The sequence below is a fragment of the Tetrao urogallus genome (assembly GCF_951394365.1).
Source record: "Tetrao urogallus genome assembly, chromosome: Z".
NCBI classification, from domain to species: Eukaryota; Metazoa; Chordata; class Aves; order Galliformes; family Phasianidae; genus Tetrao; species Tetrao urogallus.
The window spans coordinates 3,162,833-3,307,011 of NC_136816.1; the positions used below are offsets into that span (position 1 = coordinate 3,162,833).

A 144,179-nucleotide genomic window follows, 5' to 3' on the forward strand; every position below is an offset into this window, starting at 1 on the left:
CAGCCCCTCTCTGGATGCTCTGTAGCAATTTTATGTCCCTGCTGTATTGCGGCAACCAAAACTATCCACAGGTGCTCAAGGTAAGGCTGCACAGCGCTGAGCAGGACAGTCCTGTGACGGGCCTGATGTACCCTAGGGCAGACTGCTGTCAGCCAGAGCCGCAGCTCTCTTTCCATGGGGATACTCTGCAGCTTCCTGCCCCATACACAGAGCTGGGGTTTCCCCATTGCAGGTGCAGAATCGGGCCCTTCGTCTTGTTAAATTCCACGTGGTTGATTATTGCACAGCCCTCTGGTTTGTCAAGGCTCCTCTGCCCTGGAGGGAGTCAACAGGAAAGAACTAGACCTAAAATGGAGCCCCGCATAACCCCACAAGCAGTTGGCCACTCGCCTGACGAAGCCCCACTTGATGTAACCCTTGAACCTGGCCCCCCCACCGGCTGTCCACATCGTTTTTTTGACCAGATACTTTGTCTGAGCATGCTGTGAGAAGCAGTATCAAAATCTTAACTCCAGAAAGTTTACATCAGCTGGCTTCCCCTGGTCAACTGGATGGGTAACACTGACATCAAAGGAGATCAAATTCATTAAATGCTTTCTTGAGAACTGGGACAATGTTTGCCAGCTTACATCCACCAGGGCCTTAAAAGATTTCCAAGAGCACTGAAAAATACTTGAGAACTTGTTTCCTCTTCGATTACCATGGAATACATCCCATTCAGCCCCATAGGCTGACGTGCATCCAGCCGGAGCAGCATGCTCTGCACAAGGTGAGGGCTGGCCATCAGCCTGTTATTACCACAGTCGTGATTCTCCAACTCGCAGCTTCAGGAGCATCATGAACCATAGCTGGTCTTGAACACAGAGACGAGCAAGGCTTTGAACACTTGGCTTTGTGTCTGCAGCCTTCAAGTAACACTGTCAATCTCTCGTCCATTTCCTGTTAGCGTGTTTAGAAAAAAAAAACGTTTTGTTGTCCCTCACAATACGGACAGCCTTCAACTCCGGCTGCACAAACTGTCCCTACGGTGCCCAATAGCTTCTCTGTAGTCCCACACCGCCCTGCCTCTCGCAGAGGCCGAACCTTGTGACGTTTTATATTCCGCGGGTACTTAAAAGCCAGCAACCCGCATCACAACCAGTTTCTCACGGTAACTTGCCAACTACTTCCCCGCCTGCGGCTCCCCTCCCGGCCGCGCGGGGCGGAGGCACAAACGCCGCCCTTCCTGCCGCTCCCGCGCCCCACGAGCGGGGCTGTCTCCACCGCGCCCGCACCGCCGGGGTTCTGCCGTTGCCGCCGCTTCTCGCCGCCGCCGCCTCCCGCTCCAGCGCACACAGTAAGTGCCGCCGCCACGCGGGAGGCACGGGACGGCGGCGGCCCGGGTGGGAGCGGGACGGGGGGGCAGGCTGGCCGTCCCTCCTTGGCGCTGGGGCGGCGGGCCGGAGAGCGCGGTTTGTCCCGGGGCGACGCTGCGGAGCGGGATGCGGATGGTTCCGAGCCCAGCGAGGCCGTGCGGAGGGGTTCGGGGCGGAGCGCGCCCCGTCGTGTCCCGGCGGCGGTGCTGCTGGACGCTCGTAAAACGCCGCTTCGGGGATGGGTGAGATAGCGTTACCGAAAACGTGGCCGGTAAAAGTTTGTGCCCTCTTCCATACGCTGAGAAGGTGGACGGCGGTTCTGCGAGCTCCTCACCTTCCAGAGAGGAGCTTTGTTGGTTCTGCTCCTCCGTCTGCCTGCCGAGCCGCCCGGAGCTCCTGGCAGCACAGTTGCAGGGTGGGCACAGCAAAACGGCGTCACGGCGCGACGGGAGGGCAGCCAGCTCTTTGAAACGGTAGATAGCGGAGGACAAGGGAAAATGGCTTTAAGTTGAAGGAGGGGAGATTGAGGTTGGATGTCAGGGGGAAGTTCTTTACAGGGAGAGTGGTGAGGTGCTGGAGCAGCTGCCCAGAGAGGCTGTGATGCCCCGTCCATCCCTGGAGGTGTTCAAGGCCAGGTTGGATGGGGCCCTGGGCAGCCTGGGCTGCTATGAAATGTGGAGGTTGGTGGCCCTGCATGTGGCAGGGGGCTGGAGCTTTGTGATCCTTGAGGTCCCTTCCAACTCTGGCCCTCCTTTCCTTGTCACAGTGCTGGCACTGCTGCCATGCATTAGTAGTGCAGGATGGTCATTGCATGTGCTTGCAGACCTCGTTTTTATCTTTAATAAGCATGTACGGAGTGTTAAACGAACACAATAGATAAGCTTTCTATTGTCTTGTTTAAAGAATGAGAATGAAGAGAAAAATCCTCCGTGAGGGAATCAGCTGCTCAGATACCCCAAGAAGCTGTTCTTCACTGCTTCCCAGCATCTGTTTCCAAGCTGTGGGAAGCACTGTCTGTCTGTCAGATAAAATGCATAAACGTGTGTTGGGACCAGGTAGGAAACCAAGTCCAGAGTGAAAGCATTCCTTGGCAGAAGGAAGACTGAGGCCTTTCTTTGGGAGGCAAAGCTGGGGGAACTGGGAAGATGAGTAGAAGTGGGAAGAAGGAAATTGAATGTTGAATATTCTTGTTCATTTGTATAACATTTGTATCACCAGAATAGAAGTTAGACTGCGGATCTTTAGAGGAGCAGTAACTGCATAGGCATGAAATGGAAGTCGCTTCATGTTTGCCGTGGTGACAGGAAGCTGCTTGCTTCCGTTGAATAGCAACCAGCATCATCTGACTGCAGCTATAGGCATCAGCACACCATGTGGCTTCGCCGGCCTGCTCTGAGTTATCTTTGAATTCTTGGTGCTGGGTGAGGAAGTGATTGCTGCTTAGAGCAACCAAGAACAGAATCGAGTGGTGGAGGAGCCTGGTCATCTTCTTGTTAGGCCAGCATGAGATGTCTGTTATCTCACAGTCCATAAGCACGTAATGTGGCCCTGCCTGATGTTTTTATACGATTGACAGCAGCACCAAATAACAAATGATAATGCCTAAATGGTACCTGAATAATAACAGCTACAGCTTTATGATGAATTTTCTTCTAAATAGCTTGTATTTACTCTTAAGTTTACCTCTTAATAGCTATTTTTCTTTCACTAGAATTTCCCTTGGGTTATTTTAAAGTAGTTCTTACATTGAGACAGATCCAGAAAAAGGTATTTAAGGGGATTTTGTCAAAGTCACACAGTGATATTTGTGGTGTTTGGGAATTGGGTAAATTCAACTGCATTGCCTGCTTCATCTAGATGGCTGGGCGTGTTGTTTTCAGTAGTTCAGTACTTTCTATCTGCTTCTGCCTGGCTAAGTTGATTTTATTATAGCAGTGTGCATCACAGAGATGAAGATACAAGGCACTTGGACAGTTGTTCCTTCCCTCCCTTTTTTCTTGCTGTTTTTTGTATTTCCCCTGTCTAGTTGGGCTATTCAAACCAATTTATTTTCATCTACCCCAAGTGGCAAATTTCTCATCCTTTCCTTAGGTTTTGGGTATCGGGTTGATCAGATCACAGGGAAAATGCACGGCATAGATCCGAACAGGCTGTGGTGATACAATTTCAGCCATGCAGCGTAGATTAATAAATTCTAATACTTCCATCTCTCTTTTGAAAGTTCCATTTAGAAAATGCTGTGCTCTAGGAGCTGGAGAGTAACATAGGGACTTTGTTAAGATTGCGTTCTCTTGGTTTTTCTTTCTGTTCTTGCAGCATTTTTCAACTGTGATGTAGCAGAAAGTCCAGTCCTCTATTTCAGGCTGGCTTTGCAATCAAAGCAAGTGGGCATGGCTTCAGATTAGTTATGGTTTGTTTGTTTGCCCTCGGCCCCAGCATCCTATGATCACAGGACCCAAGGAGCCTCCTCCATAGTTGCCTACAAGTCAGTGCTCACACCAGCACTTCTTTCGTAGCTTGGCTTAATCTAAGATCTCATTTTATTTCCAGCGGTCGGGCTGAGTATTTCTAAGGCCTCAGAGTATTTCACTTTGAAGCCTAGTTTCTACAACAGGATCAACAAAACTTGTGACTCTTTTGACTTGCTTGAGTGGTAATGACTTTGACTACATGAAATATGTGGTACACATTTTAAAACTCAGTGCTTTCTTCTTGCTCATGCAAGAACTCGGTGGGGATTGCAGTTCTGTCCCATGGAGGTGAGGTTGGTTTGCTGGCGGTTCCTGGGATTCCTGCTGAGTGCTGGCTGAGAGTTTTGCAGCCGTCCATTTGACAGCTGTGTGAGCAGGGTCTGTCTCTGTCCCTTCGCAGCAACATATTTGGTTTGTTTAGAGGCCAACTCTGATGCCCCAGAACCTACAAGGAACTGCTGGAAATGGTGTTCGTGAATCTTGATTCTTAACACCTGCATCAGTAGCAGAGTTCTTATAGTGTGGCAATTTGTGATCACCTAATTATTTGAAATAACCTGTGTCAAGGAAATACTTGTTTTGTTTTGTTTTGTTTTTCTCCTTCAGTGAAAGGCTTTGGTGTAACTTCATTTTTGCTTCTGCTTTGATAGCTGAGCACTACTGAAGTGTCTGAATGCTGTGCTCAAATGGGCTGATCTTCAGAGATCAGGAAATAGGAGAACAAAGCAAAAGAAGAGTGGCTGCTGTTCCACAGTTCATGATTTTCATGCTTTCCTTCTTTTAGTGTCTTTATTTAATATTTATACTTCAGCTACTTGCTAATGAAATATTTTAATAGAAACAGTGAGGTTTCTCCTATGTATTGCATGGTCTGCAGAAGCTGCTGAGGCCCAGATTTATTCAGATTGTCTGCAGTAAATCATTGAGCTGAAGGAAAACAGCGAGTAGGTCTGCTCAGTGCTTTTCCTCTGTGCATGAAATACGTGGAAAATGATGGAATACATTACTGAGGCTGTTGGGAGGTGGAGAGGCAGCCCTGAGAGAGCACACCTGCACAGCAGGATTGTGGAAATCTTTGTCTCTTGAACTTGGAAGCTGAATACAAGTGCCACTGCAGTTCTGGAAATTAAATCCCAAAATAAAGAACAAAACGTATTTGAGGTGACCAGAACTGTTCTGTGTCACATCTCTGTTGGGCGGAGGTGTTACTGAGCACTCCAGATATCAGTGCGTGGCTGCTCTCATGCAGTCCTATGAGAAACAGATTCTACCTTTGTGGTTCTCCTGCCATAACTCAGTCATTGCTATCACTGTTGGGTGAGGGGGGGACTTGTTTCTTAGGAGCATTGGCACAGAAAACGTCAGCCTTTGTATTTGGCTGCCAAAGTGGACGGTGTGTCTGGATTCATAAGCGTTGGTGGGGCTTCACTTTCAAAGTCTGTCTTATACTGCAGCCTCTTTGCTCCTATAAATGGCCCATTATGTAGCAGAAGGCCTTTTCCCTGTCAGATGTAAGCAGCAGCACGGTCCTAAAATGAGATTCAGCTTTCCTGATTGTATGCACAGTGAATAACAGCTGCTTGACTTGCTGAAAGTAGCATAAGCTTGGTCTTAGTTATGGTATTACTAGCATTTCTGACTGCTCTGCCTTTTTGGAAGGATGTGGTAATGATGTTCGTGTCATCTGAGGCTTAATTATTAGAAGACATTAAGTATTAAGATAGGATTAGAAGCCTTTTGCAAACTGTACAGAGAGGAGACGGAAAATATAAATGGAGGATGAAGTGTGAGAGACAAAGCAGAGCTTCTGTCAGGAGTCTGCTCAGCTATCAAACGGCCACAAGTACAGTTAGAACAGGCAGTCAGTACCTTTGGCTCTGTAGTTATGGCTGTCAATACAGCGAGATACGCAGTAACGTGGCTCAACAGCTTTTTTTCTGCCTGTGCTAGCCGTGAAATACTGCATTGTTTGTGTGACTAAAGCTGTCATCTGTCAGCTGGTGATACAAACTGACTCCCATGCATCTGAGATGAAGGACAGATCTGCATGGGCAGGATGACAAGTTAAAGATTTCACTCTTGTTTTTCTTCCCCTGCCTCATGCTTTTCAGAAGTTAGTAGGAGCAATTACGCAAGGCGTGTGCAGTTCTTCTGAAGTGTTCTCTCCTGCTGAGCTCTCAGGTGGGTTCAGGATGAGCGTAACAAATTAGCACTGCAGTTCTCAACGTAACTGAAAATAGCATCAGAAAACATCTGCTTAGGCACAGCCTGCAGGGATCATTGTGTCTAAATCCTGACTACACACAGGACCACAGAGAAACCAAACCGTACGTCTGAGAGTGCTGGCCAAATGCTTATGCAGTGTGGTGAGTTTCAGGGTTGTGTAAACATGCTGAAGGGAAATTGATGTATTTCCCTTTGTTTGACTTCTGTGTTTTTCTATCGCTGAGTAGCATTTGATATTAACAGTGGTATGGATAAATGACAGAATCCTCTAGTGTCCCGTGTGATGAAATCATATAATGGAGTGGATTTGTCTAATAATGGTGTATACGATCCTTCTGTGTTTCCGTGAGCTTCTTTCTTATTTCCTACCGTAGGCAAATTTACTTCATTGCTTCTAGGTACACTGACTTAACTTGTTATCCGTTAAAATGTTCTCTGCAGTATACTTTAATGTATTAGATTGTCTTTGTGTTTAAAAAAAAACTTCGAATCCTTTTTTTCTTTAAACTTTGATGATTTATTAATAGAGGCACATAACATTGGATAGCACCTGAGATGCAGGTAATCACGGAATCACAGGATGGCTTGGATTGGAAAAGTACCTAAAACCTATTCATTTCCAGCCCCCCCCAGCAGTTCAGGCTGCCCAGGGCCCATCCAGACTGTCCTGCTGCACCTCCAGGAATGGAGCACCCACAGCTCTGGACGGCTGTGCCAGGACCCCCTGAGTAAAGAATTTCCTCCTAACATCTAACCTGAATCTGTTCTCTTTTAGTTTGAAACCATTCACCCAGTCTTCAAACTGCTGAGAAATTTCTGTAAAACAAGCTGTGAATTTGCATTGTGCTGATCTGCAGAGCACTGTGCTGATCAGGGGAAAAGAAGGCATGCTGATTGCCACCAAATGCTTTCATGCGGTTTTACTGACAGTATTTGATGTATGAGCCATCATCAGTGTGGAGCTGGATAGCTGTGAGCTGCTCGAAACACCAGGAAGGTGACTGGGAAGAGATGAGGAGTGCTGGAGGTGAGCCCAGTGACAAGTGCCGAAGTGCTGTGTGTGCTTCTGTTGTTGATTCCTGTGAGGCATTCTTTAACTTCACTGGGCTGGTTAGGAGAGATCATGGGCAAGCTGGAATTTTTGTGAAAACATCTTTAGAAAATGTTCTAGGTGATGTTGGAATATGAAGGACGCAGGATCTGATTCTGACCATTAACTGCAATTTGAACAGAGCTGCCCATCTGATCTGGCATCTCTAGAACTTGATTTAAGTTTACTGAGACTTCTAATGGGCTTTGTGCAATTTATTTTTTTTCTCCTTCTTTTTAAGAAGTTCTACAGTATTTGAACATCGTTGATTGTAATTGCTTGTTGAAAATTTAAAAGCTGCACACACATAAATGTTCAGTGGGACTTCTGCTTAGGATTCTGCTTGATGAGAACTATGCAGTTCTGTGCATCAAGCCAGGTTTTGGGTTTGGGTCTTTGTAGTGTAAGGTTTGAAAGTCTTTTTTGAGTGTTTGAGTCCAGCTCAGAGGAGATGTGACCCAACGTATCTATAACATCAGTCAGAACACAAGACCTAAAAGCAGAGTGTGGACTGCTGTGGTGCACACAGGAAACTGTGTCACAAAAACAACCCTTTTTTTGCTCAAGCCCACGAGGTGGTATCTCGGTGTCTGACTTTGTGTATCACTACAGTAGACTTTGAAATTTAAGTATAAAGTGATAATAAAACAGTACTACCACTGAGCTATCATAAAGCAGAGCTGTTTTATCATGGAATCACAGAAGCTGTCCAGAGCCTTCCCTCCAGGCAGGCTGAAGCAGCCCAGCTCCCTCAGCCTTCCTTCATAGGAAGGACACTGCAGTATACCACAGGACTGTACCTCCTGCACTCAGGTGGGTCATGAAGTACAGATCTTCAGAGGTCGTACTGTACAGCTGAGGGGCATAAGAACTTTTTCAGTGGCTGCTGCTGCACAGATGGCATGAAGAATGGTGAGACCACTGCTTGGTTTCCTCTGCTCACATAAATTCGGCTGTAGTTTCCTCAAGGGCAGCACTATTTTGCCTGGCTAATTTGGAGGCAATCTGTTGAAGTGTTTAACGTCTCTGCAGGATACTAATGGAAATAGCATGCTTACAGCTTCATTATACCTTACTGTATTGTAACTAGGAATTTCAGACTGTGGAGTGAATGCCTCTTGCTGAAATCTGTCTGTCCAGTGGTCGGGAACCTGCACAGTCAGTGCTGAGGAAATGTATGTGCACTGCACACTCATTTCTGATGCACTGATAACACTCATTTCACTATGAATCCATCTCATTAAAAGACAGCAATAGGAGAATGATGTATTTCTCCAAAAATATACATACAGAGCCCCGCTAGAGCCTGCTAGAATTTTAAGTTAAAAAGCAAATTGTGACATTATCACTTCTGTTCTCTATGTACGGCTGCAGAGCACCTTTGGCTTGGTTCTGTCCCCAGTCCCCATCACCTGAGTTTGGCATGGCAGTCCTTTGGAAGCAGGTGAAGATGGGGTCACAGAAATAGGTCTGTTTGAGGAGCATATTGCTCTGCAGCATGAATATGAGGATATTCAGGTACCTGGCTGGTAAATCTGTGGCTACGTGTGTCACAACAGCATTGTTGTAGATGAAGAACTTCTCAGACCTGCCTGTGCAAAAGTCATTTCCCAAGTATGGCCAGTCTGAGAGCCAGAGCCTTCTGCCTGGTGACAGGTGGAAGCAGCTCTTGTTAGGAGAAACTGCAGATATTGTGGCCGCACCCTGGAAAGAAAGAAAAAGATCTCGTTCTGTTTCGGCCCTGTATGTGTACGTTACATGTTCACTCTGAACTCCCGAGTTTTTCAGTTCCTCTTGTTTCTGCACAGGATTTGTACAAAGCTTTTCTTTTCCATACTCTTCTTATCCACAAAACCCCTGAAGAATGCAAGAGGAAAGCAGCCCGGGAGGACCCAGGAATCATCACAGAAGGAAAATGTCTCAGCTTTGAGCGCAGGGAATCTATTGACAGCAGGGGTGTGTGGGGTGTGTGACTGCTGGAGGCTGTAGAGCTGGTTGTGTGTTGCAGGGGGAGAGCCTTTATGGATGTTGAAGTGGAGACTGTCTTGACTAGATCTAAACCAAGCTGGTGAGAGAAAACACTCTCTGAAATGTTAAGCTTGTTTTAAGCAATGTGAATGAAAGAGTTCAGAAGTTTCTACTTGGAAAGCTTCCTTCTGCACTGCCAGGTAGAAGTACCTGATTTCTGATGTGCTTTGCAGTCATTAGATGAGGAGCTTTCAGAAGCAGTGTTTAATTGAGAGTGCAATTTGAGACTGCTTACTCATGTAACACACAATCACCTTGGAGAGTGATTTAAAACATAATACGTACAAAGCAATAATGTTATAGACAGATGAATTTATTGGATAAGCAAATTTATTACTTGTTTATTGATTTGATTCCTCGGGTGAAAACTGGTTTAAAATTTTCATTTTACCATAAGATTCACATCTGCTGATGTTAGCAGAGTGCCCATTCCTTGTGAGTTTCTCTGCATTTTCGTTCTTTAGACTTCTTTTGTTTTTTTTCCAGCAGTGTAACTTTGTCCCTAAGCTTTCTTGGAAAAATGCCTACTTTAGAGACAATTGAAGCAATCTGTGATTGTGATTCTTTTTTTCTTGACTGCGCTCCCACTTTTATCCTTGTTGAAGGAATACCCTTCAGTTTAATCGGCGTTCTTAAGTATCCTTATTTATCATGTAGAAAACCAGAGTTAATGTCAGTTTGGCGTATTTCCAATGTATGTGAACACAGATTGTTAACTGTAAGTCCCTTATTTTCAGGAACAGTGCCGAGTATTGCTGTGTAGATGGTATGCTGTTTCCAAAGCACGGGTGTCCAGCCCTTGGTCCACAGGCTGTGTGCAGCCACACATCATCACAAACTTTCAACATCGCTGTGTGATTTTAGTTTTAGTGATGTTTTCTTTAGGAGCCAGCTGTGTTTGCAGCAATGGAATGCAGTGCAGGGGAGGGTGCAGTGCAGTGCTAACTCATGCCTGCTGCACACACTCAGTCAAACTGAATCCTATATTACATGTGATCTACTTGTGCCTCCTGGCAAGTAAAACACAGCGATTGCTAACTACAAAATGTATTCTACGTGCAGCCCCAGACAATTCCTCTTCACCTGATGCAGCCCAGGTGAGCTAAATGGCTGGACGCCCTTGTTCTGCAGATTGAAACAGCTGGAGCTTTCTGTTTAACTTGTGTTCATAGCTTCTTTACCATGCTGGAGGACATGCAAAGCAGTTACATTTTCCAAGTTCCCATGCTCTGCTCCCTTAGATTGCATGAATGTGAATGTGTTTGCAATTCCTTTCTCTCGCCTTAGTCTTTACAGCTCACATTTTACAAAGGCAATAGCTGGTTCTCACAAAAAGGAGAAGGCTCTTCACTGAAAATCACAAGCCACTGTGCTTTGAAACTTGCTTTTTGGGCTTGGGCTGAGCAGGAAGGTGCTGCTGCAGCAGGGGCACCCCATCTGGTGTGTATACCTCTGCCCTTATCAGCCGCGGAGCTCAGAGCCTTCAGCGCTGTCAGACTTGCTTGGGCAATGTGTGTAGGTTGAGAACTTGTTTTTCAGAGCTCAAACTATGGAAACCGGTAACCCTGCTGCCAAGTTACTTATGTAGCCTAGAATGAGGTTCTGTCAGTAATTCAGAATAGCATCTAAATACCTCCTGTTAATTTCAACATCTGATGCAGGATAACTATGCTAGCCAGCTGATAAAAAAATCTTACATAGAGTTCTTGAGATAAACATCAGTTTTGGTTTCAGATGCATCAAGCTTTGCTAACTTAAGTTGGCAGTAAAGATGATTAGTTACAACACATTCCAGGAAGTGCCAGTATTTGCTCTTGCAAAATATTTGATGTATGTGTTGTAGGGGCTGTAGAAGCAGCACATCCCCAGGATACTGCAGTACTGTTGTGTTCCTTACTGGAGAGCATGGAGCCAGGAATCTGGGCTGTTAAGAAACTGCTTCAGCCCACGCATATTAATACTGGTAGGAGCTTTCCCTGGCAAGAAGTGAAACCGGCTCTCCTGCTGCAGTCATCTTCTTCCATTGTTTTTCAAATTGAAACCATAAAAAAGGTGACTTCTCAAGCTTTTTTCCCCAAGGAAGAACTTCAACTTAAGTAATTCGAACTTTGTTAAAATAATTTAAACATTGCAAAAGTAGAAATGTCTGTGTGATTTCACTAAATAACGGCTTTTTTAATTGGAAGAGAAGTTTAAGGAAATTTAATGTAAAGAGTGGCTTTCATAGTCACAAGTGAATATGGGTAAGAATCAAACTAACGCTGGGCAGTTTTGTAGGTTCAACTGGCTGTGCAATTTTTTTTAAGTGTATGTTTATATTCTGAACTGTGAATTCTGTCCACTATGTTCACATATAGTTGATTTTAATGTTTTATCACCAGGCAGCTTGGAGTGCATGCCAAATAATTATTGCTAATGCTTGTGCTGTTAACTTCAGTTAAGCTAACATGTGCTAGAAATTTTGCTTTTAATAATTGTAATAACTTTCGTAAGGTTTCTAAGAAAGGAATGTTTTGCTTATCCTAGTCCTGCATGCTTAAGCTTGCATACACAGATATATACTTGTGTCCATTCCTGCTAATGTCACTAGATTGGTGGTAACTGCTTACTAAGAAGAGGGGAGGTGGTTTCACAGAATCACAGAATGGCCAGGGTTGGAAGGGACCTCAAGGATCACAAAGCTCCAACCCCCTGCCACACGCAGGTCCACCAACCTCCACATTTCATAGCAGCCCAGGCTGCTCAGGGCCCCATCCAACCTGGCCTTGAACACCTCCAGGGATGGATGGGGCATCCCTGGGACTAACTATCTCACCACTCTCCCCGTAAAGAACTTCCTCTGACATCCAAGTCTTCTTCAACTTAAAAGCATTTCCCCCTGTCCTGCTGCTATCCACTCTTTCAAAGAGTTGAGTTGGAAGACGGTGGTGTGTGTTTTTTCATGTACAGAGATGCCTATGTAATCAAGCTGTGAAGAATTAGGTGTGATGGAAGAAGATATGGCAGTGTATTGGTAGCTGTGGTTGTGGGCAGAATAATGGGAGGAAATACTGTGATGCGAAGTGATAAAGTTTCAATCTCATGGAACCTCTTTTCAACCTGTTTCCAAGAAGACAAATGACTAAAACAGTGTTTTGACCTATGTGGTCTGTAATTCATTACAAGGATTATGATCTTTGCTTACCGTTGGGATACAAAATTATAAAACAAGGCTTTGTAAACCTGCACTGTTCATGCCTTTTGTTGGTTTTAGTAGAAGAACTCAAGTTGTGGTTCACTCTTTACCCACACACCAGGTACCTGTGTCACAGTTTGAATGCACATGAGAGCCTGTTCATCCCACAGGTGTTTTATTATCTTTGAGTGATAGCACATTACAGGTTGATTTGTCATGATCTGGCAACACAGACTTTTCCTTTTGTTTCCAGTTAGTGATATCCTCTCTTTGCTGAGGGATTTAGCTGGTGAGCACTAATTTCACACACATCTTTGGCAACCAGGAATGCCATTCAGTCCTGCTCCCATGCTCCTATCGCTTCCTTCTTTGTGTCAGCAGAAACATTCTTGTTCGTCAAACTGAGGAGCTTGATCAGGAGGTGGTTAGTCTTTCCTGTTAGTTCCCTTTGCTGTTTTCCAGTTTTTCTAACTCAACGTGTAGTTCATGCAGCTGCATATCTGCATCATCTACACCCATGCATAATATGTATTTATTTATTTTAGGAATTGATGCATAGTGCTTGGATTCTGAAATCTTAGGAGAGCTGTTTGATTCTGTTTAAGCCAGTTTTTAAAGCCGTGTTGTTGTAATGGCTTTTATTTGAATGCAATTCAGCTTTATTCCTCAAATGCAAACTGAAGTACTGGAAAAAAGGCTGCCTTTGAGGAATGCTCATGGTCATAAAGTGCACTGTTTGCTGTGGTATTGGACGTCTGTCAGTGCAACTTTCCATATCAGAGTGACAGAGCTGCCTTGGAATTCAGGGGAACTCAACCTGGGAATGGCTACATAACATAGAGGTGCATTAAATAGAGGATGGTGGGCACTGAGGTTTTTTCATTAATCTTAGCCTATCTCTAGCTATTTCCAATGCTTGTATCTTTAATTAACTCTTAGAAATTTTCATCTGCAAAGGCAGGACTGTATACCAGTATGTGTACAAGGAGGGCCAAAGTAGCATCTGCAGTCCATACGTGCAAATTGTGTTTTGCATGAGCTCTTTGTACAAACATCTCAGTAAGTAGAAGTGTGGATGACATCCCTATGAGTCAGAGTGCATGCAGAGGTTTTAAAATACACTTCTTTAGCAGTTAATTGTTTCTGGATAGCTTTGCAATGCTAATGACAAGTCAGTGCATGTGAAGGAAGCCCTGGGATATTTTAAATATTTGAAATGTCAACTAAAGGAATGTGAGCAGTTCCTATTTAGCCTTGATTGGCAGTTTTTTTTTTTTGTTTTTTTTAAATCAAATTCAAAAGTTAAAAGGATATTTTTACTTAAACGAGTTAGACTGAACTGTGAGTCAGTTGCTGCACTTCTTATTACGTTCTTTCTATAAGAGCCATAGTACAGAGGGTCACCTGAAACAGAATTAGTTGTGACAAAGATGCTAGAACAAGTTAAGACAATACACAGAAGCCACGATGCTTTGACTCACTTTCCTAATAACAATTGTATTTAATTATCATCAGAGGTGGAGGCTGGAAGCTTGGCAGGCGTGGATGCCTGCTTGTATTGTCCAGGATTTTCTGCGACTTGGAGGGATGGCTGAGGTTGATGTTGTTGGATTTGTAACGTCTGTCTTGAGCAAGCTTAGATGTGAGCTGAGGATAGTTTAAAATAGAGCAGGATTGCAACTGCACACACAGCTGTAGCAAGCAGTGTGTGTCTAAATCTTGCAATCCATGATTAAGAATTCAGTTTTCTAATCACCGATACTGTTGAGTGAAAGAGAAACTAGAAGGTGACTAATTTAATTGGTGAAATGCAGAACAAGTAGTGAGGTTAATGTACGCTCTTTTTCACTGTGCTCCAAGGATTCACAGTCGGTTTCCTTATGTACCACTATTCACATAAAATCAAAGAATTGTTGTGGTTGTTTCAGTATTCTGGTTTTCGTGAAGGTTTTCCCATGGATTTGTTTTCCTCAGTTCTTGAGAACAGTTACCTGGCAGCACGTGATATTGTGCTGAAGGATTTCTCCCTTCATTCCACAAACTTAAATTTTCGTAACAACCTGATCTCCCCCACCCCAAACTCAGTCAAAAATAAAAACGAAGATGTATGCCCCAGGGAGACAGCAGATGCTGAAAACAAACAAGCCTGATGGGTTGAGATAACAAAAGTTTAGTAAGTGAAGGAGAGCAAAAAAAAAGATTGCTGCTCATCCAGACTAATGCTTTGGAAAAACTTCCCTGCCACCCCGTTTTCACTGTGGAACACAGAGTCAGATGATCTGTAATGTCCCTTTGGGCAGCTGTCCCTTGCCTATGGGACAAGAAATACCCTGCAGCTCTGCAGGCCCTACTCAGCCACAGCTAAAAGGTGCCTTTGGTATCACAAATCCAGAACGCAGCACCACTGGAGCTCTCCCCGAAGGTTCACTCCATCCCAGCCAGGCACAGTGCACCTCTCCTGACTCACCTGTAAGGCGTCAGAAAGGTTAAATCTGAACTAACTTTGTTTCACAACTTTGTTCTGAAAATCCAGATATTCTGCTCATGCTAAAAGCAGCACTATATTAAGCAAATGTTCTAACTCCCAAATAGAGGACTAAATTTTTATGCCCAAAGTGGTATTTCTGAGAGCTTATGTCATTCCTCATGAACTCAAACATCCCATCTGAAGCCTCATTAAATTAGAATAAGCTGCTGTGACTGAAATGTCTGAATTCTCTCACCGACTGTACTTAATGCTCAGCTCTTGGTGGTTCTTGAGTTTTGGAGATGTGAAGCAAGGTTGGCTGTTTTTTCTTACTCTCTTCCTCTGGTTCGAACTGCTCTGTTAAATATTCAGCACTTTCCATATCTCTAAATTTACTGATTAGTCTATGGTTAGACTTTCCAACATAGCTTTCTGCTAGGAACATGAACTGTTCACCTTCTATTGCATGCTGCACTGTGCTATTCAGAGTACAGCAGCAACTGAAACCTATTATTGTAAAAAACAGGATAGGAAATTGTATAGGAAAAAGGACCAAAAAAAAAAAGAGAAATCTGTAACTTACTCAAATGAGAGCTTATTTTTCAATGTGGCATTATGAATTGAGGATGAAATATACATAATTTGATGTGATGTGCTCAGTGGTATAATAGCTATGATATAAAAGTGCAAGAATAATTTGTATCTTCCTTCTTGTAGTGTAGAGTCCTCAATCTTTTCCTAGGTCAAAATTCAAAGAAATTAGAAAAATGCAAGTGAAAAATCAGATTTCTGAGTTAGATCTGAAACTTTAGGACTGGCATCCCATTGACGACATAAATCCTCCAGAAAATAGCTGTTTAGCCTGTGTATTGTTGAGGGGGGTTTACATAGGTTGGATTAGTTGTAAGCAAACAAGCTGTCCTTGAAAAGCCTAGATTAGCATGTCCTACAAGATGCATTCTGTAGGGCTGCTTCCTCAAGCTTTTCATGGGTTTATTTATCTAGTGAACGGGTTTTATTGTTCAGTGAACAGGTTCATATTGTGAACAGGTTGTATTAGGCCAGCACAACTCTGCCTAGACATGTGTGTTTTGGAGTCCTTTGTTGCAGAACTAACTGGAGCATGGAGCCAGATCTGTAGGAAAGACAATGGTTTACTTGGCTGCCAACCAGAAAGGACACACAGAAATTGGTCCTTGTTGAATGCAGAGTTCCAGGACACTCAGGTCTTTGATCAGAGCTGGTACACCATTCTTCACAATCACAAATGATTACCTAAAGTGAGGAAATCTTATATATGAAGTATATATGAATCTTATATATGAAAAATAACTATTAGCAAACCTGGGTTTTAAGAATAATTTATATTTATAGTGACAGAATCCCCTCATGCATGTGCTTTCTAGCAACTCCAAATTTTATCACTTTGCCAAACAGTCCAGTCTGAAATAGCACACTAACTGGGACGTTTCCAGTTAGCTGTTGCAGTGTGCCTGTTTTCTAATGTAGAGCTAGAGTCATCAGTCCGCTGCTGAATGGGCAAGAGAACTGCTGACCAACAGAAGGATGAGGTGATCAGTGCCTTCTTTGCTTCTGCCTTTTCCATAAGGATGGGCCTTCAAAAAGTCCCAGGCTCCTGGGGCCAGAGAGGAGGTCTGGAGCAAGGAAGACATGGCCGTGGTGTCAGAGGACCAGGATCTTTCCTACATACTCTGAAATACATGGTGGCAAAACTGAGGAAACTTGTAGACGCTCTGGGTCTTTGTACCCTATTGCTATGGAGAGATGGTGATAGGATATGGGAGAATGGTTTTTAACTGAAAGGGGAAATTTAGATCAGACTTAGGGGAAATTTTTCATGGGAGGGTGGTTCAAAAGTGGAGCACGTTGTTCAGAGAAGTGGATGATGCCACATCCAGGCTGTGTGGGGCCTTAGCAACATGATCTAGAGGGTCCTTTCTTAAATACCTCTAGGGATGGGAATGCTTCTACTTCAATGAGCAGTCCATTCCAGTGTTGGACTATTCTCTCTGTGAATAAACTCCTTCTAATATCCAATCTAATATCCCTCTTTGGTGCTTGTCACCTGAGAAAAGGGACTAACCCTCCCTTTACTGCAACCTCCTTTCAGCTAGACGTAGGAATGATGAGGTCTCTCCTCAGCCACTCCATGTAACTGTTGTTTTCTCATATCTTTACCAACTCTACAGCTTTTCTCTACACATACTTGATCAACTCAGTATCCTTTATATAGTGAGGGGCCCAAAACCAAGCCAGTTTTGTGTGCAGATGAACAATCACTTCCTTAGTCTTGTTGGCCTGTTTCTGATAGGAGGAGAAGACGCTCTTGGCTTCCTTGGCTCCCTGGACACACTCCTGGCTCATGTTTGCTAGCACCTCCAGGTCATCTTCTGCTGGGCAGCTTTCCAGCCACTCTTCCCCAGTCCCAATCCTGTACCACTGCATAAGGTTGCTGTGACCCAGGTCTCAGCGTTAAGCTGTGCTGCATATTATGCAATTGGACCTGGCCCATCAATTCAGTCTGTACAGCCAAGATCCCTTGGCAAAGCCTTTCTATGTCAAGCAATTCAACAATCCTGCCTCAGTCGTCCACAATGTGGTATTGTCTATTCAATAGCTTTAGTGCTATTAAAGGTTGGAACTAGATGACCGCTGTGGCCCTTTTCAACCCAGGCCATCCTATTATTTTATGACTGCATTGTTGTTACAGAAGATCGTTGCGTTTTGGATTCTCTGTACAGTAGGTGCAGATGTCATGGAAGGAAGGTCCTGGGGAACTCCTACATGTCTGCACTCTGCCGCCTCTGGAAGAAACAGTTCATCCTTCTCTTCAGCTGCAAATTCTGCTTGTTTAACATCACAACTACTCACACCCATCCATATATTCAGAGAAGGAAGCAGTGCTGTTGCTGATGAGATGTTCTTCTTTGCTGAAGGCAAAGATACCTCACCACAGCATCTTTGAATGTGTGCCAGCAAATTGGCGCAGTGCTTCTGTGATTCTGTGGTTGCATGAGAATTTTAAATTCTGAAAATGGAGGCCATGCATTGTGTTTGAGAGCTGTCCACCTAGATTCCAGTGACATAGAACTCAGTCTCTCCAGCACAGAAGCCCTCCTGGCTAATTCAGGCATGGCATTTCTGTACCGTTTTGCACCAGAACTTTAGCACAAAGGTCTCTAGCATTTTTCCACTGAGTCAACAGCCATTTTGCTTCACTGTTGACAGTAAAAACTGCATCACATGAACAAAGACAGGAGATCTTTATCCTGTGCAGCAAAGTCATTGACCTTTGGGGAGTTAGAAGATAACCGAGTTTTGTTACAGGATCTGGGCTAGTAGCGAGAGATCCAGAGGAAAGGTTTAAGACATCTCATTTTGGAATAAGAAATTCTTAACGGTTGCCTTTATTTTTAGTTTAAGAAGTGATGCCTTTTTTTTTTTTTCCAAGCCTATTCAATCTGGGAATCACAACTGGACGTCTTCTCAGTCCCTCAGTAAGGAGTGTGCCCTTCTTGCAAGCATTTCTATCTCTTCAGAAATGCCCAGGGAGGAATTCTTGGAGTGCTGTGACATCTTCCATTCCTGAATACTTTCCTTTTTGATTCCTGGACTGTTTCTTCCTCATAAACACTTGGGTTTCTCAGCCCCGCAGGATGCATTGTAAGTTTTAAATTCAGTATGACTTTATGCAAAGGATACTCCATGTCTTCCTGTCAGGCCTCACTTTTTATCCTCAGTGTCTCCTGGAGGCGGATGGAGATATTCTGTTGCCCAGGGGCCTTTCCTGTCTGTAGCCACAGTGCCCACAGTTCTGAGAGAAAGGAGGGTGGGTATGAATAAGCATGCTCTTGAGGGAGCTTTGTAGGTTTCTTAGTCACTGCAGGTTATTTTAGATGCGTTGTCTGTGCTCACAATTAGTTGTCTCCTGTCTTTCCTCCTCAATTTGGTAATCTGGTTTTGAGATTCAAAGATTACAAAGAAATGAAGAATGTGACAGCGTGCTCCTGGAGGGAGGAGAAAGGAGCAAATCCCCTCTGCCAGCAGCTGAAGTCGCGCTCAGGCATAATGTAAGCAGACAGAATGTCTCAGAGCTAAGTCCCTGCTGATGTGCACATCTAGGAATATTGCACAGCTGGATTTGGAGAGCATGATGGTTGGTAAATGCTGCGAGCATGTTTTAGGAATATTTCTGAGCTGTGTACCATATAGTCGGGTGCATAATATTGCTGCCTTGGTTTATAGTAAGCAGTGATTTACACAAATCAGAATGATAGCACAGGCTTGCAGACGCAGTATATATCCTATGAGTGTTAACATGCAAAACAAAGCTTTGCCCTAAAATACCTTCCTTAGTTTTCATATTCAGTTAGTTCCTACTGACTGCAATGCGTGTGAAAATAGAAATGCATGTTTAATTTTTGACAGAATATCAAATACTACAAATGCAATTAACAGGAGCCTTACAGGTGCCTTCACAGATGCTGCTGACTGTTGAATTTTTGGTTATTTTTTATATTTTTATTAACCCTCTCTTCATGGAGGCTTATCAGACACTTTGATCAACAGACAGGCTCCAGTTCAGTGCAGAAATAGATACTATTTATTTGTTGGGCAAGGGCAGTTCTCCTCAGATACAGAAGATACGGCCACATTTATCTTGTTTAGTCAAAATAACATTTATGTCTTGTTTGAGTTTTAGTATAACACACCAGTGAAGCATTAACTTCCTTGCACAGGCAATTTTAGAGCTTGTATTTATAGTTTCCAGAGATTACAGTGATATTACAGTGTTATTACCATCTGGGACCTGTTTTGGGTGAGTCTGGTTTCACTCCTTTTGAAGGGTTTGCCATGGAATGTTGGGAGAGGAGAGCACTGTGTTCTGTCTCACCAGGAGACCTCAGCATGCAGCTGTGTTCAGACATCAGGAGCACTGAAGAGAGCTGGATAACTTCTGTGGGATGCACAGCCACCAGCTGCTTGTAAGGGTTTGCCTGAGCATCAGCAGGAGAAGCTGATGTTTAGGAGATCCCAGTTGCTCTCTGGAGTGAACCGTTCTACTTCAGATGGAGATGCAGTGCCTCTTCCACTCCAGATGAGTGAACCTGGGGCTTTTGCCTCTGAAGGACCGGTATGCAACATGTGGATGTGCTAGCATGTTAATTCAGACTAGGTATCAATTGTGGTTTTTTATGCTGAGGGTAAGAGCAGCTTCAAGCTGTTAACAAATTCTTGTTTCAATCCATAGTTGGGGCTGAGTATCTCAAACTTAGTTCAGTTCTGATTTCATTTAGGAACATTTGGTGAAAAGCCTCAAATTGCACTGAGTTGGAGGTCAGATAATGAGCAAAAACCTCTGGTCATCAAATCCATCACTTTATGTAATTTCACAGTTTTGCATAAACATCATTAGCTATAAGCTGTGTTTTGTGTGCCCACTGAGCTGTGTATCTCTACAGCTCTGCAAAAAATTGCTAAGCTCTGTTTTTAACACAAGAAAGAGGTGGATTGTAGCACTTTTTGAAAGGTAAATATTTGTAGATACCATATGTCAGAGAAACTGGTCAGACAAATGGATAATTGGTCCCCACAGGTGTTGTTTTTTGTTGTTGTTTATGTTTATGTATAGGTGTGTCATCAAAGAAGGTTCCACAGAACTGTTGTGGTCTGGCCATACAGAATATTGACATGTGCCATCCTCATCGCTTCTGTGTTTGCATCCCTCTTAAAAGCCATAGGAACAAGAGAACACATCCCCTTTGCACCATAAGCAAAGCAGTATTGTTTGTCACACTAACACAGAATGTTCATTTTGATCAACAGTATTTTTTAAACATTTTCCTCAATGGTGCAGTGGTATCACATTAAAAAAGGCTTCTGGCATTAGACCTTGCCTATTTTAATGCAGTAGTTTCCTGTTTCTTCTCACTGTTTCCTTACATGTTCACTATTGAGCATTCATATTTCTTCCTTGAAATTAATGCCAAAAATCCCTTATGACAAGGAGGACTGCCTATATCTTCCTTATATCATCAGTAGGGCTACAACCCTGTAACTATGGATAATAGAGACTTGGCTTTTTTTGCATGCCTGTGATCTTGCAGTGAAATTTTCACTTCCTCAGAACCTTGATTTGTTTTGTTTGATAAACCAGTACACAAATAGTACCAGAATTCCAGAAATCTACGTGTGGACACTGCAGTAATTAATTTCTGTAGGAATTTTGAAAAGGAAGTAGACTGTGCAGTGGCTGTTGAAGAGGTGTGTTTTGGGCCAGTCACAAGTTTGAAGGTCATTTGCAGTACAAACTGGAGAGTAAAAACCACAGAGGACTGCAAAGCCACATTCTCAGAGAACATGTAAACTGGATGACTTTAGTATTATGCTGCCCAGACATGTTCAGGTAAGATTCTACCAGCTTCTTCCTGATACTAGGAGTATGTTTTGTTATGGAGGTGTTGGAATTATCTGTTTTGGAAGGGCATGGTATTATCTTCGAGTCCAATATATTTGTAGCCTGGTCTCAGGGTGCTACATTTCACCTCTGCTTTTCTGCTCCTCTGCTGGGCTTGCTACCGTTTCCTGCCTGCAATCAACTCCACTGAGATCAAGTAAGCTTCCTTGGGTTTAAATTCCAATCTGAAAGGAACAGCTGTATAGCAAAGTGAACATATGAGCTCCTTGGTGAAAAGATGTTGTTTAACTGCTTTCAGTTAATGTGTGTTCTTTTAGTGTCACAGTTAGAATCATAGAATCACCAAGGTTGGGAAAGACCTAAAAGATCATCCAGCCCACTTGTGGGAAGACAAATGTGTCATGTCTCATATTTGATAAGCGATGAAGATATATTTCTTCAGTTGCATTTGGATGAAAAATTGGTAATTCTACATTTGTTGAAATTACAGATTGGGATGTGGGGGGAAATGAGACGAACTTGGGCAGCACTGTTTAATGTGGCTGAAATGTTTTGAGTTTTGAGTGGTGCAAATTCATTTTTTTCATGGGAAATGTGAAAGCATTTGAACATTCATGTAGGATGTAAAGTTTTAAGGCAAAAATGAAGGAGAAAATATGTATTTAATTTTTATTTTTGTTTTTATTTTCTTAAGATTCCCGAAGTCATGATAGGCAGGTGTTTCTACTCAACATGGATTAAGCTAGAATATCTTAATTTAACCCATACTGCATCTGTATTACTAAAAGTTAGCTTTTCAAAAATGTCACTTTAATTTTTGATTGGCAAAAATCCACAGAAATAAAACAAATCTAAACAAACAAACGTGAAGAAGTGACTGAGAAAAAGAGATAATGGGGGTGTCCCCCCAGACAGTCTGTTTTGGAGCATACAGAGAAAGGACTACTATTACCAAAGGCAAGGTATATCTTATTTTCTCTGTCATTTCAGTTGTTCTTCATTTTCTAAGGACCCTTCACCCGAAATGACTGAGACTTTGTCTTTCCTTGGAAGGGATACGCAGGAAAAGGAGTGTTCAGAATGTTTTGCAGCCCTAGAGACATTTGTATGTGCAGTCTTCATCCATTACATCCCTTGCTTGCGATGGGTGACATGGTCTTCTGCACAGTAGCATGGTATTTCTTGGACTGTGTGTCTCTGTTGGACATTAGGAGGGAGCTTTCAAACGTAGCTGTATTGGAGTTGGGAATAACGCAGGCATGTTCAACCTGCAGCCCACAGATACACACATCACTCAGCAGCAGCCAAACCATCAGTGCGCTGTTAACACTGCATCAACAGAGAGCAGGGCACGGAGAGAGCAGTGCTGTGCAGTGCTGACTCAAGTGATGGCACATCACTGTGTGCATTTTGATACGCTAGCTAAACACAGGGCTCTGAGTAGCAAGGAGAGGGTAGCCGTGTTTTCTGTTTTCATGAGGGAACTTGAAAATAAAATCATAGAACCATGAAATACTTAGAGTTGGAAGGACCTTTAAAAGGTTGTCTAGACCAACTCCCCTGCAATGAAACACCCTCACTGTAAAATGCTTTTCCCTTAAAGACGGGAAATTTAGATTAGATGTAAGTTTGAAACCATTTCCTTTTGTCCTGTCACCACAGACTCTGCTGAAGAGTCTGCCCCCTTGTTTCTTACGTTCCCTTTTAGATATGACAGGCTGCTCTCAGGTCTCCCGCAGCCTTCTCATCTCCATGCTGCACAGCCCCAGCTCTCAGCCTGTCCTCGTAGGAGTGATGTTCCATCGCTTGGATCATTTTTGTGGCCCTCCTCCACAGAGGAGAGAGAGATCTGTATCTCTCCTGTACTGAGGACTCCACATCTGGACACAGTGCTCCAGGTGAGCTCTCACCAGCACAAAGCAGAGGGCAGGATCACCTCCCTGGCCCTGCTGGTCACACTGCTTTTGATGCAGCCCTGGGTGCAGTTGTTTTTCTAGGCTGTAAGGGCGTATTGTTGGATCATGTCCAGCTGCCATCCAGCAGTACCCTCAGGTAATTTTTGACTGGGCTGTGCTCAATCTTTCCATCCCCTCACCTCATTAAGAATTGCAACCACTGCCATTGACAAATGTTACATACTTATTAAGTAATGATGTTGTATATTTTGTGAGGGCTGCTCCAGAAGTAATGCTTCCCTTATTATCTTGACCCATGACATCAGAGGGAAATGTTTGTGCTGTGGCAGTAGAGGCTGAACCTTCCTACCGATACTCCATTCCATTTTGTTGGTATGGGACAGATGGCAGCAGAGGGGCAGTCTGACAGAATGATGCCTGGCATGGAAGTGCAGATGCGGCATCGAATTCCTCTATGCAGGAAAAAGTAGCACCCTTGACGCTCACAGACGCTTGCTGAATGTTTACAGAAACCAAAGAGTGAATGCTGGTGCAGTGAGATGCTGAGTGTTGTGTTTCAGCTGAGGTGACCATCCATGACAGTTGGTTAGCTCTGCTGATGCAGACTGCTGTAGATGCAGCATGCAGGCCCTGCTGAAAAAAGCAGAACTGTTGGTGGTGACTGTTGAAAGATAATGTTTTGTAGCTGAGAATTTGCTCCATACAATAGTGTTCTTGTGCTCTTTGTATCTGCTGTCATTTCCATGGAAACAGATAGGAAGTATTACTTTTGAAGCGACCTACATATGTGCAGCCCAAAACAGTCTCTATTCACTAAATGCAGCCCAGGCAAGCCAAAATGCTGGACGTCCATGCAATAACATACAGCTGTTGTCTCACGTGCCAACTAAATTCAGGTGTCAGCTGCTACATCAAAAGCACTCCGTTCTCAGAGTTTTCCATTCCAGAGTGCATGGGTAAAGTGCATTTAAACCCTTCTGTGCAAGTTACAACATCAGATGCTGATTTGAAGCCACACACGAAACTGGTCAATCTGCACACTGTATCTGGTCCTGCTCTGTTCTGAGTATTGAAAGAGAAGGCAGTCCTGACATCTGTGCTTTTCGAGGCACTGTTGCCACCTCGTGGTGTTGTCCAGAACTAGCAACACGAGCTCCATGACCTAAAGAAGCCAGCGGCAGAGCTCACAGGAGGACGTGGTTTGTTGGCTGATGGAGCTCTTGCCGATTTTTCTCTTTCTCCTGCTCTGCTTGTTTTCCAAAATAGCCAAAATTACCAATTGTTGTACACAGTAAGTTTCAAATTTGGGAACTTGCAGTAGGACAGCCCCAACAGAGAAGCCACTTGAGGGAGTTAGACATCTTAAGGTTGGGCCATAACTCAGCTTTCAGCAAACAAGACATTGAGCAAAATGTCCAAGAAGTCTGATTTGTATTACATAATACTTGAAATAGTTTGTGAAGGTCTTGGGATAATCTTGTGAAGTGGTGTTTAGTTTGGCCAGGCCCCAGAGTGCATACTTGGTTATTTTTACTGCCAAAACATTTGAAGAGTTATCTCTAAAGAAGATAAAATTCTTCAAGGGTTTGATGTGCTTTTACAAAACAAATTAAATTGGACTCCAGCAAGAGCTCCTGACCTTTTTCTTTAAAATGGAACTTAAGGCAATCAGTCATGATCCAGTACTGATTTTTTTAGTGTAATGCTAAGACATTAAACACAGCTTACAACAGAAATTTGCATGAATTGCTCTCTAGCTTAAGCTAGTTTAATACTGGGAAAAATTAGCAACATATATATTTTCAGTCATTATTACGTTAGAAAATTGCTCAGACTGTCTGTGAGAAGAATAATGACATTTAGTTGTAAATCATAGAATCACAGAATGGCCTGGGTTGCAGAGGAGCACAGTGCTCATCCAGTTCCAACCCCTGCTGTGTGCAGGGTCACCAACCAGCAGCCCAGGCTGCCCAGAGCCACATCCAGCCTGGCCTTGAATGCCTGCAGGGATGGGGCATCCACAGCCTCCTTGGGCAACCTGTGCCAGTGCCTCACCACCCTCTGGGGGAAAAACTTCCTCCTAATATCCAACCTAAACCCCCCCTGTCTCAGCTTAAGACCATTGCCCCTTGTCCTGTCACCATCCACCCTTGTAAACAGCCGTTCCCCCTCCTGTTTATAAGTTCCCTTCAAGTACTGGAAGGCCACAATGAGGTCTACCCAGAGCTTTCTCTTCTCCGAGCTAAACAATCCCAGTTCCCTCAAACTTTCTTCACTGGGTTCCATTTATGGATGGGTATTTATAAAGAAATAAATCAGAAGTTGGCTTAGGTTATATTCTTCTAGCCAGTAAATAAATATGAAAGGTTAATGATAACTGCTGCCTTCCTCATGCAGACACTGCTTGCCTGCACTGCAGTAATGAGGCAGGAAGAAAGATGAATGCTGCTGCTTCATTAGAGAGCTGCTTGAACACGGGGAGCCTGCAGTGCTGATCTGCGAACTGTGATTTAGTTTTGAAAATATCACTGTACCCGAGATAAGCAAGTGCTGAAAATGTTTCTTCTAAGGCTGCTGTAAACAGCGAGGTTTTTCAGATTTCCTTGGGTATTGGGAACTGGTTCTCCAGCACTTGTTCAACAGCCTTAGTTAATAATTTCCCCAAAGAAATCTTGTTCTTAAGTACTCTTCCAGATTCCTAATGTGGCTTCAGTCTGAGCTTTAGGCAAATAATAAACTGATTTAAAACCTATTTGGGACATGCATAAATCAATATGGTTCTTTGTACGAATCCCACATAATTAAGTACATCTGGCTTGAGAATGTAAACTGTAGCTAAACTGAATTTTCAAAGAACAAGCTCTGGTTAGGTTTAATATCCATTTAAATCCCTCTTTAAATCTCTTTTAATTAAATCTGAACTCAAGTGTTATTCTCATAGCCTGTTGTTTTTCAGTCTTGTTTGGTTTTAAATTTTATCTAGATCAGATTGTATTTGATACATGAGTGGTGGTGTCACTGTTTGCATGATTTGGCATTAAAAAAAAAGGCATAGTTTGATTGTTACGTATTTGCAGAACACTTTGATCGTTGGCTTGGAACTGGAACACAGCCCTTGCAAACCTAGACATGTGTTTTCCCATATGTGCGCTGCTTTTATGTGAACAAAAACCTTCCTTTTGTAAGATAATATCCAATTTTTGGTTCCAACAGTGTCATTACAATACCTTTTTGAAAAGAAGAGAGTGCCATATTAGCCATAAAACTTCAGTAGCGCTGTTGAAATCATACCGTGTTTAACACTAATTCAAACACTTTGTTCTCAAGCTCTTTTTCACTACTGGCCATGCAATATTAGATTTTCTGGTTTTAATTAAAACATTCCCTTTTAATTAAAATTGTTCCAGCACTGTGTTTTGATGCATTAGTATCTGGCAATGCCTCTTTTCTTCTGTCTTGCTGAAAGCAGATCAGATGTAAGTATGTCTTCTTACAGGTTGTGGTGATGCTGCTAGTCTCTGCCTAGTTTATTGATTCTGCAGTAATCTAAGGAATCAGTGACACTTCTGTGCACTGCAGAGCTCTCTTTGGCATTCGTGGGGCATTCTTGAGGCATTCTGCTGTCCTGTAAGGCTTTCACTGAAAATTCAGTGGTGCAACTATGTGTATGGCAAATATGGATGTTGTAAACTGTAGAGGAGTCTAATGGGACTCAAGTTTCATTACAGAGGTCTTATAATATTAGTCCAGAAGATTGAGCTTTATCACAGAATCATAGAATGGCTTGAATTGGATGGGACCACAAGGATGATCTAGCTCCAGCACCCCCTCACCCCCACCACAGGCAGGGCCACCAAGCTCTACATTTAATACCAGACCTGGCTGCACAGGGCCCCGTCCAACCTGGCCTTGAACACCTCTAGGGACTGGGCATCTACAACCTCTCTGGGCAGCCTGAGACCTTTGTATACCTTCTTACCTCTCCTCTATCCCTTTTCTTCTCTGGAGCAGAACAGCTGAGGTAAGGAGCTTCCATAAGACAAGTTTTGCTGCATCTACATATAAACTGGGATCTGTGTTACCTGCTGCTTCCCAGCACTGCCTTTCTTCCTGCCCCAGCTTGATGGGTGCATGTTCAGTCTCCTTGTCACTGCACGGTGCTGCTTATTCTGCCAGCATGCTGACCAGACTGAAGCAGGTCTGCAGACATACTGCTTACTCTGAAGTGAAGCTATGGGCTTCGCTTGCTTTAACTGGAAGATGACCAGCAGTTCATATGGCTTTAGGTTTGCTGTCCTTCAGGCCTCAAGAAACCAAAAACAGGGTGGACAATGGATGCTGAAGAAGAAGGCATAGAAATAAGCAAAGAGGAGAGCAGGGGAGTGGAGAGCAAGAACAGGGCAAAATGTCAGATACCAAGCATAATATGGACAATGGTGAGGAGCTGTTTGGCAGTGCTCAGGGCTGGACTGTCTATAATTTGTTAACCACATGGTAGAAACATACACCAGCGTACTGTCTGTGAGATAGGAGTATTCTGAGCACCTCAACGAGGAGTACCTGCGCTATCACATGAAGTGGTTCAAGTCTTGTGCCAAGGGGAACAAGGCTTAAGAGTAAGAAATAATGCAGTGAGCATCAGGCCAGAACCCAAAGTAGCCACCCTTTTTAGAGCTGGCTTGTGGATTCAACCTCCTAATGCTTTGGTGTAGTTAGTCTCTCCAGGTTTCAGTGGACTGAGTTTTCCTAAGATGAAAACAGTAGCTTGGCATGTGATATATGAATACAAAGACATTTTATTTAAAAACTCTGTGCTATAGAATCATAGAATAGCTTAGATTGGGAGGGACCTTAATGACTATCTAGTTCTACCCCCTGCCATGGACAGTGTTGCCAAGCAGCAGATCACACAGCCAGGGCCTTGAGCATCTTCAGGAATGGGGCATCCATGGCTTCTCTGGGCAGCTTCTGTCAGCACCTGAGCACCATCTAAATAAAATAGGGAACTGGGATGTTAGAGCTGTGCTGTGCGTTGAAAGCAATCATTACAACAGCAAGCAAAACCTCATCCCTGTCTGAATTATCTTGATACATCTGTGTGAGGTCTAGTTAAAGCAGCAACAAATAGGTTCTTGTACCTTGTCCTATCAGTTATGGTACTCTATAAGTAGTGCTGTTAAAATTGCACTCCTAATCAAAATGCTTTTCAGTGTAGAATAACATTAGAGCCCAAATTAACAAAATTGCATAAGAGCTGGAGATTGTTTTTGTTGCACTTTTGCCACACAGACAGCAAATATTTCATTCTATTTTGCAATAATAAAGTAACAAAACTGCAGATGTTCCTGCTCTGCCCCTCAGTTAGGAAATAAATTTAAAATGACTTCTTGGTTTGCTCATTTGAATGTCTGTGTGTAACTGTGTCAGTGCAGAACTGAAAGCAGAGGAAGTTAGGTACAGTATAAGAAAAATGAAATTTTAATTTTTCGCTGTACCTGCCCTCTCTCTGCACTTTTGTTCTCCATATGCCATGGATAGATGAGGAATGCTTCAGCTGCTAGAAACCTTCACAAAATAATTTTGCTGGTGGCCGGTTGGATTGGGCGTCCTGGCACAGAATCAGTTATGTGACCTCCACTGTAGAAGGAGGATGTAGAAAACAAAACAATCAGCAATGCAAATAAAGATATCAGTTTCTAACAAGTATCTGTTTCTAATTTTTCTTTCACTTCATAGCTCACTCTAAGTGTCCCAAACTGAATTTAGTAGAGGATTAGCAGCTTTTATCTGTTTGAAATCTGTCTTGTAATACAATTCTTGTGTAAATTAAATCTTCCTATTGATTGTTTTTGCTCTTTTGAACTGTTAGTTAAAAATTTGCCTGGAAATCTGAAATCCCAAATTGCTTTTAGCGCTACAAGAGTAGAATTCTCTATTAGCTGGAAGTAACACATGATTCTTCCAAACAAGTCCAAGGTCTTCATTACTGAACCTGGGGAAAACAAATGTATAAGACAAAGAAATGAGATTTCTTTATGAGATTATGAGATTGGTTGCTCATGAGATAAACAGTGCAGTTGTACGCAGAAGGCATTAAACAAGATTTTAACTAGAAGACTTACATGCTGTTGCGTTTATAATCCTGCTAAGAATTCTTGTTCTCTGAAAGTTTTTTCATGATAACTCTGCAAAAAAAATTCCACACCATTTTGTCTGTATGGAAAGACTCTTACAAATTATCTAAAAGTTAGCGAGTAGTGCCACGGGTACTGTTTTCTTCCTTCTTGTATTCCAGAAATTATTTGGCTATTGTATAGCTGTTTTGCTTTCTGTCAACATAAAGGAAGTCTGAAGAAAGACACAGAGAATAATATGAATTCTGTATTTCAGGGAGCGTTTAATTTTGCAGCCAGCTTTTTCTCTTGTTATTCTGTTTGTCTTGTACTAGGCTGTCCCTGATCTCTTCTTGTTCCTTCAAATGTGCTGCTGTTCTTGGAGATGTGAAAGGAGGGCAACCGTCAAAGATTTTGCATATGCATCTTTCTCTAGTTCACTATTCAATGAATCAAATTCAAATTCATCAAATTCACTATTTCATGAAACTATTACACGACACAAACACAATTCTGCATGTATTTGGAACATGAGCCATTGTTTGAATGATTACCTAGACCATGGACCTGTGAGCAGAGCAGGCTGGCCCATACTGAGGGGACCTGCTCAAACCCATTCAAGTTGGGTTTGAGGGAGATGGACATCCCGTGCCTCTTACTGCTTTACATGTGCCACTGTTGCTTCGGCTCTGATGGCAAAAAGACTCGAGAGGAACCGTGAAGGCAGAGAAGATGAAGAGAAGGGCAAATTCTTGCTGTGGAGCTTGCATGAAGCCTGCAGCCGGAAGTCTAACAATCTCTATCCTTGGCAGTCTTTGTCCATCATGCATGCCAGGGCGCAGGTGATGCCAGCCTGCAGTGCTGCTGATGTCCACGTGCTCCATCACGCCAGGCCATGCCACGTGCAGCGGTACGCAGGTGGTATCTGTGTGCATTGCTTTCCAAATGACAGCTCTATGGGGCAGCCACAGGTGAGAGCTCCACTCTTTGGCACCTGGGAGGATACCTGGTAGGTGGGTTGGTTTCTGCATCCCAGGAGATAAGCAGTGCTGAGGAAGGCAAAAGCTTCTTGCTGTGTGCTACAAGATCTCCTCAGAAGTGCCAAAAAGCACGTCTGCCACTCTGTGCTAACAAAGGAGGGGTAAAAATCAGAAATCTCCCTTATGAAAATCTGTATCTGGAGAATCTGCCTGTCTGGAAAATAATACTTGTAAAAGATACAGGAAGGGACCAGTGGAGCAAGGCAATGGCCTGCTTCTTCTCTTTGACTTTTCATCTTTAACTTCTAGAAAAAGTCTTTCTGTTAAAACCTACAAGTTAACAGACACTTGCTGAAAAGCTAGTTATGGTTAATTTCATAATGATGCCGTGGCACTGTGGCATCCAGGCTTTTCCATGCTAACTATTTGTTGTCCTTTTCCCATTGCACATATCTTTTATCTGAGGTACTGCATGACTGTACTGTTCCTATTCGTGTTGGGCAGCGTCTCTGGGTATTGCAGAAATGTTTACACTGTTGTACTTACTTCTGCTTGGGAAATACTATTTGAGTATTGGTGAAACACATTTAAAGTGATGGATGCATCACATAATTCCTCAGTATGTTTTGTAAATGCTGCCCTACTTCAGGGCAGTAGCCGTTTTTCCTGTCCCATGTGAAGGTCTGTGTTCTATGGCAGTAATCCTTTAAGCTTGGAGAGTAGCAGGGAGTGAGAACCATCACCAGAAACCCATGTATCAGAGACAGGTAAGCTTGTTGGAGCTACAGAAGGAAAATCCTTCCTCTTGTGCTACTGCATGACTTACTTGCTAACTTACAAAGTTTTTGTAATCCTTAGAAGTGTGGTACGTTGGAGTTCACACCTTGCAAGCAGCAGGTAAGAAAATGTTGTTTGTAGCAGCAGTGTGAAAGCTACCACTTCTTTCAGTGATACAGCTTTAGGACCACAGTGTAGTGCAGGACTTCTGTTCCTTGCAGCATTCTCATTTACCTCATCCTTGGCCATTACTGGAAAATAAGATCTTTGTCGTGCTGCATGGCATAGCACATGGGAATCCTCCTTGTGGTTCTGTGTGTGCAACTCTTTAAGGGTACTCCTCTTTCTGCTGTGAGAGGATACCCAGATGTCCTCTACCTCAGTATCAGTGCTGTTACATGGCTTCAAACAAGTGTGCAGTAGTAGCCAGCAAAAAGACATGCAGTTGCTCATAAAGAGAAATTATAGACAGTTTACAGGCTATTGGCTGTAGCAGGGAGTTGAAGTGGGACACAGACCTCATTTTTATGTTATAGAGACTTGCAAGCTCTTTAGCGTAGCGTTCTGGAAGAACAGCAGTTATCAGCAGAGAATGGGAATTACATTAATCAAACAGAGAGAGATTAAAAAAAAATAAATCCATGAGGGTGCAAGGTGTGGAATGTTGCCATACCACTTCCTTCTCGAGAACTGTGATGTGTTTTCTTTTGCAGTAGGAGATTTATTCTTGCTTCCATAGCAGCTGCTGCTTCTTGAAAGCTTCTTCCTGACGCTTTTAATTCAGTGGTGCTGCTTCCCCTTTTTTGTGAAGCTACACATTGCAGTCCCTTTCCACATTTCAGCATTGAGCTTCAGTATCTCGTTCAGTGCTGATTTTGGTCTACTGTTATTTTAAGATTAACTTTAAATACTTGTAAAATATGCTTATTGCATATTTTGCTTACTTTCCTGCTTAAGCTGGCCTGGCTTTGTGCTATCACAGCTGCCTTTTAGCAGAACTTTGTTAATTTTTCTAAGTAAGCCAATTGCTGATCAGTAACTGTTCCTCATGCAGTATTTCTACATTAGTACTGTAAGAAACGGGGACGATCTGCACATAATTTACAAATGTTGTAGCAGAGAGTGTATGCAGGACTGCACTTCAGTCTATCCGTCTGTCCTTCCCAAACTTTGTGGCTTCTGGACTGCTAGCTACTGAAATTTAGAATTAAAATCCATTTTCTATGTGTGCCACACAAAAAAAAAGATTCAGTTTTCCACAGGGAACTCTACCATCCTTTCAGAAGTTGTGCCTATCCAAATACCTGGTTTGTAAGGAGTTTTAAGCCCTTCATTTTAGGAAGTTACTTTTTTTTCCCCCAAAGTCAATCTGTCCTATGAAATTTAGTTATGTTACCAGATCCTATTTTTAGACTTCTTGTTTTGCACTGCTCACTCTGTATCACATGCAGAGTTTATGAGTAAACAGTGCTTCTCAAGCTTCCAGGCTATGCACTCGCCAGAGGACTAGGAGTCAGCCTAGGTTCTGTGGCAGCTGCAGGAGAGAAGAGTGTCATCCCTTACCTGGGCAAGGACTTTGTGCATGGCTCTGCTTAGCTTTTTAATAATCCATATTGTTTGGTACTTCTACAGGTGCTCTAATGAAGTTTATTGCAGTTCATTCACAGAGTGCAGACTCTAAAGGTGATAACGTCCTTACGGTCTATTGCCATCAGAAGTCACTGTTCAACACGATCAGAAAATCACCTCCCTAAATTCTCCTCAGTGAGAAATGGAGCTGAGTGAGGAGACGTGATCTTGACCCTGTATGAAAGAAACTAAAGTTAAACATCAGTGTTTTCTCATCGGTTCCAACAGCTCTGACGTTTCTGAGATTTCAGAAACATAAATATGCTGAAGTTGACCTTTAGGTACAAGTCTCATTAACTCTCCATGTCTGTCCGTCATCTAAAATAATGAAGGACATCTTTTGTGTAAATCTGTTCCTGGAAGGCTTGTGGTACCAGGTGATCTTCTGGTTACTCTATCTCTCTGCCAGCACTCCCTTAGATTTAATCTAAGGTCCCCACAGGCTGTTGCAGTCCATCTTGACTAGCATGATGCATCTTCCTGTTCCTCCTCTATTCCATTAGGGTTTTTTGAGTGGTTTCAGTCTACTGTCCAGTAATTACCCCAAAGCTGCGGTCAGGAAGCTTGTGGAGGAGTAATTTAATTTTTTCTTTTTTTGATTGAAAATGTGGCTTCTTTAGATAGTGTGGTGATTTTCTTTCTTTGGTATCATGTAGGGCTTTCGCATTTGCTTTCATTCTCTGTGCTTTGAAGGGTGCAACTGCTGCCCTTTGGCACCTCACTGGAGGCTATGAGACCTGTGGGAGTCAGCTAGCTGCTGGAGGAATGATCCTAGCAGACATGTGGATTTGTGCATCATGCCAGTAAGAAAAGTTCTGCATTGCCAAGTGCGTTTAAAATGAGATCTTAGCCATGAGAGAAGTACATGGCAAAAGGCAGTCCTTATCGTGAAAAAAATCACTCAAAATAGCACGAGAAGTGCTCACTGCTGAAGTTTTATTTACCCTAGTCTGCACAGCAAATATGCTGCAGGTGAAGAATTGAGACCAACTTTCCCAATGCAGTGCTGTTATTTGCAAGACCATCCTTCCTGCTTAGATCATATTTTATGAGCACAGATGAATGTTGCAATTCAATTTTTTTTTCCTTACTTATTTTGAATGCACCCCTATTCTGGGCGGCTCAGAGCCTTCTAGTTTCATCTTGAAGTACATCTTAACTAGGCTCTGCAGAGAAGCTCACCTCTGCTGTCATCTCAGCCATAGCCTTTCCACTCTGCTTTTGTCCCATTCACCAAACTAAAAATAAATTCAGTGAATAAGTGGGAAAATACAGTTCCTTCTGGCTGTGATTTCACCGCACAGTGCCATTTGGAAAATCAGCTTGCTCATTGTTCCCACTGCTTTTGTTCTGCGGGTGCATGTTCTGTCCTGCTGTGTGATGAGGTGGAATTGTTGCAGAGGACCCTTTCTCTTGCTGGGTTGTACGACAGCATTGTGTGGTATTACAAATGATGCACACAGGCATGTAGGTATTACAGGTATTACATGTATCACACAGGCATCAGGTGATTTCTCCAGGCGGCAGAGGTGTGTTGCACTGTTCAGGGTGGCTAACACGACACTCTGAGCACAGGTGGAAGGCAAAAAATGTCGAGCTTCTGCTGCTGCTCCTCACCCTGCGAGCATTCGCGTAGTCACTCCATGTTAGCTGGTGTCATTAAGGATAAAAGGAAGGAGAGAAGATTGAGGTTGGATGTCAGGGGGAAGTTCTTTATAGAGAGAGTGGTGAGGTGCTGGAACAGCTGCCCAGAGAGGCTGTGGATGCCCCGTCCATCCCTGGAGGTGTTCAAGGCCAGGTTGGATGGGGCCCTGGGCAGCCTGTGAAATGTGGAGGTTGGTGGCATGGCATGTGGAAAAGGAGTTGGAGCTTCATCATCCTTAAGGTCCCTTCCAACCCTGGCCATTCTGTGATTCTGTGAAGATACTAAAGGCCACATTCGAGATAGTAGCTGCTGTAGAAATGCAGTTAAGGCTTTGGAAGCAGTTGATTTAAGTTAGATGTGACTGTCGTGGTTAGCAGGGCCCTGTCTGTCAGCCAGTTGCTGCAATCACAGTCAAGGCTGTTCCTTGCCAAAGGATTTTTTGGCCCCCTGTGCTTGCTTTCTCATACCCTGCTGGCGAGCTGTAACAAGTAAAACTCCACCCTTTCTAGAAACCAGGGAGATTGAAATGCATAACCAGCAACTGCTGGCAAGGGAAGTGAGAGTTTCTGTTGAGGTGCTGCTGCTTTTCCAGACGGCGGCTGGTGTGCTTGCTCCGAAAGGGGCGGAATCTCCTGAGCAGCTGAGCCCTGATTTGCTGAATTCGCAGACTTTTCCCCTTAAAATCCCAACCCTCCTCTTTTTTTTCTCTCTTTCTTCCTTTCCCCCTTTTTTTTTTTCTCCATTTTTCAAGAAGTTGGCTTGCAGCTCCACAGGGCGCAACCTCAGCATCTGGTGCCCATTTCGCCATGAGCCTGGAGGCGGACGAGTCCCGGGAAGGTAGGGAAGCGGCCCTGCCAGCTTCTGGGTGCACAGGGGACAGGGAGAAGTGAGCAGCAGCCCTGCCTGCACAGAAAGGCAGCGTACAGAGAGCCCGGGATGTCTGCCTGCCCTGGCAATGGCCTGGTGTGTGCAGCGCTGCTGGGTGGCAGAAGCAGCGCTTCTGAGGCCAGAGAGTATTGAAAGAGGAAGGTTTCACTTTGGAAGTGCTGTATCTTTGGACAAAAGAAGAAGTGGTGCGTGGGGGAAGCGAAAGGTCGTCGTTTTGGGAATAGATGGTTCTCGCTTCCCTGCCAGGCTGTGAGCAGCGCAGGGCCGAGAGCTGCGTGTGGTGTTGGCTGGGAGGAGGGGGCTTCCTCCGAGCTCCTGTCCACAGAGGCTGCTGGTTCCGGAGGGGAGCAGGGCTGGGTGTGTGTTTCCGAGGGCACAGCTCAAGCCACAGTGTTTGGTGACTGTGAGCAGTCCTTGCAGAGGCTCAGGCTGATAGGGATCCAGTGTGGCTCAGCGGGCAGCAGGTAATCCAAGCGCTTTGCATTTGGTGGAAACAAGAACTTGAGAATTTCAGCTGGCCTTCCCCTCGCATTCTTACAACTTCCTCTGCTTCAAGATAAACATTATTAGGGACCTCTGCCTGCTTGCTTGCATGAAAGTGTGTTTTCTTGCTGTCGGTTTGGACTGGGTCAAACTAAGTGGTAATAATGTAGTAGAACCCAGTTAATAACAGAGGATTACAAAGATGTCCAGTTTTCTTATTTAATTCTCCAATTTTCTCATTGAATGAATGGGTGAGCTCAAAGGCAACATTTTGGAACAGCAAAAAAGTATTCGTCTGTAGAAGCTGCTTGAAAAGGGAATGTGTAAGAAAGAATGTGTCTGTGTGAACGTTCCCCTTTGGTATTACAGGAGATCAGCAAGTGTGCCACAGCAGGACCAATCCTCTGCTTTACTTCCAGGAACCTTCAAACGATTCTACCAAATCGGCTATACTTGAAATGTAAATTTTCCTCTTTAAAGAAAGCTTTTACCTTCCCAGATGACTCAGAATCTGAAAATGCGCTGAAAAGATTTGTGTCTTTCTGTGCCTATTATTTTGTTTGCTGTGGTACAGATTGAGATGACAGGATCTCCGTGCTGGGAAGAAAGGATTTAGAGCAAGTGGCTGAGATGGGAGAGGAGGAATAACTTCTTGGTTAGCTACTTTCAGCTGGGAAAATACTTGGGGTTTTCTGCACTGTGATTTTAATAGGCTGGAGTTGAATGTAAAAACATAAATAAATGTTATGGAAAGATGAGGTGAAGATACCGGGGAGAAGGGTTTTCAGTCAGTCAGTAAATGCATTCCTGGTAACTCATTCCCATCTCTAAAGGAATAATTGAGAAGCATGAGAAAAGAAGGTTTGGGGCATAGTGGATAATTCCAGTGGATAAAACTAGAACTAACAGGTGAATTTGTAGTGATAAAGTTCTCATACTGCTTTTGCCTCGTGAGGTTGAACATGATGTGAAAGATAACACTGATCACAACACTGAAAAATACAGTCTGTGTGGTGGTTTAGTGCGTGCAGCATGAAATAGACTTTCAGAATTCTTCAGTTGTCTCTACCTCATTAAGAGTAGAGCTTGTGCTTTTTTTTTAAACTGTGACAGTGGGTGGTTGATAGTTCATGTGGGTGCAAAACTGAAGGTCTTTTTAAAGAGAAGTCCTGATTTGCCCATGAATTGCAAGGCCTTGCCAGGGGATTAATAGGTAAAGTTCTGTAACTACAGCAAGGGATGCAGGCTGTGTTCAGGTGATTGTAAAGTATGTGTTTTGCCATATTCTGTAAATTTCAAGGCCAGAGCTAGCAGTGAAAGTGCTGTATTTTGTCTGCTACGCACTAGAGAGTAAAAGGAGAAGAAAAGTTCAGGGAGAATGTTATTTTAATGTTTGCGAGCAAAAGCAGGAGGAACCATCTGGACACTGGCAGATGCGTCAGAGATGTGCATCAGTCAGTTGACGATTTTTGTTGCATAGGTAAATTGCCTGCTGCAGATGACATTTAGGAGATTACTGGTGCCTTAAATATCGTGTGTGCAGTTCTGTAAATAAGAGCAACGCACATTAACAGTTTGGAATTTTGTATCATCATTTCTGTAGGTTATTACAACTTACAATCAATACCACATAAAGGTAAGAATATTTAGTCTTGAATTTAATGTTGGGAAGATAGGAATGGGAAAAAAAAAATGAAGTTTATGAAAAAAGAGAAGGAGTAATTGTCATCTGGACGCTGTAATGTGGTACCACAAACTTCCCAAGAGAACACTGCCAGAGGTGCAGATGGGTGCAGTTAAAAGCAGGAAGTTAGCACCTGAGAGAAGGAGAAATGGTGAGAAATTTGGAGTAGATATGTCAAGTACCCACTCAAGTCAAAATCATTTTAACGTAAGGTTTCTAATGTAGTTTGGAGGTGTGTACAATTAACGAAGCAAGGTACAGGAAGCCTGATAAAAGCAACTTGAGGACACAGGTAAATTTCTGTGGTTTGTAATATAGCTTCTGCAGCTACATCTTCATGTAGGCACTTGCCACTCCCAGTCAGAGCACTTAGAAAGAACGCTGGCTTTGTTTTCCTGACCCAGGCAGGGTAATCTTTGAGATAAGCTATCTGCAGACAGATTAGATGGAGACTTAGTGGTAGGCAGACGGTTGGATGATCTTAGAGGTCTTTTCCAACCTCGGTGATTCTACGATTCTGTGACTCCCATTGCCTCTTCTGCCGGTATTTTTCTACTGTGCATGACGTATGGGGTCTACACTGAGCAGCTGTCTCCTGCAGAGCACTTGGCATGTCTTCATATTCCACATACCATTCCCTGTGCAGTGCAGGCCAGTGGGTGAGCGAGGTGGTGATGTGAATAGAGGCTGGGGCACAAGCACTAGCTGTGGGTGGAAGGCTGCCTTAGGGAACCACTGAAACTCTGAACAGGTTAATCATTTAGCTGCAGTCGCTGGGCTGAATGCTAGGTTGCCTTGAGAAAGATAATTAGGATAATTATGCTTACGCAATCAAACCTTTTAATCCATAGTGAACTGCAGGCCTTAAGTGTTTTAATTGTGAATAAGGTGCCATTCCTTGAAGAGAGGGCATCAGCAGGGAGAAGCAAAGACAGGCTGCGGGGAGCTTTTGGAGGTCATCTGGCACGATCTCCCACTCAAAGCAGAGACAGCTTTGAAGCCAGATCCAAACTTGAAGTTAGCTGAAGCTGTGTAGGCTATTTGTGTGCAGTCAGGCTATTGGCATCTTCAGGAGTGTGGCTCCCACAGCTTCTTTAGCTCCAATATTGACTGCTCCCTCTGTGAAGAATTTATTCCTGACATCAAGTGAAGATTTCTTCTGCTGCAATGTATCTGTTGCCCCTTGCACTTCTGTGCATCTCCAAGAGGAACCTGGCTGCACGTTCCCCATAACCCCTCAGTAACAAGATGGATCTAGTAGTCAGCTGTCCTGTTAGCTTCTTCAGGCTGAGCAAGCCCGACACAGTTCCCTGATCATGCCTCCTTGGATAGGTTTCAGTGTGTCAGTTCCTCTAGCAGAGAAGCTAGGCAGGAGAAAACCGGACACAATATTCCACTGACAGGAGGATGGCATTCTGTTTTAAAATTCTTTTTTTTTTTTTCTTTTTTTTTCAATTTCCAGGAGTTCACCTGCATTCAGAAAAGCTGCAGTGCTTTGACAGTGACATTTCAAAGTTCAGGAGCTGTCTGAATAAACAGGCTCTAAGAAATATTTTTGTAATCCACGAGCCAGTGATACTGTAAGGAAGAACCCGGACAGCAATGTAGCCATTCCTACCTTCAGACTGAATTCATCCATGATTGCTTTCGTTAGTAACAATTACCATTTGGTAAAGCCTTCTATCAAACATGATGAGTTTGGTTTTAGTGTTCACTGGGTTATTTAAATATTGCTTTCTGAGAAGAGTATTGCTTTTTCTCCCTCGTTTAGAGTAGTTATAAACACATTTGGCTAATAATTAAAACAGATGAAATCTATATTCCAAGTATTTTCTCAACCTTCTGAAGTGATTTTTTTTCCAATTGTTTTATGATCTGTGGTAAGAGCCAGCCTTTCATAGAGAGGCATGAAAAAACTACTACTTTTTATGCTACTTTTTCAACAGAGCTTATATTTTCCCATGCATTACATTAAATAAAATAAGTAGAAGGTTAAAAATGACCTGACATGCTTTGTGATCCGTTTGAAATCAATGTTCATCTTTAAGGATGAAATTTTCACCTTTGTTCCTTGACTGGACGCTTACAATTCCAGTGTTTATGCAGTAGGCATACAGCCGGTTAGTAGCAACCGTTGCTGTGTGTGACTTTGTGAGAAATTTGAGTGCTTATACCGAAAGTCCTGGCGTTAATAAATCTCTCCAACCTTACAGTTAGTTTTATACGTACTGCTACTAACATTGTTTTTACTGCGGGAGGTACAAAAGTTGCTGCTTTTCAGTTTTTCTCTCGTTCTGCCCCTTTCTTTGTTGTGTGAGTTGTTTACTTTTAAAAGCATATGTGCAATTTGTATTCTGTAGACACACCTCTGTAATGACTTCTGAGCAGAAAAAATGTGTGTGATTAATGATGCACCTGTGTCTGCCAGCAGACTGGCACGGCATCAGCACAGACCTCCAACTTGCCCTCACTTGGGCACAATCTTGTTCTAGGTGATGAAGGGAGAAACTGGGAAACCTGTTTTGTATTCCACGTTGGTGACTTTGTTATCAATTTTTCTTTTCTTCATAACATTCCCTGTCTTGGTTGGGGTTTGAAGTTTGGTTTGGTTCAGTTTCTTTAGTTGGTTCTAGTGGTTGACCCTGCACGTAATAAGGGATTTGAAACTAGACAATCACTGTGGTCCCTGTTTTTCAACCCAGGCCATTCTATGATTCTATGATTCCCTGTCATAGTTGTGTTTGGGTGCTGGTTTCTAGTGCTTGACTGGCCAAAAGTGAAATGCAGAGAGCCCTGCAATGCCATGGCAGGTTTTGTTTGGAGAACTAGGAGTCTTCACAAACTGTGTTCTGCAGGTACAGTGCAGAGAGAATCAGACACACAATGTGGAAGGTTTCTTGGAAACCTTTTTCCTTACTTGTTGCTGAACTCAGGATCAGTGTTTTTTAACTATACAGTTTAGTAAAGAACAATCAGCCAGTCTTATCTGCATACCAATAGAATCTGTATTTTGTTTTGACGCTGCAATACATGAGGGCTGCTCTGAAAGTAATGCCTCCTTTTTACAATATTTGCCCATGATCTCACAAGTGGATGTTGGTGGGATGGCAGCAGGGGTTGAACCTTCCTGTTCCAGGCTGTTGCCGTGTGACAGATGGCAGCAAAGGGGAGTCTGACAGGATGGTGTCTGACATGGACATGCGGATAAAGCAAAGGGCTGTGCCTGTATTCCTTCATTAGGAAAAAAATGGTGCTCACCGACACTCATCAAAGCTTAATGGAGACCATGCCGTGGACATGAGCACACTGGGGCAGTGGATGGTGTGTTTCAGCGGTGCTGACAGTGACAGTGTGTCACCTCCACTGGTGCAGACTGTTATCAGCGTGACGTGTGGGCTCTTGCTCATCACTGGTGAAAATCATAGCTGATGCTGGTGACTGTGTTGAAAAATAGTGCTTTGTAGGTGAGACTTTCTTCTGTCAAACGGTGTCATTGTGCTCTTTGTATCTGTTGTCGCTTCCATGGAAATCAATAGGAAGCATCACTTCTGAAGCAACCTGCATAATTTATATCTCTCCCAGTGCAGAAGAGGTGCCAGTGGAATGCCATCCTGTCTGTAGGATGCAGACAGTGGAGCACAGGCCGACGCCGACAACAACAGAGGAATGGAACTAGAAATACAGGAAAAGCGCTATTATTTGCACAGTCAGTGAAAGACTCTCAGACCTTTCTCTCATTTGAACTGTCTTCTGCTGTGGCTTTCTTTACACACTATTCAAAATACTCGATGTTTGCATTTTGACTGTGAAGTTGCTGCTTGTTCTTAGCAATTATTTTCCCTGTTCCTCTCGGGCCAGGTTGTTGTCTTCTCTCTACCTTGTGGGCAGGTATCAGTGCATCGTGTTTTTTCCTACATGTGTCTTTAACTTCCTTTTTTTCTCTTCTCCTGGGTAAAACTCCTCTTCATGCATTTAGAGTACCCTTGGTCTGCCTGTCATTGTGATTTTCCTCTTGCATTCAGCTCTATATCCTGTGCCTACAGCTAAGGTTTTGTTTTGCTAATGAGACATTCTCATTGTTGGCATGGTTTGAAAAGCAGCTGGATATCTCTTGTTTATCTGCGCGCCATTTGCTTGTTTTGAAGGAATGACCTCGACTGTGCTTTATTTCACATGGAAAGATTTGTGCACTATTGCTATTAAGTGTAGATATGGAGGAACTCAATGTAGCCCTAAAAAGGCCGAAAGCTGAAATCTAATCCCTCAGCACCTGTCGGTACATTCCAGCAGGGATGGCACGTGGTGGCGAAGGAGTGAAAGGGCTCTGCTCTCTGTGACTGCTGAGTTCTTGTTCTCCGTTTCATATCCAGTAAGGTTTAAAATATGCCTCTGTAGCAGTCATCAGAGGTTAATACAATTTTTTTCTTACTAAAGCAAAACTATTCATAGAATCATAGAATGGTTTGGTTTGGAAGGGACCTTTAAGATCGCCCAGTTCCAACCCCCTGCTATAGACAGGAACACCTCCCTTGAGAGCAGGTTGCTCACAGCCCCATCCAGCCTGGCCTTGAGTGCTTCCAGGGAAAGGGGGCATCCACAGCATCTCTTGTTCTAGTGTCTGACCTATGAATTAAAGTACATACAGAGACTAGGAGGGAAAAAAAAAAGTTTCAAGAAGGCTTTTTGAATTTCTGCATCAGCTTCAGAATGTGTCGTGTGCAGCACAGGGTGGCTCTGGGAAGCACAGGCATAACCGGAATAACTTGCTGGCACAGACTGCTCTCGTGGGACTGCAGTACTGCACATACGTTTTTGTTGGTAATAGCATCTTTCCTGCAGCACTGCTTGACTTTAACCTGCAGGTTCTTTGTTATTTTGGTGGTTCTTCTCACCTCCTTATTGAAAACAAACAAACAAACAAACAAAAAAAGCACCAAGAAAATTTGTTTTCTGTTTTCTGAAGTGTGTGCTTCTGCAACTGGAAAGTGGGTCTTTCCTTTTCTTCTTGTTCTGGCATTGCAGTACTCTCAAGTTATGAATTAAATTAAATAGGAAGATCATGAAGACAGAGGAAAAGGTGCTACTTTTTCTGTCCCCAGTGTCTCAACAGTTCTGGAATTTTGGAGGACCATCACTGATGGTCACACGTACTTGGAAAATATAGGGCTGTGTATCCAGCTTGGCATCTGGGGGAAGCAGTGCTCCGCCGTGGGGCATGCTGCTGCTGTTCTGTGCATGGGCTTCTTGCTTCAGCTGCAGCCTGTGCAGAGGCAAGCATGCTTGTCCACACAGGAAGCCAGACAGGAAATCACTTGCCACATTTCTCAAAACTGTGTGGTGCAGTCTTTCAAATGGTGTTTGCAGTGCTCGGTTGGTGCTGTTGCTTTTCTGCTACGTCTCTTTTCTCCTGGAAGTGTCCTGTGTTCCTCACCCAAAGTCTCCTGTGCTTTCTGGAGCTGACAGAGTATTAGTGCAGGATGTGCCCCGCCAGCCATTAAAGTGAAAGCAGTCTCATGTGACTGCGTAACAGCTCTGCAGTCAAATTCTGCACACCAGCATGCTGAGTACATAAATCAGAAATGCAACCCATGTCAGAAAGTTCAGATCCTGAACTTGCCCATGGCATTTAGCAGGGTTCACTGGAAGTCTTTGTTGGGTGGTTTTGTTATTTTTTTAAATATCTATCCTTATGACAGCAAGCTTACGACATTCAGTGACTAAGCGTTCATTGTCAATATGCATGAGATTGAGTACACAGAACCCATCTGCTGGCACCATTGCATTTACACTTTCTTGTTATCTTATGGGAAAAAAATAATTTCTGTCTTGGCTTAAAGCAGTGAAGTCATCTGATTCTATGTTGTTGTTGTTGTTTCTTTTAATATGTTTTCTTTTAAGCACAAATAAGTTGAGAAATAGGGTGTTTGGTAATAGCTATTTGCCACAATACAGAGGGAGAAATACTGCCCTCCACATCAGGAGAAAATGAGCATCGTGCTGTGACAGCCTCCTTAGTGCTTTCACACCGGGCTCCTGAGAGCTCATTAAGATGGAATTCTTCATTTTCATTAAAAGTTCACATTTACAGCATGGCTTTAAAGGGAGGGGGGGAGGGAGAGAAAAGGGGGAAGAAGTGATATATTTGGAGGAAAACACGTTTGGAATGCTCCATATGCAGTATTTCTTTGTTCATCAAATAGCTGATGTCAAGCATAAATACTGTTGTTTGCAAAAAAATTGAGCTTTGTAATGACAAAGCTCTCAGCTTTGCAGAAGACGGTCTCTAGAAAGTTGTTTGCTCCTCTGATGTCCCTGTAATCCCTAAGGTCCTGTGTTTCCCCCTTGGATCTGCTCTCCTCAGTCTGCCCTCCGGTGCAGAGGGACACCTCCACCTCACAGGGCAGCCTCCCAGAGGAGTTTCAGGGAAGTCATGAGAAAAGCAGCCCGTGAGATGCTTAAATTTAGTGAGATGACCTGCCCAGCTGCCAGCCAGGAGGGAGGTGACCTTACTGCAGCAAGGCCCATGCCATAGGTGCACCCTCAGTGCACACACAGCGAGCTGTAGGACAGCACCAAGGCCATGGCCGTCACCTCGTGCTGGGCTGCTCTCCCCCCACCCACCCGGCTCCCGGTTAGTGGTAGCAGTGCCGTGCTGCTTGCTCAGCACTGCAACTTCCTTCCAGCTCTCTGTTAGAGGAAGTCAAACCACTGAGACATATTTTTGCATTCTGAGGTGCCAAAGTAAAATGAAGCGCTTCGGGCGGACGAGAAAGGTGGCTGAGAAGAGTGGCTGATATGGAGAGAGGGAGGAAAGTGTGTCTACTCCGTGATCATTTCTGACTGCAAAGGGCGTGATAAAGCATGTGCTACATTTAGCAGAGGAAATAAGAGTTGTTTTTCCTCGGATAGCGCCGTCCACATTGACAATTGCAGTTCCATTTGCAGAACAAGTAAGTAATTGCTGTTCTTAAGAGGAAGCTTGTGTGCAGGAGTCCTGTGAGCGTTCTGCTTAAACTCAGCTTGACTGAAGTGTTTGGCTGCAAAAGGTGTGCTCGTTCTTTCTGGCAAAGGTGGTGAGGAAAAATGTGCTTAGGGAACAAAAGCAGCCCGCAGGTCTTTTTTTGATTGACTGAGATGCTGAAGTGTGAAACTCATGCATTCTCCCATTAAATTAGAAAACGTGTAATCACACAGGGAAGAAGCAGCTGGCTAGGGCTGTATTGCTCACCCTTTAATAAAGGAGTTGCAGTTATCAAATACTTTCAGTTAAGGTTGGAGAAGAAGTAGGAGTTTGTGTCTGCTTGGCCTGGAGGACAGCCTCCTTTCCCTTCCTGGGTGGAGCCCACCCGATTGCCCAAGCGCAAACAGTCAAAAAGAAACTATTTTAGAATTCAAGGATTCTCTGTTTGGCGTCTGCAGAGTTTGTTTTCATTAGAAGAAGAGAAGAAAAACAAAAAAAGAAAGCGTTTTCAGACCCTGTGTTTACAAAGTAAACTTTAGGTATGTGAAATACATGTGAACGGCTGAAGCTGCGCCTGCTGGGGCTGCAGGAAGGCAGTGGTCTGTCCCTGAGCTGCTACAGGAGGTGCAAATAAGCGTAGATTTGATAGTTTTGAAGGTTGAAATGCGTTCTGAGATCTACTGAAATGTTCACAAAAGGATTTCTTAATGAGGTGGCATTACAAAGTGTGGTGGGAAACCATTAACCCATCCTTTGTGGCTGTTTCCCCAGTCAGCATAAGACTCGGATGAGCTTATGTGTACGTACTGCATGCACTTACTGCTCTGAAAACCAGCAGCCTCGGACTGCACTCAAAGAATCCCCATACTGACCAGGATTTTTGTTTACATGACGTGTGTTACATAAAACATATGTGGGATCTGAAATGCACTGATTACATGAAATGTGAAGGAGGGAGATGTACAGTAGTAGACACAGGGAATTAGCATTTCTAATGGAAAAGCACTGGGAATTGTCGTTACTCGTGGTTTCTTATTCCCATTAGTGTCCAGTCATAGCTGCTTCCCTGCAAAATACAGGCAGGAATTTGCCAAAAACAAGACTGAAAATCAGATAAAAGTTACAGATCATCTAATCGCATAGGGTAGGTTTATTGTCCTAATCAGATACTCCATCAATCCGTTTAGAGAAAATACTTTTGAGCAAGTTCTTTTTTTTTTTTTTCATCAGTTTTCTCAATCCTGTAACAATCTAAAAGAGCATAAACCTAAAACAACAGAATACTAGGTAAGTTTTCATTATTTCTGCTGTAATTACTGAGAATTAAGATGAATGGGCAGACATGGAAATACTCCTCAAATAGCACGTGTGTGATGAGGTATTGACTGCATATTTATCTGTTTTTTTCCTTCCAGTGGCCACGGATGTCTTCAATTCAAAAAGCTTGGCCATTCAGGCCCAGAAGAAGATCCTTGGGAAAATGGTATCCAAGTCAATAGCAACTACTTTGATAGATGATACCAGCAGCGATGTTTTAGATGAGCTCTACAGGGTGACGAAGGAGTACACGCAAAATAAGAAAGAAGCTGAGAAGATCATTAAAAATCTCATCAAAATAGTCCTCAAATTGGCAATTCTCTACAGGAACAATCAGTTTAATCAAGATGAAATTGCACTGATGGAGAAATTCAAGAAGAAAGTTCATCAGCTGGCGAAGACGGTGGTCAGTTTCCATCAGGTGGATTATACCTTTGACAGGAATTTCTTGTCCAAACTGTTGAATGACTGTAGAGAGCTGCTTCATCAGATCATTCAGCGTCACCTGACTGCGAAGTCGCACGGGCGTGTCAACAACGTGTTCGATCACTTCTCTGATTGTGAATTTCTGGCTGCCTTGTATAACCCCTTTGGACCTTATAAACTTCATTTGCAGAAACTCTGTGATGGTGTCAACAGAATGCTAGATGAGGGGAACATATAAGCCCTTGTGCTAAAGTTGACTGCCCGTGTGTTATCTGTAGATGGAACACTGTTGATTTATGAAGGAATAAGGGAGCATGAAAATGGGGATTTTTTCTTTTATATTGTGACAGATATTTCAAATTAATCTTTGTTAAACTGATTACTTCTTATGAGCTATCTATTGCTATTTGCAGTCCATCTGGAAGAAAGATGGCACATTAACTTCCTTTACTGTGCTTTGCCTGTGGGAACAGCTGGATAAAGAGAATAGAATAGAATAGAATAGAATAGAATAGAATAGAAAGGTCCAAATAGACAACAGGTCTTGCAAGACAGATACAGAAAACAAACTAGCTTGCTGTCAGACAATCCAGATATTTACATACATATTTATAAACCATCTGAGTCCAGTAATGCTGGTAACATGGTGTTGTGGTACACTATAATTTCTTCAACTTATTTGTAACATTTATATCTGATTCAGTTGTATTCTTTAATGCAGTCTGCACAGATCACAGCTTCCTAGTTTGCTCTTGCAAAATATTCAGTTTTGCATAACACCAGTGATGCTGTCACAGCGTCTGAACTGGTTGGTGTATCTGCAGCTCAGTAATGTCTGAAAGGCAATCAGGTGATTCCTGCAGATGTACCCAGATGCTTTGTTTCCTTTGATTGTTTCAGGAACAATAAGCTACAGTGAAGTACCCTGAGTGGGGGAAACTATGCGCTAGACAAAACCTGCAGTACAGGCATGTGAAACTGTAAGGTGAAACACAGTGATTTACTTTTGCAATTCCTTAAGATTGTTAGAATCCTGCTAGTGTGGCATAATTCTTTCAGCAAAGGTGTAGGTCAGCTTATTTTATGCATTGGGCTTATGTACATTCACAAATCTTAATGATCTGAAAAATAAATTCCAAGCCAGTTTGCTTTGTTTACTGTGTATGTAGAAACAAATCATTTTGGGGTTGGATGCTCTTGAACTACTGGAGGAGTGACATCTTGAATCAATTTCTACTCTCACCTCCCCTCCTACCTTTCATTCTTCCTCTTCCTCCCTCATCTTCTCCCTGCCTGGCCCTTGGGGTAAATAAATGTGACTTTCTGTACACTGTAATGTACTTAAAAGTATGAAGTTAATACATTTCAAACACCTGAAGACTTTTGTTAGGAAGCATATAAAGAATTTGCATTTTATTTAATTGCCAGTTTTTTGCTGTTTGCTGTGTCTTTTTGTTTTAATGAGTAAACCAAAGAATATTTGCACTCTGAACTTTTCATGGTGTTTTTTTTTTCCCTCCTGTTGCAATTTGAATTACAAAGAAAGTACTCGAAGTGTGCAGGCAACCAGAACATTGCAGTTTCTGACATATTGCTTCAGCATCACTTGTCAATTTTCAGAATGCAGAGTTAACTTTGAATCCTATCCACTCAGTCACTAGGCTTTGAATATCCCCAGAAAGGCACTAGAGATTTGCCAGAGAAATGTGCGTTCAAAACACAAACTCCTTCTGTACAAGTCATTAGAATACAAGAGGGAGAGCTGATTAATATACCGCACTGCTTGGCTAGAGTAACGTGGAAATGATGTAAGAATGGTGCCTCAAATTTTGAGAAGAGTTAGATTACTTGTGTGACATCTGAATGAGTGTCAGTTAAGGTCTGTCCCTCTTGTTTTACTGAAGTAGTAAACACATTGCATGTTAGCCTACCAGAAGTCCTACCCCAGTAGGGCTACAACATCGTAAGGAAATATGATACTGGATTTCCAAAGACTTGCTTTCATAAATAGCATGGCATAGCACTTAAGCTGATCTGTTTTGCAGTCCTTTTATTTTTCCTGCAGTATAAATAAATAATGACTTTAAGTATCAAAACTCAGAGATAACTTGATAGCAGTTTTCCTAGTCACACACTTGATGTCCTTGCATCAGCCCTCTAGCACTGATTTGGTACATTCCACATCTGGCTGGGCTTAAAAAATGAAGAGCTTCCAGTAGTGCTGTTTGATTATAGATAGAATAATGTCATTATTGTGTGCAGTAAAATTGATCCATCACTTCTCATAGTGATTTGCCAAGAATCATCGAACTGTTGTCACTTCAGCCACACAGATTAAAAAGAGACGGGATGGTTACTGTGCCCATTTTATGTGTGTCATCTTAACAGTGATTCATGAGAACTTCTGATTGTCCCTTTACCATGTTTGTAAAGCACGTGTGTGGATGCAGAAGATACGATTAGGCATGATAAGGGAATTACTGTCTGGAGATTTTTCTCCATTTGGAAAGTACAGAAGTTATCAGCAGGAGTCTGGAAGCTTTTGGGAAGTGTTTGTGTTTAGGAAAATGACAAATCGTGTCTCTTCTAAAATAAGATTCAGCCCCTCCCTTAAAGTCCAATAGAATAAAAAGGTGAAGAGATGGCCAATTGTTTTCTCGCATCTCCCCCTAGAAATGGATTGCACTGTCCGAAGAAAAGAGTGGTCTCATTTTAATGCCAGTTTGATGGAGCTGCTTTCCAGCACTGGTAGTTATCACTGTTCCAGTTGCAATGTGACTTGAAAGGTAAGCTGGACCCATGCGTGTAACCCCTCAAGAAACTGGAACATGTTTGTTTTCGTGGTCATATATTTGTAACTCCATCACAGTTAAAGATGACAGTGTTAGGAAAAAGAGGGAAGTCACACACTGCAGGCTTAGATGGTCACACACTGATGAACATTCATCATGCACTGACCTACTGCCATAGCTTTCCTTTGCTTTACATTGTTATTCTGACTACTAGAAAACAGGAGTACCTGCTTTTCAGCCATGTCTAATTATCTGTTCCCTCCTTGTTCATTTTGTCCCTATTATATTATGTATACATCTAAGGGGAACGTTAGATGGAAGTGATTACACACTTAATGCAAAAAGCAGGCCTAAATAGTGGTTTCCTTCTCAAAGTAATTTGAAAATCTGTAAGAGCAATCTAACTCTCAATTTAGCATTTGGTGCTGTTTTTTATATAATTCGTGCTTTCACCATTACCCACTATTTCTGGTGAGTTTGGAAAATACAGGGAATGAAATACGTCTTCTAACAGCCCGTAATTTTCTGCTTGCTCTCACTGCACCCCAGTTTCTCGAGAAGTGTCTCTTCTGGCATTTACTCCTGTTAAGGAGCAAACTGAAAAGAGGCAGCTCGTACCTTCGAGGTGTCCCACAGTTGTGCAGTACCAAGCAAAGAAGCAGACTGTAACAATTAAGAATAATAGAGCCGAGGAGTAAGTTATTTGCCCAGTTTTCCCAAGCAACCGCAATCTGTTTGCTGTTTGTTGTTCTCCCCTGTGGGAACATCATGCTGCTGTAGGTGGAGGACAGAGGTGGAGCTTCCTACAGCTGCTGTGAGATATAAATTACCGTTACCATCACACATAAGATGTTCCACCTTCTAGGTTAAGAATCCTAGTGCTGGATTTTAAGATTGTGTTTCCTGTTGGCTTCAGGACAAAGCATTTCCCGTTTTGATTCGAATTAAATATTTGGATTTAGAAAGTGCTTTTATTTTGCACGTAAGTATAAGCTGAAATAAAGGAAAAGAAAGCAGCCCTCTATAATGTATTTTTTCCAAGATTTTTTTTTTTTTATTTTAATGGGCATTTTGTGATCTGCCAAGACATTTTTGGGCAGTTGCAATTCTGAAGGTTTTGATACATGCAAATTGTTCTGAGAGAAGACTGCTGGCTTTTCACCCACTTGTCCTCCAGTTCCTGTTGGCAGCCCCACTCACTGTAAGCACAGTAATTTAGAGCTCATTTGCAGCAGCCTTTCTTTCTGCAGTATTTTGTATCAAGTTTTTCAGAGTTTATCTTTGATTCTTCTGGCCATGCCACAGCCAGTAGTGGATGAGAAATCTTGTTACGTTTGCGCTGTGTGAAGTTTTTAAATACAGAATTATGATATTAGAAATCAGCCCATATTACAACACCAGTGCCTCTGTCCCCCAGCAAGGGAATGGCAGCAGACTTATTCTACGCATTTTGAAATAGTGCTGAAAAACTGCTTGGCCTTTCGAATTTAGTCTCCCTTCATCTGATGAATCAGTTTCTGTATCTGGGCTTGGCTCAAGTCCTGAGGAGAATGTTTCCTGGCTGTTGGTATTGCAGTGCACCACTGTTAAATTAGGTGTTCTTATGATGTGAAGAGACACAGATTCCCCAGTACAGAGGTGCTTAGTTGATGCTCTCAGTTTACTTCACTGTCTGGATTTGAGATACTGTGGCTTTCTTTGTTTGAGGGTTGTTTTTATTTTATAGAGTCAGTGTCTATATTATGTCTTATCTGCTAGACCTTCAAAGAGACTGCAGAAGTAGAGCAGACTGAGGCAGTGATTTGAGCCAGGGGAAGTGCTTTGGTCCTGGGACATGGTGTGAAATTAGCTGCTCATTTCAAGAAAGCTGGTTCTGCATCTCAAGGATCTTGATAATTCAACAACGGCAAAATGATCTCATTCTTGGAACTAAAGGGAATCTGCCCAACTCAAAAGCTATCTGCATCAATCATAAACTGCTTGCTTCTATTTCAATGGTACAGACACTCCCAAAGGTACGTTGGCTGTGCCATCAAAAGAGGAACTATTAGAGAAAAGGGGAAAGGAAAGCTCAGCACTTTCATGGGAGAAAGGGCTGTGATCAGACACCAAGATTTCATTAACTTTGCCTTGCTTTCTTCACTGTGATAAGGTCTGCCTACAGTAAGCATCTGTCTTTGTCTGGCTGAGTAAGACAATATGTTTGATCTTGCAGTTCCAGTATCCCATGGCACTGCAATCTACATTTTACCCCAAAGCTGAAACAGGAAAGAAAGCCCTTTACAAAACGTTACTGATGAGAAGTAGTTTCTGCTTCTTTTAGAACTCTGGTTGGGGAATTAGGATATCCCACTTCACTCCTGATTGATTAACAAAGCAAGGGCTGAGGAGGAGTAATGTCTTCTGAAGGACAAGGCGTTTATGTAATTACTAACTTAACTCCACCTGCCCATCCTGCTTCTCAATTAATCAACTGTTCCATACTTCATTTAATTGTAACTAAAACTGCTCTTCAGGCTGGGGAGGAATCCTCATTACAAAATACATTTGATCTAAGCCGGGGCTGCTCAGATTTCATGTACATTTTTGGGGTGGTTGAGGTGGAAGCTGGTGGATTGGGTATTTCTGAGAAACACATGGAAGTCTGCCACAGCTGGAGATTAGACATTTATCTGTGCAGTGTGCACATACACACACACACGAAAAAAAACCAAAACCCTGCTGTAATAACATCAGAAACAAGAACCCTGGAATGTGCTTGGAGGCATCTTGAGGAAAGAGCTAATTTTTGGAGGTACAGCTTGAAAACAGTCTATCTTTCGTACTGATTTTCTGTTCAGTAGAGTATCTGCTTGGGTTTATCCTAACAACAGAACCTCTTGGAAGGTTTTGTCCCAGAGCTCAATTTGGCCATTAATTCAGGAAGCAATTGCGCTGAATCAGGTTTTCTCAGGAGGAATTTCAACTCTTCCATCTATTCAGTAAAAGATTTATCTCACAGAATTACAGAACTTGCTTGGAGGTTCTATCAAGGGAGCACAGTTACTGTATGCTGTTGACTGATGAATGTGCATCTCTATCAGGGAATTCATTCTCTTTGACCCAGTGCACAGCTCTCGGAGGGATTTATAAAGCAGTGAGGGAAGAAGGGACACCCACCCAACCAGCCAGATCAGACAAATACACCCTGGCCATCAGTGAGATTATGGATTTCACAATAGACCACCCCCACATCTCAGAATCTGTGGGATCTCTTTACCCATAACTTTGTAGTAAAGCCAACACGCAGCAGATTTTCAGAGAATGCTGCACATGGTTATTTGCTTGTCTCTTTAGCTCTTATTTTAGTCCATGTGTTTTTCATTGTCTCCCTTTTCTTTCCTTTAAGGAGACCGATGGATTTCTAAGGAAGAAACATTTAGAGTGAAATTTAGGGCTGTGCTATAGCAGCAACCTTTTGTTGGCATCTCCCCAGCATATATTTTCAGAGCTACGAATTTGCACATGCAACAAGTTTCTGCTTAATGAGTTCATTATAGCAACGTGTTACTACATACGAGCTCAGCAATCCACCAACCTCTGACTGACTCCGGGCTTTGGGCTTCTTTAAACCTTGAGTCTCTCATGGAATCAAGTGCTCTGCCTCCACTCCCAGAGTGGATTTCCCATTTAATTGAGCAGTATGGGCAACAAATCCAAAAATTAGTGTTTGTTACCAGAACAGGGGCATGACACCTCCTGTGAGGCAGGCTGACAAAAGCTGTAAAAACATCTCCATTTGCATTTGTAATTAGCTCTCAAGAACACACCCCTGCTAGCTGCACAATGTGCTGCTCCTGAACATCACGTCATGAAAGCTACTTTTTGAGTGTCAAAAATGTTGGATTCAATGAAAGAAAACCCCACTTACAAGCCAGCATAGACTTATGAACGCAGGAGGAGACAAGTTAGAGTGGGAATCATATACTTGATATTTCTAGAATCAACAGAATCACTATATGTGCTAGCTTTGAAAATTCCTAAGTGGGGAGATTATATCACATAAAATAGTACATCTAATCAAAGCAAATCGTTATATCTGATCACTTGTACTGAGAGAGTAACAGGGTGCCATCCTGGCATTTGCCTGTAAGATTAGCCTTAGTAACGAGCCCAAGGCTGAGACATCTCAGTGACCTCTGTGAGCTGACAGCCAGTGCTGGGCTGCAGTGAGAGAGAAAATGGGAATGATGCACAATGGTTTTGTAGAGCAGAATGCACCTATATTAAAAACACCTGGGACCTCTCCAGCTATGTGACTGTTATCACATGTGGGGTGTTACATCTCTGTCTGCCGCGCTTTTGTACTGCTTTTTGAAAGGTGCCATTTTTAGCATGGAATCAATATACATCTGATCGTCCCCTAAGCCATGAACAGAAACGTTTAGAAAGCAAATTAAGTTCTTAAAAATGAGCATTATGACCAAGGAGTATCTTTTAGCAATATCAAAAAGTTTAGAGTAAAAGCAGGTTTGTCAACAGTCTTATTCTGCTCACACTCAGTGGCAGTAGACAGTAGGAAACATTTTGAATGACACTAGAAGGCTTGCAGTGTCCACAAAACACACAAACTTGAGTTAAAAAAAAAAAAAAAAAGACAAAGTAAAAAACCAGAAACTTCCAGCTATTTAACTTCTTAGTTGAAAGAATGGTTGTACAATGGGCATTAAATTTGTTTTAATATGCAGTGTGAAAATTTACCTTTTATGAAACAATCCACCTGTTGCTGGGAAAGAGGCATAACAGAAAACAAAACAAATTAATCTCAGTGTTGCAGGGTTAATGCCTGGGATTTTTTATTTCTAGAGAATTTTCATGCAATTTTTAAAGCCTGCTATGCCAGTAAAAGGGTTAATGACAAATATTCATGATGAAGATCATGCTGGTTACTAAGAGACAAAACAGTGTCCTTTTTGACTCACTTATTTTGTTATCAGTTTCAACCACTTTAAACACTGTCTAGATGAGTTTGGAAACTGGATATCCTGCTATTACTCTCCCACTATGACTCACTCATTTTAAAACTCGGTTTTAAAATTACACTGAGTTTGCTATTCATTTGTGGCTTAACAGCTTTAGTCCATCCAATTTTCCACCTAACATCACCTCACTGTGGCTACAGGTGGTACTACTTTGCACTGAGATTTCCATTTTCTGACAGCTCAGATGACTTTTGGAACAAATTATTTTCCATTGTTAAGGGAACCCATCAAATTCCTTTGCAGTTTGAGGGGCTCCTTGTATACTGATTTTTTTTTTTTTTTTTTTAAGAGGTAATTAAAAAAAAAAAAACCTGAAAATTTTCACTTTAGTACACTTTCAACGAAAGTGGTGAGGGGTCTGGAGCACAAGTCTTACGAGGAGTGGCTGAGGGAGCTGGGATTGTTCAGTCTGGAGAAGAGGAGGCTCAGGGCAGACCTCACTGCACTCTGCAACTTCCCATCTGGAGCACTGTGTTCAGGTCTGGGACCCCCAGCACAGGAAAGATGTGAAGCTATTGGAGCAGGCCTAGAGAAGGGCCAGGAAGACGACTGGAGGGCTGGCACACCTCTGCTATAAGAAAGGCTGAGGGAGCAAGGGTTGTGCAGCCTGGAGAACAGACGGCTCCAGGAAATCTCTGTGGCCTTTCAGTACTTGAGGGAATCTTATAACCAGGAGGGAGATTGACCTTATACATGATCTGCTGGTGGTAGGACAAGGAGGTATGGCTTTAAACTCAAACAGGGGAGGTTTAGATTAGCTATTAGAAAGAGGTTCTTTACTCAGAGTGTGATGGAGCACTGGAAAGTGGTTTACCCAGAGAAACTGGGGATATACCATCCTTGAAGGGTGCTCAAGGCCAGTTTGGATGGGGCACTGGGCAGCCTGACTTGGTGGGCAGCAACCTTGTCTGTGGAAAGGAGGTTGGAACTGGATGGTTCATAAGGTCCTTTCCAAGACAGTCTATTCTGTGACTCTGTGATTCTAGTTACAGCACATGCATCAAAACAAGAAAGCTATAGAAGATCCTGAGGTGTTAACAAGGCATGTTAGTCACAAGAAGAAAAAATTATGCTGTAAGAAGTACCTCAAGGCCTGATCTTATTTAGAGGCATGTAATAACTAACTTCCAGGTAAATTCCTGAGTAGAGTCCTCTTCCTGCCCATCGTCTAATAAAAAGTGAACAGAAGTAAATGGAACCCAAATGCCTTCGTTAAGATCATGAAAGAAGCCAAAACCAGCCTCTAAGGACTAGTTTATAGCCTTGTTGTCAGAACTATGCCGCTTTGGACACCACATCCTCTAAGTTAAGGATTATGCAAATGTTGCTGATAGTGTAAGGATGACTAAGTTAGTTCCTATTGAGTGTCTTAATGCTTTCAGCCTTAACTAGAGGTTTCTAGAAGTGTATATACAGTTGACTAAGCTGGATATTTCTGCTGTTAGTTTTTATGCATTTCCCTAAGAAATGGTCTCATAAACTTGCTGGATAGTGCAGAAATGTGACCCTTGGCACCCTGATGAAAACCTGGGAAACAGTGCATAGTGTTCAAGAGATAGTACTATAACTACATGTGTGCAAGTCCCTCTTCTGTGCACTGTACTGCTCCTGTGGCAGCAAGAAGCAATCTTGCTCTTGGAGACTTTCCTCTCCTCTCCCCAGTGGAAGCCCGATCACACAATGCAGCAATAATAAAGACAGTATCAAGAATGAGCCAAAGCTCACAGGAGCTCAATCTGTTACTTCCTCTTGAACAGCAATTGCAAAATGACTCAGTCAGTAATATTTTCATGGTATTAGACAGCTGACTGCACTGATCCTCATGCTATAGGAAAATCTGTTCTTGTGTTGAACTGCATTAAAAGGAAACACTATTTCTGGAAGTAGAATTACTTCTGGTTGTATTTTATTATGATTAATACAGTGTCAGCACAACATGCATTTATTGCAAGAGACTCTCTATGCACAAAATTCAACAATATTTCTCACACTTAAAACTTTTAACAGCTGTTCTATTTACTTGTAGTTTCCTGTAGGTGCCTATATAGGCAGGAGGATGCCATCATGTGAGCAAACCTATTGGCTAAGCAAAACCAGTGTATATAGAAGCAGTGATGCTTGGATGTGATCTTTTCTGTGTTTGTTGGATGCAAATGTCATTACTAACATTTTATCTGTAAATGTATGGATCTCAGTTTCGCTGTAGCACTGCGCTTCCTCTAGTGTCTAAACTATAAATTGCAACTGTAGGATTTAATTCGGTCTAACTCCGCCCTTCAAACAGAACTTTATGTATTAACATCACAGGCAACAGATCTGCATTCCTACTATTTCTAAAATGGCGAATGTTACTGACTTCCCGAGGTCAGAAATTCTTATTTCTTGGAAGTCTTCCAGTAGCTGTCATGCAGGTAACTATCAATTCTCTCAGGGTACACAATGACATACCAATAGCAGAGGAGATAATGTGCAACAACAGTTAAAAATCTTAGTGCTAGCTCTGGAAATAATCTAAACAGTGTGAACGGTGCAAGAAGTGTTATCATTAAGTAAGATTTGTCTGCACAGAGGGAGTGTGTTGTTGCTTTCCCCAGTGAAATAAGCTTATCTGCAGCTCTGAATACTGGGCACTCCTAACACTGTCCTCCAGGGAGTTTACATCTTCTAGACATTAAGGCCAATGATGCTCTCAGTCATCTGGGAGGGTGAGCAAGTGAGAAGAAAGAATTCTGTGAGATCCCTGCCCATGTTTCATCAGCTCAGAGTTGGGTAGGTGATGATAGAAAATCCTGCGTGGATTTGCTGCTGGGCTCCAAAGCTGATACAGTTACACTCTGAATGAACGAGTCTTACGACATGTCTTACCTGCAGTGGTACAAGGGACAGATATACTTGCTCCTATTTAATGCAGGTGATTGGTTTCACAAAATACACAGTTACCAGCAGCTGCTAAAAGTGAATTTTAAGGAAAAAATATTCAGGTGACTACCCACAGGTTAAGTGATACACAGAGTTCCACAGCCATTTGTGTTATATATCCTTCTGTGGCTTGCAGCCTGTAAAAGGGAAGCTATTCATTTTTGCAGGGTTATTTAGAAGCAAATATGCTTGATGTTTCTATGGAACTCATTTATATCCTCAGCCAGTGCTCAGCGATTTCCTTAAACCGGCTTTCCAAAGCAATGAAACAGACCAGTAGAAAATGGATGTGAATTATTTTAAAAGGAAATGAATTAGCTGTCTGGAAATGAAAAATTGCATCCAAGTGTATTTACACTGAATTCCAATAAGGTATGGCAGACTGTCAATTTATGACTGAAACAAGGAGAAAAACCAAACCAACCAAAAAAAAAAACAAAAACAAAAACAACAACCTTCCCCATATATATTTTAACTTAGCAGTTAGGTATCAATGAATAAGTAATCTGATTAGGATTGATGAAAGTTGTGAGTGTGACTACATTATGATCACTATAATCTCCAAGGAAAACAATCCTTTTTTAAGATGAGGAGAATGCAGGAAGTTGGAAGTTGTTTGCCAAATTCAGCATATTTTCACAGCAGCGATTCTTGGAGAGTCTAGATTCTTGGAGACTTAGTTTTTATCTATCCTTAGCTGAAGTCTTTTCATGGGTTGCCCAACCAACTGCCCCCTAAAACAGGAAAGAGACAAAGAACGAGGATGCTTGGGTCAAGACAGAGACAGGGAGATCACTTTCCAGTCTCCATCCCTCATCTCGGGCAAAAATGACTAGGGGAAGATTGTCTCTCTCAATTTTTATTTTTATTTTTTAATTTAAAAAAAAAAAAAAAAAAAAAAAAAAAAAAAAGAATAGGATGTTGATAAACAGAATCACAAAATCACAGAATGGCCAAGGTTGGAAAGGACCTCAAGGATCATGAATCCCCAACCCTCTTGCCACATGCAGGGCCACTAAGAAACAAAGAAAGAAACAAAGAAAGCAAGTTAAAATATCTTATCCCTGCCTTAGCTTCAACTAGGACAGAATTGTTTTATTTATCAGGCTGCCCAGAGAGGCTGTGGACGCCCCGTCCATCCCTGGAGGTGTTCAGGGCCAGGTTGGAAGGGGCCCTGGGCAGCCTGTCCTAGTATTAAATGTGCAGGTTGGTGGCCCTGCGTGTGGCAGGGGGTTGGAGCTTCATGATCCTTGAGGTCCCTCCCAGCTCTAGTCATTCTGTGATTCTGTTTTCTTCAGTGTCCACTATGATGCTGTAGGAGAAAAGCAGTGTTGATAACACACCAATGTTTATAGCTGCTGCTAAGCAGTGTTGTACAGAGCCAAAGCCATTCGCAGTAAGGAGCCCATGGAGCTTGGAGGAAACAGAATTAGGACAGCTGGCTTACAGTGTCCAAAGGGATTTTCCACACCATAGGATATCAAGCAGAAGGAGTTTTGAAGGGGGAGGAGTTCATCTTGCTCTGCTCCACTGCTTGGGGACTACCTGGATATCAGTTGGGGGGTGGCAAGCAATTACTTCTGCATCACCTGTTATATATTTATATATATATATAGCCACAATATTTTTCTTTCCTCTGTCTTAATAAAGAGTTTTATCTCAACCGACGAATTCAACTTGTTTTTTTTTGTTGGGTTTTTGTGGTTTTTTTGTTTGTTTGTTTGCTTTTCATTTCTTTCCCGCGTTCCAGACGAGTCCCTCGGGCGAGCTCAGCCCCGCCATTCCCCAAGCCGCCCCGCAGCCACAGCGGGCGGAGCTGCACCTCCCACACGGCCGCCCCGCCCCGCCGTGGCGCTCGGGGGCGGGTAGATGCGCCTGCGCGGAGCCGGCCCAGTCGCTGCTCGCCGGGCCGTTCTGGGCACCGCGTTCTGCGTAAGGGGTCGCGAGCCGAGCGGACAGCGATGGCGGCGGGGCTGCGGTTTGACGGGCGGGTGGTGCTGGTGACCGGCGCCGGAGGAGGTGAGCGACGTTATGTCGTGCCGTGCTGTGGAGGAGCCCGAGGCCTGGCCGGTGCCCTGCAGGCGGTGAAGGCGCGGGTGCTCCCGCTGGATTCCGGTGCGGGGGAGGCGCGGCGCGGCCAAGGCTGCGCAGAGGTGACCGCCGTGACTCCTGCTGCCAAAAGAGAGCGGGATCCTTGCAGGGTTGCCCAGGAAGGCGTCCGGACGGGCCCTGAGTGTCTGTACAGAAAGCCACAGCACAGCTTCTCTGGGAGCTTGTTCCGGTGCTTTGTCACACTTAAGGGGGTTCTTCTTCATGTGCAGGTCTATCTGTGTGCCCACTGCTCCTCGTGGTTGCACACCACTGGAAAGAGCTTGGCTTCACAGAATCAGAATGGCCTGGGTTGCAAAGGAGCACAGTGCTCATCCAGTTCCAACCCCCTGCTGTGTGCAGGTCGCCAACCAGCAGCCCAGGCTGCCCAGAGCCACATCCAGCCTGGCCTTGAATGCCTGCAGGGATGGGGCATCCACAGCCTCCTTGGGCAACCTGTTCCAGTGCCTCACCACCGTCTGAGTGAAAAACTTCCTTCTAATACCTAACCTAAATCACTCCTGTCTCAGCTTAAATCCATTCCTCCTTGTCCTATTGAAAAGCTGTGCTTCTGCACCTTAGATATTTATGAGCATTGATAGGATACGCTCTGAGTGTGCTCTAGGCTATACAGCCCCCTCAGCCTTTCCTCACAAGAAACTCTCCAGACCCTTCATCATATTCTCTGGACTCTCTGGAACATCCCTGTCTTTTTTTCATCTAGGAAGCCCTGAGCTTGACTCAGTACTCCAGATGTGGTCTCACCAGGGCAGAGTAGTGGGGGAGGATCACCTCCCTTTAACATGCTGGCCATATTCTTTTAATGCACTTCAGGACACCTGTGGCCTTCTTGGCCACAAGGGCACGCTGCTGGCTTGTGGTCAGTTGACCACATTGTCTACCTAGGGCTTACCTATACTGCAGTTATTCCTCCTCAGGTGCAGGACCAACACTTCTCATTGAACCTTGTGAGTTTTGAGGAGTTAGTGACAAAATCTGTAGTTATACTTTGTTTTCCATTATCCTCTGAGAAGATTGTCTATGTACAGTGAAATTTTCCCATTTTTTGTTTGTTTGTTTTTAATGGGATTATTCTGGGGGCATGGGTGATCTGACATCTTTTGGACCATGAATGAGAAATCAGCTGAAGAGTAGTAAGTGATTGATTTGTGTTGCTCATAGGGGCTGACCCTGACAAAAACTGAGGGAGGCCATGTTTTTGTGTGGTGTCTTTCACTTTTACCAGATTGGTGTGCCTCTCTCTCTGTACAAAAGTCTCTGAAGTAGAGGTTAAGCTCTTAGCTGACAGAAAAACAAAACAAATAAACACCTTTCTCAGTAGCAAAACTTCTAGAAAGCAGCGTGTGGAGCAACAATTGCTTGTTGTAAGTATGGGTACAATGACCTTTGTACTTCAGCTGCTTGTAAATGGTTTGTAAACAGAAAAAAAAACTGTCCCTGGATGTTTATTTCACAAGAGTTGTTGATAAGTAGATGATTAAATCCAAGCAAAGGTAAATGGAAACCCTGTTAAATGTCAAGTTAGTTCTTGGTTTGTTTCTGTCTAGTTTAGAGCATTGTAGTTAGCATATTGCTCAGAGAGGTGGTGGATGCCCCATCCCTTGAGACACTGAAGGTCAGGCTGGAGCTGACATGGAAAATCTCTGAGCACTGTAGGGTAGCTGTAGGCGTCCCTGTTCATTGCAGGGGAGTTGGAGTAGGTGGCCTTTTAGAAATCAGAATATCCTATGAATCTATGATAGTCTGCTAACTGCCTTGTTTGTTGACATTGGTTGTTTTGAATGGCAATGAACGGTTGAGAGCTGAAAATTTATCTAAAACATCTGCACCAGTAGTTTGTTTCGAAGTGGGACCTGTATTCACACACACAGGCATCTAAGATACTTCAGTTTGCTTTCATTCTGGGCAAGTCCTTGTGCTTGCCTATTGTGCAGCACTGTCATTTGTTTCTGCAGTTAAAACCAATTAATTAATTTTATTTTGAGATTATTTTTTGTTTTTAAACGCTTTGCTCTTTCTTGCCAGTTGAGTGCACTGGCGCATATTACTCTTTGTTTTATGATCTTCTGATTATTGCTTTTTTTTTTTTTTTCATGAAAATGGAGTCTGCATTATGAATTTCAATAACTTTTGACTGAGAGGGGTATAAAGTCCGTGTAAGTGAATCATCTGTCACTACAAATAACTAATGTTTAGCCCACTTAGCATGAAATCAGAGTGAAAGTACAATAGGCTTGCTTTTGCATGTGAGGCAAAAATTATGTTCTATTGTTAGGCTAGGTGAGCTTTGTGTACCTAGCTAGCTGTGGTACTGAGAGATTGCTTTGTACCCAGATACCTAGAGGGGTTTTGTCAGTACATCTTCAGTCACAGTTTGGTTTGTAAAGTTCTTTGGATCTTAAAGGCTAACTATAATTCTGGAATTCTCTTACAATGTAATTAATTAACTCAAAACATCCCCTCCTGTGAGGTTGTGTCAAGTCATTAAACTTTGTGCCTTACCAGTGTATGTTTCTATCACAGCAGGCAGCGTTCCCTCATGGTTATGCTGAGTGCAGTAACAAAGAGTAATCATGGGCAATTTTTTTTTCCTCTTGTCTGTCAAGAGTTTATCTGCTAATTAACTTTTATGATTTGAAATTATGTGAAAGTTCAGTTCTAATGGGAGATAAAATTTTACTTAAAACCTGCAGAACTTTTGTCTTGATCTGGTGCATTTTTTCTCCATGCGTTGTAATTTTGTTTAGATTTTTTAGAATTATGTTTCAGGAGACAAACTGACACTTTTTTAACTTCTGCTTTCTTAAACCAGGTTTGGGCAGAGCTTATGCTCTTGCTTTTGCCGAAAGAGGAGCTTCAGTGGTTGGTAAGTTCTACCGTAACTTGATCAAGACACTAACCTTTACCTTTTGCCACAGCTGGCATTCAGCTGTCCATGCCCTTTGTGACAGTAGGCTTTCTTATAGAATAGTTTTTTGTCTTATCTCTTGCTGTTTAGATTCTAAGGGGTATTATTTTTAATGGAACAAGTTGCCTAAATTTGTCCAAGGGTTTATCTTTGCTGGAGTGCCAATCTGAATCAGATAATCATCCTGGCTTGAATTTCGTCCTATATATACTAGTCTTCATGCTACACTGTAGCCAAGGAGAATATTATCTCAGGTGAGCACGGTTCTGAAACTTTTAATACGACCACTTAGAAATGTGCCTATGTGTCTTCTGCTACCTTCTCCTAGGAGAGTAAATACATCAGAATGTAGTGCAGTACTGGTAGCCCCAGAAAGTAACATATATGCTGGAAGTGGCTATGTTGTTTCCTTCTGCAGAGCATTACAAAGGAGCCATTAATAAAATAACAGTAACAAATACCTCCCTGTAAAGGGTTTTGTGCTTACAGCGTTCCGCTTTCTTTAGCTCTGCCAAATGTCATGTCAGAAGCCACTTCTAAAGGTTGTTACGGTCTTGGGCAGTTGGCCTCTGCCATTTCACTGCCTGTGAGTGAATTTCTACAGATATTGTTGATGAGGTCAAGATTAAATACTTGAACAGCTTGTTGAATGTGGGCAAGAATTTGCTGGATGATTTTTGCAGCTTTCAAATGAACATTCCAATCTCAGTCTAGATACTTTCATAAAAATTGACTATACTTATTGTCATTATTAAATTTTTTAAAAAACTTTCGACCTTATTTATTGGAAACTTGAATACTTTGTCACAAGTTCTCCTTTAACATGAATTAGGTCCCAAATAGTCACAATGTTTAGTAATGTTGGTTGTGTACAGTTAGTAATGTTCTAGACTTTCCAGAAAGATCTGAAAGAGAGTGTATTATATTACCCAACAACAGCTAATACTGCTTTAGCTCATGGCCTTATTGCACAATAGCTAAATCAGTATGATATGAATTAATTGTAAAGGAAGGCTTTTGGTCCTTTCTGTAAATTGAACCTCACTTCAACTTGTAGAGGAGTGCTCTTTTATTATCATGCCTATATTTATTTTTCTTTTTCTCTTATGATTCTGACTCCGAAGAGTTGAGAAATTACTTCTGTAAGCTTCTGAATTTATCTAATTTAAAAAAAAGCAGGTATGAGACTGAGACCTATGCCTTTTCTCTTGAAAACATTTTTTTTTTTTTTAATTACAGAAAAGAAGGTATGCAAAAACAGTGGGCAGATGCTCCAGAGGAGTAGTGGGGTCTCAACTTGGGAGTTTTTTCTGTCCAGTTTCAATCTGTGTGTAATCTTCTGTTGTATGAATTGCTGCCAGGTTTGACTGACAAGTGTGACCAAGTGGAATACCTCCATTTTCCTTCACTGTTAAGGTTGCTTGCTGTCAATTTTTTGTCATACTTGGTATTTTTCATGGTCCCTATCAGAAAGACTTATAAGCATGAAGAGGGGAATGCTTTTTGTCTCACATGCTGAATTATGTCCAGATCCTGCTATTTCTTCCTTTCAGTGTATCTGCAGTTTGCATGCTTTTCTGTGTTGTTGTTTTAGTTTGATTACATGCATCTTTTTTTACCATGTCTGTTTCATTTGCATTGTGGGATGGTATTGAAGTGGAGGAATGGTGTTCCTTTGGAAACCAAAACGGAAGATGAAATTTAGCAGTGTGCAAGTTCTTCCAAATGAATATTTGAGTTATAGCTCCGACTTACAGATAGTTGTTGTTAAATGGTTTGTTTTGTCAAAAGGGTGTACTTGGGATGTCAGGTGTTCAGCATCAACTATTTCACTGTACAGATCTGCTTCTGCTAATAGTGTACCAGTAGAGGAACTCTCTGAAGTTCAGGATATAACCATACTCTGTCACAACTTCTGCGGTGTCTGGGTTTTGAAATGGATTTTTTAAATTGAAAATTACAAGATGCTAAGCTTGAGTCTAGATAAAGTTGTTCATGTGTTGTTTTATTTCCTGTGTTACACTTTCAGAGTTATTTTATCATTTCCAAAGCCCAGGATAGCTTTCTTCTTCCTTGTGTACTCATTATGGCTTCACTTGTGTTATTGCCTGCACTCAGCCACAGGTACTTCCCTGACTTGGCAAATTTCCCAAAGTGATTAATTAAGATGTTCTCAGAAATTTATTTTTGAAGTGAAGGAGAGTTGCAGTGCCTTTCAGAGACTAACAGAACATCTGTGTATAAACATTTAGCACAAAATTACCCACTCTTCTTACACAAGACGTGGTAGAATTCCCGCTTCTGATCCTCACTGATTTTTCTGTAATGTCAAATTAAAGACCTTTGAAGTTGTGGACTAAATGGTCTGCCTACCTTGCCTATTCTAATGCTACACTTAAAGGTGACTTCCTCAGTGCCTCACAGAGTCGTAGAATGACTTGGGCTGGGAGGAACCTCAAGGATCATGAAGCTCCAACTCATCGCCACAGGCATGGCCACCAAACTTCACGTTTCATAGCAGCCCAGGCTGCCCAGGGCCCCATCCAACCTGGCCCTGAACACCTCCAGGGATGGACGGGGCATCCACAGCCTCTCTGGACAGCTGTTCCAGCACCTCACCCCTCTGTCTATAAAGAACTTCCCCCTGACATCCAACCTCAATCTTCCCTCCCTCAGCTGAGGTCTGCTGGCTGCAAGTTCCAAATATCAGATAATGATCTATTTAGTTTGGAGATTTTGTGTCCTTCCTCTTTTTCATCAGTTTTGTAACGTTCTCGAGCATATCAGCACATTCTGTATTCAGTCTTCCTGCTTCAAGCTGTGCATTTTTCTTTCTTTGACCCTTTCTGTGACTCATTTCTTCTAGGATTCGGCATTCTTTTTCACACACTTGGATTTTCTCCAGTGTTTCCATCTCTCTCTGAAGTGTTGCACAAAGAATTTAATACAGGATTCTAGATGAGTCCTTTTTGGTTTGAGAAATGGAGAATGATTTTATTACATGCCCTGCAACGTACATACCTCTTCAAATGCAGAATATGAAAAGGAGGGAAAAGAGGAACAGTGAAGGTTTGCAGTTGTTGTTGACCATCAAGACCAGCAAAAAGCAAATTTCACTATAGCTGGCTGCTTGAGGGCTTTGCAAAAGTGGAGGGCACAGAGCTGAAGTTCACCACAACCAAAGACTGATGTTGCGTATTAATCTGTAGTCAGTTCTGTTTGTCTTACAATTTCTTCTCAGACCTGTTGCAAGAGTGATTTTTTTTGAAAGTTTTTTGACCAAATCTAGCGTGCATGAATTCTGTGAAGCTCTGGGACACGCAGATGCAGCAAACTGTTACAGCACGGCTACCATTAATGATATGCACCCTCACCCTTTTGTACAGAGCAGCTAGATGTTTCAGATGGCCCTCGTGTCCCTGCAGAACCAGGATCTGAAGTTCTGGGGCAGGTTGTTCTCCTTTTGTTCAGACTCCTTCACCTGTTCTATAATGAAGATCGCTAGTAACGCTTCACCTACTGTGTTAAACAGGCACACAGTCTTCCCAGTCTTGTTTACAGTTCATCCAGTAGCTGTGGCAGTTTGATGACAGACCTGAATTAACTGCCTGTAATTGGTGCATTATCCCAGTCCTTGTTTTTGAAATACAGCAACACAGAGAGGTGGCCTGGACAAAGCAAGAAAGCAGTGTGTGTGGTGGAAAGAAAAAGAAAAGTTGTTTCAAGTGTTATTTTAAAAAGAAAAGATTGTATATATTATACTACTTTTTGTTTGTTTTTTTTTCTCCTGTGAGCTAGTAATGTCACTTACTCTTCTTCTCTAATAATCTGAAATTCTCTGTAGGATCCAGAGCAGCAGATTTTATTAACATTGCTTAGAACTTCAACTGTGTAAGTGAGATAAGCAGAGAACAGAAATTTTGAGTATTAACAATCAAAAATCAATATTTCCTTTTTACACAGTGAATGATCTTGGAGGTGACTTCAAGGGATATGGCAAGAGCTCCTCAGCTGCTGACAAAGTTGTCAGTGAAATCAGAGCAAATGGTGGGAAAGCAGTACCCAATTATGGTATGTTGTTCTTCCAGACTAGCTCAATGGTCTGTCAGTAGGCACAGTAGACATCTTAAAAGGAAGGTTCACACTGCTTAATAAAAGACTGCTTTAAGCTTGCCAATACCATATGAATGAAATGGATGGACTGTAAGCTGGAGCAAGGCAGCCAAGGTGTTAAAAGCAAATGCATAAACAGTTTTCTAGTTAATATTCTTTTAGCAATACCTTTTTTTCTGATGTGCTGTCTCAACATTGGATCACTGAAAACCTATCTACCTGCAGTTGTCAGAGGCAAAATATGGTATGGACATTTCTTACTTGTCTGGCTTGTTTATCTTGCAGTGCCAAAGATTGCATCACTAAGACTTACTGAGCACAGTATGCTTTAGGCCACGTGCAAGCGATGACGAGATTTATTTTATATTGGGGTTTTATGCAATTCATCTTCTGAGATATGTGGAATTAGTATTCTGGAAGTGCAGTGCATCTAGCTCACTTACTGAAATTTACTTTTTTCTTACAGATTCAGTGGAAGATGGTGAAAAGCTTGTGAAGTCAGCACTTGAAGCTTTTGGGAGGATAGGTACAGTTGCATAATTCTTGTCTTAACTTGTTTGTGAGTACAGAACCATTATAAACACTGCAGTTAACAAGTGTATGAAGTACAGCTTGACATTAGAAGAAAGCTCTTGATCTCCTTAGACTGTTAAGACTTGCTGCTTTCTAAATCTGAATAGATATCTTTTCTCAGTTTTTGATACTTTTTAGCACAATTCTAAGGCTCAGTATAGGATTCCCATTTTCCTGCCCTGCCAAATTTTAGTACTTAAGTAATGGTTAATAGTTTCTGTCTCAAAGTACACCTCCTGTCAATTATTATAGCTAGCTGCATAACACTGAATAAATAGCTGAGATGAAGAATCAGAGAGGCTGTCATTTTCTGGAAGCTTCTTTGCCTATGTGAAGATCCAAATGCTCCAAGTGTAATTTCAAAAAAAAAGTACTGAAGTATTTTGTCTAGCAAGTAAAAATCCTGTTTTGCATGTGATTGCCACTGCTTACTCGTGATGTTTATGTTATTTTAGCCCATTCTTATATGGCTAAAATTTATGATCAAAAAGAAAGAAGAGCGAAATTAAGTACTTGATCAAAAGTCGGTTTTGATCCAAGTTGTTGAAGTGGCTCTGCAACGCTGTGGTGCTTCTAGCTTTCGTTTGAGATTACTGTGACAAAGATGGTAGTACAAACTGATATCTGGAGCACTGTGGAATATAAAGTAAGCTGTAAAACTGAGCAGGATGACTGCATCCTGTAGGAAATGTATTCCCAGTTAGCCAGCACTTGTCAGCTTTTCCTCTCTAAAGCTCTGTTTTGTTATTATGCTGAGATTTGCCAGTACTCAAATATTTTGTCTTTTCTCAATTATTTTCTTAACTAGAAGAGGGTGCTGTGGAATAGAACATGGCTTGTGCAGTTTTTAACTTTTCTATATGTGGTTGCTTGGGGTTTTTTTTGTTTTTTTGTTTTTTAATTGGAAAATGATGAAAGTAAGGTTATATTTTGTCAGTGCACTCATTTAGTTAAATTTTCTTTTTTTGCAGATATTGTTATAAACAATGCTGGGTAAGTGAACCTGAAGTTACTGTCTGTACATCTTTGGCATGTCACTTCTGAATAAACTCTGTTTCATTTTTCATTTTTGTTCTCTTAATGATGTTTTCTAGAATTCTAAGAGATCGTTCATTTGTTCGGATAAGTGATGAAGACTGGGGTGAGTTGATAAGCTTTGAGATGTACTGTATGTGTTGAAGACGGAAGGTACATCTCCCCCACTTAGACAGGGAGGAAGAGAGGAGGGGAAAGTCTGTCTGTGCCAGATCAAACAGTTATGTTTGCCCTGAAAGTTTCGTGGTAAGTTACTTGTGTTCAGCTGCCTTGTGTTTAGCTTGTAAACTTGATCTGGAAGGCATGGTAGATGGACGAATTTTGAAAAGGGAGGAAGGGCTCTAGCTGCCACTCCCATTTTCTGAGTGAAAATGAAAAAGAGACGTGTAAAAAACAAAACAAACAAAAAAAACAACAATAGTTTTTGTGACTGCAATACATTCCTAGTGCCAGTTGTGACTGAACGCTAAACAGGCTTAGAATATCCACAACTAATGACAAAAGGAAGAAAATGAAGTTCCAAAGGACAGAAGGTCAGAAGAAACCTTCAGTGAGGTGGTAGGTAGTGATAAAACATTGAGCAGAGCTCTTTAAAAATGTCGTAGCTTCTGTAGAGCTTGTTCAAGGGCATATTGTTCAATGTTCCCATACAAGAGGAGGAAAGCATGGTCAGCATATGCTCAGATTATACTACACACCATTTGAGAAGAGAGTGCTATTTTGTCATGAAGGAAAAAACAAATTATGTATTTCAAATATGCAGATGAAATTATAGGTTTATTACATGGTCATTGATTTGTTCCTAGATATTATTCATAGAATTCATTTGAGGGGATCATTCCTGGTCACTCGAGCTGCATGGAATCACATGAAAAATCAGAAATATGGCAGGTAAGATTTTATGTGTCATATATATTTTTTTTCACTAGGAAGTCACAGACTGATGCATGCCTTGAAAGTGAAGGATTTTTTGCACCCTTTTCTTTCACTGTCAATGGGATGAAACAAAATCTCTCCCAGTAGGAAAGCTTTCCTTTCTGCTCCCTTCACTGCTATGTTTACAGTTTCTATCTGCATAGGTGAAGATATCCCAGACTAGAGCTGTAGGGTTGTACAAATGTTTCAATTCATTAGGACTCATTGGAAATGTGTATTAGTTGCTTGTTACTGCAATTCTAGGAGGTCCTTCTACTTCAACTTGCTTGGAGATGACATTCAGCTTCCCAAGGATGAAGTTAGGGCTGACCGGCCTGTAGTTTCCTACTTCCTCCTTTTTGTTCTTTCTAAAGGCTGGAGTGGCATTGGCTTTCCTCCAGTCTTCAGTCACTTTTCCCATTCTCTGTGACTTTTCAATGACAGAGGATGTCTTGGAAATCACTTCTGCCAGCTCTGTCAGCACTTACAGGTGCACCTGTTGGAGCCCATGGATTTGTGTGCCTCAAATTTGCCAAGACAATCTCTGACCAGGTTCTTTTAGACGGAGGGGACTTCTCCCTTTTTCCAGACTCTCTCTTTTCCAGGGTCTGGGATTCTCAGCAGTAAAGGCTGAAGCAAAGAAGGCATTCAGTAACTTCACCTTCTCAGTGTGCTCAGTTACTAGAGCACCAACTTCATTCAGTAGTAGCCCTGCGTTTTCCCTTTTCTCGTTCCTAAAAATCTTCCTTTTGCTGTTAATATAAATAAAGAAGCTTTCTTAGAATCATGTAAGATCATCCAGTCCAACTGTCCGCTTGCTGCCCTTGACCTCCCCTGCCACTTAGCCAGTCTTAGCCTTTCTTGTGCCATTTTCAAAATGCCTATTTTGTATAGATTTTTTTCATCTTGATAATACTGAGCTGTAATCTCTGTTTAGATAAAAAACAATGGGTTGTTGCCAGTGAGGCAAATGGCTTGATCTCAGATATGTGGCATGTTTACAGTAATGTAGAACTGATTCTGATAAGCCTTCTTTTGATGGTGAGGATGAAGACACTTTTTGCATTCTGTTTTTTGAGAAGACGTATTTTCTGAAAAAACTATCTTGCCTCGAAACAGCTATGTAGGTTGCTCTGAAAGTAAGGCCTCCTACTTATTTCTGTGGAAATGACAACAGAAACAAGGAGCGCAGTAACACAACTCGATAGGGCATGTTCTTAGCTACAAGACATTATTTTTCAATGTGATCACCACTGTTAGCTGAGTATTTTTGCCAGCAATGAACAAGTCTGCATGCAGTGCTCAGAAAAACCTGCACCAGCAGAAGACCTGCTGTCACCACTGCTGAAAAGCACCACTCACCACTTCACTTTACTGACAGCCACCTCTGGTGTGCATAAACATTCAGAGAGCATCAGTGAATGTCAGTGGGTGCCATTTTTTTCCACAGGGAGGAATTCAGTGACACACTTTTGCTTCATACACACTTCCATGTCAGATGCCGTTGTGTCAGAGTGCCCCTCTGCTGCCATCTGTTGCATGGCAACAGCATGTAATGGAATATCAGTGGGAAGTTCCAGCCCCTACTTCTTTGTCACCAACATCCAACTCTGACCTCATGGGCCAACATAATAAAGTTAGAGCCACTACTAGTAGGGCAATCCTTGCATAAACTGCAGGTGTTTTAGATGTTTCTAGTGAGCAGTTTGGTCATCTCTACAGTAACGTTAAGGGACAGCACAATACAAGACCTTGTCATCTTCCTCTTTTAGGTAGTTAATAGACAATAGGATTCTTTGAAATTTTCTGTGAATTCTGTAATAATGTTTCTTCATGTGTTACCAAGTATGTTAAAGTGAAGGCATTTTCAATGAAATAATTTGTCCTGACCACTAAAGCCAATTGTTATTGATATCGTAATTTGAAATACAGCTAGAACTGTATGATGAAAATACCTCTTTCTACATCATAATTTATTGTAAGAGGGCGTGTATTCTAGTTTCACAATATAACTCAGAAAGGTTCGTGACTTTATTGGTTGTTTTGCTGCTTTGACAACTCAAGATTTGTCCAATATTATCCATCAGTCAAACATTAAAAAGGCATCGGTTTTTGGCAAAAAAAAAAAATTGTTTTGATTCTTATTTCCACACTTTCATTTTGCTGTCAATAATTAAATAACATGAAATAACTTATTCTTTTTCTCTTCTCCTAAGAATAATTATGACTTCTTCAGCTGCTGGAATATATGGAAACTTTGGTCAGGCCAACTACAGTGCTGCAAAACTTGGCCTTTTGGGTCTGTCAAACACGATTGCAATTGAAGGCCGGAAGTATAACATCCACTGCAACACCATTGCACCCACTGCTGGATCCAGATTGACCCAGACTGTCATGCCACAAGGTGAATTATTTGAGGTGTATGTTTTTAGACATACATTTAGACAGTGGATTGAAGCACAACTAACATTCTTACTAAAAAAGCCAATCCCTTGCACTTTAGAAATTGCTCATTTTTTTTCTTCTTGTCTTTGAACAATCAGCCTACTTTGTTATAAGGAGTCCTTGTTTTCTGCACCAAGATATGAAGTAACTTTATAATTCGTAAAAACAACCCCATCTTTCATGGCTTTAGTTACATTCCCTTCCAAGACTTTCTTAAATAGTGGAAATGCTTGTTTATTTTATTAGTTGTAGGGTCACACGTGTGCCTATGCTATGTGCACTTCCAGTTCTGAGATTTACAGATACAATTTTTTGCACAACATATCACGTGCATACCCCTTTGTTTCTTGATCAGCATTAGTGATAATAACTAAGTTGCCTAATACATTTTTCTGTATTGCACAACTTTGAATGCTTGGACAGGTTTTAACAAAACACTGCACTTTAGAAGTCACTAATAGAGCAAGCTGTGGGAGACAGCTGTATGCAAAGTATAAATTTAGTATGAACAGACTGTTTATGTACTTTGGAAATGACTGGAGAAGCAAAAGGAATTTGATGAAAAAGAACCTCTTTGTAAAGAAATTGTTCCCAGAATGTCATCTTGTCAGCTTATTTCACCCCCCTGGTTCTTTTACCTCGTTGTAGACGGTTCATAGCCAGCAAAATAAATATTTCAAACATAAGATAACAAAGAGTTTGTACGTGTGTGTATATTGTATTGTATGTTGCGTGTATTTTGCATATATTGAATACACGATTTTATTTCACTGGTTAAGTTCTGTGCAAAGTATTCTGCCTTAGATCTAAGTAGTGCAAGTGATCAGAAAATCTGATGTCTCTATAGGCTCCAAATGGCACTTAAAGAGGTGTGGAATTGTTAAGTTTGTGGCCATGAGCTCCTGAAGCTTAAAGAAGTGTTCAGCAGATAAATCTCATGAAAATTTTTACACAGAGTAATAAATCCACCTCCTCCTAATCTTCTTTCTCAGTCATTTTAAGTAGAGTGAGGTCATTAGGTCTCCCTGTAAGATACCTAAAACTGTGATCATTAATTCCATACCTGGCTGTCTCCCTTTAAAATATTTTCACATGTCCTGTAAAATTAAGCTTGTAATCTTAATACTTCCTTCTTAGCTACCCTTAGATGTCTGCAAGCAGCTGTATTGTAGTGTAACAACAGTTGTCAATGTTTTATTTGGTCCATTCAATTTTGTTAATCCTGGGACTGTAAATGTAGTTTTGTTTTGTTTTTTTTAAATCTCAACAAACTATCAGCTGTTTCTTAATTTATTTAATAGTGGACCAATAACATTAGTGATGGCACTCAAGTGCTAACTTTTGTGGTTTTGTGTTGTAGTGTACCATACTTCAGCAAAAACTGCAGCTTCTAAGACATATTTAGAAACTTCCATATTAAATGCAGTTGTGTTTTCTGTTACCCGTGTGGAACTTATAAAACTGAACTTGTATTACTTCATCATGTTGTTAAAGAAGTGTAGGTAATGCCAGACATTTCCAACTCCTCATTTTCAGGAAGTGGGTAGAATGTGGTTAGAGCTATCTGGACAACCAGTTTTGGTCCTTGGTAATTTCTCCACTTTAAGATTGTTTTCTTTTGTGCCAGGTGACCATATGAATTAAAAAAAAAATAATAATCTGTTGATATGTAAAATTAGTATGATTGGTAATACCCAATATCTCATTGGGTGATTTTGGCATTTTGAGATGGAATCTTCCTCAAATAGCAGCTGCAAGTGTTCCCATTATCTGGAAGTTATAAATCAATAAGAAATTGAATAAGAAAGGGAAATTGCTCAGGTACATTTCTGTCAGGTTTATGTCTGGGTGACTTGTCCTTCTTTCGGATTGCTAGTCAACTGGAAATTTAGGAAGGTTTCTGGCCTTGCAGTCTGGGGGTTAGAGCTCCTAGCTTTTAGGTGGTTCAGAACCACCATGGTTTGGTGTGGAGGCATACACTGTTGTTTGTGTTGAATGATTTTACAGCGAATCTTCTAGTTTTGTTCATCCTTTCCTCTTATGGCAGAATACTCTTTATTAAACTTTCTTTGTCTCTGCCATTCATCATCAGAAGGTGTTAAGTAAGGACAACGTGGTGTAGTCACACAGTATTTCTGTTTTATGATTTCCTTTTCTTCAATTTGTTCTAGATCTCATTGATGCATTCAAACCAGAGTATGTTGCTCCCTTAGTTCTTTGGCTTTGCCATGAGAGCTGTATGGAGAATGGCAGTCTCTTTGAGGTATTTTTTCTCTTTTCTTTTTGCTTTTTCGACTCCTCCCTTCTACCACCTTGCTGGCTGAAAGTCAGTCTTTTGCTTGTGCAGTCATAACCTCTTTGCTGAAACTGAATTGTCAAGTAAGATGAGACATGCTAAACACAGACAGAACAAGTTGTGCTGTTTATGATATGTATGTCAAAAGCAACCTTGTCAAATTCTGGAGAGTGCCCACATTATTACTGATTGCTTGCTAAAATTCTTATTGTAACCTTGTATGTTTAAAAGGATTGTAAAGCAGTCACTTCACAACAAAGTTTGTATTTTTATGAATCATTCAAACATACAAGTGAATTGGCAGGAAGGATGAATTAGTTGTGGGTTGCATTGTAAGTACTGTCATCAAACTGATGGCTCTTAAATTGAAGGGAAACTGTTATTCTTTAAACTTTATGTTGCTTACATTCCATTGTTTAAACTGTTAGATGCAATTAATGGTAGTTCAGAAATTTTTATTATGTTTTTGTTCTGAGGAATAGTTCTGTTTCCCTATGTTATGGAAAGTTTGTGTAGTGATGTGATAAGCTGATGATGTTTTTATTATTATTATTTTTCTTTTTGCAGGTGGGAGCAGGATGGATTGGGAAATGTAAGTACTTTCTGTTGCAAGATTGCAATAAAAAGTTTTGATTTGGCAACAAACATACAAACTTTTGCAGTAAGTCTCTGGTTTAGACAATTTTATTTTTTATTAGCATTCTGAGGGAATTGTTTATTTAAAGTAGAAGTTAGAAGTTACACGATACATGGGAGAAATGGGTAATTTAAGAAAGTGTTCTGAAATACTTTGAGCTGATTAGTGATAATTAGAAATCTACCTAAATAACATATAACTCTTGGTTAATCGTAATCCAGTGAATCTGTATCTTCCCAGAAATGATTTTGCGTTAGCCATTAACAATTTATCTCAAATTGCAGTATTAAAATATGGCTGCAGGGACTGTTAATGGCTATTGGTATTAACATTTTTCACATATAGCAGATGACTTTTGCATTTTCTATACAGTTTTCAGAAAATTCCTAACTAGCCAATCATTTAAAAAAATCATGTCAGAAAAGAGTGTAAATGCACAGTAGCTATGTTTCACTAGACAGTATTCTAAACCTGATGTTATATTTCAAACAGGCAGCCCATTGTTGGCTTTAATGTAATGTAAGATCACTGCTATTGCATTTCTAAATATTAATGAAAACCGGTGAGTCTTTTTATTCCAGGTTTAAGTTATACTGTAAAGTTAGACTGAAGTGTCCTGTCTTGAAAGTAGTGGTGTAGAGGAAGAGTACTTTGAAGAAATAAATGGCTTTTTGCTTTGTGCCATGACAACCAGCTTTAGCTCTCTTATCAATGTATCCCTTTACTACTCTTCTAATTAGTGCGCTGGGAGAGATCCTTGGGTGCTATTGTCAGAGGAAAAGATCAGCCAATGACTCCCGAGTCAGTGAGAGATAAGTGGGAGAAGGTCTGTGACTTCAATAATGCCAGCAAACCAAGAAGTATCCAAGGTAAAGGGAATTCTGATAATCTTGACAGTTAGAGCAAGCAGGCTCTAACTGCATTGAACTGAATACTTCTTTTTTTACGTGCATCTACTAAGACTTCCAATACACTACAAAATTGATTAATTCTATTGTAAATGTGTAATATTAACCACTCACTGTTTCAACATAGTATGATCTTGTAAAGGAAGCTTTCACTTGTATAATTAAGACAGTTTTCTATGTATGTGATGTTACTGCCATTCTATGTATTACAGCCAGATTAGAGATAATGTATTACTTGATTGGACACAAATACAGGTAGTAAGCAGTGTAATGGAGAGGTCACACATTCTTTTCAGTTCTGGAATCTTTGTATCTGGTGGACTTTTCCATACCAATAAGCTGTCTGGTTGGTATAAGTAGTGGTATAAACAGTGAAGAAGCTTATCACACTGACTTCAGTTCCTGAACAGCATCAGCCCCTTTACCAATGTCTTCCAATGCTTTGTGTCCTTTCTGCTATCTTCCTCATTTTCCTTCCTGCTATTGTCTCTGTTTTATGCCAAAATGACTCTGATATTTTCATTACCATATTTGCTTTGCTTTCAAATTCCGAACTGTGTCTTCATTGTCTTATCTGTGTAAATTTAATTTTGATGGTTTATTTTTTATTCTCAAGATGCTATCTTTGTCTGTTGTTAATATGAGTTAAATTGTGAGTGCTTAATTATTATGCTTGTGTTTATTTAGGCCAAGAACTGAGTATTTGTTAAATTAGGAAATGCCACAGTGCACATGTTTTGGAGAAAAGGGAAAAGGGCATCCTCTGTACAGTGTCTGTTAAACATCAGAGATACTTAAATTGCTGGAAAGCTCAGTAGATGCTTAAACTGTTGGTCTTGAAGTCTACTAGGGGTTTTAACAGAACTTTAGGGATGTGCTTTTAGCTGTCTAAAACAAAACTAGAACGACAGAATTTTCCCTTTCCCGCATGTATTGATGGAGGGATGTAAGTCATACAGCGGTTCTCTGTCACTGTACTGTTTTCACTGTTATCCCACTGCAGATATCCCATTTCCAAGTGTATGTGAGGTTTATAAATGTTAGCTCTCCTGCTATGGAATGGTGCTTATGAAAATGTCATTTCAGCTGTAAAGCTCTGATCTGTTCTCCAACTTGTCCCATGTACTTCATTAATTTTATTATTTTCAAAAGAAAAAAGTTGAGAAGCATTTTTCTTAAAACGAATTTAAGAAGATTGAATTCTATTTTCTTTTTTTTTTTCTTTTTACTTTACGCGCCTTTTCAGTTTCTTAGCTTAACTTTTTCTCTTGGTATATAAAGCATATCAAGGAAAAAAAAAAAATCATGTGTAAGAGAATTTTTATAGGGTTTGTGCTACCTTAAAGAATAGGAAATAGCTAATTGTCACTTGATTTCACAGTTGATGGCTGATTCAACAGGTTTTGAAGTTTCTGAGTTATCACAGTAATGGGCTCAGAAAAGCACATCTTTATAGAGCAGCTGCTGATTGTGCAGTGTAGTCTTCGGCACCAACTCCTCTCCTTACCCTTTAAAGGTGACACAGTTGGTGTGAGTAACTGACTGTGCCTGTTTCACCTTGCTTTTGATGCTTCAAGTGTCTGATCTCTATAGATCTTCCCTAAGCTTTACAGGCTTAGTCCTTAATGTACCTGGAGAAGCTCTGGCAGTTCCTCTGCATTCCCACTCAGTTACAGGTACTGCCCTGTTATCTAGTAAAAGATACGATTACTTGCATAATCACTGCAGGGTGCCTTTTTAATGCAGGAAAACCTGAGAACAGGTATATTTTTATTTTTCATTTTTTCTCTTAACAAGCTGCATGAGAATTTAACCATTGGGAAGACAAAGAAATGGAAGAATCAGTTTTGCTGATTCTCCCACATTCTCTTTACCAATACTGAAACGTGACTATATATATAACCCAACATGAAAATGCAGTGAATCTGCAGTGTCTCGTGTCAGAGCTTTTTCCTGATTTGTAGGAATGATGTTATATCACTAACGATTAAACTAAACTCATAGCTTTTATTTTTACCAATTCAGAGCAAACTCAGCAGTCATTCAAGAAAATAAGCACAGCATAGTCTGGTCCATGGGGTCGGGGCATAGAACTAAGTCACAGTGACTTTCCACTTTCCTTTATGTCAGACAGTCCACTGTAACCAGCTCTGTGTAATGCTCTTCGGCAGCAACGGCTGCAAAATAATGTGGCTTGACTTAGCTTGTGCTAGAAAATTATTGATTAGACTCATTTGCAGCTGGCTCTTAGGGGTCTGGGACTCCTGTGTGTAAGCAGAAAACTGTATTAGATATGACACAGAAGCTTCTGAATGTGTGGTCTCCTGTAGTTGGTCACAGTTGCATATTGGTGTGTTGGCTCTTTCTGCTAGTGCTGGTCAGTTTCTTTCTGTAACAAAGAGGCAAAGTTTAAACTCTGCTGTGAGACAGGTGAAAAATAATTTGTCTTGCAGATTGTGCGGTCTGTACAATATAGTAAGTGCAGTGTGTGTTGCACAAATTAGTAGTTTTAGTTGTTTTGTTTTTTAGGAAAATGATGAATTTTGTATGTTGTATTCTCTGCCACTCTTATGAGTAAATTTTTTTTTCTCTCACTGCCTCAGTTTTTACCACCACTGTGAAAAGATGAGACATTTTAGCTAAATCTGGCATCTTGGATGTCTTCAGTATGCTCTTGTATTTACATGTTTTTTTAAAAATTTCTTATAGGCTGTCTAGGTACTTGAGTATTCTCACCAGCTGACACATTTAAAAGGCTGTTCTCTAGTACATAGCAAATTAATCTAGAACGCATAGAATCTGCAATTCCTTTTCCCTATTTTACTTCAGTGCTCAAAATGAATGCTCATCAGGACAGTTTGAAGATTACTGAAAAGTCGAGTTTGTACTTGTGTAAAAACCTTACTTATCAGTGCATTTGTAATCTTCCATTTCTGGCCAGCTATTAGCTCATAACAATGTACCTAATCACAACCTTTGTACTTCTTACTGCAAAAGTTTGATTTGCTACAGCTTTTAAAGTGTAACTGCCTCACACAAGGGACTGACAGCTGATCAACTGCTAGAATTTCACTGTAAATCTAATGCTGTAGGTGCTAGTCTAGCTTGTTACGCCAAGCAACAGAATTCCAGTGAAGACTGAAATGAATTAATATGTTGAGTCACTTCAATTTCATGCTAGCAGTCTCTGGAAGACAAAAGTAATATAGGGAGGTTTTTGACTAGGGAAGTTCTATGTTGTAGAATCGTTAAGGTTGGATAGGACCACTAAGTTCTTCTACTCCAACTGTCAACCCATCACCACCACCCACTAAACCCTGTCCCTCAGTGCCACACCAACACATTTACTGAACCAGGGGCGGTGACTCCACTGATTCATTGGGCAGCCTGTTCCGATGCCTTATGAATTTTTCTGAGAAGAATTTTTTTTTCTTAGTATCCAACCCAAATCTCTCCTGATGCAACTTAAGGCCATTACCTCTCATTATATCGCTAGATACCTGGAAAATGTGACTGACCTCCACCTTACTACAGACTCCTTTCAGGTAGTCGCACAGAGCCATGAGGGCTTCTCTGAGACTCCTCTTCCCCAGACTAAACAATCCCAGCTCCCTCAGCCATTCTCATAAGACTTTTGTTCCTAACCCTTCACCAGCTTTATTACCTTCAAACATGCTTCAGGGCCTGGATGCCTTTCTTGTGGTAAGGGGCCCAAAACTGAACACAGTACTAAAGGTGCACTCACCAGCACTGAGTGCAGAGGGATGATTACTTCCTTGCTTCTGCTGACTGCACTATTTCTGATACAAGCCAAGATGCCATTGGTCGTCTTGGCCATCTGAGCAAACAGCTGGCATATGTTCAGCTGGCTGTCAGCTAACACTCCTCCTTCTTTTCCATGTACCTTTCCAGCCACTCTGCAGACATCGAGTTACTGTGACCAAAGTGCAGGATCTGACACGTGGTCCTGTTGAACTTCACCCATTGACCTCAGTCTGTCAGTCCAGCCTGTACAGATCCCTCTGTTGGACTTTCCTACCCTTAGACAAATCAGCACTTCCACCCAGCTTGGTGTCATCTGTGAATTTCTCAATCCCCTCATCCAGATCATCAACAAGATACTAAACAGGGATGGCTCCAGTACTGACTCCTGATGCACATCACTTATGTCTAGTCTCCAGCTGGGTTTACCTCCATTCACCACCACTCCCTGGGCCCAGACCTCCACCTAGTTTTTTATCCAGCAGAGGCTATGCTTGATCAAGCCACGGACTTCTCCAGGAGAATATGCAGGAGACACAGTCAAAGGCTTTACTACAGACTAAGTAAACTATATCCATAGCCTTTCTCTCATCCACCAGGCAGGTCTCTCGATCATAGAAGGAGACTGGGTTGGTCAAGCAGGACCTGACTTTCATGAACCTATGCTGGCCTGATCCCCTGATTGTTCCACACAGGCTGTGTGATTGCATTGAATGATATGCTTCATAGTCTAATAACTGTGGGAGAAATGTCATTTAGCCATACTGTGTTATGAGGGACCAAGAGAAGCAAGCTGTTCTTGATACTTTGCCTTTACCAGAGCTGAATTCCATGCATCATCTTTCTTGTAATTTTGACATTAGCCAAGCCTCAGTCTGAAGGGCTTTTTGTTGTTTTTTTGTTTTTTTTTTCTTGTTTGTTTGTGTAATCATTTAGGAAAGAAATCAGCCACCAGGATGATGTGTTACCTTTACGACAAATATTAGAATACGAACAGTACTAACTTTCAGGTGCTTACTTTTGAAACAGTTGAAAAATAACTCCTAATATCTTCTGAGTACTGTTGTTCAGGGAATTAAAAGCAAAGTATTTACTGTTGGTGGTATTTCAGACACCAGGTCTTGTAGCTGATTACTCAGAGCAGACCTGATGGAGCAGGTTGTCCCAGTCTTCTCTGAAATAGAGTTAATTTTTTTTTTTGCAGAGGCTCATATTGCACTGTGCTTTGGGTTTGAGATGAAAACAGAGGTGATAACACACCAATATTCTAGCTTTTAGTTCTGTCCTGGCACAGAGACTTTTCTGCTTCTCGTGCTACCCTACAGGTTAGGGGCTGCAGGTGCATTAAAAACTGGGAGGGACGGAACCAGGACAGCTGACCTAAACTGTGATACTTAGTAATAGAAGATGGAGGTGGAGAACAATGTGGGTGGGAAGGGTAGTGCTGATGTCTGAAGTGATAGTGTTTTCCATTTCACACAATGACCCCTGCTTTTCTGAAGATGGCTGTATATCTGCTTGCTGATGGGAGATAACAAATAAATTTCTTGTTTCACTTTGCTTGCATAAACAGCTTTTGCTCTACCTAGTAACCTGTCCTTATCTCAATACATGAGCTCTCCTTTTCTTCTGAGAAAGGGAGTGAACAAAGTAGCTGCATGTTGCTCAGCTGCTCTCTGAGATTAAAACCACTACACGTGTGTAGACAGCATTTACCATCAACTATTATATAAATGTCTGTAGAAAACAGCACTGCAGTCAAATTGCAGATGTGTATTTGTTTAAAAATGAATTGAGAAGCTGAATTTTATTTGCTGCCATGTTTGTTGTGTGTATAATCAGAGTATCTCATTTATGTCTGATTTCAAATGTGTTTTTTTTTTTTTTTTTTAATTTTAATTCCTTTCTCTAGAATCTATAGGTGTATTGCATGATGCATTAAGTCAGATAGAGTCACAAGGGAGTATATCTATGAATTCCACAAGTTCTAGATCATTGGCCTCTACAGCAGTTGACACAGTGAGTACCTCTGTCTACCAGACATGCTTGAACCTGGCTGAAAACCTTGGGCATAAACACTTGTTCTGTTAGTGATTAGCTTCTATTCTAGCTTACTGTCTGCAGAACAGAAGGTGATGGGAAAAATTGAGGCTAAATAGACTGAATAATGTAGAATGCAAATGCTTTTAAATTCTGTAAGCCTTTTTAGTTAGGTATGGTTCAGATAAGACTCACCAAATATCCCAAGTTGGAAGAGACCTGCAAGGATCATTGAGTAGAAGTGCTGGCCCACATGGCACAACCCAGAATGAAAGCACTATGTCTGTGAGCATTGTCTGAACACTTAAACTCTGGCAGCGTGGAGCTATGACCACTGACTGCCCTGGGGAGCCTGTTCTATGCCCACCACCCTCTGATGAAGTGGCTTTTCCTAACATCCAACCAGACAATTTCCTCATGCAGCTTTGTGCTGTTCTCTCAAGTCCTGTCACGGTCACCAGACAGCAGAGATTGGTGCCTGCCACTCCATTCCCTGTAAGGAAGCGGGAGGCAGACGATATGCACTAAGCAGTGCATTTTTACTTCATCTCCTTGTTAAAATATAGCTAATTTTTCCTCTTTTCAATTTTATTAGTACTAACTATTTCATTGACTGTCTTTTGAGAAAAAGCTTTTGCACACTGCTGGGCACAGAGCTGTATGAGGTTACAACATAAACTGCTTGCAGTAAGATAGTTATTGTAGGGTTGCTTGTACTGCAGCAAAAATAATGATGTGTTACAGTATCTGTTGCTCATACTTCACTTTTACATGGAACTATACTTTTGAGAAAGCAGTCAAATGTGGATTTTTCTTGATATGGGAATTACAGAAAGAGTGCAAGTGCATTACTGAGTATTATGAAATTTTATTTTACACTGATTTCTGATTGATTTTCAGACGAGCCTTGTTGGCCAGAAGTTGACTACTAAGGTGTATAAATATACTCACTTGGAGCCTATTCTATATGCTCTTGGTGTGGGAATGTCAACTAAGGATCCAGATCACCTGAAATTTCTCTTTGAAGGAAGTGAGGAGTTCTGCTGTTTACCTACCTTTGGAGTTATTCCAGCTCAGTCTTCAATGTTTGATGGTGTTCCTTCTATCCCGGGACTAGATATAGATCTTGCAAAGGTATAGAAGAGCTAAGTACCTAATTTTGTTTGATCTTCTTGTAACTATAAATTAACTTTAATTAGCACATTTGTAGTACCAGTAAGTTCTGTCTATTTTAGAAAAGGAAAATTCAGTGGTTTGTGTTTGCTCATCATAAAAAATTACTTATTTACTGCACTTATGTGAACTGAATCTTCATGAGATGGTACCAAAAAAAAGCTTAAATATCATTTTGAAAATACTTGCATTGGACGTGAAGCTGGAGATAAAAAAGAAAACAAAAACAAACACAGAACAAAACACCACACAATTCATCACATTCTAAAATACTGATTTCCTTGCCATTAATGACTAGAGGGAATAGGGAGCAATGGAGTAAAGAGCATGTTTTTATTGTAGCATTGCCTCTCTCTACATAGATGCTGCATGGTGAGCAGTACCTGGAACTGTATAAGCCATTACCAACCTCAGGTCAGTCCTTTTGTGTTGCTGATTTGTTTGTCATCCTGCCAACTTTTTTTATAGTCATGTTAAAAGTAGAAAGAGGGAAGCTGTGTTTCAATATTTTTATTTATTGCAAGAAGTAGAGGAGAAGAAAGGCAAACTGTTGCACTGTTGAAGGAAATAAGAAACTATGTTATAGACCTCTGGTGTTATGTTCTTATGATACACACAGAAAACTCATGCCTAATGTTTGAAATACTAAAAGCTGGTTTTTACTTGTTTGTTTTTTGTTCGTTTGCTTGTTTTGTTTTTCTTTGTTTTTAAATTAAGTCTGAAAAGAAATGAGCTAATTATTAAGAAAATGCACTAAGTGCAGGTCTATTACTCATATGGAATCATATGATCCTCTTCAAATTTCTGTGATTCTCTGATCTGGTATTAACTAGTGATCTGTAAACAATCTTGAAGCAAAATCTTATGATTCAAAAATTTGTATTTGATCTTATTCTCATACAGGTGAATTAACATCAGTTTCAACTATTGCTGATCTACTGGACAAAGGTTCTGGAGCAGTCTTGCTTATAGATGGTGAGAAAGTTCATAATTTTCTGAGGAGTGTAGTAGAATTTCACAGGCTCTGTATTTAATTAGCTGTAACAGTAACTGCCAGACTTTGCATAATAAAATCTTATTTCAATCTTCTTACATGTTAATGAGAGCTGAGAAATGAGCTAATTACTGATAGCTGTAGATAATGTCATTGTTAAGGTATTGAAATTAAGAATGCTGTTTTTTGGAAAAAGGTTTCAGAGGTTTGCTTTCTGTCTGTGCAAGGGGAATAATGCACTGTGCAAACTGAACGAAGTTCTTTATTAATAATAGCTAGTCCTGTGTGAAGGCAGTCATTTTAGATTCTGCTGCCCTTTAACAACAGCACACGTGTCACCTAAACTTCCCTTCTCTTATATCCAAGTTAAGGGATCAGAACATTTCTGGAAGTTGCTAAGTGGTTGTTTTCTGAATTTTGAAATCTTCAGGTATGATATACCATGGTACCTTGGGGGAATAGACTGCAGGAGTAGATTAATAGTGAATGAATCTCTAATCATTCTTAAGTTCTTATTTTCCCAGTTACTGATAAAATTTTATGAAGGCGTTTCTGTCCTTCTGTTCCTCCTTGTTGTGTTTTGCTCCTTTAGCAGCCTATCTTGGAATCATAGAATGGCTTAGGAAGGAAGGGACCTTAAAACGTGTCCAGTTCCAACCCCCTGCTGTAGGCAGGGTTGCCACTCACCAGATCAAACAGCCCAGGGCCCATCCACCCTGGCTTCGAGTTCTTTCTGTGAGCAGAATGGTGGCGGCATTTAAATTCCTTCCATTAATGAAAGTGGGCATTACTGTCAATATGGTAAATTTCAGTCTAAAGTGTGAGGGAGCGGAGTATGCACGAACTGGAAACAGGAACCTGAGTTTTAATGATTCAGTGTGAGATGTTTAGCTTCAGGAATGAGTGACCTTAAAGTAAAACTTGCTTAGGAGCTCTTTTAGTGCACCAATCGATGTAGACTGGTATTACATCATTGTGTGAGTTGGTAGCATGCTTTATATACTAGGGATTCTTAATAGCTTTTAATAACTCATATCTTATAGCTCAAGACTATCCTGTTATGTGAATTGCTAATGCTGGGTGAAATGCTGAAATAAATATTAATTGCAGCACTGCATTTTAACACCTTAAATGTCATCAGCTTTTTGATAGCTCATTTTTAAATTTTAGTTCTTCCATATAGATCAAATTCAAGATAATATTCAAAACAGCTGATCAGTTTTCACTAGCCAAGAAGTGATTCACAGTAATGCAGGATGGAAGTGTAACCACTGTCTTTTTCTTAACTTGTCTGAACTATTCTCTTGTACCCATAGATGCTAATTATATGAAAAAAAATGTACAGTATACATCCATTCTCTTTTCTTGTTTTTCAGTGAATACCTATTGTGGAAAGGATCTGGTGTGCTATAACCAGTTCTCTTTATTTTTTGTTGGAGCTGGAGGATTTGGTGGAAAACGAACATCAGAAAAGGCCAAGGTAAGTTAAAGCACATTCGTATTAAAAAAGTAATAATAATTCTGTCATTCTCAAGAAAATAGTTGCTCTTTCAACTAGGAAGGATATGCTGGCATTTGAGTAGTACAAAATAGAGTAGCTCAATTGGAAGATAGCTCAGGGATTACATCCAGCTGCTTGACTACTGCAGGGCTAACCAGAAGTTGAAGCATATTATTCAATACATTATCCAAATGCCTCTTGAACACTGGCAAGCATGGGGCACTGGCTGCCTCTCTGGGAAGTCTGTTCTAGTGTTGGACCACTTTTCCAATGAAATGAGGGCAGTAGGAACCTGTGAAAAAGGTACTCTTTGGGACATGGACAGTTGGTGCATACATTCTTGCAATTAGACAGAAGAGTGAATCTTAGCATGGTACTAGTTAGATATTCCTACAGTAAAATATCTGAAATTACAAATACAAAGTATCCTAGTTGAATACAGGATGGAAATTCTATGGAAAATGCTTACAATCAGAACTAAGTTGCGTTGCTATTTTAGTAACTAAGCAAAAATAGAAGTTTTGGAACTGGTATTTTCATATTATGTACCACTCTAAACTTGTGAGGAGCTGTCTGCTTCTCTCCAGCCATCTAATTCTGTTATATGTTAGTGGCAAGTATTACATGAAGATTTTGTTGTGTCATTAGTAAGGATACAATTTAGTGTTGAGAGTATTTGCAGTAACTTGCAGTCATTTGTGGACTTGGCATTAGAAAATAATGTCTTTAAATTGAAATTAATATGAAATGTATATCGTGGACATGAGGCTCCTAAAGTGGATGCATGTTAAGTCTTTTAGAAGAGAATCTGTAGAAGTTGGCAGTGTAGCTGGCTGCAACCTGAAGTAGCTAAATTTGATCCAACTATCCGTTCTATCAAACTGCCCCTATGTTGCCATCTGGCACATGGGAACAGCAGGAACAGAATATCAGTTCAACTTCTACTGCAGTACCACCAACAACACCTCTGATGTCAGGGGCCCACATAATAAAATAGGAGGCATTACTTTCAGAGCAGCCTTCATGTTTGCTAACTGTCAACCGCACGCAATAAACAGACTGAGAAAAAAATGTATGTTTCTTCACAAAAGCTCGCCTTGAAAGTTTTTCTTCTCAATTTACTTTTGATCTGAGCAATTTTTAACAGCCTCTGAGATCTGAACAAAAAGCAGTAAAGCGGCTTTTATTTGTAAAAGTAGATTTTGGGAGCTTTACCTGTCATCCATAAGTTTAAGATCATAATTTTTGGCTGTTCATGTTTTAGCATGAGCAGCAAGGTCAGTGACAAGAAAGAAGTTGAGATTTTAGAGACCTTGCCTGGAGGCCTGATGCTGAGCTGTGGGGATTATGCCATGTAGATGCACAACAAGACTTTTTTTGTGTGTGTGATTTTAATCCTGCACTAACTTTCCTGTAATGATCACACTTTCATTTCTGCCTCAAGTTTATAACGTCAGTTTGGAATTCCATACTGCCACGTTTCATCAGTTTATCACTGCAATATATTCTTTTCCTCCACTTCAGAACTTATTTTTATTTCTGTTTGGGACGGTTGAGGTGGTTGAGGGGGCCATTTTCATTTAAAAATAATTGATATTTAGTAGCAATTTTCTCTAAACACTGAGAGTGTTAATGTTTCATTTACTATTTTTTTTATATGTTAATTTTGTGCTAATAGTTGATCACATTTTAATGCTTGGATACATGGCTGTGGTGAAAATCTTGGCTTGCTAAAATTCTGAGGAGTGTTGGGTTTGGAACTTGCAGTTTCTGCAAGAAAACTCTAGGTGTAGCTCTTCATAAATCCGTGCATCTACATGAAAGAGGTTTGGAAAACGTAAGAACAGGGAAGCATTTTTCTTTCTCACTTGTCCTGGAGCAGTGCTCCTGCATTCTGGGGGAGATTTAGCAAGTGATTAATAATGTCACATGAACACACAGTGTGCATGTCCAAATGCATGCAGTGACTAGTCAGGTTTCTGATGTATAACTTCTCTTTCCTTTAATACTGTATTGAAGAGCAGTGCCAGCTCTGACAGAATGTTACTGTGAACTAGAGCCTTGACGCACTGCAGTAATAAGTCAATTCAACATGGGCTATTGTAAGCTCAGCATGTTCACTAATTGATGATACCTACTTTTTTGTACATTTGTAATACAGTAGAGGATGTTCTTTAGGAGTTTTGTTTTGTTTGTTTTTTTTAATTTTTTTTACCTAAACCTTTATCAGTCATAGAGAATTTTTGTAACTCTACGAATCAAACTTTATGAATCAACTTCAACAGTATGCTGATAAAGTTCCTATCATCAAAAATGAAGGAAAAAAAAAGGCTGGAGGTTGCTTAGAATGCTGTGTGGCTTCATATGCAGCACGTATTTGTAAAGACAGAAGGAAAAGGCTACTGAAGGACTGAAAGCAATATAGTTTGTAAGTAAGGGAATACATTTTTTTGTATCCTGTTGAGGTTTGGATATAATTTTAAAAGCTTTACTTTTATATTGACATTCCAAAATACTCATGTTGCATGAGAAACCAGCTTTTAGGTAATTCTCATTTGATCTTTTTGGATAGTCTGGAAGAAACGTAATCAAATTGATTAGCCTCGTGTTACTTAGGCAAATCTGGTGCCTTATGTTCACTGTCTTTGCGAAGATGAGCTTCAAAACTTATTTTTTTAACGTTAATATTTTTCTCTTACTTGTCTTTGAAGAAAAGTTGGGAGAAACCCTAACAGCTTTGTAAGTTCTATTTTGTCCGTACATTTTTAACTGTAATTCTGATAAAAGATTTCTTGTGGTGAAATATTGATGCGACAACTTTTGCTTTAGGTAACAGCGAATCCACCCAAGAGACCTCCAGATGCTGTACTTTCTGATGTCACAACATCTGATCAGGTAAAGTGGTGCATGCTCAAGATGTAAAAATGTCTATTTTACTTGAAACTAGTCTTGCATGATATTAATTGTTCCAGTTTTCTGTTATACCTCAGGTATTTATATATTCTTGTACTCCATGTATAATTTGAAGGTAAAATTTTTGCAAGATTAAGTTACAATAGTATATTCAATGTTCTAAAACATTCTTGTCACAAAATGGTGACAATTTTATTATGCTTTTTATTACAAAATTCTACATAGAGGAAATTAACAGTGATTACGTATTTTGTTGTAAGAAAAAAAAGGGAAGTTCAAAATTTACCTTAAATGCTGCATGCAAACATACAGTGACTTAAAAAATAAGAGGTTTTGAAAATCTAAATTTCTTTAGTAGTTACTGTCAGGTAAACTTTGAAATACTGACAAGTGTCTGTTAAGATATTTTTCTTTCCATCCACGGTCACACTGAATCACAGGCATCTACTTTCCAAAAGCAAAACCTGAGTAAATAAAATCTGTCCTTTTCTGAAGGTGCAGAAATGCAAGAGTAAAACAAGAAAGAAGGGAAAGGTACCAGCTTTAAGACAGAGAATATTAGTTTCAAAAGCAATGCAGTCCTGACTGGAGGCTATACCTATTGGAGATGTTCAGTTAAATTATTAGGCATCAAGTGAGCTGTGGTAACAGCGATGCCTGCTTGGTTCTGATTGTGTACACAGTAATTCAACTGAAGTCTCATCCAGCTGATTTATGTACTTGAAATCCTAGTTACTCCTGTTCATTTAAACAAGGAAGACACCAGGTCAACATTCCTTTTTCTGTCACTAATTTACTTGCTGCATCATGAAAGACACAGTGTCAGTCAAAAGGACACGGGCATCCTGTTCTGAATAGACTTCATCAAATGCATGTAAGCACGTCAAGAGAAAAAGGGGAAATGAAAAAATGCTCTGCTCTGCAGAGGTTGAGAAATGATGCTGTCTAGCAACTGACATTTTATTAGAGATAAACTAAGACTATTTTAATGGCTGAGTAGTTAAGGCATTTTGTTTCAATGCTGAAAACTAGTTCAAATTCTTCTCTACGTGATAGTTTCAGGATTAATTCCAGATTCATCAATTTTCAGAAGATATTTGTGACCCCTCACTCCTAAGTTAGTTTCTGAGCCTAAATCTCAAGCCAGAGTCTCTCTACAATTGTTGCTGTGTGGCAGTTATCCTATGATGCAGAAATTTCGAAACTTTGCTACTGCAAAATAGGTTTTTGGCAATAAAGGAGGTGGCACAGAGTAGCCATCATGCTGCTTTTGTTTCATGATCTGCTCTGGCAGGTAAATAGACAATGATAATTCATCTCACATTACATCTTGCAGGAGCCAAAGGCGATGAATTTTCAGCATTAGAAGGCTTATCTGTCAAATGATTCAGTAGCATCTGTGTTTAAGTGATGATACCAGTGTATAGGATGGAGAATGTGCAGATCACAGGAACTATACGGGGGAGAAGTACAGGCTTTTAAGTGTTTGACAACTTAAATTTTACATTTCTGTGTCTGTGAAATGACATGTAACTGCCTAAAATCCTTGCAAATAGAAGCTGGCATGCAAACTGCATTAATGTTTCTGGAGTTTATTTCTCCTCTGTGTTTAAATGCCTAAGGTGTTGACAAAAATGACCATTGCCATTCAGCCATCAAAACAGTTTAAGTTTGAGGAGACAGTTTGTCAACATGAGCCATATTAGTTTCCGGAGATTGTTGTGACATTCAACAGGCTGTTTTCGTGTCACTGCAGTTTACTTAAGAAAAACACAGTTTTGTCCTCTTTCACTTCTCACAGTCTCATCATGTAGGAGACAGCCTGATAGCTGGAGCACTGTGCATCTCTTAAAAATATTTACAGTGACTCCTTTCTTTCACTGGATTCATTGACTCTGGTTGTAGAAGCTACGTTTAATTTTAAATTAACTGCTTGCTGTTACCTGTGTGTGGGCATTTCCCTGGCTTCACTGTACAGTGCACTCTGTGGAAACAAGAAGACCGCAGAAAACTCTCAGTAAAGAGAGTTTTTTTACTTTACTTTACTCTTTACTCTTCTAAAATCTGTGCCTGTTCCAGAGAAGTTATTTAAACATCAGCCAGTGCTTTTTAATGAGTGACCTGAAGTACCGCACTGTGAGCCACTGGAAGATGAAAAGTAATCAAGTATCTGAGCTTCTAAGGCTGTTTAAGGATTAAAAATTGCATCCTGCTGAAGTACATAAAAATTTTTCTCTGTAAAAAGCTAGTGACGTTTTCCCCATGTTGCAGAGATATGTTTATGCTGTGAAATTTTCTAACTTGTTCTCTGTACCATAGACATGTTTTACTGGGCATACTGCCATAAATCTTTTGAGTAAAAATAGAACTTTTGACAGAAGGTCACGAAGTCTAGAGAATGCTTAACTATTAGCCATTTAATAAGAAATGATTTGTGCAATTTCAGACCATTAGGGAAAGTATAACACAGTTGCAGATCTTCAGTATTACCAAACTACTCCTTTTTTTGCCAGCTTTCAAACCAGAAACTTATGCTACAAATTTTGATAAATGATTTCTCATGCAATTTAGATGCACTTAAGTCTTACACACTTGTATCTCTGGAGAGTTATCACCACCTTCCCAAATGTGTTGATTTCTTTGGAATTTTCTAGTGGTTGGCAACCCTGCACATAGCAGGGGGGTTGAAACTAGGTGATCATTGTGGTCCTTTTCAACCCAGGCCACTCTATGATTCTACAAATTCATTTTTTTGATGACAAACACAAAATAAGCTGTAGTGTGTATTTGAGGTTCATGGGGTCCAAGTGATGGAGGACACTTTTGAGGAAGGAAAAAAGTATAGGGTCTTGAGTTTGTTGGGGGCTTTCAGTTTTTCTTTTGTTTGTTTGCTCCTCTGGGAAAAAGCCATAGTATTCTGATATTGTGCAGGGTGATTGTTTTCTTCTGTTTTCTAACTGCTAGTTAGAACTGTTATCTAACTTCAGATATCGAAATGAATATTCAGCACATGCAGCATTGTCACAATAAGTACACAGGATGCCATAAAATTAAGTTTTTCAAGAAGCAGTTTTGGTTTTACTATTCTGTGTTCCTTCCCACTTAATTGGCAAAAAAAATGGAAGATTGGAACAAGAAGTTTGCAGAACCTTTTGTTAATGTCAAGTTCAGTAAAATGTCTAGTATTTAAGAAATATTTATCATTGAAAAATTACTTTTTCTTGTCTCAGTATCCTGTATTTCACTGGAGCATTCTCCCATTTTGAATTTTGAATCTTGAGTATTTGTTGTTTCTTAAATTGAGAGAAACAGGCAAGGCAAAGAGGCAGATAAGTCTGTGTAGATGGATTTTTGAAGTGTCTTCAATCTCCCATTGTAAAACAGCATCAAATGGCTTGTCACACAAATTGTGCTCTTGGTGCTACTTCTTCATGAAACTTAGGCGTCTCAAGCACACGACACTTCTAATGTGGGGCTAAAAAAAACTGGCCATCCTTTTGGATAGATCTGCTTTCAAGGATTTTTGAAATTCATTGTTAGAGCTGGTGAAACTGAGACTGATGATGATGTACGGCTTTTTGATATCCTGTCATTTATGAGTTGATCTTGTTTGGAAAATTTTGGTAAGGTTTTAAGTGTTGCAAGATTAAAAAGAAAGGAAATAAAGCTTGCCTTGAATGTAGTCCTAATACTCTGTGAATGCAGTGCTTCATGATGCAGTTTTTAATCAAATGTTACACTGGAGAGCCAGAATTGGTTTGTGCTGCTGACAATTCTGACCTTTTCTGCTGTCTTATCGTTTTCTGTATGTAAGGTAAAGATGTTTATAAATGCATGAGGCATTTTAATTCCACAGAGTGTGATTAAAGAAGTGATTTACAGTGTCTGGTGGTCTTCAAGACAGTGATACAAAGCAGCATAGAAAAGCCAGCTTTAGGAAAAGTGTAATGATTTTGTATTTATTCAGGAATTTTCAGAAAGATTCAGTAAATCCACACTTACACTAATCTGATTGGATTTAAAACACGCAAACTGCATAAAGCCACATATAGATCAAACATTGGCTAACAAGATGTGAATAAATTCTCCTTTTTAGTCTTTTCTTTTTTTCTAAAATACAGGTGCTTTTCTTCTCAAAGAAGAAAAAGTATCAGTACCTGTGATATTTCAGGTAGTGTGGTCATCACCTGTGAATATGACCTCATGAGTCTCCCTCTGTCCTGGTTTCAGCTGAGACAGAGATGATTTTCTTCATATTGTCCGATATGATGCTGTAATTTGGCTTTAGGAGAACAACAGTGTTGATAATGCACTGATGTTTCAGTTGCTGCTGAGCAGTACTGCACAGAGCCAGGGGTGTTTCCGTTTCTGTGCTTCTCATGCTGTCCTGCCAGTAAGGGGGGCACAAGATTCCAAGACAGGACAGAATCAGGACAGCCAACCTAAACAGGGCAAAGGGATATTCCATACTTTATGACAGGTGATAAAACTGTAAAACTGCAGAGAGTTGGCGAGGGGAGGAAGCACTGCACAGGGACTGGGTGGCATCAGTCAGTAGGTGGTAAGAAATTGCATTATGCCTCACTTGTTTGGCAAATGTCTATATGTCTGTGTGTATACATATATATATATATATATATATATATATATATGGAAAAATTATATACATATAATCATCATTACTGTTATTTTTTTCAATGTAAGAATTCTACTTCATTTTTTTTCTTCCCGACTCTCTCCTCTATCTGGCTGGGTGGAGGGAGGGAAAGAGGGAATGAACGGCAGTGTTTACCTGCCTGCAGGGTTAAATCACAGCACTCTCCCTTCCTGAGTGACTCTCAGTCTTTCTATCCTCTTCCATTTACTGCTGTCCTCTAGCTGTTTGAGTTTTTACTGTCTAATGCTCTGTCAAAACCACGCTTCTTCATCCAAGTGGAAACAATCGTGAAGACAATGTACAAAATAAGTTTATTGCAAAAGAGTGGATTTAGGAATAAACCTTATTAAAAAGATATCTTGGAGGGAAGATGTGTACAGGAAACATTTTAAAGTCTAGTGCATAATTGAAGTGAAATCTACTGTAAAATGTTGTCCACCCATTGTCAGCAATATATATAAAACACTGCTTTACACTTAGCATGAAATGTGAAGACCCCTACAAGCTTCTGTGTGATTAGGATGTTGGTATTCACCTGCGGAAAGTAATCATATACAACGTATTTCGTATCTATTTTCATCTTAAACCTAAATATTGGTGTATGTTTTTAGAAAACATAGATATAGGTAGAACTTGTAATTTTTCTGACACTGTGCACAGAAGTTAATTATTTCCAGCTTTTACCTGTTTCTCTGGAGAGATCTTATTCTTATTTTTAACAGCTTAGAATAAAAACAAAACAAAAACAAAAACAGAGGGATGGAAATGATTTGAATTCAAGTTGTTTTTTGAACGAGTGCAATATACTCTTTTGAGAGAGATGATGATGAAATCGTGTTCATGCGGATGGGGAAAATATGGTTACAGGACAAATGTTTCCTTATGTCCTGCTCTGTAAAGACTGTGGTACAGCATTGCCTGAAAACATGTAAATTTAAATTAACTTCAGAATATAGTGCCAGAGAGCCTCCTGGAGCCTCAGGTAATTTTTGTTATTTGTAGCATAAATAATTTGTTTCATAATGAAAAGAACGAAGTTCTGCAGTAGGTTCACAGATCCTGAGAGCTTGCCTGACAAAATGTGCTTAACAACTAAGGATGATACATGCAGAACAGAGGAATGTGAAGCCATTGCAAAGACTTGATAATGTTTTCTTAATTTATCTAGAGGTTTCAGGATGCAGACACAGTGTTCTTCACACCCCTTACATTGTGTAGTTAGTGAATGTTTATATTTGAAGTTTATTACATATTATGAGGCTGTACCTGATTGATTTTTTTGTTGTTGCTTTCTTTTGCTTTTATGTGTGTGTGTGCATGCTTATCCGCATTGGGAAGATCAGATTATACTTTTCTAATCATGATGGTTTTGAAAAATTAATTGATGGCTTCAGTTATACTAGAATTTTATGTGATAAGATTGTAAAAAAAGAAAAGGTGCTAGGATAGCAGTGATTTTGTTTAAACAAGATGATCTTCATTTCCGACAGTTGATTTCCTTCCCTTGTCTATAAATGTCTTACAGAAGTATATAGAAATTATTTCATTCAAATTTCTACAAAACAAGATGATTTGAAACAGTTTGTATCTTTTAATTGGGAGGCCCCACTAGAGAAAAGGCTTCCTGTATGTTTGCTATGCTTCTTATAAATAACTAACGTTCTTTGAAGCCTGTGCCAGAAAAGTCTTGAATTTATGCTGTCCAGACAACAGAGAAAATATAATTGCAAGCTTAAAATGGTCTAGGGTACTACACTTGTTTTTCTTAGTTAGTCTTGTTAGTAAATAGAACTGTATGTGAACCAGGTTTCCACAAAACATATTCAGGCATTGGAAGCTGTTATGAACAACTAATAGGATCTGTTATATTTTATGCATAGACCTACTTCGGTGAGAAAAACAGTTGGAAAGAACAAACAGACACTTCTGCTTTTCTATGTGTTGTTACTAACTGATTGCTTTTCCTCAATATCTGTAACTTAGACTTAAATAGATGGTTAAAAAGAAGTTATGGCAAGTGGAAATCTCAAAGTTGACGTGTAGTTGCTTATTTATTAGTATAGTGCATTAATTTGATCCCTTGAAGCATCAGCACTGAGTCTACCTGGAAACATTCATTGTTATTAATGTAAGTCAGAGCTCATTGAATTTTAGATGAGATTTGTGCTGTTTTTTTGTCTTTCTGAGATGGCTAGGCTGCTTGCCGTTGCTTTAATAAGTTGTTCAGTAAAGCATACAAACATGCACATAAACACACATGCACATACAAAAAAGTACATGAAAGTGTAAGGTCTCAGGCAAAGCTCTATCTGACAAGTTAGAAGGCAAAATATATGAAGAGTTGGCTTCATTTTTTGTTAGCTTTACCACTGACCTTTATTGCAGTCCACAGGCAAGACTGAAATGTTGGCACAGACAAATTGAATATCGCCTTTCCTTTTGTGATCTGGCAGAACTCCTAAATTGTTAAGAAATTAGACTTGACAGTTTGTGTTATTAATTGGAGAACAATCTAACCATGTTATGACTGACTTCAATCTAATGCCCCACATCAATTGGCTCTTGTCATCCTCCGAGGATGCATCGCTCTGTCTGCTTTTATGCTATCACTCAAGATTTCAGGAAATGTTATTGTAGGAGTATAGAAAATAGGGCCAACAAGGCTTTACAACAATTCTTTTCCAATATGGTATGTACTTCATATAATTTTACACAATTAAGTAATACCCAAGAGTGTGGCAAATGAAAAAAAGTTTATTGGCAGACCTAAGGTGACTGTGCTTAATTTGCATAGCCTGCTCTGTAATTGCCGTTACTCATTCCAGGCAATGTGTTTTCTGACAGTGACCAGGGCCACTTCCAGCTGTCAAAGATACAAAGGCCAAGTATTTCCTATACTCATGTGCCAGGTTTTTAGCAAAATACATTGATCACATAATAATTGATCACATTGAGCTATATTATTTCCGAAATGTTATGTTAAGGGTGTAATAATTCTCATCGTGATTATTTTGAAAGGCATCCGGCCTAAGAATTGTCTTCGAAGTACTGCTTATTATCACCCTAAATAAATGAGTAGTGTATTTTACAAGTTCAGTAAGAAGCAGCTGCATAGATTAAACTAGATTTAACTTGAAATTTGGTCTCTTATCTAAATATAACCTTTCTCTATTATAACTGTTATTTAGTATCAATTAACATCAATTGCAATGGCACCTTTGTGGAAAATTTTTTTTAAAAGCGTTTTGACATCTTTTAATTTACCTTAAAGTAGTGTAATAATTTTGTGCAATTCACATTTGGCAACTTCAATTTTCTACTTCTAAAGAGTGGTGGTTGTTACATTTTGGCTCTGTTGAAAGAGCTTCGTTAATAAAGGATGATACTCTAATTTGTTTAATTACGTTGAGAGCAACTTCATTAAAACTGTTATCCTGTAATTTTTCAAATGAAACTAAGGTTCTGCTTCCCTCTAAAATTTCTTTCATAGTGAACTAACTTCAATATTCATGTGTCATGAAGACCATAGACAGGTCTTAGCAAAGATATTAGTGGTACCTCAAAGCTGCTATTCACTCTAGCTTTTGCCCGGAGGAACTGTGGATGCTCCTTTCCTGGAGCTGTTCAAGCTGGATGTTGCTTTGGACAGCCTAACCTAGTGGAAGGTGTTCCTTCCCATTGTAGGGGGGTTGCAACTAGATGGTCTTTCAGATCCCTTTCAACACAAACAATTTTATAAGTCTAGTGGATGTGAAGGGAGGAGATGCTCTACATAGATAGTAATAATTAGCCCCTTTCCAATTGCCTGTTTCCACCGTTCACTCCAGCTGCCTTTTATGTGGCAGTGAAAAAATTTATATTAACCTCCATTTTCTCCTCTGCTTCCCTGTTGGCCCCTCAACCAGCACTGTGTATTTCACTATAAACTCCCTGGAGGCTACCTCTGGAATGGATGGCATCTATGACATCACAGCCACTGACAGTAAATTCCACTTCCTTTTTTCAGCTTGATTGGATTGGGCTTGCAGGTTGCTAGCTGTAGTGTCGTGGCACTGAAAGGTACTGCCTTCAGATCTGGACCTCATTCTTGTTTGGCAAGGAATCTTAGCTATTTTTATTTGTTGTTGATCTTATAAGGTTAATTTCTGATTGTTGTTTTCCTTTGTTGCAAACTACCCTCATTTCTATAATTGCATACCTTTTTATATAATCTTGGTGCAGAGTATTGGGAAAGAATTTTTATGATAATGATATGCAGTATTAAAATAAAACTTGGTTTTTTTCTCTTTGGTTAAACTCTTGCACAATTTGTATATGCCTCTTCACTAATGTTACTTGCTGGTTTCTCTGCACTGCTGGGAGCATTGTGGTAGAAGAACCTCATGATTTAGTTCTTTCACTGAAATCTCATGACCATGGCATAATCTAGACCAGAAACACATAGAAAAGGTTGACTTTGCCATTCATCTCATAATATGGACTTCGGGCCACTTCACACATACAGCAAATATAGGATTTGGCCGTGGAAATGCTGAAGCCATACAAACATAGGAATCTAAAATGCAGCATCCACATCATTAAATATTTCTCAGGTTTATCCACATTCACAGTATATACAATACATTTGTATTTCTTGTCTTTTTCCTAGTGGAGGAAAACATTTAACGTGAAACAAAAGTCATCTAGAAAAACCGGCCTGTCACTCTGGGGACTTTTGTTTGCTTAATATTGGGATCTGCCCTGCTGGAAGTTGCTGAGAGAATGCTACCACAATTACTCTTGTCATGTTACTCTTAAAAAGCAAGGGAAAAGAATGTTTCTGAGCTCTGTAAGATGCATCATGTGTTGAAGAAGCATAGTAGCATTTTTTGTTGTTGTTTATTCTGAAGGTTTTCAGATGTATTCTTTTTTTAAGTGAATGAATCTGTCATGCGAGAATTTCTTTAAAATTACACTTCAAGCAAATGAACCTACTGACAAATTCTAAGAAATATGTTACTTCCCTACTGTCAGATTTTAGTGAAGCTGGATCTGCCTGTCACGAGAATATGTTTTTACTCCCATTAAGCAGTCGATTATTTTATCATGTACCAAGGTGCCTCAATTTCACTAGTTTATTCTGGGCCTTGGCAGCTTGTCTGCACAAAAACATAACTATTATTTAGTTGATTGTAGAGTTTATTACCTAAGAGCTAATAAAACAAATTTTGAGTAGTTTGATAATCTGTAATTTTAAGTAGGTTTCTATAACTAACCTCCCATTTTTCTTTGCTTCTGAAGGCTGCCTTGTATCGGCTTAGTGGGGATTGGAATCCTTTACATCTTGATCCAAGTTTTGCTGCACTGGGAGGTGAGTTGTGGAATCCTGATGTATTTATATTTGGATAAAGGATGATGCAAACTTTTTTTTATTTTTTTCACTTTATCAGTAATTGTCTAAGAGGCTGGGAAAAGCAGTGTTTTTTCACAGGTGTCCTTAGATGTCTTTGTCTTCAAAGTTTTGTGTGGTGCCTCACTTAGAAGTATTGCTTCATATACTAGGAATGCTTGGAATATTGCTCAGATTCTTATCTACAGTCAATAAGGAAGTCAATCTTTTGTCTGATTTTCCTGCTGGAGTTTGTATGTTTCCACTTTCCCATCTGTTCAATCTCTGTTTTCATAAGCAGAAATAATTCAATTAACTATCAAAAGCTTTAGAGGGAATTACATAAACTGTTTGATAGATCATTCTTTCCATTTAAATGATTTTGAGATCATGTTAGTGTTGGTGTAGCTTTTTCTGCTTCTGTGTAGTCTTCTTGACTCCAACAAATGACAAGAGGGCAGGATAGAATGGAGCATGGTTTTTTTGTAAAGTTGTGTACCTAGACCTCTTGGTAACACAGTACATTGGCCATGTATATATTGCTGCATTAGAAAGTCCTTGCAGGAGGAGTAAAATTCTTCAACATACAGAGAGCACTGGTACTTACAGTGAAAATCTGTATGTGAATCTGTCTGAATACTTAAGAACAGTGCTGGTTTTTACAACTGTGGCAGTTTCCTACTCAAATATCTATGCTAGACTTATGTTTAAATGAAAAAGAAAATTACTGAAGAGGTCTTTTAGATGTATTTATTCTAGTTATACAGAAACTTTTTTCCTAGAATGCATTTAAGTTCATTTTTGTCTTTTAAATTGACCATCTCTTACCTGTGTGCACTGGAAGGAAGCATAAACCTTAATGCACTCAGGTGATTCCAAGATTACTGTTAAGCCTTCTTGCAGATAGGTAATGCTTCAGGGAAGATACTCAGGAAAACGTGTTGATATTTTTGTGTTTTTATTCCTATAGCATGTGCATACACTTAAGATATTGAAACGTGAAAACAACATTTATTTTCCTTTCATCTCAGTCTAGGTAAAAAGTCACTTGATTACCTTAGGGTTTTTTCTCTGAGTGTGTATTTTTCGTCCTTCTGTCATGTCTCTTTTCCTAACCTAACCACTCATAATCTCTGTTTGTCATTCAGATGCCTGGTAGTCTTGTCTTCCCTTCAGGCTCTGTCTTAGGCTTCCTGTCTTTCCCTACATCAAGTGCTAGTGGCCTTTTTGTCTCAGTCTTGAAAGTGGTGTCTTATCTCTTCTGTCTCTCCTCAGGCCAGTCTTTCTCCTGTCTCCTTTACGTATATATATTCACATTATTATTTATTCTCTCTTTTTTTGTTTTTCTCCTAGTTTTCTCCTAGTTGTTGTCCCTTGAGACAACTTTTCATGATGTGTAGATGCTGTGAGGAGTTGTTCATAAAGCTCAGGAAAAACAGATTCTGACAGAGGAGAGTGGCAGATGAGTTCCAGGCAAAGCATCTATTTTCAGAGCCAGGGCTGGACAGACCTGTCTCACAGCCTCTCCATGAACTGGTACAGGCATGATCAATTATTGTTCGCAATAGCCCAGTGAGGTCAGAGCAACCTACTGAGGGACCAGAATGTACTCAGTGCAAGCTGTATTTTTGTAACTTAATGACTGTGCTTTAGCACATGTCAGGCTGACTTTTAAAGTCTTATTTTGTCAGACTTGGCAGGACTGGAAGGAGATTAATTACTAATATAAAGTTTATCCTCTTCCATGATCCAGCTTTTTCTGCAAAGTTTGATGCTTCAAGGAAGCCTGAGCAAAATGTCAGTATGAACAGAACACTGTAACTTTTGTTGTCTTCATCTCATTCTGAATGCCTGAACCCTTTCGAGTATTTTTTTTTTCCATTCCAAACAAGCTAAAGCTGTTGTGTACTAATAAAAATATTTAGTACACAAACTGTGTACTAAATATGAAGACTTTTGACAACTATTAATAGGAATTCAAAATGTGAAGCATTTTGTGTACGTGTCACCACTTTTCAGTTTGTACTGTACCCCTTGCTATTAATGTGCAGACATCCTTGTAATGATTTATCTGGTCTGCCTGTTCACGTATGATAGCACAGATAATCTTATTTTCGTTTGATCACCAGTTCAGACAGTGGATCATTCTGCTTATTCGGTGTTGAAGCTTCAGTTCTCAGTGAACACATTCCTTTGCCTTGAGGTATTAATAAGTAGTTACAGATTCTCTTTCAGTAAGATAATCCTTTTATTAGACTAATTTAAGAACGTCACTGGAATAAAATGCTCCAGCTAAAACACAAACACCTGTAGTAGAAACATGTGAACTCCTAATGTTACAATCACTGAAGTGTTAATTTTTGAAATAGGATTTCAGAAGCCAATACTTCACGGACTATGCACCTTTGGGTTTGCTGCTAGAAACGTCTTGAAGCGGTTTGCAAACAATGATGTGACTAGATTCAAGGCAATCAAGGTCTGTAAGTTTGCTAGTAGCCATTAATTTTTTTAATTTTCTGATTTTAGTGCCAAAAAAATTACTTAGGGTGGAGATAAGATTTTCATTGTCCTGACTGCAACAATTGCTCTTACTTAGCGTTGTGTGCATTTGAATGCCTGTCTACTATGTTCCCTTAAATATTTATATGCTTTGCATCACTATTTGATTCATTCATTTTCTTTTTTTTTTTTTTTTTTCAGTTTAGTAGAACCTATTTTTTTAAGCTTTATGGGACAGATTTGACAAAATTTTACATTATTTTCTTTAATGTTTTTATTTGTTTATTTTCAGGTTCGCTTTGCAAAGCCAGTCTTTCCAGGGCAAACTTTACAAACAGAAATGTGGAAGGAAGGAAATAGAATTCATTTTCAGACCAAGGTGAGAATGCAGCCACTGTTGTTGACTTGAATGAAAAGTGTGGCTTGTGTAAAAGTTTGTGAGTATGACAGGAAGCGATAAAAGTAGCTCATTGAATGCACCATTGAAGAAGATTCATAAATAAAGTGAAAAGAATTAAATATTCCTACTCATTGTTTCATAGATTAGAGTAAAATAACGAAAACTTTGTTAGAGGACTTTATGTGCTCCTTGTTTTAACTAGTATCAGAACTAATTTCATTGTTTTCTGGTTTGTCCACTATGGAAAAAGCAAAAACCACTCATTCTTAAGTCTTTGCTTTTTGCAGATAACCCTAGCCTTGTTTATCTGTCTTTTTTTTTAACGCTTGTTTAGCTTGCTTAAATGAACTCCTGACAGTAAATGAAGGCGAACTCAAAAATATGTAATTAAATTGAGTTAAACTTTAGGTGCATCTACGCAGAAGAGCTTCAAAACAGTTGAAGTTTCATAACAGTCAGACATAATGACTACAATAAAACAGGTCTTACTCTTTTATAAGTCCACTTTTTGTATTACTCAGTTTTCTTTGAATTTGCTGTTAGCATTTTGTGTCAGTATCCTGCAATGGTGGAAAGTTTCAGTGTCACCAAAAATACTTCATGTGGAGGTGAAAAGTAAAATCTCACTGTCTTTGTTATAGTGTCCCGTGCCATTGGCATTCTCTTAAATAATGAATTGCTGCTCTTATTTGTCAGCATGCATTGGCTTGTGCATTGTACGTTGCTTTGGCTGGCCAAAGTTTTGCTACCCATATCTCAGCCAAAATGTTGATCAGTGGGCACAGCAGCAGCGAGAGAAGCAGCTAAAGAGAGGATTGAGCAGGCAAAATCAAAGGAAGAGCATTACAAGGACACAGGATAGATATTGTTTTCAGACGAACACAGATTTGCACAATACATGTTGACTAGTGAGGGTAAATTTTGTTTGCAGACCTGGTAAGTAGCTATGGAATTTCATAATATGGACTTAAGGCTACTAGATACGAACTAGTAGTCAGTAAACAAGACAGTTTAATGCCTCAGATCAGCACTGCAGCCATTGCACAGCTACAGTGGATGAGACACAGAGGTGTGTACCAATATTTCAAAACTCACTGCTGCTCAGCCCTGAGAGAATTTCTAGATTTTTCGCTTAAGGGTTGTGTGTACAATCTAAAGTAACAGTGCTCATGGTATGCTTCCCAGCCCTTTGAAATCTGTATACAGAATGTGATCCTTCTTTGTGTTCAAAGGCTGGATCTACTGTTGTGCTTGTTTTAGCATTATCTGCAGAGCTCTGGGGGATACTGATTTTTTTTTAGTAAGCTTCAGCGTGGAATAACGTAACTTATTTTGAAGACAGACTGTGGTGTTCAACATGATTATAGAAAACAATGTTGTTTCAACTGCTGCTTGCTCAAAGCAATTATGCTGAGTTCTGTTGCTTTTTGTAATTCTGAGTAGTCTAAAATCAAGTCATCTGTGTACATGTAGTACACTCAAGATAAATCAAACTTAAATACACGTTTAATTGTGATACAGAGATTTAAATTCATTTTCAGCACTGTCTGAAGCTGCAATGGTGGTGGTGACAGCATGTTAAGAATGACTTGAATAATCTTTAGTGTACATTCTTTTCCATATTAAATTCACCTGTGCAATAAGCTAGACTGATTTCTGCCTGTTCTTCTCAATTTATCATATAACTCTCTATATGCATTTTCAGTTAATCATTTTGCTGCTGCCTTTTTTTCACTGTCAAAATGGTTTGTGTGTCAGCCCTCATTAAAGAAACAATGCCAAAATGAAACTCAGTTTCATATCTGACACATAACTATTTCAAAAACTAAAAAGGAATTCAGGGATTTTTTTCCTCTTTTTCCTTGCAATCTTTCTGATCTTACAGTGTTTAAAAAATTGTTTCTAGTTTAAGATGCCTGAAGATGCTGTCAACTGGTTACCTACCTCACTAAAATCATTCTGGAGCAATGTGTTTTTCTCACAGGAAGTAATATTAACAGTAAATTGTATCAGAGATGATAATTTTTCAGATAGATAACCAATCACTTTGTAAACAGAAAACCATCATTTGGTTTTGATTTAATTAGTCAAGAGTCAGTTAATTATTTCATTTGCAGAACTGTTTGCAAATGGTATAATACTAACTTGCTTTAAAACTAGATTTTGTTTTTCTTCTCACTGAACTTTCCTGTTTTCTTAACCTCTGGACTTAAAACATAAATAAAAGCTTATTGTGATTTTTTTTTTTATGCCAATGCACTGCCTCTTTAATGTAATTTTTTTCCCCATCACAGGTCAAAGAGACTGGAGATATTGCTATTGCAGGTGGCTACGTGGATGTAGTATCGGCCTTGGATAAGCCTTCCTCACTGGAGCCTGTAAGCAACACAAACATTGACTTGTAAAGGAGCATAGTTGGGCTGTACTGTTGTGAGAAACAGGAGAATAACAGAATCACTTGCTAGTCTTATTCACAAAGATTTCATGTGTATGTGGCTTAAGAGATGTGAGCACACACTGTGCTTATTATGTAGGGCTTGTGGATTTATTTTGAAGGCTGACAGAATCCACAGAATACCTGGTGGAATTTGAAGTTCTTTATGCCATTTGAGCAGTTAGTATAAGCATTCCTCTGTGTGTTACAAAACAAGAGAGTCATGCAGCATTCACTGCCACACATTAGGGAAGTACCTGGGAAACGAGCACGTTGATTTTCTCTTGCAGGTGATAGACACTGAACTCATTGTAAGCTGTAAAAATGAGTGACTTCTCCCATTTTTCTGGAGTCACGGGGAGAGTGACAGGAAAGCACTAGAAGAAAAGAGCAAGGGAAAATGAAGTAGTGTCCTCACAGAAAGAATAATTTTATCATTGAATTATTTTTGAAAGAAGGTTCTGAATGCTGTTTGTGCATGTGACCTAACACACATTATGTACTTCACAGAAAGTATTCTCTCTGACAAGGAGAGAGAGGGAGAGGGGGAGAGAGAGAGAGAGCAAGAGGGGCTTGATGGGATATTGGTATATACCCAGGATATTGGACTTGCCACTAAAGACAAAATTGCATGTGCTCACATCTTTCTGATTGTTAGTCTTTGCAGAACTGCATACATAGTACCTTGCCATAATAAACCTTTTTGTTCCATTGATTTTTGTGTGCAAAGAATGAGACTTTAATGCGTTGAACTTTAGGAAATACTGAGATAATGACATTCATCTAAAGCTTGTGATATGTTCTTGGAACCTGTGTCTTTACACTGGTTGTGTTCAGTCCTTTGATATTCTGAACTGCTGCCAAATCTACATTTGGGGTTCAAACATTTAAGCATTAGAACATTTCAGTGAAATAATTACAGAAGTTTATTTAACATGGACAGAACAGTTTTTTTCTTCAAGCTGACTGAGAAATTAAGGTACTTAGGCAGGAGTTTCCTGACTGAGTCATGCAGTAGGGGAAACTTACCTGAGTGATTGTCAAATTCACGTCATCAGATATCATGTCGTATGATGGAAAATGCTTCTTAGTCATCACAGTGGAGGTGAAGACATATTAGTGTGAGGAGTACCATCCTGGTATATGGGTAGGTAAAGCAGAAAAAAATAAAGCTAAGATAACTTTTCCTTCTCTTTTTTTTTTTTTTTTTTTTTTTGATGAAAATATCAGGGGAGCTTCTTAAATTAGAGCTTTTTATCAAGTACAAGTACTAGTTGAGGTAAAACAGTGAAAGGCTTGCACAACATCACGTGCTTGGAAAAGTTAAAAATGTGAATGTTGCTGATCCCACCCTGACGTGGTAAACATACTGTGATTGCACTGAGTTCTGACTTTGTTCATATTGCAGTCTCTGATAATTTGTTGTGTTGTACTAAGGTAACATACTGGCAAAAACATTTTTTGTGTTCTGAAAAATATTCCATTTGCTGTGGAAAAAGTGGCAATGGTTATCCTCTAAATGGGGAAAAAGGCAATTTAGAAGCTGTTAAAAAGTCCTAAGTGTAATACATACCTTAAATTACAGTGATAAATGACAAAAACTGTAAAAGCAAGATATGAAATAATTCTCAAGTAAGAGTCCATGAGCATGTTCTGCTGGAGTGTACACTACAGTGCTGACAACTGCTAGAAGTAATTACTTGTGGTGGAAAACATTTTGATTGCACTGGATAATTCTGCAGTAGAGACTCCTGGATACAATGCTTAAACTAATAGTCATAAGTCTCTTTTTTTAAAAAGAGCTTTCCTTTTTAAATTCTTCCTGCTCTCTTGTTTTTTTTTTTTAAGACTGCAGGGCTGCAGAGTGACCTGGTGTTTGAAGAAATTGGCCGTCGCATCAAAGAGATTGGACATGAATTGGTAAGGAAAGTAAATGCTGTGTTCCAGTGGAACATCACTAAAGATGGAAAAACAGCAGTGCAATGGAGTAAGTAACAGCTCTTATATAATGTCCCAGCGCATTTTTTTTTAAACAAAGTGAGATTAATTGTACTCATTCTAAATACAGTGTTGCTTTGAAAACAAGGATAAACTAGTAGATGAATGCTTACAGGACCTAAAAATCTGACTGCATACTGAACACGCAAGTAACGTGTTCAGATAAAGTTCCATAATGGCAGTTTCTTTCAACTCTCTAACAGTATGCTTCTGTAACTTTCCTATTTAGATGAAGGCATAGGCACACAGTCTTCTAGAACTTGAGGGCATTTGTGCTTCTATTCCCCAGAATGGCTCCTCACTACACTTAGGTTAATTTAACTGTCTTCTAGCAGGCTATGCTGGAGTAACTAGTCTGATAATGTACAAACTGACTAATCTGTACTGAGCAAGTATTTATTCCTTCTGCATTGCTCTTGTGCCTTCAGTAAAAATATCATCCACCTTATTTCCGTGTGAAATTTCTGATATGAAAGTTTAATGAATGTAAAATTGTTTGCCCATCCTTCATGGAAGGGGACAGGGTTGATGACCAAGCTAAAGATTGTAATGGCAGTGGGTGGGAAGAAGGGTGTAATGTGCACTCATGTTGTAATTTTAGGCCTGTCTGTCTTCCTTGTGGGGAAATACAAATCTTTGGGTCAAGCCTGTCCCTTGCACAGCTTGATTTCAATTGGCTTCAATGGTTGAATCCAATTGGAACCGTTTTAGGAGATACTGGTGAGGTGGGCTTCCCTTTGCAGGCTGTCGGATGACAGCAGTCCTTTAGGTCAGATCTGGTCTTTTTTGCACTTTGTCCTATAAATTGTGGTTAGGTTTGCTTTGTTGTTGTTTTGTTGTTGGTTTGTTTTGTTTTGTTATTTTGGTTTGCTTTTTAAGTAGTCTTGAGTCTGTATAATGTCATGTTCTCATGAAATGTTTACTGTGCATACAGAGCAACTTAGGACCTTATAATTTCACTTTCTCTTAATTTTAAGGAGCAAGATTCTGTGAAGCAGGACTCCTGCTGAGGATCAGGAAGATTTCATGTGTAGATTGATTAACATAAGTTCTTTTCTATCTGTATTGCATTTTCTGCAATTTTTAAGGGATGGGGAGAGATTTGCACTTGGATAGCAGTTAATTTATTGAATATACTTGTGTAGATGATTAATGCTGAGTACTGATAAATGAAAATGAGAGAGAGGATACTAAGTAATTTAACTAAGATGTCTTGAAACTTACTACTCTTAATCATTCCTACCATTAGGAATTCCTACCATTTCTCTGGTCTTCTACTCTTAACACTTTTGTTAATTTAAACGATGTTTAGAACTGGACAGAAGGCTTATGAAGTCTTTTCTGTGTCTATGCCTGAATTTTTAGAAAATACATTACAGACATACTGATTAGACTCCAAAACCCTTGAAGTGGTTACTTATGTTTGTTAACTACATCATTCTCATCCATCGTTTCATCTGTAAATAAAAGTAATATAAGTGAGAATCGTGTTTACAGTTACAAATAGGAAATTATGTTGTCATTAAAATGTTTTACTCTTGTCTCTAAATTTGGAATGACTTTGATAGTGGCTTAATATTATCTGCAGAGAATGGGTAAATTAATGGAAGAAGAATCTGGCAAAGAATGATGTGCAAAATCACAGAATGACAGAATTGTAGGGGTTGGAAGGGACCTCCAGAGATCATAGAGTCCAAACCCCTGCCAAAGCAGGTTCCCTACAGCAGGTCACACAAGCAGGCATCCAGGCAGGTCTTGAACATCTCCAGAGAAGGAGACTCCACCACCTCCCTGGGCAGCCTGTTCCAGTGAAATCTGTACCCTTGAAAGACTGAGGCTTGAGCACTGCCTTATCTGCTTCACAAGGCTGTGTTTTATTATGGTGGAAATGCTTGGGTGTTTTTGCCTCTGTGTCCAGAGAGAGAGGATCCATCCTTGTTCTTTCTTCTGTTCGTTTCTGGAGCAGTAGGAGGGAAGTTGTGCTTTCTTCCAGTGAATGTTTCACTGCCTAAAAACAATTAAACGGACAGAACTTTTCTGTGTCAACTCTTCCTTTGCTTGAGGGAGATCCCGTAAAATAAATAGGTATGGTATTGCAGAGAAACATGAAATTAAAATTAGTTCAGAATTAAAATTAATGTAGAATTTGTTTGCTGTGAGTAAATATTGTATACTCCTTCAACGTATGTTCAGAATTCTTATCACTGAATCAGCTGGAATGTCAGGAGATTGATTTGGGAGAGGTTTTTTGTTTTGCTCTGAGTTCATACAAATTGTTCTATTACACATTCTCTTTCTAAGACTCTACTAGTGAGAGCCTCCCAGGACAGTACAAATAGTGCTTAAGGCTCTCCTATGCTACCTGCTGGGCTTCTTTCCTTTATTAAATTCATTACTTAGTTGTGCTGGCTTGTTTTCTGATCTTTGGACTTGTCACTTTTACACAGCTTTGTGCTGTTTTGAAAACTGCAGCAATTGACAGTGCTGGAAACAATCTGGGCCCTGTAGCTCATTGCTGTCTCGCTTGATGATTGTGGCATCTTCTGCTAATGTCCTTGAGCTTCTCGAGATCTTGGAGGAGGGTGAGAGGGAAAGCAGATAAGAGAAAGCAAACTGTATCATGGACTGAATTTTTTTCTCATACAGGCAGTCATTCCATTGTATTCTAAACTTAAAGGCTTCAGTGCTTTTCAGTGTCTTTTCTTTCTAAAATTACTTACTTTTAGTGCTTTCATTGTTACTCTAACCTTTTGATCTCTGTTTTGCGCAGTTAGCCAGAATTTTTATTATCTTAAATAGCATGTGTGAACTCTTGTTTCAGAGGCACTTCTGTTTATAGTATTAATGATAGTAATGGTATTTTTAATTAGCAATGATCTTTATCTAGTTTTCTATCAATGGCATGAAGCCATGGTAATAGAAATCCTCAGGATATGAAATTTTTGACAACTCATTCACTGTCTGAAAAGTGTTGAACTGTAGCTATTGACAACTGATCTTAATTAGAGTTTTTTTCTCATAGAAACAAATTGTTCTAATTTACAAAGATGGTGAAAATGGAAATAAAACAATATCCATTCTGTCAGTGTCAAAACTGCAAGGAATAAGCTAAGAAGTGAAGGGTTATTTTCTAAAACGGAATTCTTGTCAGATACCCACCAGCTTTAACTGCAGCTTCTCACATTAGCTTCACTACCTAAAGCATACTCTTCCCTTCTGCATATTTTATGCTCTACAATTGCTTTGGTTGTTTCCAGTAGTTCTCAGACATTGCCATTGAGATTTATTAGCTGATAGCTAATGAATCTCTAGAACACCACTCAGAAGTTTGGAAGTTTTCTCTTCTGTTGCTTTGAATCATGCTGAGAGCATAAAATATTTCTCTTCTTTTCTAGTTCTTGAAAAAATAAAACTTTCCTATAAAAGTTTATGTGCATTTCATTGTGAGTGTCACTAAAGTTACCAGGAAGCTGGTTAATAATTTATGATGCAAAGTAACTCTGGGCAGTGAAGAGTGAATGATGCTTTGTTCTGTTAGCTCTCAGGCTGAGGGCAGTTGCTTATCCGCTGTGAGGGAGAATTGGGGTGAGGGGGAAAAACAAAACAAAACAAAAGTGACTGCCTAATAACTTTCTCCTATGAATAGTAGGGCAAAAGCCATATTATAAACATTAGACTTTTCAACTCTTGGGCTACTTGCTGTTGAAAGCTATTGTATAGAGTTTTAATCTGGATATATGCCATTTTTGGGCTTTTAATTATTTCTCTGACAAGCACAGCGTATGGAGAATAATAATTCCTAAGTATTTACTGTAATGCAGCATTTAGATATGTAATTAGAAACAAAAAAAATTGAAGGTTGACTACTGCTTTATGTACTGAAACTGCTTGACTTTGTTTTTTATGTGAGCAGTACTGAAATTTTACATATTTGAGAAGCTAGTTGAATTTGAAAGGGGATTTCAGCTTTAATTTTCATTTAAACTAAGCTTTTACACAGAGAATAAGAGCAGCATGCCTCTCTTTCAAACTTCGGTTTTTGTATGGAGCAAAACAGCTGTGTGAGAGGGTAGAGGAAAACCTGGGACATCTGGAAGCTATTCAGCTGTTTCTGGAAGCTGTGAAACTATGCTGGTAGTGTGCAGGGGCAGGTACCCAGCCCACTACTCACCTGAGGAACTATTTGGAGTCCAAGCAGGGACGTAGAGACACCAGTATCACCTCATTATTAAGTTGACTGCTGTAATGGCTGTGCAACGTACGAGGTTTAATCTCAGAGACACATCAGGAGATTTGTGTAGGAGACCTATACTGGAGGCTTGTTTCAAGACCATTTCCCTCTGCAACAGACAGCTGTGTTATTTGCCTAAGTCTCATAAAGGTGTGCTTTACAGGAAGGCACCATTTTTGGTCTTAAACCACTTTGGAAAGTTAGAATTTTGCTGCTCTGAAAGTTGGAATCTGTTCTGGTATTCAGCTCATTTCTTTCATTGCTAATTTATATCCACTTTACAGTGTGCTGGCACTGAAGTCTCAGGAGAAGATCCCTCATGTTTTCATGAAACTGGCAGGATTCATTGTTACAGGGCTCTTCGTTTGTGACTGGGATTTACTTATTTTTGTTTTTGTTTTTTTTTTTCCTTAGTGAATATAGTAACACTATTTAAGATAAAAAAAATGGATAATATAGTTTTCATATGTCTGGAATAGATCATCCTAGTAAGTTATCTATGTTAACGTTTCCTAATGACTTTTAAGTAAAAATGGTTTAAGGATTTCATATGATTGAGCATGTACCATGGTCATGCAGTATTTAAAGATGTTCTTGTGCCTTCGGAGCTCACAGTTATTTATAGAAATGATTTGATAAGCAGTGCTGATGTGATTCAGATGTAAATTAGAAAAGGAGAACAGCCCAGATGTAAATTAGAAAAGGAGAATAGCCCTTGCAACACAATGTATTATGTATTTTATCATTCAGATATTGTAGGATTTGTCACAGTGGTTAAAGAATTTAATTCTAACTCTGTGTCTTCTAAACTTTACAATACTAGGACTAATCAACAAATATAATTGGGATATATCGAATCTGCCTTTCTAGCCAGTGCTCAATAGAGAAAAGAGGGTCTTTTGTGTCTTAGGACCCATCAGCAATGCTGGTGGTTCCTCTGTCACAGCACATTTAAGAAAGTGTGAAAAACACTGCACGGCAGCTGGGAGAGCAAAGTGACAAAATTCTGAGAAGCAGCCCTGCAGGCACCAAGGTCAGTGGAGAAAAAGGCCACGAGGTGCTCCAGGCAGGGAACACAAGTTCCCTGCAGCCCAGGAGAGGCCCGTGCTGGAGCAGGCTGTCCCCTAGAGCCCTTGGGCTCCGTATGTAGGAGATTGGCAGATCTCAACATGTAGCCTGGAGGTGCAGCAGTGGATGTGGCCAGAAGGTGATAGCCAATGAAGCCCATACAGGAGCAGGTTCTCCTGAGGGACCTACAGAGAAGAAGAGTGAGGTGAGAGGAATAGCAGAGAGAAATGGCTTCAGAGTGGGCTGAACAAACCCTCATTTCTGTATCTCCGTGCACCGCTCAGGGTTGGGGAGGGTGTAGAGGAATTGGGAGTTAAACTGCGCCTGGGAAGAAGGTGGGAAGATATTTTTAGTTGAGTTTTTATTTCTCACTAACCTACCCTATTTTTAGTGGGCTTTGTGGCTCCAGCCCACAAACAAAGGAGGTGGGAGGTATAGAAAACTTGATGCGGCCCTAACGCCAAGCAGATATTTTTTGTCTAAAACAAATGCTCATCATGTGAAAACTGTGGAGCTTTGCAACCAAAATATTTAAGGAATTTTTTTTTTTTTTTTTTTTTTTTTTTTTTTTTTTTAAATATATACTGGAGAAGCAGATCTGGCAAGAAGCAGAACTTGATGTTTTGTTTCACTAGCTGTGAGGAGTACAAAACTAAAAAATATATGAATGATTTTGAAGAGAATGAGGAAGTCTACAATATTTCTTAGGTTTATTCCTGTATCTTGAATAGCTGTATCTTAACCACTGGTAAGCTTTAGTTCTTTTACGATAGATGGGCAGGTTGTTCATCTGCTTTTGAGTAATTTCCCTTCTATTCTTACTGTGTCAAGGTAGTGATGTACATTAAACCTGTTTCTGAAATTACAACTTATTTTAAAATGAAGTGAATAATAATTATGTAGTATGTAATTTCTCCCACAGAACATCACTGGACACGTAATTCTCTTTCTAGCTTTATTTTAACTGGAAAGAATAATATTTAGAACAAATTTCAGAAAATGAAAGATTTAACTACCTGAGATGAATTAAAGCACTGTAGTTAACCTTTCAGAGATACTATTCAGAAAAAGAAAAACAAAAGGTAAGCTGGTTTTCAGTCTCCACAGTTAGGCAATTGCCTTAAAATTTGGCAACTAAGAGAAGCTGTCTGAGAATCCTTGTCTGATTGGAGGTATTATATCCTTCAGTAATGATTTTGTTTTGTACTTAAGAAAGTGGGGAGTCAGAAGGAAAACATGTAATGAGAAAGACTGAGAATTTGCAAAATCTGAGAAAGAGTGGGCAGAGCACAACCTGTCAAAATATTTCAAACAAGTGACAGCACCTGGTAGCGTTAGCCTTGCAGGAGATTATTTTGGCAAGGCTTTTCATTTGGGAAAATAACACTCCAAGTCTCCAGGCACTTTAGGAAATTTTTGACTTTCCAGAAGAGGAGGACAGCTGTTTGGCAAGGCTTGAAATGCTCTCTCCACCAAGCAGAACAGGCTATGTTTGCCTGCCAGGCAAAATAAGGGAAGTGCAAATGTGTCGAACGACCATTACATTTGGGTTTCTCTGACTAAAGGATACCAACTTAAAAACCTCACAACTTTGCTGCTAACGTTACCATTTTGGAATATTTGAAGTCATTAATAAGTTGAGACTCTTAGACGTTGTTTAAAAATGTTTTCTTATGTCTGTGCAGCAATTTTAAAATGGCAGTCTTTCCTATAAGTTCCCCTTCTCCTGAGGTAGATATTCTTTACATGTCTTCTAGAGTTAATCAAAGGGCTGAGATTTAATTGAAAAATTTCTTATTATGTTCTTTTTCCTTCAAGAAGTGCTTCAATACCAAACAACTGTCTGTTTTTGAGACATTTTTCAAATATTTTCCTGGCCTATGTTATCAGTGGATCTATTTTCCCTTTATCCTCTGAAGTTTCCATCCAAATTGCTGTGCTACCTGTGTTAAATTATACTGATGACATGAAATTATTGAAACCCGTACCATGATAAAGTAGTAAGATTTAAGTACATGTGCCCCTTATTAATCTGCTGCTAAAATAAGCACGTTTTAAAGACGGAGACCAGTCTAATTTGAATATCAAAAGTTCAATCTAGCACAGTTATTTAAGCAGACACTGAAAAAGTCTAAGTGACAAGGTAGGCTCATGAAATGCTGATGCATAAATTTTGTGTCCATAAAAATAAAAGGGCAGGATTTTTAAGGTAATGTAGGCATTTTCTCCCTTTGATTACTATAAAACTACGTGCTTGTGACTGAGGTATTGATATAAATTGATCAACATTTAATTTGATCAACAATATAAATTGATCAAGTTACATTTTTCTGTGTCTCTCCTGGTCTGTGCTCTAAAAAAACAAACAACCCCCTCCTCCCCCCCCCCCCCAAAATACAAAACCAAAATCCAAAAAAGGACTTTATTAGTCTCCACTTTAGAAAAATGTTCAGAATTTGGACTTACCACAATTGAATTACTTAACTGCAAGCATGCAGGATGCATACGCTTTCACTATCTGAACATGAGTGATTTGCTCAAACTGCATAGGAATAGGTGGATTTTTTTTTCCCTAACCTGTTATTTTCTTTCATTAAAGAAGAAGAATTGGAAAAGCCTTCATTTTCTAAATAACTATTAGCTTGACAGTTGTGTTTTAGGCTGAATGCTTTGCAATAATGTGTGTGGAGAGTAGAGTTCTTTAAACTGAAAATTTCATCTTTACTTTGAACTAAAACTATATTTTGCTGTCTTTTTTCTCAGCAATTGACTTGAAAAATGGTTCTGGAGCTGTGTACCAGGGACCTGCGAGAAGTTCTGCTGATACCATCTTCACACTGTCAGACCAGGATTTTATGGATGTGGTGCAACAGAAGACCAATCCCCATAAGGTAAAATGGTTGTGCCAATTCACTTCCCTGGGAAGTTTGCCTGAAGCCAAGTTCTGGCTCATGACTGTTTGCATTTGAAAGCCTGCAACGCTTGGTGTTTGGACAGAGCAGATCAGACTCAGATTAGGTATAAGCCACATCTTGTACTGAAATAGTCAGAAGGCATGGAAAGGAATTTATCCCATCTTTACCTCTCTTTTACCTCTAAGGCGGATAGCAGTACCTCAGATGATATAAAGCCTAATACTACAAAGTTTTTTCTTGTTGTTTGTTTTTCTTTTTTTTTTTTCCTCTGACATTTCTTAATATGATTTATAAGGTTATGCTGTTTGATATATTACAGGTGGTATTTATAAAATATATAAAATAGTGGTATTTGTTGCAGTACCCTGATTTACTGCTACAACTGCTGTAAGGAAAAATGACAATGCATAAATGCATAAATTCACCAAAACTAGGTCGTTTTTTTGAGGGAAAGTAACTTTTGTAACTAGAGTTTGTATGTTCAATGCCATGTTTAAAAGTAAATTAAACTGTCACAAAAGTAATATTTCAGCTCACAATTTAATGCTTGAGCAAATGAGAACCTTAATTAGCTTGTCATATATTGAACAGTTTGTTTTCTTTGATCCCCAACAGAAGTTGTTGGAGAATTGGTTTTAAAATTGGAGACTAACAATGATGGCAAATGTCTGTTAGAAGTCCAATATATTACAGAAATAAAATCCTCTCTGTATAACAAGCATAGGACATAAACCAAGCCCTAGATGTTGACAGCTAATCTCCAGAAAGCAAGAGAGCTATGACTGCAATTCAGGCATATTACCTATTCTTAGAACTTTAGTATTTCCTTTGAGTTGATATGGAGTTTTCTCATCTAAAGGAGCGATAAGCATCTATTCGAATTCTGTTCTGCCATCTCTCTCTTTCTGATTTGAATCTATTTCAAGTTAATGGGGCTATGCAAAGGATTTCCTTTGAGAACATTCAAAGAGCTTTCAAATTGTGAAGCCACAGTGAAACAAAACATTAAAGAACAAAATAAAACCTGGAATAGATTGAAACAGCATATATAGCTCTGTGAGCTAGGGACAATAGCATGAAACAACCCCAATTTTCATTGCAGGTGTTTTTTGTTTTTTTTTTTTGGTAATAGCAATTCTTTGGATTTTGAATGGACAGTTGAATGCGTTTTTTCTTTTGTTGCCTCTTCCTAGGCATTCTTTTCTGGTAAGCTGAAAGTGAAGGGGAACATCTTGCTGAGCCAGAAGCTGGAAATGATCCTGAAAGATTATGCCAAACTCTGAACTTCTTGATCATCTATGGTAGTAGTGAAGAAGTTCGGAAGACAGAAAATGCAATTATTTCAGAAGCAGCAATTAAAACATTTGGGGGATTACTTAACATATATCTGATTCATTATATTGCTAATATACAAGCTCTCTTACTTGCTGTAGACACGAAATCATAAAATGACTCTAAGCATTCATATCCTGCCCTTCTTTCTCCACAGCAGTAAAGAATGATACTTCCCTCATTCTACATCTTTATCTGAATAAAAAATTCTTACAAAGATGCATATATTTCTGTATTAATTCTAAAGAAAATTAAATGGCTGTATCTCTTTGATAACTTCTATGTGTCTGTTTGTCTTTATTTATATTACTTTAAACATCCTAATTGCTATAAATCTAGCCAGCTTGTTATTAAAAAAATTTTTGTCTTAAGCTCTCACTGTCCCACTAAAACATGGAAGTCCATTGTATTGCTGTATTTTCTTCTGTACAGGAGAAAGCCTTTAAACTGCATCTGTGCCCACCTTTTTTAGACAATCGCTCCTATATATGTTAATTTTGTGAATTACATGGAAATTCAGTGAGGCTTTTTCACATAGCTCCCTCATAATTTCAATTAGGGGCTTTTCACACTGAATTCTAGAGGCTTTCTCTTTTTTAAAAAAGATGATAATCTGTACAGGCACAATTTTATTAAAGGGAATTGCTTGACTATTACAGAAGGCTGTAATAAAAAAAAAAAGCTTATCTGTTCATTAATTCTTTCATACTGAGTAACAATTTCTTTTAATATGGAACAGAAGGATGCAAAGGTATGAAACTGGTTCATAGTGTGAGGAGAGTTTAGCACTTAGGTGTAAGAAATGACAAGAGGTAGCTAACACAGCTGTTGTGAAAGTCTCTGCACTGCTCATGGCGTGTGTTTCTCACTTTTATGTGCGTATTTACCACCAGTATCATTTATGCTTAATTCCTGTAAGAACTGCTGAGTGATGACTGGAATTTGTTTTGTTTTGTTTCTGCCTTTATAATCTGCATTCATTTTTTCTCTCTTTCTGAGTTAGTAGGAAGTGAATGATGAGACCAAATGGAAGGAATCATAGGATACATCCAGAGGGACCTGCGTGGGTTGGGGAAGTGAGCCAGCAGGAAGCTTGTGAAGTTCAACAAGGAAAAGTGCAAACTCTTGCACCTGGATTATCCCCTGCATCTGTGTATGCTGGGGGGACTGCCAATGACAACTTGACAGGAAAGGACTTGGTCATCCTGGTAGGCACCAAATTGAGCCAGCAGTGTGCCCTTGCCACAGAGAAGGTTGAGTTTTCTGATGTGTATTAGGCAAAGTGTTGACAGCAGGTGGAGAGAGATTATTTTTCCCCTCTGTGCAGCACTGGTGAGGTGCTACAGTGCAAAAGAGACGTGGACATACTCGAGAGAGTCCAACAAAGGACCATGAAAATGCTGAAGGACATTTTCATCTGAGCAGTGTATTACACAGCACCGAAGGTTATCACTATAGCCAGATTATTCTTTGCGTAGATGCATTCTCATAAAGGCCGTTATCATGATAGCAGGTAAGTGTAAAGTGAATAATTCACTCACAGGGGCAGAGCTGGGATATCTGCGGCCACATGTTTTCCTGAGGAAAGCATGCTCACGTATGCTGCTTGTCACATGAACTCCTGGAAATGGAAGATAAACATTTTTGAGCCTGAACTAGGAGAAGTGACACCAGCCCCGCTGTCTGAGTGGGCTTTAGTTATCAAAGAGCCTGTTGAGACTGTACGTGAATGAGTGTTTTGAGGACAGATGTTATGATTGTAACACTGGATTCAGTTCTCCACAAATTTATTTCTTCTTGGCTAAGCTACCAGCCATTTTTTATTTCAGATAGAGAAGTATAAAACTGACACATCAACTACTCTCTCATAAATTGCATCATCAGTAGACAGGAAACAGAACAAGTGTGATGTGTGCCACCTCAGAGGGGCCATCCAAAGCCAGTGAGTACATTTGTGTTGATTCTAATCATTGTCATGGTTGTCTGGTGGTATTGCAGAGCTCCACTTTATGCAGCAACTTTGTAGCACGTACAGAAAGTTGTCTTTTGTGACTAAAACATTTTTATTTTTTTGAAAAAATGTATTAGAGAAGCCGATTTGCTGCAGCTCTGTTGGCTGTGCATATCACATACATGAGAAACAATTTCCTACATATACCTTTCCTGTGTAAATACATGTCTTAAAAATGTGTTTAAGAAAATAAATGAGGAGATAGCTATGCATCCAGGAAAGCAGTTATATTTCTTAATGAGATGTTCTCTGTAGGTGACAGAAACAGTCAGAAACAAATAAATATATTTAAAAGAATATGTTCAAGGAAATGACAGCCAGCTTGATAGGCTGCTGTTTCAAAGGTTTTCAGCTTTCATATGGGATAGTTTCATTCTGATTTTCGAGCTTGTGTTTCAAACATTTTGGCATTTTTCATTTGGAGCAGTTTTGGGGGACTTTCTCATGTTTTGGAGGCTGCAGTAACATAAGCTGTTGCATCATATGTTGTGCACGCTTCCACACAAGGCATAGAGACGTGAGAGAACTAGTCACTTCATCATGTTCTTTGTGCTCAGGGTAGCCGTTGTTTTAAACGCCTTTGCACTGCTAAGAATAAGTGCTGTTACCTTGGATTGCAAAGCCCTCTTGTTTCTCAAATGTCCCAGCTCTGTAACTGGTGGTTGGCGACCCTGTACATGGCAGGGGGGTTGGAACTAGATGATCGTTGTGGTCCTTTTCAACCCAGGCCATTCTGTGATACTGCGATTAAAGCAATGTTCTCCAGGAGATGACGAGGCCTTTACAAGCACCTTGGCTGTAAAAATTTCAATGGCACATGCACTCTATTGGATACAGACAAGAACCAAGGCTGTCTGCTGTTCATCATAACATATGCTTTACCATGTTTTGGTAAGATCTATATGCATGTCAATAACAATCTGTCTGGGCATCCAGGTGAAGTCTGGATTGTAGGCTTTCCAGGTAAGAATTCAGTTGTCTGTCTTTCAGGAATACTTGTGTCAGAGCGAAATCTGGCGGCATGAATTGCTGTGCTTTCTAGTTATGGCCCGTTTTTTATTATTCCTCTTTCTCCTCTGCATACATTCATTATAATATTTCTGCTGGCTTGCAATTATGTTCATCGTTCAAACCTTAAATTGCAGTTCCACAGATGCATGTCCTCTTCACTTGTTTATGAGGCCACTGACTGAAGCAAGAGAGCAGTGAGCACAGATAAGGAAAGTTACAATCTTTCTGACTGCGATTTGCTTCAAGTAAGCTTGTGCTGAATTTCATGCTTTCCAGTGCCCACAATTGTTTTTAATCTGTTTACTACAGTGGAGTTCAATACCTTCTCCAAGTGTCATCTATGATTACAGGTAACAGCTCTTTAAATGTTGATGAGTGCATTCATAATCAGAGAATATTAAAATAAGTAAAATGAGGGAGAGTGGGAGGCATGAAAGAGGCAAGCTTGAGGAATTTCATATAGAAAACTTAATCCCATGTCCTATAGACCTTTCTGATGCTTATTCCCACCTTGCACGTGAGCATTATGCTCTTACAAGCAATTTGTGTTTGTCAGGTAGACTGAACTGCTTGCAAAAACAGCTGCCCATTGTTCAAGTGTTACCCTGAGAAATTAAAATGCCTTGTGGAATAAAAGAACTCCGTGCTGCAACCAATGAATTCTCCTAATCTAGATAAATTAACTTTTTAAATTAATGCCTTATTTCAATATTCATAGATGGATATTTCTATATCCACAGATTCATTCTTAGAATGGCCTTTGTTGGAAGGGATCTTAAAGCCCACCCAGAGCAGCCCCCTGCTGTGGGCAGGGCTGCCATCCACCAGATCAGCCCCATCCAACCTGATCTTGAAATTTTCTTTCTGACCCTGAAACCCTGAAAGGGTTAAAGGAAGAGGAAATGTTAATATCCTACAGTTCCTGCACTATTTTCTTCTACTTCAGTTGCTGCAGGTATCTTTCTTACTCGCGTTCAGTCACATGAAAATGAGTTCTCCACAATGTTTTGTCTGCAGTGAAAGATCATACAGAATCCTAGAATGGCCTGGGTTGCAAAAGGAGCACAGTGCTCATCCAGTTCCAACCCCCTGCTGTGTGCAGGTCGCCAACCAGCAGCCCAGGCTGCCCAGAGCCACATCCAGCCTGGCCTTGAATGCCTGCAGGGATGGGGCATCCACAGCCTCCTTGGGCAACCTGTGCCAGTGCCTCGACCACCCTCTGAGTGAAGAACTTCCTCTTAATATCCAACCTAAACCTCCCCTGCCTCAATTTAAAACCATCCCCCTTGTCCTGTCACTATCCATCCTGTAAACAGCCATTCCCCCTCCTGTTTATACACTCCCTTCAAGTACTGGAAGTACAGTGAGGTACAATGAGGTCTCCCTGCAGCCTTCTCTTCTCCAAGCTGAACAAGCCCAGTTCCCTCAACCTTTCCTCACACAGAGCTGCTCCAGCCCTCTGCTCATCTCAGTGCCTCCTCTGGACCCGCTCCACGAGCTCCACGTCCTTCCTGTGCTGGGGGCCCCAGGCCTGGACACAGCGCTGCAGATGGGGCCTCTGAGAGCTGAGCAGAGGGGGACGATCACCTCCTCTCCCTGCTGGCCACCCCTTTTTAATGCAGCCCAGAACACAGATGGACTTCCAGGCTGCAGGCGCACACTCCTGGCTCAATGTCCAGCTTCTCGTCCTCCAGGGCCCCAAGTCCTTCTCTGCAGGGCTGTACTCAGCTATCTCCAGAATCTCCAGATGTATCTCCAGAATAGTGACGTGGAAAGCATCAGACATCAGATGATCTGAGGTCAGGAGAAATGTAGCAGACTATGGATGTGGCTGTGGTTGCATTTAAATGACTTCTTGCATAGGTGTGTGTAGCAGTGTCTGTAGTTAGTCAAGGATTTGGAACGGGAAGGAATCTTCTGTTGCACCTGGATTTCACCTGAATCCCACTGAATGTTGAGTCTGAACAGACATGATGCTGCCAGAAATGGAATGGCAGGATTTCTGTGGACTAAGTTAAAAATGAACAACTTTTTGTTGCTATCCAGGGCCCATCCAAAAAAACTATCAGCTCTAAGAGTTAGGGTGACAATCAGTCAATTTCTTTCTTATTTTACCCAAATAATTGCCTCTACATACAGGACCAGAGGTGAGGGATAAAAAAAGAATGCATTAGAATGATGCTGGAGACTGCAGTCTAGTACCAATGTTATTAGCACAACACTTTCACTATAGGAAATAAAATCTGAATTGCTACTGGCGTCAATCAACGTGGCTGGATTAAGTCCCAAAGCACATACAAGCATATTCCTCTCACAGGGATTTTTTTTGTTGTTGCTCTTCACTTGTGCTGGTCTGTCCTTTAAGATGAAGTGCATGTGACTCATGGAGCTGCCTGACCTTTTCACAAAGCTGCCTGACTCTCTTGGTTTGAGATCCCATATGTCTCTTTCTTTTCTGGTCAAAACTAGCCTGAGTTCTGCACTGTTCTGACTCGTGTAAAACTCAGCCTAATTTTTATAACCAGATGATGCAGTTCTGTATATCTACTGTAACCTTATCAGAGGTCATAATAGCTGTGATGCTGAGAGCATCATAATCCTGTTAGAAAAAGATGATAAAAGGGTAGCAGACTATGATTGAATGTAATACATGTGGATTTTTAGGTGCTTCTTTTTTTAATAGAGATAAAACGACTCTGCTTGTGAATTATATCAGAGAAAATATAGCCTTCTTATCCCAAAGCATATTTAGAATGTATTTCTAGTGGGTTTTCGGTGTTGCTTTTTATGTTTGTCACTAAGCAGAGTAGGGAAAGCTATACATTTGGAAAGTAACACACACACAGAAAAAGAAAAAAAAAAAAAAGAAAAAAAAAAAGAAAAAGAAAACAACAGAAACCAAAACAGACAAGCAAACTTTTATTGCTGTTTTTCATTTTCTGAGGAAAAAAATATCTAAATAATAAAGAATAGCTTCCTGCTGTGCTCTGTGACTCACACCAGAAATTCAATTGAGTTAATCAAATACGTAGAAGGCACTTGTGAGGCCAATAATGCTCAACACTGACTAAACCCCAGTTTGGCTTAGGAAATTCTGATGATAGATGATTTTGCTCATGTCTGAAGTAAAATCACATCTCATCAGTTTAGGTAGTTTGCCCAAAGTTGGTGGGGTTTTTGTTGTTGTTGTTTGTTTTTTAGGTGTTTATTTAAAGTCTTTTGCAACTTCCAGCTTGATGTGCACTGCCCAGGGAGGTGGTAGAATCACCAACCCTGGAGGTGTTCATGGAATGTTTAGACGTTGTACTGAGGGACACGGCTTAGTGGGAAATACCAGTAGTAGGCGGACAGTTGGACTGGATGATCTTGGAGGTCTTTTCCAACCTTGGTGATTCTATGATTCTCTGAGTAATTCTAGGTCACTTCATGCATTTGTAGTTTCAGTACTTTCCATAGTCAGCCTAGAATTTGAGGCCAGTGTTTTTAACTGTGAAACTGGACTACAAAAGATCGTGTTGGTTCTAATGACTTTGCACGCAGTTGATAATGGTCCGATAAAACATCTCACACAAAACATCTGTGCTGATTCTGGCCTCTCACTTCTGCTCTTTGAGGTAATCCAGTACTGAGATAGGAACCAGGAGTCTGCCTCAATGTGCTTCTGAGCACTGCACAGATTTAATGAAGATGCTGGATTTGCAATCAATTGTGTTTCCCCCACACGTCTCAGTGAAATCCTCAGGGATCTGTAGATACTGAATACTTGTGTCTCCCCTCCCACCTGAGGCACAGACTTACCGTGTGTGCCACTGTCACCCTTTTATGCTCTGGTAGTGCTAATCACATTTCTGATTCAAGTGCTGTAATTATTATGGCTATATTAACTCAGTGTATTCATATTCTGCATTTTGCTTGAAGTTAAGAGGAAAATTGATCCATTTTTGGCGTGTATTTTTGCATGTTGGCTAATGCAAGGTTCCTAGTGAATTTAGCTGTTACATGCTGATTAATTTCCTATTTTCTTTTTTCTCCTAGATTTTATTAGTTTCAGCAAAGATGTACTTGTAGGATTATGGCATTGTGTACATCTGCTATGGGGTGCCTTTTTTACAAGGGGTAGTTGTCTTACATGGAACAACTGAGGAAATTTTATTGTTAGACCAAAGCCAGCTTTGATTTTAAGAACTAAGAGTGTGCTCAAAACTATCTTAGCACTTTTATTTTTTTTAATAAAAACTGAAAGCTTTCACGGAAAGAAAATAATGGTATCTGTACCTTGTGCCAGCAGAGTTGTTTGAACCATCCTCTTCTGATCTCAGTAACGAGCTGCTGTTTGCAGCCCGTGCTCTGCCCTCAAATGCGTTGTGTCTGCTTTCCAGCATCCCCTGTGTAACTGCTGGGAACCATGCTTTCTCAAAAGTAGTTTTGTTTTTCTTTGGCCACTTAAACTTTCTTTTTTCCTCCACTATATTCAGAGATTCTAGCATACCAGTTGTCCTGTTGGATTTCTTCATGATAACGTTATATTGAAATTTCAGTTCTTCTCATGGGAATCTTCCTATAATCCCAGAATCATACAATTTTTTAGGTTGGAAAAGAGGTCATCAGGTCCAACCATCCACCTAACACTGCCAATAACACTGCTAAATCATGTCCCTAAGTACCAAGTCCACGTGCCTCCTAAATGCCTCCAGGGACTGAGACTCCACCACCTCCCTGGCAGCCTGTTCTAAAGCCTGAACGCTCTCTGCGAAGAAATTCTTCCTGATGTCAAATTTAATCCTCCCCTGACTCAACCTGAGGCCATTTTCATGTACTCTATTACTTGTCACCTGACGATATAGACTTACCCCCTCCTCACTGCAACCTCCTTTCAGCTGTACAGAGTGATGAAATCTTCCTTCTCTTTCTCCAAACTAAATAGCCCCAGTTCCCTCAGCCACTCCACCTACCTCATGTTTTCTCATCCCATCATCAGCTCTGTTGCTCTTGTCTGCACTCAACTTGATCAACTCAATACCCTTCTTGTAAAGGGGCTCAAAACTGAACACGGTACTCAGGATGCAGTCTCACCAGTGCTGAGTACTAGCAGATAGTCACATCCCTGGTCCTCCTGGCCATGCTATTTCTGTTGCAGACCAGGATGCCCTTGACCTTCCTGATGAGGGTCTTTAAAAATCTGAAAAAGTTGGCTGAAGCTCCTAATACCTGTTGTTTGTATTTTGAGGATATATGCACATTACTTAGAGTCCTTGCCACTTTTGTTATTATTATTATCTTTTTTTTTTTTTTTTTCAGCTAGTTTGTGACAAATGGAATTTTGTCTTTCTGTAGATCTGGAATATAATTCGATGTCCTTGTGGCTGTCTCTAAGATGCGTTCCTCTGTTCTACAGAATGTTAGGGCTCTCTTCAGCCACACTGTCTGAACTGGAGCTCTGTATTCTTCCTTTACCTCCTGCTGATCTGTTTGGGACAGACAGGTGGTGTGTGGAGTTTCATTGTTAGCTTCAAAAGTTCTTTGCCAGGAAATTTAAAATTCACTACTTGTCAGTGTGTTTTCACCTTCTTTTGAGTTCTTCTCAAAGCAAGGTTAAATATTGTGTCACACAGCTGAAGGCACTGTCATGCAAACTGTACTTGCCAATTTAAAACTTATCAGTTGACAAACAATTCTGTACAGTAACTAGCAGCTAGCAAAATTCTGACCATAGAAAGTTGCACATTATCAATAGTTAATAAACTCAGTGCTATAAACATTGATCTATTTTGCTCACAAAATCTATTGTATCACTCTCCAAGTCTAAGAAACAATGCGCTTTTGAAACTATATCTCTGTGTTCATTAAGAAATACACAAATGTACACACAGCTTGAAATTCTGAGTTGATTATCAAGTATCGTTATGTAGAATGTGAGTAATTGCATACTAATTTTGTGTGCATCCTATTTCTTGAAACTGTTATTATTTATTTGAAGCTTAGACTACAAAGGAGTGCCATTTGAACATATATATAGGTTGTCCAGTAAGATCATCTCACACACAAGATGAGATACTGGCTTATTACAAACTTGGGTGCAAGGTTGTCTCTCAAGCTAGTACACACAGGGATCCTCCACAGTGCTTTTTGTATGAATTCTTATAACTTGACCACTATCCAGCTCTATGATTCTTTCCCTAATTTTCAAGTTAATGCACAATATCTTTTAATATTTCACATGCTCATTGGGAAGGATCTCCAGATGGATCTGGGTCTTCAAACCTGTGAGAGTGATTTGTAGTATTGTAATGAGGATAGTCCTGTTAAGGATGAGGCTAATCTCCCTTTCTGCTGACTAATCTAGTCACACTGATTAAATATATGTCTAGTTTATGTGTTTCCAGGAGGTGCCCTTATTTGAAGACAAGATCTGTACCCTAATCATGATCAGGAGCTCTTTTACTGAAGCACTTTCAGGGATGCTCAGCCTGTCCTAAACAAAAGTATGTGTTTGCAATACTTAAGGGTACCTATACAAAAGCTTGTACAAAGATTAATTCCCACTTGACTTACAACATTTAGGTGTAGATACAAGAGGTCCTGTCAACCTGAGAGGGCAATCTGGTTAAAACCCATTTTAGTTCCTCTGTTCAGGGAGTTCTTCTGGGCAGCTGAGGTAAGGGAGGTGGAGAGAAGGAGGGTATGCTCTTCCATCAGATGAGGAGAGAGGTTTAGATGTTGTGCATGTCAGTCTAATGGTTGTGGGAAATTCAGGGCTTCTCCTATGGTCCTGCTGCAAGTCTGTGTTGTATGGAATGAACGGAACACTTACTTCTGAGACTGTGTATTAGAAACCACAGAAAGAGAATTAAAAAGCGTAGATCTTTTAGATGAACATTTATTTCCATTCTACATTTTCTGGAACTATTTGTTTGCATTTAGATGACGACAGAAAATGGTCACTTGTCCAGAAATATTATTTCTTGTGCAATTTGAAGATCAATATTACTGTTGTGGTATTCTTTAAGGCCAGATAATGAAAGTAGAGTTATGATAGCAGGCATATAAGTACTGTGTGTGCTCAGTGTTTTGTGATAGAGAACTAGAAAAAATCCAGAAACCCCAGGTAGCATGGGGGTCTAATTAGCATGGAAAGTGGTTAAGAATGGTAGGGTTGGCTAGCAGGGTAAATCATTAATATAGATAGTGACTTAGTGATACCGTTTAGCTAGAGGAACAACTGAAGTTTTAAGGTTTCATCATATCTTTCGTTTCTCCTTGTACTCTATTGTAAGTATAATTACTTTTATTGATTGCCAGTATTGTTAAAACAAGTGGAATGATTCTAATCAATCATTCCAGATTGAAAAAGAAGAATAGGATCTGAAAGTTCCTTGAAATATTTTCTTTAATTAAAAATCCAGCCAGGAAGGAGACTGAAATCATTAGCAGTGCTGTAGAATGCTTCTTAGAGGTTTGTGGGTGAATATTAATTCCATTCTGGCTGAATGGTCACACAGAATGCTTTCCTTGTCATGTTCAACCTCTACAATCTTTCTGCAGAACTTCTATATGTAATTATGCTAAATCTCATTTTAATTGAAACATGTGGCAAGAAAAAGCATTACATTAATTAAAAAACACCTGCACAATATGAGTAATTTTTCCAGAGTAAACCTGTTACTGAGGACTACAATTATTTTTCATCCTAAGTTTTCTACAGTTTTTTTTGCTCCTGTAAATCTTGCTGTGCAATGGAGGTGACCTCCATTTCCAGTTCATGGCAATCTTTTCCGAAGGAAAAGGAGACCATCAGGTTTTGTTTTGGTACTGAAACTTTTGTTGGATAATCCTTACCCAGATGATATTTTCCTGCTGGTATTGATTACATAGTCTCCACTTTTGTAGTTTTTAAACTCATCGGGTTAATGGGCATATTTCCCATTGGGAAACATTGGGAAATAGACATGGAAACTGTCTATCTGAATTGCTCACAGTCACTACATGGAGTGGGATATTAAGATAACAAAATCCTAACACAGTGTGCAAGCAATTTTGAGTTTCTCTCCCATTTCCATTTTCTAGTTCCTGATGGAGAGAGGTTGTCTAAAAATGCCCAAATCAGAACTTTAATCCACTGTAAGCTGTAATAAGTTAAAAAAAGCTGCAGAAATCAGAAATTTTTGAGCAGTGTTTCCTTTCTGATAATAAAACATATATATAGTTATAGGTTTCAGTGTCCTCACATTGTTTCTTCTGTGCTGTTCCATTAATAACAGTCTTTTAAGTATTTCAAATATTTCCTCAATACTCTGGTTGCAGTCTTAGCATAAATATGTCTTTAAAGTCACGCATAGATGTATGTCACAAAAGAACTAATTTAAAAACAAATTCTTCAGCAGCAGAATGAGTGAAATCTGAGGGAAAGCTTCATAAATCACCAATAAGACAAACAATTTAGATCTCAAAGGTCTAAAATGGGAATTCCCTTATTATTTAGCAAAGGAAAAGATGACAGATACATTGTTGGAAAAATCAATTTGTTAAAAATGTTGGGGTAGTTCAAATGACAAATAAATGTGCAGTAAGCTGTATGTATTGGTACAGATGACTCATCTGTCTTGGTGCTGACATGCCCTGGAATTTAATCCTGCTGCATGCATAAAGCTGGATTCTCCTTTGAACACAAGTAGAGTCACAGGTGCCAATCGTAGCAAGGACAGCTTTTTCTATTTTAGATCTGCACTGAAGCAATCATTTTATTTTTTTCTTTTTCCATTACGTAAATGAGCCTGAAATGTTAAAGTGGTGCACTCAGATGTGCTCGTCAAATTTTACCTCGATCTGCAAATTCTGCGTATATTGGCAGGAAATCTGACACTGCCAAACATTAACTCAGACTTCAGAGAACAAAAGCAGTGTGTTGCCACTGCCCATATCCACAAATCAGCCAAATGAAAACCAGATCACCTGAACAATCTGAAGCTAGTATGTTTCTGAACTCAAGATAATTCCTTGTTACTTTTTGGTGAAAGTTGATTAGCATCAGTGTAAAGGCTCTGTGAGTCAGAGGGAAGATATTCCCAAAGTCCATGGCATTCCATCTTGTCTTTTTAGGCATCTGATTTTGCTTATTAAAGAATCACTGCCTGCATGAGAGAAATCTGCTTGTAACCAGGCTACAATTTTATTGCACTAAATTGAGCGAGGTAAAGGCTTCACTGAGGAGTAAGTAATGTTGCCCTGAAAACAAACAACCATATAACCTTATGCTTTTCAAAATATTCAGTGTAAACAACTTTCCTTTCTGTTGCAGAAATCATGAGTCTCTTACTAAAGATGTGCTGTATTTTAAACTGCAGAGTGAGACTCAGTTCTTCCCTGTTTTGCCGCCTACCCAGGAACTAGAGGGATGCCTCTGCTATTCAGAGAGGGAATGCTGCAAATCACACACTGCGGTTCTTTGCCTCTCCTGAGAAGCTTCACCGCTTGAATGTAATCTTAATAACATTTAACCTTGCCCTTTGAAGTGATATTTATTCTTTTTTCCTTTTTCTTCTTTTTTTTTTTTTCCTTTTTAGGATGAGAGAGATGATGATGCACTTTTCTGACCTACTGGGGAGTTTTCAGAGCAAAACCTGGGCTGGTAATTCTCAGACTTATAAAGCCGCGTTTAACCTTTTGAGTAATTATATTTTTAAGAAATACGTTGATGAAAGTTCATGTCTGTGCCAAATCCAAGGCATTAAATAAGAAGGGAAGGGAAATACAATTTTGCCTCAAATTAGTAAAATCACAAAACGAAACAGAGGAGAATATAACAAAATAAGCTGTCTTCTGGTGCTATTTGGTGGTCAGGTGCAGCCACATCCTACTGTTTCTGTCTGCAAACTACTTTTCTTCTGACGAGGCAGATATTTATATTATCAGGCTCCAGTAACATCCATTGAATTGCTTTATCCATGGAGCAAATGAAAACAAGTTGAAACCTTTGTGTGGCTTTGTAGTAACAATACCTGTGCTATTATCATCCCCTGTTTCGTTATAATCACATTTCCTACAGAAACACAGTTCCCACATCCAACCATAGCGGAAGATACACAGTTATACTTTTCCATCTCCTTTCTAAAGTGATGTATGGAACCTTACTTTTAAGTTAAATATTAAATTATTTGAATCATCCTTGCTTGAAAGAAAAGGTACTTATGTGAAGAAGTAAGAAACACTGAAAATCATACTCTTTGTTTCAGTGTCCTTCCCCTTCATATCTTAAAAGCTTTCATTAGGGATTTGAACTTTTTATGTGAAGGATTACACAAGGTGCACCCTGGATGGTCATTGTGAAATATTTACACAGGACAAAGTCAGATTTATTTGTGCATCATGTTCTGGCTAATTTGATAGCAGATATGTTTGGGTTCCTAACAGCTAAAGGAACATTTTCTGCTTTTGGTTTTGGGTGCAATTCATCACTATTGTGAAAATCCAAGAAGCCATGAAGAGGATCTTAAAGTCTTTGGTTACACTTATTCTTATTGCAGTATCCTCTTCTGTGCTGTCTTTTCAAAACTTGTGAGTAATTGATCTTTTGTACTCAGTGCCAGAATCTTTTAAAATATATAAACTGATTGTCTTTATGAAAGAATCATTTCCAAATGCAGAGACATTTCCAGCATCTGAGCACTGGCTTGGTGAGAAATTTGGAGGATAACACAATTTTTTGACATATTGACCTGGATTATGCACTGTTTTTTTCATGACAGTTATTCATTGTTTTATGATTGTGTTCACATTTTAATGTGAAGAAATCAGGCCTATCAATCTTAGAATCATAGAATCACCAAGGTTGGAAAAGACCTAAAAGCTCATCCAGTCCAACCGTTCACCTATTCCCAATAGCTCCCACTAAACCATGTCCCTCAGCACAACATCCAGCCTTTCCTTGAACACCCCCAGGCTCGGTGACTCCACCACCTCCCTGGGCATCCATTCCAGTGCCTGACCACCCTTTCTGAAAAGTAATACTTCCTCATGTCCAGCCTGAATCTCCCCTGCCGTAGCTTGAAGCCATTCCCTCTGGTCCTATCACTAATGACACGAGAGAAGAGGCCGACCCCCAGCTCACTGCAACCTCCCTTCAGGAAGTTATAGAGAGCAATGAGGTCTCCCCTGAGCCTCCTCTTCTCCAGGCTGAACATTCCCAGCTCCTTCAGCCTCTCCTCATATGGCCTGTGTTCCAGACCCCTCACCATTTTGTTGCCCTCCTTTGAACACGTTCCAGGGCCTCAATATCTTTCTTGCAGCGAGTGGCCCAAAACTGGACACAGTACTCGAGGCGCGGCCTGACGAGTGCTGAATATAGGGGAACAATCACCTCTCTGCTCCTGCTGGCAGCACTGTTTCTGATGCAAGCCAGGATGCCATTGGCCTTCTTGGCCACCTGGGCACACTGTGGGCTCATGTTCAGCCGAGCATCAATCAATACCCCCAGGTCCATTTCCTCTACGCAGTCCTCCAGCCACTCTGCCCCAAGCCTGCAGCATCGCCTGGGATTGTTGTAGCCAAAATGCAGGACCCGGCATTTGGCCTTGTTGAAACTCATCCCATTGGCTTCAGCCCAGCTCTCCAGCCTGTCCAGATCCCTCTGTAGGGCCTCACTACCCCCAGGCAGATCCACGCTTCCAGCCAATTTGGTGTCATCTGCAAATTTACTGAGGGTGCACTCGATGCCCTCATCGAGGTCATCAATACAGATACTGAAGAGGACAGGCCCCAGCACCGACTCCTGGGGAACACCACTCACGACCGGTCGCCAGCTGGATTTGACTCCATTCACCACCACTCTCTGTGCCCGGCCCTCCAGCCAGCTCCTCACCCAGCCAAGAGTGTACCCATCCAAGCCTCTGACTGCCAGCTTCTGCAGGAGAATAATGTGGGAGACAGTGTCAAAGGCTTTGCTGAAGTCTAGGTAGACCACATCAACAGCTTTTCCCTCATCCACCAGATGGGTCACTAGATCATAGAAGGAGATCAGGTTGGTCAAGCAGGACCTGCCCTTCATGAACCCATGCTGGCTAGGCCTGATCCCCCAGTCACCCCGCACATGCCACATGATCTCCCTCTAGACAATCTGCTCCATCACCTTTCCTGGCACCAAGGTCAGGCTGACAGGCCTGTAGTTCCCCGGATCCTCCTTATGACCTTTCTTGTAAATGGGAGTCACGTTGGCAAGCCTCCAGTCTTCTGGGACCTCACCAGTGCACAAGGAGCGCTGACAGATGATGGAAAGCGGCTCGGCTATCACCTCCGCCAGTTCCCTCAGCACTCTCGGGTGGATCTCATCTGGCCCCATCGACTTGTGACAGTCCAGCTGGAGCAGTAGGTCTCTGACTGTTTCTTTCAGAATCGCAGGGGGGTTAGTGTGCTCCCCGGCCGAGATTACCAGGTCAGAGAGAGGAGTATCCTGAGGATAACTGGTCTGACTTTTAAAGACAGACGTAAAGAAGGCATTCAGAACCTCCGCCTTTTCCTTATCCTCAGTGGTCACATTCCCAGCCTCATCCAGCAAAGAGTGGATATTCTCCTTTGTCCTCCTCTTACTGTTAATGTATTTATAAAAGAGTTTCTTATTCCTTTTCACCCCAGCGGCCAGGTTAAATTCAAGCTGGGCTTTTGCCTTTCTGATTTCACCTCTATACTTCCTAAAGACTTCCTTATATTCATTCTGAGTGGCCTGTCCCTCTTTCCACAGGCTGTAGATTCTCTTTTTCTCCCAGACCTCAAGAATAGCTCCCTATTCATCCACGCCAGTCTTCTTCCCTGCCGGCTCATTTTGCAGCTCAGGGGGACTGCCTGCTCCTGCGCCCTTAAGACTTCCTTCTTGAAGAGCAGCCAGCTCTCTTGGACCCCTTTACTCGCTAAGACTTAATCTTACTGTGTTAAAATTAACAGATATTTTAAAATCTTACTGCAAGTTGAAAGTTCCCAGCTTTGTAAGATAACAAAGTCTCTCTCTCATTAGTAAGCTTTCTTTCTTTCTTCCTTATTAGGAAGATTAGGAGATCTTCTGGATGTGGGAAAGGTTGACTTAAAACCAACTGAGAATTCATTTTAAAAATGAGAGTTTCTTATATGCACCCATATGATCTCAACATTGAAATGGAAGCAGATGAATTAACAGAGGGGCAAAATAAATGCAATGCTAGCCTAGCATCGCTGGCAGCTATCTGGAAATAACATCTGACATCCAGCAGCAGTTGGTGCCACTTTCTGCTGTTCTTTCTTGTCAAGGCACTCATGTCAAGATCTACCACCAACCTCTGCAGTTCCACACTCCTTGCTAAGCTAGACCCACCACAAAGGAACCTGGCTTGCTCTGCTCATTTAGTGCTGCCTGAAGGCTGTGTTGCCATTCAGCAAGACCTGGATAGGCTGGAGAGCTGGGCAGAAAAAAACCGGATAAGGTTTAACAAAAGCAAGTGTAGAGTCTTGCATCTGGGGAGGAATAATTCCATGCACCGGTACAGGCTGGGGGATGAGCTGCTGGAGGGGAGCTCTGCGGAAAGGGACCTGGGTGTCCTGGTGGACGACAGGTTGGCCATGAGCCAGCAGTGTGCCCTTGTAGCCAAAAAGGCCAATGGCATCCTGGGGTGCATTAAAAAGAGCGTGGCCAGCAGGTCGAGGGAGGTGATCCTCCCCCTCTACTCTGCCCTGGTGAGGCCTCATCTGGAGCACTGCGTCCAGTTCTGGGCTCCCCAGTACAAAACAGACAGGGATCTCTTGGAAAGAGTCCAGCGGAGGGCCACGAAGATGGTGAAGGGCCTGGAGCATCTCTCCTATGAGGAAAGGCTGAGTGAACTGGGTCTGTTCAGCCTTGGGAAGAGAAGACTGAGAGGGGACCTGATCCAGGTCTGTCAGTATCTGAGGTGTGGGGGGCAGAATGGCGAGGCCAGACTGTTTTCAGTGGTGAGTGGAGACAGGACAAGGGGAAACGGCTGGAAACTGCAGCATAGGAAGTTCCGCACAAACATGCGCAAGAACTTCTTTACAGTGGGGTGACGGAGCGCTGGAACAGGCTGCCCAGGGAGGTGGTGGAGTCTCCTGCTCTGGAGATGTTCAAGACCTGCCTGGATGCCGACCTGTGCGACCTGCTGTAGGGAACCTGCTTTGGCAGGGGGGTTGGAGTCGATGATCTCTGGAGGTCCCTTCCAACCCCTACAATTCTGTGATTCTGTGATTCTGTGATTCTGTGTCTCCTTCCTGCCTGCCATTGTTGCTCTCTATGTACAACCAGCATTCTGAGTGACTTTCATGTGTCATCTTCTTCTGTTCTGCAGTCTAAATCTGAAGAGACATCTCAGCCTGTGAAATGCATTTCTCTCGCATCTAATTTCTGCCAGCGAGTCTGGTTGTTGGTATTTGCATCAAAGATGACTCAGAGTGAATTACTTCAGTCTCACTTAACTCACTAGATAGGAGGAAACTATGGAATTTGAGTTAGGGAATTTGCACAGAATCTCTTTGAAATGTTAATTCTGTTTGATATTAAGGGAGGGCCTTAGTAAGTGGAGCAAGCAGGCTGCCCTAGGCCTCTTTATGTCTTTTGATACAATTATGTTTGTACTACTATGCTTACGGAAGGACCAGGCACAGTCTGAGCTCTGCTACTGAGCCTCCATAGAGTGACCACTTCTTAAAGACAGACCAGTATTTATAAAATGTTCCAACAGCACTGCTGATGAGAGAGGACTTACAAACCCAGAGCATTGTCAAGAAGGAAAATGTCTAACACTGGCATAGCACTCTGCAAGACACTGATGTATGAAGGCTGCTCTGAAATTAATGCCTCTTAGTTTATTGTGTTGGCCCACAGCATCAGAGATGCTAATGGCATGGCAGTAGAGGTTGAACCTTCCTGTCAGAATTCCATTCCATATTGTTGCTATGTGACAGATGGCAGCAGAAGGGCAGACTGACAGAATGGTGCCTGGCATGGAAGTCAGAATGATGCAAAGGTGGAAATGAATTCCTCCATGTGGAAAAATTATACCCATCGACATTCACCGATGCTTGCAGAACATTTAGGGAGAACCAAAGAGTGGGTGTGGATACAGTGAGTGGTGGGTGCTGTGTTTCAGCAATAAGAAAGGTAAGAGAGTCAGGCAGATTTTTAGGAGCAAAACATGTGTTTTTGTAAGTGTGAATTTGTCCTATCAAGCAAGTGTTGTTGTGCTCTTTGTAGTTTCCATGCAAATAAATAGGAAGCGTTACTTTCAGAGAAACCAATGCAATTGCCAAGTGATCTGGAGCATGCCAACCAGACATAATGACCAACTCACCACTGGTCAGGTTGTGGACATTGCCTATTGAATATTACTCAGATTAATGCAGATCTGTGTCAATTATGTTTGGCTAAGTTTTTCCTCCAGATTAAACAAATGAAAGCATACTGAGTTTAATGTACCCAGGTTGAAAATACTTAATAATAGCAAGCAGCATGCATTAATCTTACTTTTTCATAAGCTTACACGATGTTTTGTTTTAGAAACAATTAAAAACATTTCATATAACAGCTGCAATAACACACCTATTTTATTGCTTTTCAATTGATGAACTGAACTAAACTTTGCTTGCTCACATAACCAAAGAGCAAACTAAGAATCTAAGTGACATCTTATTTTACAGACAGACTACTGCCCTCATCCACTTCCATGTGTGAGAAGTAGAGCAGAGAGCTGGCAGCCACAGCTGGTGCCATCCCATCTCCTCAGCAGGACTGCCAGTTCCTCTCCACTCATTTTTACAGCATCTGCTTGCTATGCATTGCCTATGTGGCTGTATCTTACTTCTAGGTAAGTACAGATAAACCTCATGACTGATCATCAGATGGGGTTGCAGTATTAGGTTATTTTGTTCTCTAGAGACTTCTGAACACCTCTGCGTATAGCAACTGTTGCACATACTCTGGGACTTCTTGAAACCCAACACAACCCAAAACAGTATTCATCTCCTGCTTCATTTTGAAAGTTCTGATGCAGTTGTTTCTGGTTTTCCAAACAGGCGTTCTCCCAGCCTGCCTCTTTGTTCATTTGGAGAAAGGCATTGTAGATAATTTAGATCACAGACCTCTGCTCTTGCAGTTAAACTAACACTAAAAAATCGCTTCAAATAATCCTTAAAATTGTAATAACTTATAATAATTTATCATACATTACTCTGTGCGTAAGTGTGTTAAAAACTCCACAGTGAACTCACACATTTTGACAGTGTAAGGTTTAAACAGTTTAATGTAGGTTCTTGACTACAGGGGAGCCTGCAAAAATGTGTCAACTGAGACAGACACTTTGCTGCCCTGACAAAAATATTTAAGAGCTACCTGGACTTGTAAACAATTACTTATGCTAATTGTTTACAAGGCAAATGCATTTGTTAGGCAACTGATGGTTACGAAGTACTTGAAAATAAATTTGGAGTGATGAACACTGGCTAATGCTAACTTCTGGTGGCTAATGTGAACCTCTCAAAACCAGTTCAAATGACCAGGAAGAATTTCTCCTGATATCCTTTAATTTTCTCACATGAGAATAAGCACTTTTTATAGACATCATTTTCTCTACATATTTTCTTTAATAAATAGTATCTCACAGTGAATAGTTGATACAAGTATCTCACAGTGAATAGTTGATACACCATGCAAAAGATTCAACATTTAGGGGCAGGAGAAATGTCATTTGTGGAGGTAAATCAGCCTGGGGCCTGCTGTCAGTGTATCACTTCATTCACAGTCCGAGAAGTAGTTTCTCTAGTTCAGTTCTGTGCCAAATCTCTTTCAATATATGCAGCCAACAGTGAAACAGAACGTTTCAGATCACAAGATAGATCGAGTACAGAGCAAGGCGCTTTCCTGAGCTCTTCCTTTTCTGAGATTCAAAGCAGCACATTCAAAGCTCAGGTGGTGTAACTTCTGCAAAATCTTGGAGTTACAGAGCAGTTGCTAAGGCAGAAGGAGTTATTTGCAATGAGCTACAACTGAGCTAGCAGGCATATTTGTAGCTTTCTCCAGCTGTGCATCTGCTGCAGATGAAATCCACTCTGATTGTTGTCTTCTCACTGCTCACCCTCCAAAAAATCATTTTGGAATGTTAGAATCGATCTATTTCATGCACGGAATCATTCAGAATCTTACTTAGAAGTGACAGAATATGCAGTCATTCTTTGCTTTACAGGATGACCCTGGCAAGCAAGGGCAAGAAGTGTTATTTCACCATTCCTAGTGTTCTGGCACAGCCAGCACTGCAGGGGAGCACATCTGCAGGGGCTGCAGGCTCTGCTCACCTGGTGCAGTAGGGGACAGTGCATGCAGGGATGGGCAGTGATGTCTTCACTCTGCTGAGAAGAATATTCACCATAGTGCTCCCTGTTCAGGTCTGATCTCTTTCAGGCTGAGAATTTTACTCTGCTGTTGTGCTGCTGAAGGAATGTCTATTCCTCTGGTTAATTTACACCATCCCAAAGAAGGCAAAGAAAAGGGTTTTTCCAGTGAGAGAGGTGGGATAAGAGACTTCCATGCCTCACCTGCCCTCAGGGTACTGTGTTCAGGTCACCAACATTGTGCTAGAAGGGTGGCCAGGTGTGCACCTCCCCATGTGTAACACTTCTACTGCATCTATCCCTAGCAGCAACATGGTTATTCTTGCTCTGCTTAGCTGAAACTTTGCTTTGACTTAGACTCATGCTGGTCGAAAAGCTCATTATCACTCATCTATAACTCTTTCAGAGCTCCCTTGTTAAAGCTTTGAATCCTTCTAGTTTCCTCATCCATGGACAGCAATCACAGTCAGGGCTCCCCAGGATTTTCTGCCTTACCCTACCCCCTCCTTATGCACATATGGTTTAGCTGAAAACAAATGTGAGAGAAAAGGAGTGCTTAGCTCTAAACACACCTTATTTCTTCAATAGTGGATCACATAGCATTCTGTCATGTTTTATTCTTCCTTGTTACTGCAACTGACAGTATGAAGAGGGCTGACTGCCTCCTGACAGGATGATTGCCTCTCCTTTACAAAGTTTTACCTGTTTTAAAGATGCTACATCTGGTTTTAAAACAACCTGTGTGTGTGTTCTGGCTTGAAGCTGTACTCATCACTGGGAGCTGGATTTAAACTATCAAGTTGTAGATATGAAAAATTAATGAAAACAAAAATAAGTGATCTTGATCTTATCTGTATTCTTCCGGCTCTGCAGCCTGTGGGAAGCTACACTGAACTGAAATGTTAGGTCTTCAGAAACAAAGTAAATATTATTATTAATTAATAATGGCAATAGGAGCAGCACGCTTCCTCAGCAATATCTTGCCTCTCCTATAAAGGTGTGACTCTCTAGAAAGCTGTCAAAATAGCTTGTGCTGTCTTACAGGTCAGTTAGTAGCAATCTCCTCTGTTAATACTCTTCAATCCGACCCATCAGCTCACACCCAATACAGTTCTTCACTACACTAATCTGTTATTGTGCATGAGATCTTCTAGTTTTTGGCAGAGTGTGGTTAACCCACTTTCAGGAATTTAGTGTTCTATTTGAAAAAAACTATGCATTTTTTGTTACATTCCAGCGGTCAACGTAGTCCAATGCATTCACATTCTTTCTTTGAATCTGGTCCAATCTATTTTAATGATAACTTTTAAAAATCAGCTTATTCTGCATGCATAATGTTATGACAATGAAGAAAAATGTGAATGGCATGCCTGTGAAAGACTGTCAGCTGCTGGTAAAATCAGAATCTAGGGTGCAAGATGTGACCAAGGTCAGCATGTTTGACATTACCAAATGTCAGTCAGTCAGCACTGAGCAATGTTTGGAGCTCTGTGATGGAGTGCTTCCCAGCAATGTTGTAGATCTACTTGAAAGGAGAGAATAAATATGGTAGAAGAATACTGATCAACAGAGTGTATTTACCAACCAGATGTGCTCATGTGGATTGCTGTATAAATGCTTCCTGTAAGGATCCCTCCCATTACTAGGGCAATCAGTGTTGTTGTGAATAAGTCTATGAAATTTTTAATTTCTCCAGTATTATCTGATAAACCTCGTTGGATTACCATCGCAATATTATGTTTTTCATAGTGATCTGGATACCGTTTATGATGAAGGTAATGAATGACATCTGAAGGAATCGATGTACAGGTCGTCTTTTCTTCTATGCAGCCTGTGTTGGTTATGGACATGGGAACAAATCACAGGATCATATCTTTAAATACCTCTCTTCTGCTGTCACCAGAGCTTTTTTTTTTTTTTGGCCTATATGGCCTATGTGGCACCAGGTTTGTAGGCTGGATGGGGTTTGCTTTTCTCAAAGAGGGAGAGGGGTCCTTGGGGAAAAGCTGGTGGGGCTCATTGGGAGGGCTTTAAACTAGGTTTGAAGGGGATGGGGGGGATAATGAGCCATGCCCATCATAAATCCAAAATCTAGCATAGCTAGATTTGAGGGACAGGGTGCTGGCAGGAGCCTTGAAGGACCTTCTGCTTTGAGAGGTACTGGCAACACTGCAGCACATACACAACCCTGTGATGGTGATGCAGTGGCTGCAAGGGCAATAGGAGAAGGCAATGGGAAAACCTAAGGGAAATACTTGAAAGGAGTGAGCGAGTTATCCTCTAAGAAAGTAACAAGACCAGTTGCCCAGCTAGAGTTACTCTACACCAGTGCAGACAGCTTGGGAAACAAACAGAAGGAGCTGGAACCTGCTGTGCTACAAGACCACAATATAGTTGTTATCACTGAAACCTGGTGGGATAATTCCCGTGACTGAAATGTGGCTATCAGTGGCTATAAGCTGTTCAGAAGGGATAGGCAAGGAAAGAGGGGAGGGTGTGTTGCTATCTACACCAGGAAAGAAGCAAAATGTGGAGAGCTGTCCCTAGTGAATACACATGAGCAAGTTGAAAGCCTGTGGGTGACTGTTAGAGACCAAGACAGCAAAGGGAGCCTTGTGATCAGCGTCTACTGCAGGCCATCTGATCAAGTGGAGATGAATTTTAGGAAAACTGATGTCCAGCTCTTCAGGGAGTTACTGAACAAAACTTCCTTGTAAAAGGTCCTCATGGGTGAGGGTGCAGAGCAGAGCTGGCAGATGTTTGAGGATGCTTTCCTCAGGGAACTAGAGCTCTCCATCTCCAGGTCCAGCAAGTAGGGAAAGGAAGGCAAGAGACAGGCATGGCTGAAGTGGGACCTGCTGATTCAGCCAGATTGACAGTGATCAAAACCCTTCAAATAAGTAATATATGTTTTAAAATCAGTGAAGTGTTTGAATATTTTTAATTTTTTATTTTTTTTTTTTGAGTTCATGAATTTACTTCTTGTTTCCCATTTACCTAAATAGCACTTTCAGTATCTAAAAGTCTTTTGTTTGCATACCTCTAGTTATTACACCACAAGATGTCTCTGCTCTTGCATTCTGTATAAATGATCATTCTGTAAAGGAACAAGTAGAAGACAGGGAATTCAGCAGAGCTTTAGAAACGTAAATCAGAAACTGTCTTCAGGTTTTAGACATTCTTTGATCAATTTCAACCTATAATTCAGCAGAAGGTTTATAGTCTTGATATATATGTTCTTACATGCTGAAATTATTGCAAAACTATTTGGGGATGTTAAAGACAGTATTTCCTTAGATTTATAAGTGTAACATTGTGAATCCATTTCAGTTTCAGCTTTTTAATGGGAAGCTCCATGTCTATGGTGCAGTGATAGCCTTTTATTTAAATAATCTGAAACAAAATACTCAGAATAAGTAGATAGGAAATAAGGTTGAAAGTGGCATGAGAGAGTGAAGTGGTTAAAAAGAATAGTAAAAAAACCAGATGGGACAAAGAGGAAAACTGTTGAAGAGTTTGGGGAAGAAAAATGACCACATTTATTCATTCAGAAACAAGACCTCTCTCTGATATCTCCCTGCAATGCTGTGCTTGTTGTACTCTAAGCAGAACCAAAGCAAATAGTACAGTGTCTCCTACCTTTCACTCTTACGGAGGTTAAATTTACATCACTTACTGCTTCACATTGACAGTAACTCATGTTCAATAGCTAGTTTCATGTGGCTCAGCTTAGTCATCCAGTCATCCAGTCCAACCATCCACCTATCACCAATATTTCCCACTGAACCATGTCCCTCATTACAACATTTGAACATTTCTTGAACGCCTCCAGGGATGATGACTCCACGACCTCCCTGGGCAGCCCGTTCCAGTGCCTGACCATTCTCTCAGAATGTATTTCCTAATGTCCAGCCTGAATCTCCCTTGGCACAATTTCCTCTAGTCTTATCACTAGTTACATGGGAGAAGAGGCGAATCCCCACCTTGCCACAACCTCCCTTCTGCAGGCTGAACAATTCCCGCTCCTTCGGCTGCTCCTCATAAGATTTGTGCTCCAGACCCCTCAAAGCTCCACTGCCCTTCTCTGGACACGTTCCATGGCCTCCATGTCTTTCTTGTAGTGAGAGGCCCAAAACTGAACACAGCACTGGAGGTGCGACCTCACCAGTGCTGAGTACAGATGGATGATCACTTCCCTGCTCCTGCTGGCTGATGCAAGCCAGGGTGCCGTTGGCCTTGGCTACCTGGGCACACTGCTGGCTCATGTTCACCTGAGCACTGACAAAGACCCCCCGGTCCATTTCCTCCACACAGTCTTCCAGCCACTTTGCCCAAAGCCTGCCTGGTGTTGCCTGAGGTTGTTGTGGCCGAAGTGCAGGACTTGGCATTTGGATTTGTTGAACCTCATCCCATTGGCTTCAGTCCAGTGATTAGCCTGCCCAGATCCCTCTGTAGGGTCTTCCTACCCCCAGACAGATCGACACTTCCAGCCAATGTGGTGTCATCCACAAACTTGCTGAGGGTGCACTCAATACCTCATCCAGGTAATCAGTAATAGTATTGAACAGAAAAGGTCCCAGTACCAACCTGTGGGGAACACCATTTGTGATTTGTGAAGCTTGAGGTCTTCTTATTGAAGGCGCTCTTTAAATAGATTTAAGTTGCCTTCTGTGCTGTATGAAATATGTATGCCCTGAAGGAAAACAAATTTTACTGTCTAAATATATTTTTATGAATGCAAGTGCTGTAAGAGAAACTCTGAACTTTCTGTTGCATGCATCCTGCATGGGAGGTACTCGAAGTTACATGAAAGAAAAAACAGTTGTCCTTAAAACATAAGTAGTAACCATAAACATGTGGTGTCTTTTCACTTTACAACTAGGCTGGCTCCTCAGCATATCTTAGATTTTCCAATCAAGTCCCCTGGTGAAAACTACTTCTCAACAACTGCCCTTTCAGGCTGCTGTGAAGACTGGAAAAGAGGTGGCTCCAAGCTTGAAGTCTGCAGGAATGAGTTTTCTTTGTAAAGCAAGTAAGGCCTGAAATATATCATGTCAAGTGTGTCCAGAAATTTTCAGAGTATGGCTTTTCATCTCTCCACTAATGAAGCATTCAGGAGAAAGCCATCTCCAAATTTAAAACTCATAACTCTTTAAAGCTTTAGCAAATACCACTGCAAGTGTATACTCTAAATGTCAGCTGCGTTTTTCTGGGGAGATTTAGAAGAGAGAGTGAAGAATATCAATCAGTTGTAACCCAGTGACCCTCTACATGTCAAATTTAACAGTAGATGTGTATACAGCTTTTGATCAATCGCAGAGTGGGAGACTGCAGGAAGGATAACCTCCCTGAACTACAAAAAACATTTTAGGAGTCTAGAGCCTCTATGGTTTTATTTTATTTTATTTTACTCTATTTTATTTTACTTTATTCTATTTTATTTTTTGCCTTTGGAGCTAAAATGAAAGTGACTTCATTGTGTCGCAAATGAAATTTGTTCTCCTTCCAAACATTTTAATCTGTTCTACTGGCTCTTTGGAATCTTAAAAAAATTTACTTTAGTCAGGGTTTCTTGTTAAGACAACATTTTCTTCAGTTTTCACTTTTATTCAGTAGTATTGGTCTTTTCTCTGTGCAATCTCTGTTGTCTTCTAGCTTCTCTATAAAAACTGTATCCTTCATCGGCTTGAGATCTCCCCTGTTTCAGTGCTTACTTTCTCCCATATCTTGCAATGCTCATGAATATTCTTATTCGTGTAAATAGTTCATTCAAAGTTGATTTGTTAGCATTAGCAGGTTTATAATGTGTTCCCTCCAGATGACATATAAATATAAATATAATGTCAGTATAACAAAGCAGAAAAAAAAATCCTTACGCTTACCCAGTAGGATACTGTGTACTGTGATCCTAGCAGAGCTTTCAGGATCATCTAAGCATCAGCAGAAGGTCAGGAGGGGGTGGAAGTTGGGCAGAGGTCTGACCTACCAGTGCTTTCGTCCTTGTCATATTTCTCTTCAAAACTCCTGAGACCAAGCAGAACTTGTTTCATTTTGTATGCTAACTCTAACAATAGGAGAGCTATTATAAATCTGCCTTTTGCTTAACTGCAAGATCAACACCAAATTCCTCCAAGGGTTCTCTTCTACCGGGAAGGCATTATTCTGCTTCATGATTTACACGGTAGCTTTAAAATGAAGATTGAAGGCATATGATAGAAATTTAAGCACATTAAAAGTATGAAAAAGGAACTAAAGGAACTCAACATTTCTTTAAAAAGCAAGGAAAATATCTTGCCTTGCAGAGAAGACTCATTGATGCATAGGTTGATGCTAGACGTGAATAATGTTAGGTTGTACTTCTTTTCGTTCGAAATGCATTGTTTTCTCTGCCCTTAGATGAAAAAAATGAATACATATTCAGGAAAGAAACTCATAAATGTGAAGGAATTCACTGTGCACTACTAACAGGGAACCAAAGGAACAAATTGTTCTGCTTCTACATCAAATATAAGTCGTTAGTATTCCAACTCTTAAAATACATACAGATTTTCATGCTCCTAGTACAAATTGTGGCCTGAGCATTTGTCACAGAGCTCAGACAAAATGTAGCAGAAAAATGGATGGCTGTTAAGGTGATAAGTTGATAATATAAATCATCTGTTACTGGAGATGCATAGGTAGCAATAAGATGGCTTAGACAGGGGATGCCAGTCAGCTCTGAAGACAAGGATGAAGACAAGAGTATAAACCTCCAAAATACAGCATCAATTTTTGTTTTCCCAAATGGACTCAAATGTTCTGATTATGGATATTCTTCTGCAAGTTTGAAAGGACATTATACTTCAGACAGGTTAGAAATGTCACTAAAGTAAAAAGTCATGGACTGGCTAAACTTGGACTCACTTAAATTGATTTAGCAAGAGGAAGAAGGAAGAACAGTAAGTCTAATTTACCAAAGTTTGTAAAAAATCAACCTGGTCTAAGTAAAGCCAGTTAAGTAAAGAAGTACAACCTAACAATATTCATTTTAACCATGATTTGTTAAGTTGGGAAGATGCAGGTTCAGAAAAAACTTGGGCATCATGGTAGGCAAAAAGTTGGAGGAGATGTACTCTTTCTGACCGATTTAACAGAGAAATCTTAACTGGGGACTTCTATCACTCACCACTAACATTCTAAAATTACATTAAATTCAGTGCCAATACTTTGAGATGACAATTGGCAAACACACTAAGTTCAGTTCTAATACCAGTTGACGGATCAATGAGAAATTGAAAAAGCTATCAAAAAACAATGCAATTTCAAAGCATGCTGTATGGGAAACTGCACTTCAGTCTGCACAACTGTACAACATCTGAAACAGAAAAGTGCACTACATACCAAAACTTGCATAATCTCCAGGAGACATCAGAGTAACAGCATCAAATGTATGTAAGCTTGAAGGAAAACGAAGTCACAAATCATAGCAGAATCTCCACAACTGGCAATTTTTAAATCAGCAGCAGGCCTTTTAACTTAATATTTAAATTCTAAATCAGAAGATTATTTTGGTCAATAGTGACTAGAAAATCAAATTTCCCAAGGTTCTTCAGATGGTATATTCTCCACATTAACCACACGGCAGCTTTGGAACTTTGTTTAAAATCCTTCCAAAGTGAAAACATACGCTAAGAAGAATGCTATTTGTTTCAAGAATCCTCATTATTTGAGGATGTTACATTATGCAAGTTCATCAAAGCGTGTTTTGCCCATTTACTTTCTTACAGCTACACTTAATTAATGTATACATTCACAGGGCTGAATACTATTTGTTCTATTTACAGTTCTTGCTGATCTTAAAGCATAAAAAGCTCTGCAGTGTATAAAGCAAGGCTCATCAAAACTTCATTAGAGAATACAATACTTTTCTGTTTTGTTTGCTTCTTTTCCTCATATAGAGATAGAGAAAGAGTGGTCCAAGTGAGTAGCTGAGGTGATGCTATGCCAGCAAGAAGTGAGCATAGGCACAGAACTGAGGAGGAGATGTGCCTGATCTGATAGAAAGTGATAAGCAAAGGTGGCCAACCTTCTGGGATGGATCAGGTGCTGCATGTCATGTTCTGCTGCTGCTCTGGATGCAATCTGACACCAGCAAATGAACCAAAATGTTTTTAGTCTCAGCACATTTTTCTAATCTTCTTTCAAAACATATGTTTTTGCTCTATTTACATTGCAAAATTGATGGTATCTTTGGTAATGCTGATGAATGTAGAGAAGTAACCCACCTGCTGTCACAATGAAGTTGCTGTCAGGCACCATAAGGCCACGTCTTCCTTCCTGTCAGACATGCAGGAATGCCAGTAACACCACGACACTTGTGGGAGGAAAGTGATGGAAGAAAGTGCTTGTCAAGAAACCATCCTGTTGAAACTCCTTCAAAAAGTTCTGATCAAATAGGCATACAGAGAGTTCACACCAATTTAGCACTTGGTTTATACTGATTAGGTCAGCCATATATGATTTTTGTCAAATAATGACCTTCTTAACTCACACTAAATGAATCACAAGTGATTATCTGCTTTTCATCTTAGATGTAGCCACAGCCTGGAGAACATCAGACAGACATTTCCACAACAGTTTTTTTTTTCCATGTACTTAAGAACTCATCACTTAGGATTCACTGTCCTTTTTCAAAGAGTATTCAGCATTTCTGTTTCAAAGAGGAAGTTCTGGTGGGGAAGAGGCTGCTTGTGTCATATTGCTGTCATTTCCTGGAAAGGTATATGTGTATGTGGGAGTGAGATGGCTGAAAATCAGCAGGGTGGAGGAGCTCCTGATGAAGGACAGACACCAGCAAAAGGGAAAAAAAGCCATACAGACAGACTGTGTTGAAAATACAGACAGACAAAAGCCTGCAGTGTAGAGAAGCTAGAGGAGAACTGAGCAATGATCCTGGTGGGAAAGATTACAGAGACCACAAAGAGCATGTGCCATTAGCTAAATGCCCTGACCCAGCTCACCCATGGAGACTTGGTTTGATTTTCTCTTTGGATTACATTGCACTGCTTTTTTTTTTCTCTTCTTTTTTTTTTTTTTCCTAATGGGATAATTTCATACCTATGGATTTGTGAGAATGTGAAAAAGTGAAAAATCACATCCTGTTACTTCTGGTTTGCTAATTTCAGCCAGTTATTGTGGAGAAGCACTCTTCTCTCTAGAGAGTTTCCCCTTTTTGCACTGTCACTTTCTCCCATGTTCTTCACACCGTTGCTTCTGTCTCACAGACACCAAAGAGTTAGCTGCTTGGCCATGGATGCTTTGTATGACCTGACCTTCACTTTATCACAGAGAGGGTCTTAACGATGATGGGGAGTGGCAGCTTTTTGATCTTACATGGGGAGCAATGGGTGATGTACTTGTATTTAACGAAATGTATTGTATTTAACGAAATCTCATTCCAGAATTAAAAAAAAATAAATAGGTGAATGAAACAACAAAAGAATAGTTAAATACCTCCACGTACATGGGAACTGAATGTTGGGATAAAATTACTAGTTTACTTTTTCTCTTAGATTCACATTAAATCAAATGATATTCATCAGCAGAACTCTATATCTATTTTTTTCTTCCTGACAAGTTTTGTGCTTTATTCTTTCCTTACCACAGCTCTTCTACTTGCTTTGAGCATTGAAGTATTGAAAGTATTGAAATTGCTGCCAATTTGGTTCTGTCACTTTGGCATCTAACATCAGTCTGTGCAGTTCAAGTTCCTGAAGGACTTCCAGGGTAGCACGCAGTTTCTG

At 40.5% G+C, this 144,179-nt stretch overlaps 2 protein-coding genes across 2 annotated transcripts; both read left to right on the plus strand.

The window, feature by feature from the left end:
* Window positions 1–35,117: 35,117 nt before the first annotated feature.
* On the plus strand, window positions 35,118–46,308 carry TNFAIP8 (TNF alpha induced protein 8; the record flags this gene model as incomplete). Its single annotated transcript, XM_079548433.1, has 2 exons — window positions 35,118–35,148; window positions 45,743–46,308. The coding sequence occupies 2 exons, from the start codon at window positions 35,118–35,120 to the stop codon at window positions 46,306–46,308; spliced, it is 597 nt and encodes a 198-aa protein (XP_079404559.1).
* Window positions 46,309–58,763: 12,455 nt separating this feature from the next.
* Window positions 58,764–114,015, plus strand: HSD17B4 (hydroxysteroid 17-beta dehydrogenase 4; the record flags this gene model as incomplete). Its single annotated transcript, XM_079548674.1, has 24 exons — window positions 58,764–58,821; window positions 61,724–61,777; window positions 65,783–65,890; window positions 66,399–66,458; window positions 67,477–67,498; window positions 67,600–67,646; window positions 68,347–68,431; window positions 70,672–70,859; window positions 73,072–73,163; window positions 73,764–73,788; window positions 74,574–74,702; window positions 80,416–80,522; window positions 81,444–81,677; window positions 82,079–82,130; window positions 82,620–82,691; window positions 84,087–84,190; window positions 87,041–87,106; window positions 97,062–97,131; window positions 99,519–99,625; window positions 99,941–100,027; window positions 102,343–102,426; window positions 104,331–104,469; window positions 112,543–112,670; window positions 113,888–114,015. The coding sequence occupies 24 exons, from the start codon at window positions 58,764–58,766 to the stop codon at window positions 113,975–113,977; spliced, it is 2,208 nt and encodes a 735-aa protein (XP_079404800.1). The 3' UTR covers window positions 113,978–114,015.
* Window positions 114,016–144,179: the final 30,164 nt, after the last annotated feature.